At 42.6% G+C, this 144,179-nt stretch overlaps 1 protein-coding gene, 1 long non-coding RNA gene and 1 pseudogene across 3 annotated transcripts; all 3 read right to left on the bottom strand.

Annotated features, from left to right (window-relative positions):
* Positions 1-77,726: 77,726 nt before the first annotated feature.
* On the bottom strand, positions 77,727-83,739 carry TMEM17 (transmembrane protein 17). 2 transcript variants are annotated; one of them, XM_005575772.4, is made up of 4 exons: positions 83,533-83,739; positions 80,186-80,289; positions 79,931-80,044; positions 77,727-78,988 (listed from the first exon to the last, which is right to left on the bottom strand). In XM_005575772.4, the coding sequence occupies exons 1-4, from the start codon at positions 83,630-83,632 to the stop codon at positions 78,710-78,712; spliced, it is 597 nt and encodes a 198-aa protein (XP_005575829.1). In that variant the 5' UTR covers positions 83,633-83,739; the 3' UTR covers positions 77,727-78,709. The 2 variants fall into 2 exon arrangements, with proteins under 2 accessions (XP_005575829.1, XP_073867786.1); XM_074011685.1 differs by having other exon boundaries at positions 77,727-78,843.
* A 25,899-nt stretch (positions 83,740-109,638) lies between these two features.
* Positions 109,639-134,574, bottom strand: LOC135966961 (uncharacterized). Its single transcript, XR_010580671.2, has 2 exons — positions 134,442-134,574; positions 109,639-109,930 (listed from the first exon to the last, which is right to left on the bottom strand). It is a non-coding gene; the product is annotated as an uncharacterized lncRNA (long non-coding RNA).
* A 2,736-nt stretch (positions 134,575-137,310) lies between these two features.
* LOC102135698 (probable ribosome biogenesis protein RLP24 pseudogene) lies at positions 137,311-138,360 on the bottom strand (annotated as a pseudogene).
* Positions 138,361-144,179: the final 5,819 nt, after the last annotated feature.

The raw sequence follows: 144,179 nt of genomic DNA, 5'->3' as shown, positions 1-144,179 counted from the left end.
CTAAAGTTATCTTTAATCTTTTCCATGCAGAAAAACCACCTACAAGGACTCCTCAAACTCTCAATAAACATAGACTGTTCTCATAGGTAAGTGAGGGTTCTAGGGCTCTAACCAAGGCAATGGAAGGATGGATGGAGAGGAGAGGGGCTTATGTGGCAGGTGTCACCCGAGTAGAATGGTCCCACTGATGGAGCTATGGAAGAAGGAGCAGATGGCATCTGGGGAAGGGGATGCCACATGTTCAGGTAGAAACTGAGCATTCAGTAGCCAGCCTGATCCCAAGGCAGGGCACTCAGAGACACCGGGTAGAGGTAAGGATTTGAGGGTATCAGGGATGGGTGGTGGTGGAAGTCTTATGTGCTGCAAAAAAGACCCGAGAGACGTGTGGAGGGACCTTGACCAAGGACATAACTCTGAGGAATGCCAACACTTTCGGAGTGGTGGGGCCTGAGATGGCAAGATTCACTTAAATGGCATAATTTCAGGACCCAGAATTCCTCTGCATCCCTCCTCCACGCCATATCTCTTCCAGGGCTTTGCCATGCCTGGAGTTCTTCAACCCAGGAAAAGTGACTACAAGACTTTGACGTTCCACTCAGAGGCCCAGGGATTTTGGTGGGAGAGATGACATAAGGACTGAAATCACACAAAGGTGCAAATGACTAATGCCAGTAGGTTTCTGGAAGCAGATTCCCTAGGACTGGAGGGTGCACTCCAAGGAAAGCTGAGTGATGAGGAGGCACCAGGAAGGGAGGAAGTGCTCAGAAAAGGGGAGGCCGGTGGCAGGAGTGACTCCTGGTCTAGCAGGTCTTCATGTCCATCTTGTTTTCACTCCAGGGGAATTTCAGCCTTAGCTTTGCCCAGGTTTTGGTGGCAATGATAGGGACGGGAGGCAGGAAAATTCTGGGCAGAAGTGGGCGGGTCCCCAGCAAGGGCCCCACCCTCAAGCCTGAAACTATGGTCCAAAGTGAGATCATACATTCCTGTTTTCCTGCTTGAATGTTGCCTTTTCCAAAACCACCCATGGCCCGCCCCACCCGCTCTCCTGTGCCATGGAAGCCCCAGGCTCCACCGGCAGAGAGAGAAGAGAAGAAGCAGCTGGATGTCAGAGACTACAGTTGAATGTCAGAGAGAAGGGGCTTGACTTCAGAGGGACAGCTTGATGGCATAGCTTTGGAGAGGAGTCTGGCCAGGGATGGCTGAACTCTGGGGGAAGATTACCTACCCACTCCCTCCCCTTTTCAGCTCCACTTCTCACTGAGAGCCACTTTCATCAGCAATAAAATCCCCTGCATTTGTCATCTCCAATTTGTTTGTGTGACCTCATTCCTCCTAGACCTCGGATAAGAACTCGAGTGTGGGTGCAAAGGGCTGTCACACTGACCCTCCACTGAGCTGTTAACACTTAAGCCATCTGCAGGTGGCAAAGCTAAAAGAGCACTGACTGAAACACTCCTTCTGGGGCTTCAGGGGTTGTGGGCACCCCCCTAGACACTGCTGCAGGGCCAGGACAGAGTGTGTTCCTGCTGGCACCCAAAGCGCTCTCCCTGGCTCCTGCACCCGCTCACCTGCATGCTCCCTCCCTGGAGGGGTTGAGTGCAGCGGATTCCATTGAGTGGGGTTTGCCCTGCAGGCACTGAAGTAGCTAGTTCAAGCACCCACACTGCAGTTCCCACCCACAAGGGGTCAGGGAAATTTCCTGCTCCAGCAAGATCCCCTGAGAAATAAGTGAGGAGGAATCTCTTTCAGCCTCTGGTGAGGGCTGGTGGGGTAGAGGTGGAGGGTGAGTGGGAAGAAGCCACTCCATCAGCTTTGTCTTGGCCTTTGGTGTTTTTTGATCTTTAATTCCCCCAGTATTGTTTACATTCCAGCTGTGGTTGGGTATCCCTGCTTCATTGGTTAATGAAGAGCAGGTGCATCATTAGTTAATTACCTCCTCAGGCCTCAGAGCTGCCCAAAAGGAGGAGGCAGTGGAAGCTTTGTCCCGCCTCAGACCACTGCTGCTGGAAGAGGGAAGGGAGCACTGGTCAGAATGGGGCCCCTGCTCTCCATAGGTTTTTCTTCCTCCTGGTCTTCTTCTCTTGCCTGAGGGCTGGAATGGAAGCTCCCTGAGGGCCAGGCCCAGGCCCACCTCCATAACCGGGTTTCAGGCCTAGCCCCAAGCCTGGCCTGACTCTCAGGCCCTGAGCCAAAGAGGTGAGTATTCAGGGGCTGCCCGGGCTCCGTGCAGAGTGCCTGGCCTGCCACCCCATTGCTCTCAGGGAGCCCTGGGTTGAGGAGACCTTCCAGGAGTGGGTGGTGCATGGCTGTGCCCATGAGGGAAGTGGGCTGTCCTGAGGCTCCCAAATTGCATATCAGCATATTATTCAGAGCCCCTTCGGATGCCCTTGGGCAAGGGGGAGAAGTAGATGGGTAGCTCCTGGGGCCATTTGCTAGATAAATTGGAGGGGCAGGGGTTGAGAAAAGGCCTCTGTGAAAAACAGGCACCTCCTGTTCCTAGAAGGAAGCGCGTCTTTTGCCAGACATCAGGTGGATATTGGGATATCGGGCCCTGGGATGTGGTGAGTGAGGTTCTTGACAACTCCCCCAAGGTGAGCTCTAACTGCCTGCTGCCCACTGTGCCCTTAATCACATTTAATTCTCAAGAGAGCCCGGCCAGGGGGAAGAACAGCTTCTTCTTCAAATGTGGCCTCCCATATTTTCTACCAACCAATCAATGCTTTTGGAACCCCTGCATGGGGGCAACCACAGGAGATAGCCTGTAAACCTTAGCTCCTGACCTCAGGAAATCCGTCATCTTGGGGGATGCCAGGCAAACACCTCAGGCCCAGAAACCCAGTGACCCAGGCAGAGGAGCTTTTGAAGAGGTGGATGACATTGTAGGGACACAGACAAGTCAGGTACTCATGTTTGCAAAACAGGCAAAAAATCTACACTGTTATCAACATTTTGGGACTTTAGCCCTTGAGGAAATGAGCGAGGAGGGGGCCATCAAATTGTGATGCCTCTAAGACCAGGACTACTAATTCTTCTATTCTGGTGTCTTTTTTTTTTTTTTTTTCTGGAGACGGAGCCTTGCTCTGTCACCCAGGCTGGAGTGCAGTGGTGCAATCTCAGCTCACTGCAACCTCTGCCTCCTGGGTTCATTCAAGCAATTCTGCCTCAGCCCTCCCGACTAGCTGGGACTACAGGTGCCTGCCACCAAGCCCGGCTAATGTTTTGTATTTTAGTAGAGATGGGGGTTTCACTGTGTTGCCCAGGGTGGTCTCAAACTCCTGAACTCAGGCAATCCACCCGCCTTGGCCTCCCAAAGTGCCGAGATTATAGGCGTGAGCCACTGCCCCCGGCCATCTGGTGTCATCTTCTATCTTTACTCCAAAACTCCAGAAAATCAAGAGGAAATAGAAGTCAGAGTGCTGCAGGCACTGAAGCTGATTGCTCTGTCCTGGAGGTGCTCCTGCCAGCCTCCCACAGTGTTGCCTCCAGCCAAACAATGAGACCAGGGTTACGGCTGGGAGGCACCGCCTTTGACCTTTTTAGGAACTCAAAACTGACAACACTATTAAATGGAGAGATGTAACCTTGAGGTTAGGTCTATTGAGAAGTCCTTTGCTCTGGCATTTGATTCTGTTGAAGTGTTTCTTGTCCCTGCATGAGGTTATGTCTCAGAGCTGAGTGATATGGAACAGCTAAGAACCAGGATCATCCTAAGGGCCAGAATGAATGATCCACTAGGATGGACAACCCTGCCAAGTCTACACTGGTATTTCTGAGGGCCTGAGGTTAGGAAAAAAACAAAGCAGCTTTTCTCAATTTTGGCTGAACATGAGTTACCTGAAGATCTTTTAAAATTGTGAGGCCTGAGTCCCACCCCTAGAGAGTCTGACTTAATTGGTTTTGAGGGGAACCCGGCCGTCTGGATGTTTACAAGCTTCCCAGGCAGTTCCAATGTGCAGCCAGTGCTGAGAACCACCACGGTAACACCTGTGTGGCCACCTGGCGTCTCCACGTGGGGCTGAAGCCTGTCCGCTCAGGATTCTGGAGCAGTCTGTGCTTTTGACATCTGCTGTATTATTGGTCACTGGAGAAAGGATGAAGGAGAAGGCTGCTCCTGGTGTGTTTCTGGGTGGTGTATTTCTGTCAGGCCTGGATTTAGATGCTTTGGAGGTGAAGAATGAATTGAATTTTCTATTATTATTTTCCTCCTGTATCTAGTGTGTGTATGAGACAGAGAGAGAGAGAGAGAGAGAAAGTCTTGCTCTGTGCCCCGGCTGGAGCGTGGTGGTGCGATCACAGCTCACTGCAGCCTTGGCCTCCCAGGTTCAAGTGATCCTCCCATCTCAGCCTCCTGAGTAGCTCGGACCACAGGTGCACGCCACCACACCCAACTAATTTTTAAATTTTTTTGTGGAGATGGAGTCTATGTTGCCCTAGCTGGTCTTAAACTCCTGGGCTCAAGTGATCCTTCTTCCTTGGCCTCCCAAAGTGTTGGGATTACAGGCATCATGGACTAGTGCAGGTAGGGAATGCACCATAAGGGAGGAAATACTTGATCTTGGGAAGAATTTAGGTAAGAGGGTTTTTCCCTGAAAATTAGTGAAATGGGGATAACAGCAGTAAAGAACAGCTATTAGAATCCATGTGATACTTGACGGCCAACATGCCCATACCCCTTATAAGTCTACTCCCTGGGTTTCTGTCAGTGGAAAGGTGATTATGTAGTCCAAACTTCTACAACAGATGGCTCTCCAAATGAGGTCCTCAGATCAGCATCGCCCCATCTCTGGGAACTTGTTAGACATGCATAGGCCGCACCTAGACCTAAGGAATCAGAAATTCTGAGCCCAGCAGTTGCTATTTTTGACAAGTCCTCCATGTGGTTCTGATGCTCACTCAAGTACAAGAACCACTGTCTTGCTTTGCATCCACGTCTGCTAAGTAGACTCTAGTTATTAGGAACAAGAGACATGTTTGTTCTCAGCTATATTTAACTTAAATTGGGTTGAAACCTCTCCCTCTAACTACCCCTATCATACCCCATGAAACCTCTCCCTCTAACTACCCCCATCATAAGGCCTTATTACTGGCCTTATGATTACTTATGTCCGTCCAAGTGACACAGTGTCAAATAGTTGACAGGCTCTTATGTGTTCAGTCAACATTTACTGAGCAGCTCTCATTTGCTAGGCACTATACTAAGCCCTGGGAATGTAGCAGTGAACAAAATCAAAGTATGTTCTTCCATGCAGCATGTGTTCTAGTGGGGGAGATAGTCCATTGATAGAACTACTAGATTTTTATGCTTAGGTGATAGGAAGGAAAACATAAGAGAAGGTTGGGAGGCTATTTTTGATAGTGGTTAGAGAAGGCTTCTTTGAGGTGATGTTTGAGTAGAAAGCTGGTTGAAATGAGAAAGCCAAATGAAGGGAGCCCATCCTGGGAAGTGGGAACAGTAGTGTCATGTCCTAAGGTAGGAATGAGCTTCATATGTTCTTAAGAACAGAAAGGAAGTTGGTATAGCCAGAGAGGAAATAGCAAGGAGGAGAGATGCAGGGAGTAAGGTCCAGGAGGCAGTGGCCAGATCAAGAGAAGCCTTAGAGGTCCTGCATAGGTGTGTAGGGGAAGAAAAAAATTTTTTCTACCCTTCTAGATTCTCCAGCTGGGGCCCTGTAAATGAGACTGGCCAGAGAGACATTAACAGAAGAAAATTAAAGTTTCCTAACGTGTGCATCACACTTGCACATATAAGAGCACTCAGTGATAAGTAACCCAAAGGGGTAGTTAGAACTTGGGTTTAAATACCTGTCAACTCAAGAACAATGAGGTCCATACATTTGGAAAAGAGAGCTTTATTTCTTATAAAGGGTTGCAGCCTGCAGGCTGGCCATCCTCAGGCTGGGGCGCACTTCGAAGGAGGAAAGGTGAAATGAGAATTTATGCTGAAGGGTTAGCTAAGTATACATATTCAACAGGTTATTGGAGGAGCTATGAATATTCAGAAGGGGGATGTATACACACATAGTAAGCAAACATGCGTGCTACATACATCCCATGTTCACTCTGGGGTGGAGACTTAACACTTAAATGCATTAGAATCAGGCTGTCTGTCAAAGGGTGAAATGGAGGTCACAGAGGCATCCTGTGCACAGCCTCTGTAAACCAGCCACAACCACTTCATGGCTGGTGGCCCCCTATCAGGAGGGAATACTGGCTAGTATTTGTGTCAAACTGCAGAAGGGGAGAGGAGTCCTGCTAAAATCAGTGGTGGAGCAAGTCTTTTGAAAGGGCTGGCTTTAGTCAAGGTTGGTAGCTCATACCTGTAATGCCAGCACTTTGGGAGGCTAAGGCAGGAGGATTACTTGAGGCCAGGAGTTCAAGAGCAGTCTGGGCAACATAGTGAGACCTTATCTCTACTTAAGAATAAATAAAAGAGCTAGTTTCTGTTTAGCCCTTAGGAAAGAAAGCCTAATAGCAATTAGGGAGGGAAGAGTATAATGGGGTCTGTCTGACCTCCCATCTGGTCATGATGGGGAACTCAGTTTTTAAGTTTCCTCTGGGGTATGCTTGGCAAAGACGGGGTCCATCCAGTCAGTTGGGAGGCTTAGGATTTTAGTTTTATTTCTCATACCAACAACAACAACAACAAAAGGGTTTTAGGCTCTTAGACAGGGAAGGCAGGTTATGGGAAGATGACCCTGAAAAGTATGGTAAACAAGGATTGTTTATCAAGGTTTGTTATACAAATTTAAATTGATGCCTTCTCCATTGAGAAAAGTTAAGAATCCTTCCTTTCCTGGAGAGAGAAACACCTCTACAGAGGGAAATTTCCTTTATAGATGTAAATTTTCTCTATGATATAAAAACTTGTTTTTAGAGCTTTCTCTGAATCTGCTGGTTCTCAATGACTTTTAGCTGAAAATAATTTATATGCCAATGGGGCATATTTTGGGGTGGCATATTCTGGTACCCCTCAGGTGTCAGTATGGTCTTATGTCACATTATGACAGGAATATGTTCTGAGAAATGCATCATTAAGTGATTTCTTTCTTGTGTGAATATCATAGACCTACATAAACCTAGATGGTACAGACTACTAGACACCTCAGCTGTAAGGTACAGCCTCTTGTTCCTAGGCTACAAACTTTTATAGCATGTTACTGTACTGAATACTGTAGGCAACTGTAACACATTGGTCAGTACTTATGTATCTAAGCACACCTAAACATAGAAGAGATACAGTAAAAATATAGTATAAAAGATTAAAATGGTACACTTGTATAGTGCACTTACCATGAACGGATCTTGCAGGACTAGAAGTTGTTCTGGATGAGTCAGTGAATGGTGAGTGAATCTGAATCCCTAGGACATTACTGTACACTACTGTAGGCTTTATAAACAACGTACACTTAGGCTACACTACATTTAAAATTTTGCTTTCTTCAGTAATTAACTTTAGCTTACTAGAACTTTTTTACTTGATAAATTTTTTAGTTTTCTTTTTGATTTTTTGTAATAACACTTAGTTTAAGACAAGTACATAGAGCTGTACCAAAATCGTTTGTGTTTTAGAGACAGGTCTCGCTTTGTCACCCAGGCTAGAGTGTAGTGATGCAATCTAGTCTCACTGCAGCCTTGACATCCTGGGCTCAGGTGATCCTCATGCCTCAGCCTCCTGAGTAGCTAGGACAACAGGTGTGTGCCACTATGCCTATCTTTTTTTTTTTTTTTTTTGTAGAGATGGGGCCCAAGCAATCCTCTTGCCTTGGCCTCACAAAGTGTTGGGATTACAGGCGTAAGCCCCCACACCAGCCAATGTTTTCCTTACATTCTTCTATAAGTTTTTTTCTATTTTTTTTTTAACTTTGTAAACACTTTTTGTTGGAAATGTGGACACAAACATATTTGTCTAGGCCTACACGAGGCTAGTTCATCAAGACTTCACTAGGTGAAGGGAATCTTTTAGCTCCATTATAATTTTATGGGACCATCATTGTGTATGTGGTTCATTGTTGACCAAGATGTCATTATATCATGCATGAGTATATTTCATTTTGAATGATGGGCCAGCTACTTAAAGGTATTGATATGAGCAAGGTGGTATCTATCTTTGAACAAAAATCCCTCTATATAATGGACCATTCCATAAGAGTATAAGCAGGGAGATGAGTTAGGGAGATGCCAAGTGTGAGACATGGCAGTATGGAGGTAAGGGTGAAAACCAGTTGGATTCTAGATATTTTGAAGAAGGAGTCAATAGGACATGCTGATGGATTAGTCTGGACTGGAAAAGAATTAAGACTGGAGTCTTTTTTTTTTTTTTTTTTTTTTTTTATAGTCTAAAGTCTTCCCCAAAGCCCCACATCAATAGAGGGGATAGGAACAATGTGGAGGGATTCACAGGCTCTCTCCCATCCTCTGAGTGCCTACATTGGCCATCATAGGCTGGCTTGTGTACTTCTTCACAAACATGATTTTGTCCATAACTGGACCATGTCCTCAAGGGCCATATTTTAAGCTTTTCTGAATCCTTCAGCCCTACCCACTCCCAATAGAATAAAAACAGTTGTGAGAACATAGGAAAGCATGCTATGGACTAAACCTGGGCTAAACCATTTTCAGGTAGTGATGACAGCCTTAGAGATGAGGAAACAGACTCAGGGAGTAAAACTATTTCCCTGATAGTAGTGACCACTTGAAATAGCTTCCTGCCTGCCTGCCTTCCTTCTGGGCAGGCAGGAATTTGGGTGGCAAATGGTTGATCTGGGTGTTATACCAGCAACTTCTCAATTTATGATGCTGCTGAGCAAATGTTGCCTCATTGTGATCTGTCTGCTGAAGGAGTTCAGAAAATGCCACCCCCAGAGTATGCTTTGGTGTGCTGATTGCTTTGAAATGAGGGCATTTGAGAGACAGTGGATGAAGGCAGAGGCTAGCTTTGAGCTCACCTTATCTGTCTAAAGACAATCCTCCAAAACGAACTCAACTGTCATGACTTCCCCAGGAATCTCTTCAACCAAGAAGACCAGCTCATAACACAGGAGAGGAGACTGAGGTTTGACCTCATGCCCAGAAAACAGACTTTGTCACAGGCTGTCACCTTTTCTTCTGAGGGCCCACTCATCTTTCCCAGCATGAACTGAAGAATCACGAGGTTCGAACATTTGGAAAGGAGGGTACCATGACCTGCAGGCAGGACGTGGAGCTACCAGCTGAAACCAAAAAGCAAGTGCTCTGAGGGAGAGAAGGATGAGATGGGAATTTATGCTGAAGGACTAAATACACATAGTCAACAGGTTGTAGGAGGAGCTATGAATATTCATGAAGGGGAGTGAGTACATGTGTAGTAGGCTAACATGTATGTAACATGCATTCCATGTTCACTTTGGGGTAAAGACTTAATATTCAGTTAGACTCTACAACAAAAAGTGAAGCAAAGGACAGGAAGGCTGTCAGTGCAAAGTCTCTGTAGACTGACCAGAATCACTTCATGATTGGTGGTCTCTATTGGGAAGGAATGCTGGTCAGTTGCTGTGTCAAAACAGCAAAAGGGAGGGACGGCGTCAGGTTATTGGTTGAAATTGGTGAAGGGAGTCTGTCGGAGGCTGGTTTCTGTTTAACCCTTAGGGAAGAAGAGCTAATGGGGGTTGGGTGAAGGAAGGGGTAGATGACAAGGCCTATCTAACCTCCCAGCCCATCATGGCTTGGAACTCAGGTTTGTTTTTTGGTTCCCTTGGCGAGAGGCGGCCTATTCAGTCAGGTGGGGGGGTTTAGGATTTTACTTCCCACCAAAACTCATTTACAGTTCCCTAAGTTGCTTACATTCCCCTCCAGCCTCCCCTATGAAGAGAGTGAATATGCTTCTAGATCTCACCAGGTTTTGGGAGATATTCACTTTTCTTTCATGTGATGTCCCCATGCATACAATAAATTTGTATTCTTATTTTTACTGTTAATCTGTCTACTGCCAGTTTGTTTCATAGACTCAGTCATCAAAGCCTCAGAGGACAGAGGGAAAGTTCTCCCTCCACATACTATTCTCGGCAGGTGCCAGAGCTACCTTTTCAATGGTTTCCATGAAGACGACTTCCCTCTGTGAGTGACTTCAGGTGGTTGGAGACCAAAATATGCCACCACAAAAATATTGCTGAAAAGTTACAATTTTAAGAGAAAGTTACATGAATAAGGGAAGTCTCCACCTGTAAGAGTGTCTCCCTCTCTGTCCCAGGAGGAGAAGGATGGCTAAATCACCAGACACTTAATGGAGGAGGCATGACTTAAACCTGCAGAACAACCTTACCTTTGTCTAAGGTGCTTTTCCTGGTCTTCGGGTCTTAACAGGGTCTTTTTCCATACTCTTATTTCTTTATTTCAGAGAACCGATGGTATTTAAACCTGAAGTTTAAACTTTTTCTTTGAAATCTCATTTCTCTGGGTTATCTCCCATATATACAGGAGATATACACATTATCAAACTTCTGTTTGTGTTTTTGCTTGTTAACGTGTCTGTTACAGGGAGTCCTGGTTAAGAATTATGAAGAGTAGAAAGGATTATTTTTCTTCCCCTACAAGGTCCTACCCCATTCCCCCCACTCTTTTGAGGGAGCCGGTCCTAAATGTCAGCTGAAGGGAATACCATATCCTATGAATCATTTGTTATGTCTTTTTGCTTTATATTTTAAGCCTCTTTCTTCATACCTTCCCCTCAACAACTTGAACATGCTTGTTTTCTGGCCCAGGCATAGGAAATGTATGCAAAGGGCAAACTAGAAGCTTTGCTATTGAGAGCACTCATATAAACCGATTTTCTTCCCAGTGCCTCCACCCAGTTCTTTTCTTCCTACAGGACTCAGACTCTCTTGGACAGAAATCTTTGTTCCCGTGAAATACTGCCATGTCGTCCTGAGAGACAAGATGGGTGAGTTCTCTATCGTGATGATGTGAAGTTGGTTTCCTCAGAACATCTGGTACAACTGGGCCATCTGAGCTGGCCCCCAAAGCCGCGTTGTTATTTATGCCCGTGGCTTTAGGGCCCCAGGAATCAATGACTGTGAGGCAAACCCTGACAAGATCATGTTTCAGCGCGTCTCCCCTGTGGTAGAAAGAACATGACCCCATGTTCTTTCCATGCCTGTTGAAACAAGAGAGTACACGTTTCTGCCACCCAGGCTCTGGCTGTGCATGTGGTCTTGCTAGCTAAGAACTATGCTTGACGTGGAGATAAAGCACTGCAGGGGGAAGCATTGTGTCTTCTGGGATCCTAGAGTGGATTCCAGGGAAAAGATCATGAAGTCCTGTATTACAAAATCTCCCGTTCCATTTCAAAGAGTCACCTCCAAACCTACTGTTAAAAGTATCACTGGTCCAAAAACCCAAATGGAGAAGAGACTTGGGATCTCAGGAACTTCGGTGCCCCATGTGGTTTAGCCAGTCTCTCATGTTATTTAGCAAGCCCACAGCAGGCAGCATCCTGGCCACCAAGTTGCCAGAAACAAGTGAGATAGATTTTTGAAAATAGCCTCTTCCTCAACCTCTGTAGAAACATCAGTCTTTGATACAAGGTGGTCAGAAAACCCAGAAAAAAGTACTTTTGCCTGGGCCTCAGGCAGCAGAGAGGTCCCTTCCAGCATTGCAAGTTCCATAACAAGCTCCATGGTGACCCAAACTGGCAGCTTGGTCCTCACTTGTAGAATGGGGAAGGCCGGGGAACACTTCAGAAGATGGGCCAGCCTCTGTGGACTCACCAGGCATGATGACAGGTACCTGTAATTCTAATTCTAATTCTAATTCTAATTCTAATTCTAATTCAATTAACCACTCAGATTTGGGCTTATGGGAAAGAATGACATCTTGGGAAAGGGAGCTGCTTTCTCTCAGCCCCTCTCAGGGAGTGGAAAACTTCCCGGAGCGTACAAGCAGCTTCCTATACAGATAAGCATCTTGCCTGATGACACGCCATGTTTCCCATGGGGAAAGCCTGGGGCAGGCTTGGCCACTGAGGCCTGATTGTCTCTGGAAGGCAGGCCAGATTCTATTTCTGTTACCACACATCTTTCTCCTATCTCCGGTTCTGCTCTTGCTATGTTCCAAGCTGAGTGCTCTCTGACTGACTTGGCTTTGGTGAATTCCTACAGACATCCCAAATTCTACCATCAAGGGGCTTGCTTACTCAAGAGCCAAGCTCATCTCCAGTGAGGCAAGAGTTACCTTGGCAGATGCATCTCTGGGTGGCAAAGCGTTAATACCTCTTGCTCTCTCCCAAGGCCTTTGAGTGGCTACCTCTGAGGTGAAGTCATATCTTCTCCCTTGGATGGCCTTATCCTCAGCCCTCCCTGAGCCAGGACAGACAGCTGGCCTGCCCCGTGGTGTGATCTCAGAGGGTGTCTCCTCAAAGCAACATGAGAATTTTACAGGAAGAGACTCAACACACACTTCTTGGAGTCCAAATGGGCTGGCCACAGAATCGCTGGAGAACCTGGCCAGTGTGATGCTGACAATGGCCCCTCAACAAGCTCCTGTAGCTACAACTGCCCTCCAATATGTTTCCTAACCTACACTGGTGTTTCCACCCTCTGCCTACCACAGAGAACCCGGAACACTAGAGGGGACCATGGGAATGTCTACAATAGCTTCATGGTTGCTGTCAGGACATCTGAAGGCAACTGTGAACCTATTTGAGACTAGAGGGGAGGTAGAACCTTCCCTCAGCTCTTTAAGTCCAGCCATTCCCCAGGGCTTGTTCAGTCAAGGAGAGAGAGAGGCTGCTGGCAGCCTCTCTGCTGAACTCCTTGGGAGCTGCGATCCAAGCTTTCTGCAGACTGACATGGAGTGCCTTCTGCAGAGCTCAGTGGCTTCTCTGGCTCCCTCCTGAAGCCAGGGTGAAATGGAGCTGGCATCTAGAAGTCTAGTGAGTACTTCCTGGCCTGGGCCCAAGGAAGCTGTTCCTAGTGGGACAATAGCTGGTCCTCACGACTTGAGGTCGAGTGGGAAACTGTTCCCAGCTACTTCATACAGCAGAGGCAGCACAGAAGGAGCAGCCTCCTTGAAGGAGGAAGACTGGGTGATGCACTGCATCCCTTTGCTCTTGGGTTAATTCCTGGGTTCTGGCTTTCTCACATTCTGGGACCCTCCCCTGGATGTGAAGCTCCTTCAGGGCCAAAGACATGTGCTACCGCATGTGGCTGCTGCATTGGTCGTGGAACTGTAAACTGGCTGGGCAGTGACCTCCTCTGGGGAGTCCCTTGAAGAGCATACTGACATGGCCACTCACCCTCCAAAGGGGCTGCTCTAAAGGAAGCTAAGATCTGGAAATCCACCCATTCCCTGGAACAGGTATGGAAAGACTTCACCTGGGATCTGCCAGGTTCTCTTCCTAGCTTTCCAGAGAACCCCCCTGGGAAAAGGACCCATGCTGTGGGGGCTCCTGCTGTTCTACCCATCTGTCCCCTGGGAAGAGGGTGAATCCTCTCTGGAGACTTTGACACTCCAGAACTACACTGGTGGGTACTGCTTTTTTTCTTATCTGTAAGAAAAGCTTAGTATTTTATTTGTCCGCATCCTTCTCTGTATTTCAAACCATCCTTCTCTAAATGAACTTTGGAAGTTTCATTACAGTTTCTTGAAGGTAGACTCTGATTTTATTTATCTAGTGTCTTTCACCCTCTTTCTTTATAGTTTTTGTTTGTTTTGAGACAGTCTTGCTCTGTCACCCAGGCTGGAGTGCAGTGGCACAATTTTGGCTCACTGCAACTTCCACCTCCTGGGTTCAAGCAATTCTCCTGCCTCAACTTCCCGAGTAACTAGAATTACAGGTACCTGCCATCACGCCAGCTACTTTTTGTATTTTCAGCAGAGACGGTGTATCACCATGTTGGCCAGGCTGATCTTGAACTCCTGACTTCAGCTGATCCAACTGCCTTGGCCTCGTAAAGTGCTGGGATTACAGGTGTGAACCACCATGCCCAGCCTCATTATAGTTATATTGGGTACATGATTCTAAGTTGAAAACTTTTTCTCTCAACATCTGCCAGAAATTATTCCACTGTCTCTTGTTTCTGTTGTGGCTACGCAACCTAAGTGACATTTCTTCAAGGTGATCAATCCTGTCTCTGACTTTATTTTAAGATCTTTTTAAAGTTTTGAAATTTCCTTATGTCTGTGTCAATTCCTTTTTTATTTTAAATTTTGCTTGAGCATACTAATTTCTGGGTATTTATTGTTGGATAGCAAACTGCCCCAAAACTTAGTGGCTTAAAGAAATAACCATTTTATTACCTTTTTTGTGAATCAGAAATTTAAGCAAGTATCAGCTGGGCAATTCTTCCACCCCACATGAGATTGGCTGCAGTATCTTGGTGGTATTTAGCTGAAATCTGGGCGGGTCTGGAAGGTTCAAGATAGCTTTGCTCACATGCATTTACAACATGAACATCAGTGGGGACAGCTGGGAGGCTGGACTCAGATGTGTCCCTCTTCCTTTTACACAGTCTTGAGATTTATCTAGTCAGATTCCTTTTTTTTTGAGACGGAGTCGCTCTCTGTCGCCCAGGCTGGAGTGCAGTGGCCGGATCTCAGCTCACTGCAAGCTCCGCCTCCCGGGTTCACGCCATTCTCCTGCCTCAGCCTCCCGAGTAGCTGGGACTACAGGCGCCCGCCACTTCGCCCGGCTAGTTTATTTTTTGTATTTTTAGTAGAGATGGGGTTTCACCGTGTTAGCCAGGTGGTCTCGATTTCCTGACCTCGTGATCCGCCCACCTCGCCTCCCAAAGTGCTGGGATTACAGGCTTGAGCCACCGCGCCCGGCCGACAATCTAGTCAGATTTCTTACAAGGCCTCTGGCTTTCCCCAGAACCAGAGACAAAGATGGAAACTACGGCTGCTTCTGACTTAGCCTCGGGAGTCTTACAGCATGACTTTTAGGTCCTATTTATTAAGCAAGTTGCTGAGGCCATTCCAGATACAAGGGGAGAAGGATTAGACACTACCCGGCAAGGGGTGGTATAGGGAAGTTTTTATGGCCATCTTTAATACTACATTGTACATCCTAGATCTGTGGATTCATGTTGTTTGTCAGTTCTAGAAAACTCGTAGCCATCAGATGTTGCTCTTTCTTCCATTTTTCTGCTTTTTCTTTCTGGGTCTCCAGTAAGATATCTAAGACTTTCTTCTTTGAGCCTTCAAATCTCTTCTTTCATGTTTTTATCTCCTTGTCTTTGTACTAAATTATGGGTGAGTTTGTTGGTTCATGAGTTTTTCTTTTCTCTGACATTTTACCACAAAATTTCAAACGTATGGCCAAGTTGAAAGACCTTTACAACGAACAACCAATATCTACTACCTACATTCTACCATTCATATTTTACTTACTTCATATCTATATATTCATCTTATTTTTGATGTATTTCAGGTAAATTGCTGCATCGGTATCCATTGAGCTTTATTTCAATTTTGCATTTCTAGAAGTTCATTTATTTTCTAATCTGCCTATTCCTAGTAGTGTTTTTTATTTTGATTATATTCTTTATTTCTTTAAACATTTCTCATGTAACTATCTTCTTTATCTTAAAATTCTAGTAAGTCCTTGGATATAAATTGTTTTTTGTTGTTTTTTGCTAAAAATGCTTTACTCTTGATCTTAATCTATACAGCACTGTCTGTTTGGAAGATATAAAGGAAGACAGCGAGAGAGAGGAGGCAACTTGGTGGTTTCTGAGAACACAGTCATCAAGGTTGTAAAATGGCATCATTATTGTTAGTCCTCACACTGTCTACTAGCTATTTAAATGAGAACAGAAGTTAGAAATTCAGTTTCTCAGTTGCACTAGCCACATTTCATGTTCTCAATAGCCACGTGTCTAGTGGCTACTGTGTTGAGCAGGGCAGATTAGAGTAACTTCCATCATTTATATACATGGCATGACCATATTGAAATAAAACTGTAGTTAAGAAAAACAGGCAGCAGCTGGATTTGTTTCATGAGCTGTAGTTTGCAGATCCCAGCTCTAGGCCTAAACTGTCATGCTTTCCTTTGAAGAGGACTTGTTTTTGCTTGTAGTTTGGTGAGTACCAAACTAGAAGCACACCAGCCCTCCAGGGCTCTCCTCAGGGCAAGAGTCCCAGATTTGTGTCCTCATTTTCCTGCCATCCCAGGGCTTAGTGTCTGGAAGTACCCTCAGGGCAATGTGGCTCTTAGCAAGTTCTTGCTGTTCTAATCCCATCATGGTTTTCTCTGGAGGGTAAGGTGGGGAGAGGGTCCATAGAGACCTCTTGTTTGCAAATAAAACGTTTTGTGTACCAGAGGTAGATGTTCTCTCTCACATTATTTTCCTTCTCACCTCTGGTTAAACTTGGCAGTTATGTCTTCTGCAGGGGAATTGAATAAAACTTTCAGTCTCTTTAGGAAGTTAAAGCTGTGCACAGCTTTCTTCATGGTGTTCTGATTCAGCACTGTATCTGATGTCTGGGGATTCCTTCGTGGAGTGTTGAGATCTGTACTCACTGGAGGGCAGAGATGAGATCATACAGAGCCTAGATGTGGGCCTTGCCTGTTCTCTCCAAGCTGCCAATGCCAGGATTAGTAGCACTGAAAGCCAAGGTGAGAGGCTTCAGATAACTCAGATGGGGGAGGGTTAAGAAGGATGGCAAATGATAGATGGATGAGGAGGTCTCTATTGACCTACACACCACCCTCTGAAAGCTCTGCATCAGGATGGCAGAAGGCCCCTTAAGAGCCTGTTGGGGACCTTGCCATGTGTTCCAAGTGTCACTTATTTTCCTGCTTGCTGATAAGCCATGGGTTGGATTAGCTTGCTCCGCTTATCACCTTCCCAGGTCTGGGTCAGTGAAGGAAATGAGATCTTGGCCCCTGAGATCTCTGCCCCTGTGTTCTGGAGCAGAGGCTGGAGAGGCTGTAAGATCACTCTCCATCCAGCAGGCACTTGAAGGTGCTTGTTGGCAAGTGGGAGACAAGAGCCAGTCCCTGCCATCAAGAAGTGGAGGGTTAGAGACAAACTAATGACAGCCAAATACAGCATGACTAATGCCATGCATGACAACTGTCAGGATACAAGTATTTGCAGGGTACTGAGGGCAACCAGAGAAGGGAGGAATTATGGGGAAGTAGAAGAGAAGCCTGTAGGGCTGGTGACATGAGCTGACCACCTTCTGAGAAGCCAGCAGCTCTGTTCCATAAGTGTAACTTAAGGCGAGTCTTATGCTAACTTGGGGTTAAATAGGTGGCATTTATTGTGCCCTTCTATGACTCAACTGAGTCTTGTACTAACCTGGTTCCTTCATCTTTCTCCTGTCTCTTCCATCCTTTACCCACTAGATGAGACAAAACCTCAGGGTAGTGTATGTTCCAATCAGAAGGTGCCATGTGGTTTTGAAGGATCCATTAGGGGAGCTGCCACGGAATCGATTCAGCCGCCTGCCAAACATCTGGTACAACTGGGTCATCTGGGATGGGCGAGAAACATTGTCATTTACATCCAACGGTTTGATGGCCATGAGGACTGTGCCGAGGGCCAGGACAAGCTCTTCCATGGGGTTTCCCCGACTGTGGAGAGGAAGGTCTCACATGCATGTGGACACTGGGGAAGTCAGATGTTTCCTTCAGGGCCACTGGCTGTCAACGTGGTGCTGCTTTCCATGAGATTGACCTCAAGACCCACCAGCGCTGCATTCCGAGGCCAGTACTGTGCCTTTGCTGAGGCCAAGAGAGAATCCCCCATGAGCTTTGGTATGAGCAGCTTCTCTCTGTTCTGGCTCCAGAGTTTCCATTAGGAACCATCTCAGATCCAAGTGTCACCCATGTGGGAAACAGAAGGGCAGAGGCTGGGGGGCCCTCTCAAATGGGGAATGAGGAAGCCTCAGAGGATAGAGGGGAGACCCACAGCATCTGATCCCTCTCTTCCTTCTACCCACTGGAAAAGAAGATCCTTTGTTAATGGATGAAACCCTAATAGCCCCAAGGCTGCAGTTAAGCAAGACATGGGATGGAGTATAAGGTCTAACAAAAACCCTGCTCACTACTGCTTTCCCCAGACCGAAGGCTAAACCCATGCAGGATGGCTTGGTGAATCATCTGCTGCCAGCCCCTTCAGAATGGCCCTCCATTCTGCTCTCTGCTCTTTACACATAATCAGGAGAGAGTGCTGGGGTCCAGAGTTGCCCTTGAAGAGAGGGATGGAAAAGTGGCTCAGACGTGGGAGGGGGTGACCAAAAGAGAAAGCCTGGACTCCTCACCTGCCCTCTGGGAGATCAGATCTCTCCAAGAGGAGCCCCTGGATTTGGAAAGTGCTCAGGAAGGCAGTATTGAGCACCAAACCGCCTAGAACCCTCCACCTGCTGGCAGCAGCTAGGCCAAACTCTTAGGTTTGAAGAGTGAAAGTGCTGAGCACCAGGCTGCTCTCTGGCTTTCGAACCTCCCCACTGGGCCACAGATAATCCCTCAGCAGGCACTGTTGGAGGCCATACCCTTGTCCCAGCACCAGAGATTCAGGAAGACCAGGACATGGGGCATAAATTCACGGTGCTTCATCTCCCTGCTGGGGAGGGGACTGAAGATCACGACCATTAATGGCCTTCTCATCTCAACCTCAGGTACGGGCAATGGCCAGTGGGAAGGCCTGGACACAAGGAACTGGCATGCTGTTAAGCATGAATGTGGAAAGGTTACCTAAGTGCATAAGGCTGTTCTTGTGTTGCTATAAAGCAACACAACAAATACCTGTCTGGGCACAGTGGCTCACACCTGTAATCCCAGCACTTTGGGAGGCCAAGGCAGGAGGATCACTTGAGCCCAGGAATTTGAAACCAGCCCGGGCAACATGGTAAAACCCTGTTTTCATGAATATTATAAAAATTAGCCAGGTGTGGTGGCACATGCCTGTAGTCCCAGCTACTAGGGAGGCTGAGGTGGGAGAATTGCTTGAGGCCAGGAGGTTGAGGCTGCAATGAGCCAACACTGCATCACTGCACTCTAGCCTAGGTGACAGAGTGAGGCCCTGTCTCAAAAAATAAAAAACAAACACAAAAAATCACTGAGACTCAGTAATTGATAAGAGGTTTAATTGGCTGGCTTGCAGTTCTGCAGGCTTTATAGGAAGTATGGTGTTGGCATCTATCTGCTCAGCTTCTAGAGAGGCCTTGGGAAGCTTTTACTCGTGGCAGAAGGTGAAGCGGGGGCAGGCACATCAGATAATAACGGCAGGAGCCAGAGAGAATTGGGGGTTGAGGAGAGGTGCCATACACTTAAACGACCAGATCTCAAGCGAATTCACTCACTATCTCAAGGATGGCACTAAGGGGATGGTGCTAAACCATTCATGAGAAACCTGCCCCCATGATCTGATCGCCTCCCACCAGGCCCCACCTGCAACACTGGGGATTTACATGTCAACATGACATCTGGGCAGGGACACAGATCCAAACCATATCACCAAGTGCTGATACTTCAAATTGTTTTCAGTGCTGTCTTGCATTGTGGCAGGCCTAGGAGAATTCAGACTGAGGTTTGTCCTTGTCTTCCCTTCATCAAAACTTACTTGTGACCCTCACTACATCTAGCTTCCCAGATCACCTAACTTGTTAGTAGCTCTTCTCTTGTCCAGTCTTTTTCATCCTTCAGGTCTCTGCTCAGATGCCACCAACAGTCACTACCACATCATCCTCTTTCATTCTTTCAGAGCACTTACTGCTGTCAGCGACTCTTTTTAAGAAGGGGTCTCCCTCTGTCACCCAGGTTGGAGTGCAGTGGTGTGATCATGGTTCACTGCAGCCTTGATATCCTGGGCTCAAGTGATCTTCCCACTTCAGCCTCCCAAGTAGCTGGGACAACAGGTGCACGCCACCACACCTGACTAATTTTTGTATTTTTAGTAGAGATGGGGTTTCACCACGTTACCCAGGCTGGTCTTGAACCCCTGTACTGAAACAATCCACCCATTTTGGCCTCCTGAAGTGCTAGGATTATGGGTGTAGGCCACCGTAACCAGCCGTTGGTGACTTTTCTTGTCTCTCTCAGTGGAATGCAAGTGTCATGAGGACAGGTTCCTTGCCATCTGACTTTTCCCTGGTGTATCCTCAGGAACCAGCAAGGGACTTGGCACATAGCATAAAGCTGTTGAATGAATGTTACCTCTTCTTCTAGTATCTTCCTATGAGGCACTTCAGGAAATACAACTCAACTGAATACTTGCTTGTGACTTCAGTCTTCATGGAATCCTGGTGAGGGAGGGCTTTGAGAAGGGTCTTAAAGAATGCTCTAGAGGTATTTTCTCAGTTCTAGAGGCTTTGTTTCTCTATTTGCATCAGTGGAGCTCCACTGGGGTAATGACTGGCAGATATTCCCTCCCAAATGCCATACAGGAAATTGGGTAGGTTTCTCCCTGTCTTTTGACTGCTGTACCCCCACTCTGCCAAAATACTGGGTTTTAGAATCCTGTAAGGATTACGTTAAACTTTTCCCCTCAGTACTCATGTTCTGAAGTTGGTAGGTTAAGAAGGCTAGTGGAGCCCATGAAGTTGATTCTGCTCCAGATAAGTAAATGCATATCCTGGGCCCCCCTTGAGTTTTGGGGAGAGGTGGGGGTTCCTGCACCTACGCGACCATTGAAAAGCCTGGCAAGCCCTGCCATTGTGACCTGGATGTTCTGTATCTGCTGGGCGCTTGGTAGGGAGTCAGTTTCCTATGCCGTGGAGAGCAAAAACCACAAAAGTAGCAACTTAGTAACTTTCTAAATAAGTCACCACTATTTGTTTCTGGCCATGCCTCCTATGGGAGCAATGACTGCACTTCTATGCTTCAGCTTTTGCGGGGAATTTCTCATTCCCGGGCCTCAGGCTGGAACGAACCAGTTTCACTCAGCGGAAAGCTGTTCCCAGGGAAAACCATGAACTTGATGGCAGGGCTGCTCAAAAGCTTAGTTTATCTGGAGTGTATCTTTCTCCCTCCCTTTGATCACTCTCCCCAGCTGAGTTCCCAAACTTACACGTTAGGCAGCAGTGGCTTGTGAAGACGAGAATAGCCCCTGTCCTTACTATAGCTTCTAGAAACATGGTTGTCTAGGAACTTGTGAGTCGGATGAGGTCTTCTTGCTGGTTCATCAGATAATTGTTGAGCCTTTGTAATCCTAAATATTTTCATTTCAAATAAAGTTGTTAAGCCCAATCAGAAAAAAGGGAATAAAAAGTGTTGGGTAAGTGTAAGCTCTTAAGAGATACTGGGAGCTCTGGAGGGATCTAGGGGAGACTCCCACTTCTTTCTGGAGTTCATATATTTATTTTAGAGACAGGGTCTCATTCTGTCACTCAGGCTGGAGTACAGTGGCATAATCACAGCTCACTGCAGTCTCAAACTCCTGGGCTCAAGTGATCCTTCCACCTCAGCCTCCCAAGTAGCTGAGACTACAGGCCCACACCACCATGGCTGGCTAATAATTAAAAAAATTGCAGAGATGAGGTCTCCCTATGTTACCCAGGGTGGTCTCAAACTCCTGGCCTCAAATGATCTTCCTGCTTCAGCCTCCTAAAGTGCTGAGTTTACAGGCATGAGCCACTGCAACTGGCCACTTTTCTGGAGTTTAATAATGGAGTTGTGTCAGCATATGCTAAGTTATAATGTGGTTTCAAGAGCAACCCAGCCTTCTCACTCGGGCCACAGTCCATGTGTGCAGCGGGTGGGCTCTGCTCATTGCAGTCCCCTGGGCACCAGCCTGACGGTTATGTTACCTGGCCTGAGGGGAAGCACGCTGGGGGGTCTTTGCACTGGCAGTTAGATGCTCTGGACAGAAATGATAGTCACTGGCTGAAAGTGATTTCACAACCATGCCCAAACACGAGAGTTGTGAAGGACAATTTTCTTATATCTATAGGGGAAAGAGCTGGAAGTATTTGAACAGTTTCAGAATCAGCAACAGGAGTTGACTGTGTTGGCCATTAGGGCTTCAGTTCAAACTGATGTCAGACTTTTAATCATTTCGTGGGCTTGAAGGCCACAAAAGCAGGCTTTCCTAGCCTTGTTCTCCTGTTACAGCTGAGAGAAATTGTCTTGGTTTATTTCAGAAAAAGCCCTTTTTAGCCACTGTAGTATCAAGAGGCAGCTTTGGAGGATGGATGGTAATTTGAGATTAGGAGCTGGGATCTGGTATTGTAGGCATGGGTGTTTCAGAATTACTTGGGGAATACAACCTGGGGTTGCCTTAATAGGAGTAGAAGCAGCAGGTCAAGGGAGGGGTAAGTACCCCTTTATTTTGGCATAGTCACATCCTACCTGATACAACTGTTCCAAGTACCATACTTGGAAGGCAGCTTTGTCAAGCTGGAACCTAAGGAGGGTTACCGGGGGAGTTGGGAGTCTTGGGAGTTGGAAGGGATTACTTGGTAGCTGCTCTAAGTATTTGAAGAGGTGTCAGAAGTTTTCTTCTTACTGGTAAGGAATTGACCTCTGTAGTGAGATGAATTGGACTGCATTGTAGGTGGTATACTCACTCCTCTAAGTGACCAAAGAAGCTGAAGAAGGGATTGGACCCTTCCAAGTGTAGAGAGAAAGAGTGGTTGCCATGGGTGATTCCTCAGGTCCCATCCGCCTCTGTCATCATATTTCTATGATTCTGTTTTTTCTCAGAAATAAACCTTTCCTCACGGGAGAGAGTGAATGCCAGTTGAGACCTCACGATATAAAGACACGGCTGCTCACAAATGTTCCACTGTGAATCCCTCAGGAGTCCTGAAATTGGTGATAGGATCTCCATTTTACAGCAGAGGTGACTGAGGTTGAGAATGAAGGAAGCCAGGCACTCACGCAGTCTTACAAGGTATTGTAGTATTGTAGTTAAAAGTGGAGTCTGGAGCCACATACAGGCTCTGCAGCTTTCTAGCTATGTGACCTTGGGTAACATCTCAGTCTAGGCTCTGCAAAATGGAAATGATAGCACCTCATAGGGTTGTGAAGATTAACCAGTTTATAGGCAGCATATTGAACATCAGCATCTTAGCACAGAATGTGAGCTAAATATGCTTCATGTATTTACTACTACAATCATGATCAATGTCTGAACTAAGTTTAAGACACTATAGGCAAGCAAAACTAACTTCTCTTTCCCTTTCTCCTGTCTCCCAATGTAGATGCAACAACATTTTCCTCACTTCCTGGAAATGGCTCCGTTCTAGCATTCCAACATGATCCAGGAGGTAAGATTTCTTTACTGGAGAATACCAGATACATTCCCAATCTGTTGATCACATTTAGAGACCTAATGAATTCCCTAAACCCATCTTAAACTCATGGGAGAAAGCAGGTGTGTATTGAGGATGCAAAGTATGCTCTTTGACTGGTCATGTCAGGAAATGGACGAAATCAACCTTTTTGATCCAGATTTCAAGCTATATACTCTCCCAACTTTACAAACGCACAAATTCAATATGTTTTTAGTCATTTTTAGTGTATTATGTCTAAGGTTTTGTATTTCTCAGGCTTAATCTGAATCACAGCATTACCCAGGGGCCATTGTCTCCATAATCCATTCCCAAGTCCAGTATAAACTTAAACATAAAGCACGTTCTCATCTTGCATTGAGGTCAGTTTGAGGGTAAAAATCCCAACGGGGGGCATGTGATACTGAAGCACTATTGGGATGCTTTGTTGGTGGGGCTTTTTTTTTTCTCCCTGTCTTCCACAAATGTCTTAGTGACAGTGATGGTTAAGTCAGAGCATCTCAAAGAGTCTGAGCGTTGAATCTTCCAAAGTGTTCGAATCTGTGGTAAGGGAAATGAAGCACAAGGTAAGTTGAGGGTTGGACTGTGTGCTGTTGGACTCTTGTTCTTGTGACAAGGTCAGCAGTCCTTTGTGGGCATGTCAGTTCCTGCCCCCGCACAGGCATGTGTACACACACGTGCACACACACACTCCTGGCTTTTGTTTTTTTCCCAGGTGGGAAACTGTTCTTTACACCTTGACTTGCTGATCTGTCTTCTACCAGGGATCCAGGAACATTACTAAGGGGCAACGGGACTTGGGGTGGGGGTAACAGGCTGGGATTGAGGTGATTAGATTCTAGTCTCAGATGAGTCCCTAATAGGGTTTTGGACAAAATCTCCGTTTTAAATTTGTTTTCTTAGCTCTATAGAGTCCACATGTAAGGTTTTTTGTCTGTTTGTTTGTTTTTGTTTGTTTGTTTGTTTTGAGATGGAGTTTCACTCTTGTTGCCCAGGCTGGAGTGCAATGGCACAATCTTGGCTCACCGCAACCTCCGCCTCCTGGGTTCAAGCGACTCTCCTGCCTCAGTCTCCTGGGTAGCTGGGATTACAGGTATGCACCACCACGGCTGGCTAATTTTGTATTTTTAGTAGAGATGGGGTTTCTCCATGTTGGTCAGGCTGGTCTTGAACTCCTGATGTCAGGTGATCACCCGCCTCGACCTCCCAAAGTGCTGGGATTACAGGCATGAGCCACCATATTCGGCCCACATGTAAGTTTAACAAGGTTTTAGTTCTAAAGTTTCTAACTCACCGAGACCTAACTGATGAGGAACACTATTACTGTCATTATCACCAGCACCAGCATCGTTACCCTTTCTCTGAACTGGTGGTTGACCTGTTTTTGGGAAATGGTTGTGAAGATTAAATGAGTTAACATGACAAGTTTCAAACAGTGCATGGGTATGGCCTATAATACAATCTATAAAGTGTTAGTGGTGATGAGAAAACATTGCTTACAGGGTTGTGAACTGTGATATGCCTCTTGGAAAACAATGCAGTAGACATATTAAGAGCCAAAACCAAATGGTTCTCAGACCAGAGATCCCACTTGTAGAAATCCCAGAAATATATAACTTTGGAAAACTCATACCAACATATTCATCACAGGATTATTATGTAAATTTTAAAACGAGTGGCTAACAAGATCAAATAAATTAGATCATCTACTTGACTCCTTTGTAGCCACTAAAAGACTAATAGCAATGCAAAAAAAAAAAAAAAAAGATACAAGCCTGTAGGCCTTTGACATAACTATAATGACGTAGTTATGTAGTAGTATACAATGATGAACACTGTAACATTGCTATAGATCCTGGAGTATGTGGGCTTTGGCATTATGAGTCTTCCTATTTCTTTCATAACTAACAAGGAGGTCGGCAACAGATGACACAGGTAGTCGAACACAACCAAAAGTGGGAACAGAAGACAATAAGGTCCTTTACTTTTTGTCAAGACCTGACTTGACTTTAATGATCAGTAACTAAATGTCCGCTCAGTAGTTCTTTCCTGGAATTAGTTGCCTTTAACTTTTGTTCTTAAAGTCTCTTCAGAAGAATCCACTCCTAACAGAGATAAGCAACAGTGGTCTACATGATGCCACGGTTCATTGGGTCTTTTTTGGCAACACTCCAAAGTATTCTCAATCCGAAGGCAGCCTCCACAATCAGCTGGTAGGAATGTGTTGTCTCTTGGCTAGTTCTAATAACAAACAAAGATAGTCTTATAACATCATAATCCCTATTCTTGCTTGCAGATCTTCGGAAAAAACGAACAAACAAACAAAAAACAACTGCTATTCACTCTAAAATGATGAAGGCAAGCTAACTGGAATGGAAAAGTAAGTGTTCTCGAGGTTTACTAGTTTTATTCAAGATGCGTTGGGCCAGGTGTGGTGGCTCATGCCTGTAATCTCAGCACTTTGGGAGGCTGAGGTGAGAGGACCACTTGAGCCCAGGAATTCGAGACCAGCCTAGCAATATGAAGAAACCCCATATCTACTAAGAATACACGTACATAAACATTAGCTGGGCATGGTGGCGTGTACCTGTAAGTCCCAGCTCCTTGGGAGGCCGAGGTGGGAGAATTGCTTGAACCCGGGAGGCAGAGGCTGCAGTGAGCCAAGATCATTCCACTGCACTTTAGCCCAGATGATGGGAGTGAGACCCTGTCTCAAAACTGTTAATTTGAGTTATTTGTGGTTATTCCATTTGGGGGAGAAAATATATAGTTCTACTATAGTTCAAGTACCTGAAATAAAGGGAAAATACCCATAAAGTGTTAAAACTAGAGTGTCAAACAAGATCATGATCAGTTTTCCCTTCCTTTGTAGTAAATGAGAGAAGAGCCTGGTAAAACACAATGAACTGTGGCCAGGGTCACTAATGTCTTGAAGAGTATGATTAAAAATCTTCTCCCTGGCTGGGCACTGTGGCTCACTCCTGTAATCCCTGCACTTTGGGAGGCTGAGACAGGAGGATCTCCTGAGAATAGGAGTTCAAGACCAGCCTGGGCAACATAGCGAGACTGTCTCTACAAAAAATACAAAAAAGTTAGCCAAGCATGGTGGCACATACCTGTTAGTCTCAGTTACTCAGGAGGCTGAGGCAGGAGAGGATCACTTGAGCCCAGGAGTTCAAGGCTGCAGTGAACTGTGATTGTACTACTACACTCCAGCCTGGATGACACAGAGAGAGAGAGAGACGCTGTCTCTTAAAAATAAACAAAAACACTCCCTGTGCTAAACCTGCATGTGAAAATCAGCTTTTTTTCTACAGAGATGAATTAAGAAATTACTTGGTGGAAAAGAATCCTGAATTGAAATAAGCTAAATTAATGAATGCAATAGTCTACAATATAGTTTCATAACTTTACTGTCTAATCTCAGAGTCTTTAAAAACAATGTAACATTTCTTTACCAAGTGGTATTTAGATTGTTTTCTTCTCCTCCCTTTCAAACCATTCCTAGAAAAGATGCTGTGAATGTCACGTATGCTTCCTGGCTACACTCAAGGTCTCAAGGAATAGATGTGCCTGATCCCCTGTCTTACCAGATAAGGGCCCTCACTGAGGATGATCTAGGAACCCACAAGGTGGCAAAGAGGTGCCCCTTCCTTGAAGGTATGGATAGGTCTCTTGGCTGCTGGTGGTCAGTAGCATGTGCCACACTTGGATTAGGCATGATTCAATCAGGATCAAGTTGAACTAGGCAAAGTCCCCCGATGCTAGGCCACGTCATTTCCCATGGAGAGCAGACCCTTACTCAGTCTACATCATGGGAATGTTATGCTTGTCCCCCAACCCGAGGAAGAATTGGCTATTAATTCATCATGTATGTAATATATTGTATTGCATTTTACTATGGGTTAGGCATTGTTTGGGACACTAGGGATTCAATAGCAAACCTAAAGGCAAATCCCTTCCCTCGTGTACTTCACAGTCTAATCAGGAGATAGACTGGATAAATTACAGAGTATCTGAGTTGATATGCTCTATGAAGAACAATCAGATAAAGGGGATACATAGGGTTTTGTGTATGCACATGTATGTGATAATAGTCTTTAAAAGGTGGTGAAGGAAGGCTTCCTTGAGAAGATGTTGAGGGAGAGCCATGTGGTCCTCAGGGGAAGAGGCTTCTGGATGGTGTTGATGCCCTGCGGCAGGGTTGTGTGTGGTGTGTTCAAGGAACAGGTGGAGGCCAGCAACAGAGAGGAAGAGCAGCAGAGGAGCCTTTGGGACACTCTGGGAGACAGCGTGGTAGAAGGGACTGGACAGTGAGACTGACCAGAACAGCCTATTTCTTCTGTCTTTAGATGTGAATGGGTGTGAGACAGGCCTAAAGCTCTGGTGATCCTCGCTGCCAAGAGGACTGAAGTCCGTGCCCCCATGCAGCTTGGCATGCTGTGTGTGCATGCTCCCCGCCCACGTATCGGTTGCCCAGGCACCCTGCCACTGGCTGTATTTACCAGCTGCTGGAATCTCCTGGAAGTCCTGTACCCTGAGAAGGTCAGGGTGGAGCTCTTATTCTGAAGACTTTGGCCACAAATACCAAAGAAAGCATTTTCCAAAGGAAAATGTTCTAGACAAAGTCCAGGAACTGTTCTAGAACTTGGAACATGTTGTAAGATCATTTACTATGAGAATGTTCATTGTGCTGATTTTTCTTCTGCAACTTTGCCTTTGGAATACTTCCATAGGATGCTATTCCTGACTCTGATCAAAGTAGACGTGAGTAGGAATTAACTTGAGCATCCAGTTGTTTCCCCAAGGCTCCTTTGTGACCCTTGCTTTTGTCTTGCTTTTTTTCTTCTTATCAAAGATTATATTGGGCAGGGACTTGCACTGGAAAATCGATGTGAGCTCCTTGTGAGCGGGTCCAGCATAGAGCAGTTGGTAATGAATTAACGGATGCCCTTAGCCTTTTTAAGGACTTACTGCTGGTGATGGTAATTCATTTGGTACAGTTACCTCTGAAATAATGTAACCTGCCTGAGCTGCCACAGGCAGATCAATAGACATGATTTTTATTTCCCATCTTGCTAACTTGCTGTGTGACCTTGGTGCTCAGGTCTTGCATATCCCTGTGAAACAAAGGATTAGACTAGATGTCGAAGGCTTTGTTTAGATCTTTGAATGTTAGATGCTGAAATCCCAGCAAAGATGCCATTTAGCACAATCTTTTTCCACTGGACTCTAAGGGCAGGTGGGTAATCTTGCAATGCTATTTGCAAGTTTTTTTTCTTGAGGTGGGGGTTTCTTAGTTTGTATATGTCAAGAGAAGATTGAGTTTGGCATAAAATAGAAGCTCAGTATATAGTAATTGAATTTCTTATGGCTACAAATCTACATGTAACTATTTAAAATATTTCATGTTTTTTTGTTTTTTCTTCCCCTGCCCTCCCAGGTATCCAGATAAGTCAGTGACAAGAGTTAAGTTGGAACAGGGTCTGTGAGTCAGTCATCTGGAGGTTGCAGTCATCTAGCTTCTGTGGATTTTGCTCTAAAGATAGTTTCTATTTCTTTGCATCCATATAAGCTATCTGATGGTAGAATACATTCTGAAATACAACTGGCCTTGTGCTTCTCTGGGTACATGGTCTCAAAGGTAACAATCTTTTTAAAAATAAACAATTTTTGATATGCATAAAATGAAAAATATTTCATCATCAGCTCTCAGGCAATTTAGATTCAGCATCACAAAGGAATGTTAGGCGTTTTCCAAAGTTAACTCTGTGTGCATGCACAGGGTTCTTGAGGGAGCTATATAGCAAAAATAGGTTTTTTTTTTTTTAATAAAAAAAAAAAAGCCCTTATATTACCAGGTTCATTTGTTCCAAGTCTGGCTTTGGCTTTTAATCACATGTTAACATTTGTTTATTCTCTCAAAAAATATTTATCTATGATGTGCCTGACAACATGCTAGGGATGGGTATAAGAGCATAAATCTCTGAAGGTGCTTTCGAGAGCCCATTAGGAAAGGGAATGGGCTCTCACCCTGTTACTTAGTTCTCGGCCTGTCACTTAGTTCCCTTTAAAAAAAATTCCTCTGTGTTTCAGGAGTTGGATTATCCCTTAATTACCTGGGCCCGCTGGTTGGAGTTGCTGTGCTTACTGCAATCTTGCATATGTTAGTTATTGGTCTTGTGTGACTCGTGACTAGAACATACATGAAGAAGGCAAATTCTCTGGGTCAGAACACAACATTACAGGAGTGCCCACCTATAGCACCTACTTTTGGCCTAGAACTCCTGACATCAGGTGATCCGCCTGCCAGGGCCTCCCAAAGTGCTGGGATTCCAGGCATGAGTCAGTGTGCCTGGCCAACCTGAGGGACTTCTGTAAGCTCCCTCCCTTCACCCCCTGCCAACCTAAGCTGCATGCCAGGGTTCCAGATGGTATTCAGGGCAAGAAGGTTCATCAGAGCTGGGAACCACAGGTGTGGAGGGAGCAATCAGAGGCCTGCTGCCTCCCTGATGCCTGTCTATAATGCAGGGTGGGAGAGAGGACCACCTTGTCTCCTGTTGGAGGTGCCATCAAGTCACACAGATTCTCTGTGAACTTGGGAAGAAGCAGCTTGAGTTCCATCCTGTGCATCATCCTTGTTCTCCATGATGTAAATTATGCTGGGCTTCTGACTGTCTCCCTGGGAGAAGTCCTGTATGCTGTATGTTCTGCATCAAGACCCAGCCTGCAGTCCCAACAATGGGCTGAGGTAGACCTCTGGTGACTCAGATACTCTAGTGATGAGTGTGGTCTGCAGGAGGTGCCCAGGGGAGCAGGAAGCACACGGCACCAACTTGGAAAGTTAACAAATGAGTTTAGTGATGGACACACAAGAAACTGTTAACATGTTTTAGAAAACTTACTTGGCCTCAGCACTTTTCTCTCCTTTTAGGCTGGGTGCGGGGTGAGACCTCCTCCTTCTTTTTCCTTCACCCTTGGTTGTATTTTATTGGATTACAAGTTTGTATTTATTTTATATTACAAGATCCTGTCTTCTGTTCTTTTTTTGGCCACTGTCTATGCCAGGCTGCTATTAGAGCCTGACAGCTTCACCCTAAATAAAAGAAACCCTTTTATGTGTAATTTAAAAAAATAAACAGAAAACCTCTAGATCTTTTTAAAATCTACCGGCAATGTTTGACTCCTTTACTTTTAAAAGTGGAGCTATTCCCATTCCTCTGTTTTAGGCCTACACTTGTCATTTTGTAGAGGAGACCATTGGAGAGGATGCTAGAGGTCTTAAATATGGTTCTCACCCATGGTTTGCTTGCTTTTATTAGACTGAGCTAAAGGGTGGGGGAATTCACATGCCATGAGAGAATAGATACTTGTATGTGCTTGCGTCTCATGGAGGTAAGATGGGAGAGATTTGTAAAGTAGATCAAGAAGAAAAACTTCGAATTAGGCAGGGTGGGTCCTGAGTTTCTGGAAGCAGGGCCACATTCTCTGCAGTGCCAGGCATGGGCACTCTTTTACTTGAAGGAACTCTTTTACTTGAAGGAAAGCTTCAGGATGAGGGGTGCTTCTAAGCTGGCCTTAGGTTCTTGAGAGATGCAGAGCTAAATGGGATGGCGGTTCTGATCTTGCTGCAGCAGCCTCCTGGTCCAGCTTCCACATCTTAACCTCTCTAGAGAGCAGCCTAGTCAGCAGAATGGAGCTGGGGAGAGCCGGGTGGGGTGAGGTACAGAGCCCTACTGAGAGGAGGGGAATGCAGTGTCTCCACAGACCCAGCTCTGGGGGTGGGAGGAGCAGATTCCACGCCTGACTCGTGGAAAGCAGAGGCATCAGGCACGGGGTGCTTTTGTGTGAATCGTGGCTGTATGGAGCATGCACTGGTTCCCACGTTGAGCCCCAGCGAAGGTATGAGGCGAACAGTGTGCAGCTCTGTTCCCACTGCTCCCCAGAATGTGAAAGGTGGCACAGCATAGCTGCGGTACAGGGTGGTAGGGCTGCCCACCGGGATGATCCAGAGAGGTGCTGGGCCATAGTCCCCAGGTCTGTTCTGTCACCAGGCCTTCCATCATACTATAGGTTTTGAAATCTTTAAGGTCCCTCTCTTAAAATGCAAATACTCCAGTGAGGTTTGAGGCTTTATTATCCTATATCCTAGACTTGCCTTTAATAAAACAAAAAACCCAGCTTTATTAAAGTCTAATTTGTATATCATAAAATTCATTTTGAGTTGTTCCACCATAATGATCCAACCTTAAAATGCTATCACTCCAAAGATACTTCTACTTGTAGCCATTCCCATTCCCATTCCCACCCCGTCCCTGTCCCAGGCAACCACTAATCTTTCTGTCTGTATGGATTTGCCTCTTGACATTTCATATAAATAATACAATATGTGGTCTTCTGTGTCTTGCTTCTTTCTCTTAGTGTAATGTTCTTAAGACTCCCCCATGTTGCAGCATAACAGTAATCTGTTCCTTTATATTGCTGAGTAATATTCCATTGCAAACACCGTGTTTTCATTCACTGATGGTGAACATTTATTTCTGGGTTTGGGCTACTATGAATAATGCAGCTGTGAACATTCATAGCTTCTGTTCTTATATGCACATGTATTTGGAGTATGTGCTTATTTTGGGTAGATCACTTTAAAAAACTGGTCAGGCACAGTGGCTCACGCCTGTAATCCCAGCACTTTGGGAGACTGACGTGGGTGGATCACCAGAGGTCAGGGGTTCGAGACCAGCCTGGCCAACATTGTGAAACCCCGTCTTTACTAAAAATACAAAAATTAGCTGGGTGTGGTGGTGGGTGCCTGTAATCCCAGCTACTCGGGAGGCTGAGGCAGGAGAATTGCTTGAACCTGAAAGGCAGAGGTTGCAGTGAGCCGAAATTGCACCACTGCACTCCAGCCTGGCCCACAGAGCAAGACTCTATCTCAAAAAACCAAACAAACTACCAAACTATTTTCCAAATTAGTTGTACCATGTTACAATCCCATCAGCAATATATGAAAATTATAGTTTTTCCACACTTTTGACATTTGTTATTGACTTTTATTATAGCCATCCTAGTGAGTATGAAATGGTATCTCATTGTGGTTTTAATTTTCATTGCCCTAATGCTAATGATTTTGTGCATTTTCTTTTCATGTGCTTATTGACCACTCATATATCTTTGAAAAAATGTCCACTTGGCTGTTCCTTTTTAAAATCCAGAGACAGACAGATGGTCAACTTCCCTGGGAGGTATAGAGGTTTGTCTGATTCACTGTTTGATCCCAAGTGCTGAGTACAAGAGTCAGAGAGTAGAGGGTCATGTATTAGCGTCCTGTGGCTGCTGTAACAAATTGCCACAAACTTGGTGGCTGAAAGCAACACACATTTATTCTCTTTCAGTTCTGCAGATCAGAAGTCTGAAATCAGTTTCACTGGGCCAAAATCAAGGGGTCAGCAGAGCCTGCAGGGGCTCTACATTTCCTTGCCCTTTCTAGCTTCCAGAGCCGCAGTCTTTGCATTCTTTGGCTCTTGGCCTCTTACCCATCTTCAAAGCCAGCAGCATAGCATCTCCAAACCTCCCTCTCTCTGCTTCCTTTGTAATATGGCTTTGTCTGTCTTCTGTAGTAAAATCTTCCTCTGCCTCTCTTTTAGAAGGACCCTTGTGATTACATTTAAGACCCATCTGAATAATCCAGGATAATCTCCCCATCTCAAGGGCCTTTAGTCACACCAGCAAAGTCCATTTTGCCATGTAGGATAATATTTACAGGTTTCAGGGGTTAGGACCTGGCTGTCCCTGGGGGCCATCATTCAGCCCACCCAGTCAGTAACCTGTCAAATGCACGCGGCCCCACCAGTTCATGGTTCCGGGTTGGCTGGTCTTGAGGAGGACATCAGGCTGAAGGAAGTCTTCTGGAGGCACAGGTAGGCCCTGGAGGGAGACCAGAGCCAGTCGTGCTAGAGACCTCTCACCTCTTCTGACTCATCTCCTTTCTAGAAACTATGATATGAGGCGTTTGATAGCACGTGTGAGCAGGGAGATGCTGAGGTAGCTAGCACTGTTACCAGGGTGGTGGCGGGGACAGGACCAAAACTCGGGGCCTCGTGCCCAGGTCCTCCCGTCTTTGCCTTCTCCCAGCTCCCCTCCAGGCTAACCGCCTCCACGCAGGGGCCGGGCCGTGGGCTGCTGCTGCCCTGGGAGCTCAGCCCCTTCCCGGGGCTGGCACCGCTTCCTGGCCTCCCTGCTCTCTCGAGGCGACAGCCACCCTGCGATCTCTCGCGCGGCCAGCAGGGGCCAGCATCCCCCGTGGAAAAGGTCACCGGACTGGGCGGGCCAAGAGTTAGGGCTCTGCAGCCCCCCACCGCTGCCAAGCCCCCCCGCAGTGCGGGGCTGCTGCTTCGTGGTCCCAGCCCCGCAGCCGTTTGTGTCTTTCCACTTCTCCCCCGGCCCGCTGCGCTCTCGCTTGAGAGAAGGCCCAGACTGCCTTGGGCGTGGCAGCCAGGAGTGGACTGGTGCGGGCTGGGAGGCTGACCGGGCTTCCTCCCCATCGTGGGCCTGGAGAAGGGCTGGGCGCGGCAGGAAGGCCCCGGAGGGAGAGCTGGGCCTGGGTTGGTAGCATGGTTAGGAATAGCGGCCTCAGGGGCAGGCAGACACGTCCATTTCTTTTTTTTTTTTTTTTTTTTTTTTGAGACGGAGTCTCGCTCTGCCGCCCAGGGTGGAGTGCAGTGGCCGGATCTCAGCTCACTGCAAGCTCCGCCTCCCGGGTTCACGCCATTCTCCTGCCTCAGCCTCCCGAGTAGCTGGGACTACAGGCGCCCGCCACCTCGCCCGGCTAGTTTTTTGTATTTTTTTAGTAGAGACGGGGTTTCACCGTGTTAGCCAGGATGGTCTCGATCTCCTGACCTCGTGATCCGCCCGTCTCGGCCTCCCAAAGTGCTGGGATTACAGGCTTGAGCCACCGCGCCCGGCCAGACACGTCCATTTCTTTGTGCAGTGAAAGCTCTGAGAAGGACATCCTGATAGCAGTGAACTTCTAGATTTGGAATGAGCTTCTTACCAAGCATCTCAGATTCCAAAGTGCATCTGATTCGGAAGTCCTCGTGGTTCCACCTTCGGAAGGTGGGGGTGAGGTGGGCTGCCTGGGTGCAGAGCGCTGAGCCAGGCTGGTGGGAACTCTTCAGCGTCCAGCACCTGTGGGGCTGCAGCAAGCTTTTGCTGCTAGGCTCTCTGAACGAAGCCTCTGATTAAGGTCTTGGTTTAACTGGGTGCGCTCTCACTTTTATTTGTGGCCTGGCCTGAGCGGTCGCCTCCAGCAGCCTCAGCTACCCTCACTGCTTTGCCCCTGAACCCAGGAACGGCTATTCCACTGCAAGGGAGCTAAGACCTTCATTTGTTGCACCAACGTTTTCCTCATGGCTTATTTCTGTAGCCTCAGAGAAATCAGAGATTAGAGCCCAGATCTGGGGTCAGAAAAAGACCTGGGTGTTACGTCTGACTTTGCTACTAGCTGGGTGGCAGAAGATGGGGGAGCACTTCACTCCTTTCTACCTGTTTCCTCCCCTTGTTAAATGGGGAGGCTAACAGCACTTACTGCAGAGGGTGTTGTGAGGAATCACTCAGCAAATTCCTGTAAAGGGCCAAGGTTAGAACTCAAGGCTTTAAAAATCCCATCTCTTAGTCTGGGCGGATCCCAGGAAGGTGTCAAGTCCAGCTGATGGGCATAGGTGTGGCCGTGAGGTGAGCCTGCTCCTGATGGAGCACGACAGGAAATGCAGCCTGGCCCAGCTGACAGAGCTATTTACAGCGCAGGTCCTCACAGGAGCGGACCCTCATGCTGGCCTTGGCTCCAGCTCCGAGATTCTCAGCAGTTCATTCCACATGTAAGCACACATCCTCAGTTACTGTGGGAGCCAGACCACGTGGGTTAGATGTCAGCCCAAGATCCACCAGCCATGAGGCTTTGGGAAAGTCACTTCACCTCTGCAGGGATTGATTCCCCCATCTGCAAAATGGGCAGAGCATGACCCATCTCAAGGCATTGTAATGCATGGGATGCTGCTGAATGGGACTCATTGCACTCTGCAACCTGGCTCTGGCAATTCAGACCGTGAACGCTTGGATTTTGATAGTAAGGCCAGAAAATGTTTAAAGGAGATAACCCAGGATAAATTGAGCCTTCTGGTGAGGTTCTTGCTACTCCTGGACAGCGTGCCCATCTCTGTAGCAACTCAGGGCAAGGCAGTGCTCTGGGGTTCCCAGACATCTGTGAGCATGATAGCTGGTCCAAAGCTGTCTTGGATGTGTTTGTCCTCTCTAATCAAAAGAGTCCCTGGTGATGCCAAGATGGAACTCTGCAGACAGTTTGAGGAGAAACTAAATTCTGGTTTTGAAGTAAACTTGGCCTCAGTCTATAAGGCAGATTCACAATCTATTATGAATAAAGCTGCTAGGAACATTTGTGTACGACTTCATATGGACATATGTTTTCACTTCTCTTGGATAAATATCCAGGAGTATAATTTTTGGGTCATGTGGTTTCCTTGCTTGTAGAATTTCTGACTGAAAATTGTAAGATAGTTGGATAATTGTTCCCTGGAGGGAGACATTTCAGATGTGACAGGGAGAATGCCACAGGTATTGGGAGTCAGGGGTGGTTTTCGTGAATATCAGGCAGCATTTCTGTGGTGGGGTGTCTGCCTTCCACCTTGACTCAGCTCTTGAGGGCAGTAGCTGCAGCTGCAAAGAGGCAGGCCTTGTTGTGACCCTCAGGGGCCCCTTACTGTACGTCACTGAAATCCACATCACTTGTTTCTTCGGAATGTCCTGATTGTCAGCGTGGTTCAAGGAATAGTTGAGGCCTTGGTCCTCAGGTTGGCTTGGGTCATGGAGGCTTGCTGCTCAGGCAGGGGCCATGTTTCTGACCTCCTGACCAAGTTTCTTGACCAACTGATTTGATAGAGCATCAGAATTCTCATTAACTCAGTTTCCAGGCTGTCACAACAAGGGATTTTATAAGACACTTAACCAGGGCTAATGCTTTTAATCACTACAAACTAACTTATTTTACACACTGACTGCCTTATACACTTATTTTACAAAACAAAGTGTAATACTTAATTTTCATGTAGTCTGCATAAGCTCCTAACCTGAGAGAAAGAGAATGCATACAATCAACCCAAATGCCATTGTATATTGTTTAGAAATATTGTTTTGCTATAATCATTTTTAAATGAATTTATATTTATTCTGTAAAAATAGAGATGGGGACTTGCTATGCTGCCCAGGCTGGAGTATGGCTGCTATTCACAGGTGTGATGATAGCACACTGTGGCCTCGAACTCCTGGACTCAGCTGATCCTCCCACCTTGGCCTCCAAGTAGCTGGGACTACAGGTGGGCACCATCATGCCCCACTTATAATCATTTTTGAATACTAGATTTTTCTCAGGTCCTGATGAAATGGTGTTCCTTATGCAAGCAAAGTAAGGGGAACATTTCATAAAACCAGAAAATAATGAAGATAGGGGAGAATGGGGCTCATGCCTGCTGCTGTGAGTAACTGAATAGTTACTCTGTCTTCTACATCAGCCTGTAGATAGTTACATATAATTAATCAGGCCAAGGTACTGTTTACTCTGGTCTCAGGAAAAGCATCTACCAGCCCTGCTGTGATCTTATTTAATCCTCACAACAAACCAATGGGTAGGAATGACTGCTGCACACATTTTATAGATGATGGAGTTGAGGCTCCATGAGTAGATCAGTTTTCCCTCCTGCCTTGGCTGCAGTTGAGTAGCTGAGATGAGCCATCGTAGGGAGCCATGGAGCACCCATGCCCACCCGAGCGTGGCTGCTGGGTCTTTGTTTCAGTCACTGAGTTTCTAGTTTTCTTTCTGCCACGGTGCTCCCAAGTTTTTATCATAAATGTCTCAGGGCCATTAGTTACTCTCACCCAACAAACCTTTTATCCTCTCTTTAAAATTCCACATTTCCCCATTATGTTCCCTCTCCTGGAAGCCAGTTATCAGGGCTGGGCATCCCACCTGAATAGTTAACCATATTTGTATTTTAAAAAAAATTTTTATCCACTGTATGCATAAGAGATTGCTCAGAGGCTATCAGATAAACTCAAGAACAGGTATTTTAGTCCTGAAGGTCGCATTTTTTCCCAGTCATTATTTTTATAAATAGTGAAATAAACTCTGAGATAAAGTTCTTTTAATATGGGCTGCACATGTCCCCTCCTCAGCACTTTTGTCTCCAGACAAAACCTTTTGAACTGGAACCCTTGCCTCATTCAATGCTATTTTCAATTTGATGAACACCTGCTGTGTGCCAGGTGCTGCAGAGAACAAAGGTGGAACAGCCCCTACTTCCGTCTAGTGCAGGAGATGGACATTAAAATGGCTGGCTGACAAAGTTGTAGAGGAAAAAGCGGGTGACTGTGGCTGGGGAGATGAGGACGGATTTTGGAGGAAGGAGCCCTTGAAAGATGGGGCTTTGGAAGGCCCATACCCAGTGAGACAGAGCTATAACTTGGAGACCGTGTGCCTTCCCACAGAGGAACGGAGTCCTGGGCTCTCTGGCCAGCCTCTTGGGCTCCTGAGAAGTTTCAACTTGTCCATCTTCTGGAATTTGAGCAAACACAAAGTGCTTTTAGGGTTCAGGTCCTGAACTCTGCTCCCTGGTTACCAATATGTTCAAATGAGCTTTGGCTTGGATGGGATTTAAGGTAAACAGGCCAGGCCAAGGAATGGGAGATGGAAATGAGTGGGACCTCAGAGACCTAAACAGATCATGCAGCTTGCCCTCAGCCACAGGCTCTGCACCTCCAGTTCAATCCCCAAATCTTGACTGCCAGGGCTGGTTTTCTGGTTCTCTGCTAGTGTCCTGCTTGGCCATTCCTGCCTGGTCAATGGAGGATGCCCAGTCTCTTCTCCCACTGGCCCATCCCACACTGACTGGCAGGGGGTACCAGGAAAATAGCTGTCTTCCTCTCCTTGGCCCAAGGAACCTGGTTTTTTTTGCAGGGAAACTTAAGAGACCCCGGAGATGGCCAAGTTCCTGTTGGTTAAAATGTGGCCCAGGACTGAGGATGGCCCAGAACCCTCTAGGGGCATCTGTTAACAAGGCACGTCCCTGAGTCTCATTCCAGACGCCCTGAACCTGATTTCAGGAGGGCCTGGAATTCACTGTCTCATTAGCTGTCCTGGTGGTTCAGACTGAAAACCTTGGAAGCAGCCCCACACCTTCATTTTGCATCCAGTAAGTAAATCAGAGCCTGACAGGTGAAGGCACTGCCTGTAATGGCCGAGCTGGGCTGAGAGCCCAGGACCACTGCCAATCCAGAGTTAGTCACTCCACTCAACACTGCTGCCCTGCTCTCTTTCCTCTGACTGTGCAGACCAAAGTCTAGGTCCTGGGCATTCAGCTCTGGCAGTCAGGCCAGAGGGCTGGCATTACTGTAGAAGAGGTGAATTCAGGAATTGGAAACTGAAGTCAGTAGCTGGCCCCTGGAGGCTATTTCTCAGTGTTTTCAGCCTGTGGCTTTCTTGTGAACAATTCTCTCCTCCATCCAGCACTCCTCCCGTAGGCCTAGCTGTCACTCTCAGCCCTGGTCCCAGCCTGGGCCCCAGCTTTGTACTCAAGTGCATCTCCATAAACACCCACACCACGCTCTCTGACCTCCCTTTGCTGCCATAGGGATCTCAGGCCACCCCACCCTTCACCCCCTGCATCAAAAAGTAAGTAAAGATGAATGAGGAACATGTTTGAGCACAGGAAGAGCCCTGAAACCAGCACTGCAGGACCCAAGTTCCAGCCTTGTGTGACTTTGAGCAAGTCACCTTCTCTGGACTGTGCAGGACATCCTTCCGTGCACTTGTCCCTTTGGCTTCTCATTCTGGCTTAGTCTACCCCACCCATAGGCCGCAGGGAAGATAAGTCAGAAAAAAAAACCCCTCCTCACTGGGCTAAGGTGACCTCTGCTTTTGCTTACATTTTCATTCCCAATACAGTGCTACCTCATGGAAGGTACTCCGTATTTGGATTATGGATAAATGTGAACTTAGAGGCACAGAAACACTGGCAATCAGGGGAAGCACTTGAGCTGAAAAGGTTCCTCAAGGCTACATTTCCTACCGATGAGTTGCAGTGAACTCCTTCCCTGAATACTTTCAATAAACCCTACTTTGCACTTGAGGGTCTGATTATAATCAATAAAGCCCTAGAATGTGGTCTTGGCCTCCTCACCTGGAAAATGATGAACTAGATAAGATGGTCCCTCCTTTCTCTACCTTTTCTCTGGAACTTTCTCCCACCCATTCCCACCTGTTATCCAGCTGGTATCTGCCCTCCTGAGCCCTCTGCCCCTCCGCAGAGGCCCTGCCCACATTTTTCCTCTGTCCAGATTTGGGTATGTCCCCACCTCTTTCCTTGTGACCTTGTGGGCTGGGAAAAAGGAAAGAAGCTGGATATTCTTTAGTTTCTACCTCCTCCTCTCAACACAGGTGGCCTTTTCAATCCTTCTGGCTACCAGTCAGTCCATAAGCACTTACGTGACACCAGACCTTGCCTGGAGCAGCCTGGGGGAATCAAATAGGAGCCGGTCCCTGCCCTCCAGAAACTGTGTGTCTTGGGGAGAAGATCACACACAGGAAAATCAAGTGGTGATAAGAGGTGCCATGAGGGCCGGGCGCGGTGGCTCACGCCTGTAATCCCAGCACTTTGGGAGGCCGAGGCAGGCGGATCACAAGGTCAGGAGATCGAGACCACGGTGAAACCCCGTCTCTACTAAAAATACAAAAAAAAATTAGCTGGGCGCAGTGGCGGGCGCCTGTAGTCCCAGCTACTCAGGAGGCTGAGGCAGGAGAATGGCGTAAACCCAGGAGGCGGAGCTTGCAGTGAGCCGAGATCGCGCCACTGCACTCCAGCCTGGGCGACAGAGCGAGACTCCGTCTCAAAAAAAAAAAAAAAAAAAAAAAAAAGAGGTGCCATGAGACAGTATATGGTTCACTTCCCCACTGCAAGAGTAAAGGGCTTAGGGTCAGAGGCACTGCTTTGGTGCCTGAGTTTTGACTCTGCCAATTATTAGCATTGGGACCTTGGGCAAGTTACAGATCTGAGCTGCAGTATCTTGTCTACAAAGTGGGGAAAACACGGACCCTTGTAAAATACAAAATCACCATTAGACCAACATTATGGTAATAACTACTGCAGGCAAGATCTGCAGGTGGATCTAAATTAAGTGGACAGGAGTTGGAGGAGAAATAGGCTATTCATAGTCTCATAGTGTCTCCCTCAGGGTATTAACAGTTATGAAAAGAAAAAGAATAATTTTACTATGGAGAAACCTACCAGATACCACCTTAATCATGTGATCAAGGTTAACACAACCTGTAATAAGACAAATCAGTATCACGTACCTGCTAGTGATAGGGACAGGAGGTAGAGAAATTCTAGGCAGAAAAGGGCGGGTCCCAGCGAAAACCCCACCCTCAAGCTGAAAGGCCCAAAGTGAGAACTTCTATTCCTGTTTTTCCACTCAAATGTTGCCTTTTCCTAAATCACCCATGGCTCTGCCCCATCCCATCCTGTGCCTATAAAAACCCCAGACTCAGCTGGCAGAGAGGAGAAGCAGCTGACATCGAGACTATGGCTGGACGTCAGAGAGAAGCAGCTTAACTTCAGAGGGATAGCTTGACGGCGTAACTTAGGAGAAGAATCTGGCTGGAGACGGCCGGACTTCAGAAGAAGATGACCTACTCCTCATCCCCTTTTCTGCTCCCCTTCCTGCTGAGAACCACTTTCATTGGCAATAAAATCCTCCACATTTACCACCCTTCAATTCATTCATGTGACCTCATTATTCCTGGACACTGGACAAGAGCTCAGGGGCCACAGGTGTGGATACAAAAGGCTGCCTCACTGGCCCTTTGCCCTCGCTGGTGGATGGCAGCTGCCCCATGCGACGAGGCAAAGGGTCCACTGAGTTGTTAACACTTAAGCTGTCCATGGACAGCAGAGCTAAAAGAGCACTGTAACACGCCCTCTGGGGCTTCAGGGCTCACAGCCCCCATCTGGATGCTGCTGCGGGGCCCTCCTGCCAGCACCAAAGCAGCACTCATGCACTCCAGTTCTCACCTCATTCACTTGTGCGCTACCTCCTGTGAGGAGTTGAGAGCAGCGGGCTGAGTAAACGAGGCACCCCTGTCATGAGTCCCACAAACGGGTCAGGGTAATATCCTGCTTCATCAGTATGACACACCGAGAAGGACAAAACATCACTTCTGTGGTATTCTTGCAAAAGTGCATAACCTCCATCTAATTGTAACTGCCCAATGGGTTCACCTTGCCTGCTGCCTAGACAGAGCCGATTTATCAAGACAGGGAAATTGCAACGGAGAAAGTGTAATTCATGTAGAGCTGGCTATGTGGGAGACTGGAGTTTTATTATTACTCAAATCAGTCTCCCAGAGCATTCAAGGATCGGAGTTTTTAAGGATAATTTGGTGGATAGGGGTCAGTGAGTCAGGAGTGCTAATTGGTTAGGTCAGAGATGAAATCATAGGGCGTCAAAGCTGTCTTCTTGTGCTGAGTCAGTTCCTGAGTGGCATAGATCAAGTGAGCCAGTTTATTGATCTGGGTCATGCCAGCTGATCCATCAAGTGCAGGGTCTGCAAAATATCTCAAGCACTGAGTTTAGGTTTTACAATAGAGATGTTATCCCTATGAACAATTTGGGGAGGGTCAGAATCTTGTAGCCTCCAGCTGCATGACTCTTAAGCCATCATTTCTAATCTTTTGGCTAACTTGTTAGTCCTACAAAGGCAGTCTAGTCCCCAGGCAGGGAGGGGGTTTGTTTTGGGAAAGGGCTGTTATGGGTCTTTGTTTCAGAGTTAAACTATAAACTAAGTTCCTCCCAAAGTTAGTGAGACCTACACTCAGGAATGAACAAGGAGAGTTTGGAAGTGAGGAGCAAGATGGAGTTGGTTAGGTCAGATCTCTTTCACTGCCTCAGTTAGAATTTTGCAGTGGCACTTTCATAATCATGAGAAAAACATCAGAAACTTGTTGAGGTATGTAGTTAATAGTATTGTACCAATATTAATTTCCTGGTGTTGGCAATTGTGCTGTATTTGTATAAGACGTTAACATGAGGGGAATGGTACACAGAACTCTCTGTACTATTTTTCCAACTTTTCTGTAAGTCTAAAATTTCAAAACAAAAAGTTTCTTAAGAAGTGACTCAGCGACCGGGTACAGTAGCTCAGGCCTGTAATCCTAGCACTTTGGGAGGCTGAGACAGGAGGATAGCTTGAGCTCAGGAGTTTGAAGCCAGCGTGGGCAGCATAGTGAGACCTTGTCTATATTTAAAAAAAAATAGACTCAGCATTTTGTGAGGAGTAAAAGAGAAGACACATAGAAATAAGGCGCTTAGCACTTAGCACTGACGCAGTAAGTGCTCAAGAAGTTTGTTTTAAAGTCCCTCAAATGCTCAAGAAGTTTGAACCTCTATTATTTTTGTTATTTGACTTGAAAAATACTAAGGTGGCAGGTAAAGTAAAGGGCAATCCATTCAAAACAGAAGGACTAGCAAGAGCAGATACTTGGACGTAGAAAGGTACCCAGTACGTTTAGGTGGGTAGGGGGCAGAAGCTGACCAGACAGGCGAAAGCAGAAGTCTTTGAATTTTTTAAAAATAGGGAAATAGTGGGACATGAGGCAGGAAAGGCCTCAAATGCCAAACTGGAGAGCCAGTTTTAGTTGGAGAAAGGCAGTAGGAAGTACCTCTGTTCAAAAGGGACAACAGAATTCAAGAAGTTCCTGCCTTTCAGACAGGCCCAAATCCGGAGGGGTCCCCACTGCCCTGCAGATCTCCCTTGTCATTGATAAAGGACAAAGGATCTGAGAAGGAGGAAACCTTCTGAAAAGTTTTCTAGAAGTTTGGAATGTACACTTCTTCACCAGTGAGTGAAGGATAAACTCCAGCCAGTAGGATTCGATTCTGCAGGGTGGTAGTGGTGGGGGAGGGGGTCTGTGGCTGGTGCTCTGGGGTGGGAGACAGTGAAAGCGGAACCTTTCTGCAGGGGCCCCTGGAAGCTGAGCATCCTTGGTGGAAATCCAAGCTGAGCCTGCTTCCTGCCTGCTGGTCCCAGATGCTGAAGTGCAAAAGGGAGAAAATGGATGTTGGGAAACAGTCCAGGAACATTCAGCGTCGGCTGGGAAGTTAAACCAAATGCGATGTGAGTGTGACTTGCTGTGTTCAGAGAGGTGGGAGGCCTACTTGGCCACATGAGGAGACAGAAAATGAGGCTAAGTTCAGGCTCACCGTATGGTGGAGAGGGACTGGTCCTGTCTGGAACTTCCTGGAGGTGCAGATGCCACCCTCCCTGAGCTGGCACACTTGGCCCTGGAAGCCTTAGGAATCAGCCTGTTTGAGGACTCCACCTTTCGGGGCAGAATAGACCAACTGGAGGACCTGGGACTGCAGCTTGGCAGGGCTTTGCGCTGACCCTGCCCATCGTCTCTCCTCTGAGAGGAGGAACTACAGCAGTAGAAGGTAAAAGCAAGTGGGACCTGAATTTGACTTGCTATAGCTTGGTGGAAGGTTTGAGTGGCTCAACTGCTCAGCTGCATGCGGGGCCCATGGAGAGTGTTTCGTCCAACATTCTCAATCCTGGCTGCATATTGGCATCATCTGGGGACTCCTTTTTCAAAACACCAATTCCATGGCCCCGAGCCCTTAGACCTTCCATTTCATTTTGTTTTTTTTGAGACGGAGTCCTGCTTTCTCGCCCCGGCTGGAGTGCAGTGGCGCGATCTCGGCTCACTGCAAGCTCCGCCTCCCGGGTTCATGCCATTCTCCTGCCTCAGCCTCCTGAGTAGCTGGAACTACAGGCGCCCGCCACCAAGCCAGCTAATTTTTTGTATTTTCAGTAGAGACGGGGTTTCACTGTGTTAGCCAGGATGATCTCTATCTCCTGACCTCGTGATCCACCGGCCTCGGCCTCCTAAAGTGCTGGGATTACAGGTGTGAGCCACCGCGCCCTGCCAGACATTTCATTTTAATAGGTTCCAGGTGAGACCCAGGCATCAGTGGTTTGGTTTTTCTTTTCCTTTTTTTTTTTTTTTTAACTTTTTATTCTGAAAAACAGGGAATGGAATGATCCCACCCTCTTACCCCCATTTACCTATTATCCCATTTAAACAATTTCAACACTTAGCCAGTCCTGTTGCAGCATTTCCCCCGCCCACTCCTCCCCACCCAAGCACCTGCCCCTTGTTTACTTTGAAGCTATCACAGACATCCCATGCCCATGATTGCAGGATCCCCAGGTGGTTCTCTTGTGCAGACAGGATTGAGACCCACAGATCTAGTCCAATCCCTTCATTTTGTAGATAAGCAAACTGCAGCCCAAAAAGGAGAAAGGACTTGCGAAAGTCCCACAAAAAGTCCCTTCCTACTTTAACATTCTATGAACATGTGAACTTGGAAGCACTATAGAGACTTCTCTAGTGTCTCTGTCAAAACACTTCTGGGAAGGTTCACCCGGGAGCCAAGGCCTTCCAGAGATAGAGTGGGCTCTGCCTCAGGTGCCAACTGAGCGCTTGTCTCTTCTGGTTCAGTCCTGCTTTGTTCTGCTTAGTCTCACTGAAAGACTGAGCAGTAATGATCCTGTTTGAATCCTCTCAAACTGCGTGTCCCTTTGGTTGAAAGTAAGCGGCTCTGTTTTCTGGCTGCAGGGCCAGGTGGGGCTGCGTGATGATTCAGGGCTGGGAGAGTCAGGGTTTTTAGCCCAAGGAGCTCCTCTAAGCTCCAGAGGCATGGAGGCCAAGTATTCTCAGAGGTTCACACACTCTGCAAGGCCAGGTGGCAGGGCTTGGGGCGGTGGGTGAGCTTCCCCGCAGGAGACTGTGGGCATGACATATCTCTCCTTTTTTTTTTTTCCTAATCAGAGAACAGATGTGAATTGTGAAACCAAGTATTTGTTGAATTAGGACGTGTTTCAGAGGAAGCAAATCCTCGGGGTACTCAGCATGACCTCTGCTGGGTCTGGTTAGGAAGGCTTGGGGTTGAGGAGTTGTTAGTGGTACTCTGGTACCCCCAACTCTGGTAGCCCCAGAGACTGGTGTGGCTTTGCAATTGTGCAGGGGGCTGGAGTGATTCCCTTTCCCTCCTTTAGGAAAGCCCCTTTCCACTTCACCCCTGCTGGGTGGGCCCCATCCTGGTGCTCTCCCACGTGACTCTGCAGAGGCAGCCAGCAGCCCTACTGACCGGCTCTTAAAGAGGCTGCGGTTTGGCCCAGGGCTGAGCAAAGAGAGAAGGCTGTGTATTCTCTAGCCTCAGGAGGGCTGAGGGCGGGGTATGCCAGCACATCCCTGGACCAGCCTACACCCTGTCAGGTTGTCAAAGGGTGGAAAAGACCGTAAAAATTAGAAGATCGGGACTCCACATCTTCATTTGATATTTTGCCTGAAGTCCAAGGGACAGTCATGTCTGGCCCCTTAAAATATCAGTGGCTTCCAGCTGGAATTACAGCTGGGGCCCTGACTTGAGCTATTGATGTTTTCGTCACATCTACGTTTAATGTCTAGATTGCTAGATAGAGCTGTGTGCATGTGGGTGCCTGTGGGTGTTGGGGGGGAGGGTTGTCACAGTGGACTGAGTGTTCACCACAGAGAGAACTTGGAGACACAGGGGAGAATCAGAGAGTAAAGTCTCAGACTGCAAGACCCTTACGGTTCAGCTGATAAGCAGACAGTACCATATATGTGCAAGAAACCAAGGAAGCTTGTATTTCTGTGTGCCAGCAAGGCCGACTCAGGGGACTGGAGCACATCAAGTGTGGCTGTCAGATAATTGGGGGATGGCTCAGAGGCGGGAGGGGACTAGCTAGAGGCATGGTAGCTAGAGCTAGCAGAGTTTGACAGAGCCAAATGTTGTCCTTGGAACAAGAACCAAAGGTAACCTAGAAGCCCCATATCCAATTTCTGAATGCAGACCATGGGGTCAATTAGGGTCTATGCCATGTCAGGCGCAGCCATGGCAGCCACCCACCTCTTTTACCCTCTGTCATTGCATCCCCAGATGGCCAACCCAAACAATACCTTTACTGTTCCAGGAAATGTACAAATGCATTTTACGATATTTCAGGTACACACTAAATTTTTTATTTAGTGTAAATGTATATGCTATACAGGCAACCCTTAGTACAGAAGAAGGTACATACCTAAATTGGCTAGTGGCATATTCCAACCTCAGGTTCAGGCCCAGTAGAACTGGTTGGGCTTGTGGAGATTGCTAACCTCTTCCCTCAAAGAGGACCCAGGATGGAATCAGGGTGGGATGACACGTTAGGCAAGGCTGGGAGGTCACCTGACCCTGTCACATGTGTGATCTTGGGGAAGTACAAACTCTGCTGAGACTTTTCACCTTCATTTTCAAACTGCATGGGCTCATTTAGCTTCTTGGCGAGATCTTTCCAGCTAATTCTTTTCTTTTTTCTTTAATTAAAAATCCAGAGATTGAATTGCCCTAGAAAATGCAAACATTCAATGGTGTTACCAAATTAGGATTTCTTCTCTTCACTTTCAGAGATCTTTCCAAGGAATTTTATTTAAAGAAAACAAACATTTAAAGTTTTTGGTTCATCAGTCTGCCTGTTGCCTGTTGCCAGGTGTTGGGAGGCAAACAGCAGTTTGAAGACTATGTGGCTGTTCTTCTGAGTGTAGTTGCTGAGGTCAGGAAGGCAGGACAGAGGGAGGCACATTCTTGGCTCCTGAGCATAGAAAGTGTGCAAGGAGGCCCAGGTGGCTTTTTCTGTTGGCTGATGCTTTGCAGTCTTTGGGAAGAGGCAGCGTCTGGTGCTCTAGAAACAGGCTGTCTCCTGGCCATCAGCTGTCTGGGCAGCCTGGGTCTTGCTGGCTGGCTACAAGTGTGTTTCAGGTTGTCTGATCTTTTCCTTTCCGCAGCCCCTGAGCAAGTCCATCCCCACTCCAGTCCCAGGGCCTCTGCCTTTGTATCCCCACGTTCCCTGGGCCTTGAATCCACATGTCCAGCATGTCCTCTCATTTTCCTGGCCCCTAAAGAAAAGTTCACCCCTGAAGCCAGCAAGTTGCTCCTTCCTTCAGGTCTGGGAGCTCTAGGAAGACACCCATTAGTTGGTTTGTTTCCCTTCGGCATAATTACATCTTGATTAGTCTGCTTCCCCCACTACACTGATTAATCCTTGGCTGGGGGCACCTTTCCTCTGTATTTTGAGCACTTCTCTCTCAATCTCTCCACCCCTAGGGTATAATTCCAAGGTCCTAAAGTTCCTCTTCCAACTCACAGGATCCTGGGGCTGGCTCTGGAGGAAGTTAAATGTTCCATTTAACTCAAAGACAAATCTACTGTAAGGTTCTGATCTGAATCCCGAAATCTACATGTTCCCATGCAGAGTTCTCAATTCCTGCTTCCTCAGTTCCCCCACCTGGTATGGCTGCCCTCAGAGGGATAAACACGCATGAGCAGATTGGGCTCATGCCATGGCCTGTAGTATTTCAGGTGAGTGCAGTGTCGAGAGATGAACGTTTTCACAAGCACAGCTGCCTTCAGCTGGATGACAACCAGGCCTCACCTCCTTGGCCAGAGGCCCAGGCACACAGGGTCCTCAGTCACTCACTGTGGCTGGCCCACCACTGGGGGTGGGGTCCACCTTGAAGCAGCATGCACAATCCCACCAGCTTCTCTTCACCTTCTTGCATTCTCCCAGCAACACCACAGCCCCTCACAAAGAGCTGCCAGAGGACGGTCCAGGGGAAAATTCAGTTGTCTTTATTATCTTCTGTTCTCCAAATGGCTCATGGGAAAGAGATCAGGTTAACTTCATTTTCTCTGAGGAGGAAGGCTGCAACCAACACCCTTATTTAACTTAACCACTCCAGTTCCAAGGGCTGCTCACTTGAGCCTGTCTTGAGAACAGAGCCTTTAGAGAAAGCAAAGCCTGTTTGCAAACAGTGAGATGTAGGCCCTCTCCTGGGGGCAAGAGGCTGCTGCTTCTCAAAAAGAGGCCACACCAAGGGAATGTGAGCAATGGAGAGGAAGCTCAGCCTCTCTCCAGATGCAGGGTCTGGACTGCAGGTTCCAGGTAGTGCCCTTGGGCCCTGTGACCTGAGGAGCTGAGAGAGGCCCACGGGCAATCAGCAAGTCACCAGTCTTTATTAGGCACTTAATGTGTGTGGAGGGTTGGCAGAAAGGCTATAGGCAGGAAAGTTAAAATGTCCTGGCCCCTCCTGGGAAGCTTAGAGACCAACTGGGGAAGTAAGACCAACACAGAGAGCAGTTAGAGCACATAAGGGCCACCAGCTCACTCTGTGACTCTGGGCAATGCTCTTAACCTCTCAGAGGCTCCGTTAACTTGTCTGTAAGTTGGGGATAATATTACAACAGCCAAGGCTGGACCAATTAGATGAATTTTTTGAGGTTCCTTCTGTTTCTAAGACTGATGATTCTGTGAGATCTACACTGTACTTCAAACTTCTTGTTCGAAGGAGTTGGAAGAAGGATAGCACTTGTGGGCTAAAATGGTCAGAGATTGCTTCCCAGATTGGGAACTCCTTGCAGGTAGGGCTGGGGAGTTTAATCTTTGTATCTGAATCCCTAGTCCACTCCTGGAATTCAGCAGGTGCTCAGTAAATGCAACTATCCTGAAGAAGTGCTGGGGAGGGGGAGGAGCTTGGTCTGAATCTTGAAAGAGTAGAATTTGTCCGGTGCCTAGGAGAAGGGAGGGCCTTTTGGGCAGGGGGCAAGGCTGAGGCTGGAAGCCAGGGTAGAAACATGGCATGGATAGTGGCTGCGGGCTGGTGTGCCTTGCTGTTTGTTGACAACTTCTGCACAGCAAAGCATTTAATGTCTGAACTCTTCTCCATGGGCTGCTGACTATAGTCAGTCTATGGTGTTTCAGCCCATCTGGCAGAGGGACTCTTGGCCCCATTAACATGCCTGTATCCATATTGGAACAGAGCAAGAACTCAGATGCGGAGTCAAGGACCCTGGCTGGAATGGGGAGCAGCCCAAAGCCCCAGGAGCAGTAGTGCTGAAGCCAACCTTGGCGGGGTTTCAGCCTCGGCAGCAGGTCGCTGAGAGTGTGGGTGGGAATACAGATATTTTGTTCAGGGAAGTGGGAGGAATGTCGAATTCTTTTTGGAAAATAGGATAGGTTAGCTCATTTATTACTCATCCAGTCTTTTAAAGGATAACGCAGACTTAATGCTAATCTAAAAGCATTTTCCAACAAAAGCTCTGAAATGTGAGAGGGACACAAGAAATGTCACAAACAGCTCCCTTTCCAGCCAAAGAAGCGTGGGCATGAAGAACCGTGGCAGAGTCTTGGGGCTTTCCCTGCAGCCTGAAATGAGAGCCCCTTCCTGGTCCATGTCTATTTGATTACTGCAGACTCCAGGCTTTCCATGCACCACTGAGGAAGTAAAATCAAGGGAGAGAAGGGTATCTATTTATTGACTCTGGCTGGCGCCTCCCCTGTCTCCCAAATGAAGCTATTTGGGCTCACTCCAAACCTTAGGGAGTGGACAGAGGCTAGTCTGCTGGGGATGGAAGTTTTGCTGGCTGTCACTCCACTCTCCCAAATTCCCAAAATCCAAAGCAGCTGTATTTTCCAACCTGCCTGATCCAGACTCAGATGCTCAAGGTCAAGGGGGTCTCCTCAGTATTATTTCTGGTCTCATGGACACTGGGCAGTGGGGTGGTAAATTGTTTTTGGGTTCTCCCAGGTTTTAATGTGTCACTCAACCAATGCCTAGAACTATGTTAGACAGTTGGGAGATCAAGAAAATGCACAAGACAGAATTGCTTGCCTCAAGAAGCACATGGAGGTTTAAGATATCAAGATTAACACATTCAAAACAATTAGAAGTGGACTGTGTCAAGGTGGCAATTAAAGGCAACTTCCTTAGAGCTCGGCCATGGCTGGCCTATTTTGGAGACACAACACACACAGAAAGAAACTCAGGAGTGTCTGGGCTGAGAGATTCTTCAGGAGGCCAGAACTGCCTCTAGCGATAAGAACCAAACTCAGAGATGGGAAAACTTCAGGACGCAGGACTCACAAAATTCAGGTGGCCTCTCACCTAGAGATGATTTGCCATCTCCTCCCTCTCCTCCATTAAGAGAATGTTAAATAATAGCCAACATTTATTATGTGTCAGGCACTGTTCTAATTGCTTTAACAGAAGTAGGTCAATTGATCCTCTGAATACCAGTGAAGTAGGTGCTATTATTAACCCCCATTTCTGGATAAGAAAACTAAGGTACTGGGAGCACCCAACCACACTGCCAGAACCCAGAATTCAGAGTAAGGTTCCTGATTCCAGGGTCAGCTGCTCCCTGTGGGCCAAGCTTAGGATCTGGCCAGGACTTCGGAGGTGAGAACACAGTAGGGACTGCAGCAGAGATGGTAGGCTGAAGCAGAGATGGCCCCTTGGGAGTTCTGGAGGGATGCAGAGATGTCCTTTCCTGGGAAAGTAGCCACATCAAAGAACTCCCACCCAAGGGCTCTTGGCTGCAGAACCAACTGTACCCCTCCTCCCCACTCCCTGTTTCAGTGCTGGGAGTGAGGGAAGCAGCAGGGGACTGCAGCTTCCCCAGGCTTCTTGCTGACTAAATATCTCATCTGCATACTTTCCTACTGTTTACACATCATGGTGAGCATGTGGGAAGACCGCAGCCATGCAGATTTTCAGACAGTCCCAGGAATACCAGGACTGGGGCTGGTAGGCAGAGACTGTATCAGCAAAGGACATGTTGGTGGAACTAATGACCTGGTAACTTCCACAAGGGATCACAGAGGAACGCTGGACAGTGTGGCAGAGACTCTGCTTGCTTTGGAAACTTTCAGAAGAGAGAGGAGGAAGTAGGTCTTCCTGGAGGATCCCAAGCTTGAGCTGATCATTGCAGAAAGAGTGGAAGTAAGGGGCTGGGTGAGAGCCTTCTGGACAGAGATGACAAGGAGTCTGCACAGCCACAGGACCATCCATGCAGGGACCCAGGGAGGCCACACGGAGGATGGGGAGGGGCCAGAGTGGGGGGGTAGAGAGGCCTTCACTGTGAGTTTCAGGAAGGCCTGCTTGTCAGGCTTTGAGAGTCCTCAAAGAGCCTGAGAAGGGAGCTGCTATGTTCTCCACAAACCCTTATTTTACTTGTTTTGAATAAAACTGAAGCAAAAAAGGAGAGAGAATCCTGATTTTCCTTTTATAAGAGACAAAACTTCCAAAATAGTTCATTTTTGCAGTCCAGTTGCTTTGATAGGAAAATTGTGTGCAGAGGGATATTTAAATGAGATCTATATCTGTGGTGAGAATAGCTCCATTTCCCTGAAATGTTTGCAGCCACAGCATTCCACGTCCACAGGCTTGCGAATCTCTCCCAAAGCTCAGCCCACAACCTGCTCTTCAACCCACGCTGAAGCTGCATCTCTCTCCAGAACAAATAATACTATGTCTTTCTCCAGGCCATGAAAGCACGGTAACATTCCTACACAAAATAGCAGCAGCTAAGGAGCCTTTGTTGAATTAAACAGGAGGCAGCAAATTCAGGACTAGATAATGAACACCTACTGTACGGCAGCTACTGGGGAATACAAACATGAATGAGACTTTAGCCCTTGAAGAGGCTCAGAGAGCTGGTGAACCTATGGGAGACACAGCCCAGGGTGCCCTGGGGGCTGGTAGCGTGACAGACTTTTCTAGTTTTGGCTCTGAAAATTCCACATCCCAGGAAAACTGCCCTAAACCTATATCCCCAATCCCAGTTAAACTGGAGCTATTGTTCACCTTCTGGGGGGCTCTGACTGTTGGAATCTGTTTCCTCATCTCATTCCTTGCCTCTATCCCACCCCTGCAAACAGGCTTTTGAAATAAGCTAGCATTTAACTTCAGATAATAATAATGATTGATAATGAAACTAACAACAGCAACAGCAATCTATCCTTGATGATGGTTCACCACCCCGGCTGCCCATTAGAATCACTTGGGAAGCTTTTAAAAAAGATCAGCACCCAGGTCCCATCCTAGAACAATTAAACCTGATGTTCTCCAGGTGCTTTCCATGTGCAAGCAGCAGGAGAAGCACTGCCGAGGGTTTAGGATGCTGCAGGAGAGGCAGCAGGAAGGGGGCTGCCCAACCCTGGTGTATTTCCTGGGGTATTTTCAGCTTCTGAGCCAGACCAGGACCACTCAAGGATGGTGAGGACAGACCCGGCAGGTCCTAACACAGATGCTAATTTGGGAAGCAGCCTCTGAGCCGCACCACAGGCACCCCATTGTGTCTGTCCTGTCTTGGGGCACGGCGGCAGAGCCATGCCCACACAGCCAGGCTCAGTGCCTCTTCGAGAGGGACCGCTGAGTGTGGTTGTCCTCTCCAGTGGGCCCGGGAACCTACGAGAGTCCCTGCCCACCCATTTCCAGCCCCTGGCCTTGCTTCAACAAGTCACGCCTGGGCTGTTTTCTAGGCTGCTGCTCCCTGGCGGTTCTGGGTTTCCCATTTGTCACCTCCGTGAGAGAAATTAACAGTTTTGCCAGACCCCATATAAACAGGAAGGCAAGCTGTTAACAAGAGCCTCCTGCCCCGCTGCCAAGCCCAGAGCTCACGTTTCCTTCCTCAGAGCCTGTCAATTGTAAAGAGGAGAAAAGAAAAGAATGGGCTCTCTCTGGGCACTGTATAGGTTCTCCTGCGGCCACTTGAATGCCAGTGTCGGGCTCGCTGACAGCTGGGTCTGCAGCTGGCTGGTTTTGTCTGTTTTTTGAGGGACAGCCAGGGATAGCCACTGGTTAAACCAGGAACAAAGCACGACTGCACTTGTGGCTGTGCACACCAATGCTGCTGAACAGCAGAGAACAATTAATTGCCATGTTGTGGAATGTGTGGATGGGGGCAGGGAGGCAGTTGGCAAATGTAAGAATGTGCAGGAAAATGTCAAGCAAGTGCTCGTGTTCATTAGAAGCTGAGGGAGAGGGAGCCAGCTCTCCATGTGTTCCCAGGACCTACCATGGTGTCAGAGCTCTGGTCACTGCCTGTGTGCCTAGCAAGCAGCCTTCCCCACTGGGGGCGGTCAGCCCACTGATGTGCTGCAAGGGGGTCACGCTTTGTCAAATAAGATAGGGAGCCCCTCAGCTCTTAGGGTGGCAGTTGTATCCATTTGCTTGAGTATAGGGCACAAAAATGCTCATTTTCTGTGTATGTTGTTGCAGAAAAAGGCTGGCTCCCTGCAGGTTTGCTGTGGGCTTCACTCTAGGCACTATGCAGGGTAGGCTCTACTCTGATGCTCTGGAAGCTTGCAGCCTGACTCTTATCCACAAACCAGACAGGGAGGGCATTGGTGGGAGGCAGCAGTCCCTCAGGCTTCCACTACCACCAGGAAAGAAGATGGCTGCTCTTCAGTGATGCAGATCCACAACAGCTTCTGCAGAAAGACAGGAGCGGGAGGCTGTGTGGATATGGGCACTCTTCAGCTTATGATGGGGCTACACCCTGATAAACCCATTGTAAGTAAAAAATACTGAAGTAAAAAATGCATCTGATACCCTGATAAACCCATTGTAAAGTTGAAAAATCCTAAGTAGCACCATCATAAATCAGGGACTGTCTGTATGCATTTAAGCTAGGGAAGTGAAATGCATTCATATATTAAAAGAGATGGAAAAGAAGAAGAGCTAGAATGGTATCCAAAGGGGTCTGGAGTAGCTGTGAGATGGTTTGGGGTCTGGACAAGGGGAATTTAGAAATTGTTGGATGCGTTTTGACCTATCTATGATTGGTGAAGACTGAAATTCCTTTTTATAAAAGCTTTATTGCTTGCTGAGCTGTGTATTGGACTTCCTGCTGAGACTGAGCACCCACAGGGCCCTGGCATTTATTGGGGTTACACAAAAATGTTATCTTTCCTATCCTGTGTCCTCCCTGGAGAGCTGAGCCCCAGATAAGGGATGGTGTGCAGGTGGTTTATTTGGAAGTTATTTGGGAGGTGATCCCAGGGGGCAGAAGTGAGGGACTGGGGAGAGAGAGGGAAGGAGGGATAGTCAACATAAGGTGTGTTATTGAGGCCATTGCCGTGCAACTGCAGCTTAATCCCTCCCAGGACCTTCTCTCATGGCCGGGAGCAGTGGCTCATGCCTGTAATCCCAGCACTTTGGGAGGCTGAGGCAGGCAGATCACCTGAGGTCGGGAGTTTGAGACCAGCCTGGCCAACATAGTGAAACCCCATCTCTACTAAAAATACAAAAATTAGCCTGGCCTGGTGGCAGGCACCTGTAATCCCAGCTACTTGAGAGTCTGAGGCAGGAGAATCGCTTGAACCCAGGAGGCAGAGGTTGCAGTGAGCCAGGATCCCACCACTGTACTCCACCCTAGGTGACAGAGTGAGACTCTATCTCAAAAAAAAAAAAAAAAAAAAAATCTCGGAGGGTTGTCTATCTGATGGTCAACCGGAAGAGGCATTCATCTGCAGCTCCCACTGGCCCCTGTTTGAGGGCTACACTGGAGCCATTAACTCCCTCACAGTCAGAGCCGTGCATATGTGAGTGCTAAGTGGGCTCCCATTAGTGTCCACAGCATTGTAGAAATCCCAAAATAGAGAAAGCAAAAGACATGGGCTGGTTCTTAAGGCAAGAGGCTGTCAGGATGAGGCCAGCATAGATTGCAGTTAGAATCAGGGGTGAGGCTGAGAATGGGAGGCAGAACAGCAGAGGTATTTGATCTACTATCGCAGAGAATGTGGGCCATGCCCCTCCCGGACTTGACCCTTGGAATGACTGAGATACAAACACAGGAAGGGTACGTGGCCTTAGGCCAAGCTGTGGCAAAGAAAAGTTCAGAGCATGTCTACATTCCTTTATTTGCTCTCTCCTACCTTGAGGGGCCCCCTGACCTGTAGACTTTAAGGCACTCAAGCAGTGGCAGCTCCTGGAACTCCCACTGCTTCACCGCCTTTCTGTAGGGCTCCCCTGCTCTACTGCCTGGATCCTACAGCTCCCCAGTCGTCCCACCAATTGCATTAAACCTCCCACTCTTTACTGGGAGGATCTCTACTTACTGTTTCAAAGCAAAAAGATGATTAAACTATCTCACATGGTTGTAATTTGGGCCTAAAATAAATGGCTCTAGTGGTAGCATTTCAGGTGGGCAGGTCCAAGGAAGAGAGATTTGTAGACAGAGTTGGGAAGAGGGTCAAAGAGCCAATGAGTCTCCATATCCTGAGAGATGCCTTGACAGAGCCACAACATGAACTCATGTTTTCCTGAATCCATCTCAGTTCATGTGACAGGGTGGAAATGATTCCTTTCTTAGCCAGTGTTGCTTGTAATGAGTTCCCTGCAGCTCAGGGAAGGGAGCAACATGTACTGCTTTGTTGCTTCCTGTAGAGAGAAGGCAGGAATGAGGAAGTTCAGAGAACACTGTCCTGAACAGCGGCCACAGGAGACCCAGCCCAGGCTCTGCGTGCAGAAAGGCACACGGCAAGAAATTCCCATCCTGTACACGTGGGTGTGATGGACACCCTCACTCCTTAAGTTTTGAGGCAACTAGACTGAAAAGGGCTCTTGCTTGATTTAAACAATGGAATTCTTCCTCGTGGCCCAAGCATCTTGTTGCTTCTTGCACTGGCTTTGGCACTGACCTTGGGTAAGTCTGAGCCAATGCTGGATGAATAACAGAAGATGCTGGTCCCATTTATTTCATGTACTATGCTTCTGGTAGGTCGTGGTTAGTACTGTGGTATTTTTATTTTTCTAGTTTTCTTTATTTAAAAAAAATTAAAAGATAAGTTTTAAAAAACTATTATTTTGAAAGTTACCATAACTATTAGCTCTAGTTCTATCCTAATTTATGCTTCCCTTGAAACAATTTCCAAAGGGTCTTCTTTCCCAAAAGGGAGATTGGGGGGAGTTTAGAAAACTTAGATTCTGGGCTTTTAAAAAATTGACATATAATGATTATACATATTTATGGGGTACATAGTGATGTTTCGATACATATGAAGTATAGTGATCAGGGTAATTAGCATATCCATCATCTCAAACATGTATATTTCTTCGTGTTGGGAACATTCTCTATTCTCCTTCTAGCTGTTTAATTTTGTATCCTTAAACAAATCTCTTCTTATCACTGTCTTTTCCCTACCCTTCTCAGTCTCTGGTATCCTTCTACTTTTTAATTCTATGAGATCAACTTTTTTGTAGCTTCCAATATGAGGGAGGACATGCAGTGAGAATGTTTAACTTTCTGTGCCTGGCTTATTCACTTAACACAATGTCCTCCAGTTCCATCCATGTTGCTGTGAATGACAGAATTTCATTCTTTTTTTTATAGCTGCTAGCATTCCTGGTGTATTTATACCACATTTTCTTTATCCATTTATCTATTGTTAGACACCTAGGTTGATTCCATATCTTCATATCTTGGCTATTGTGAATAGTACTGCAATAAACATGGGGGTGCGGATGTCTCTGATATACTGATTTCCTTTCCTTTGTATAAATTCCTGGTAGTGGGGCTGGGCACGGTGGCTCATGCCTATAATCCCAGCACTTTGGGAGGCCGAGGCAGGCAGACTGCTTGAGCCTAGGAGTTCAAGACCAGCCTGGGCAACATGGCAAAACCTATCTCTACAAAAAATAAAAAAAAAATTAGCCATGTGTAGTGGCACGTGCCTATAATCCCAGCTACTTGGGAAGCTGAGGTAGGAGTATCGCTTGAGCACAGGTTGTTGAGGCTGCAGTGAGCTGAGGTCATGCCACTGTACCCCACCCTGAGTGAGTGATGGAGTGAGACCCTGTCTCAAAAAAAAAAAAAAAATAAAAATAAATTTCCAGTAATGGGATGGGATTGCTGGATCATATGATAGTTCTATTTGTAGTTTTTTGAGGAACCTCCATACTATTCTGCATAGTGGTTGTATTAGTTTACCTACTGACAATATATACAGGTTCCTTTTTCTCTGCATCTTTGCCAGCATTTGTTATTTTTTGTCTTTTTGATAATAGCCACCCTAACTGGAGTGAGGTGATATCTCATTGTGGTTTTGATTTTCATTTCCCTGATGATTAGTGATGTTGAACAGTTTTTTGATGTCTTTGTTGGCTATTTGTATGTCTTCTTTTGAGAAATGTCTATTCAGATCATTTGCCCATTTTATAATCAAATTGCTTTTTTTTTTTTTTGCTGTTGAGATATTTGAGTTTCTTGTGTATGCTGGATATTAATCCTCCTCAATTGTGAATAGTTTGGAAATATTTTCTCCCGTTCTGTAGGTTGTCCTTTCATTCTGTCATTTTCTTTGCTGTACGGAAGCCTTTTCAACTTGATGTGATCCCATTTGTTAATTTTTGCTTTGGTTATCTGTGCTTTTTGAGGTTTTACTTAAGAAATCTTTGACCAGATCAATGTTCTAAGTTGTTTCCCCTATGTTTTCTTCTAGTTGTTTTATAGTTTCAGGTTTTACATTTAGGTCTCAGATTCACTTTGAGTTGATTAAGGGTGAGATGTAGGGGTCTAGTTTCATTCTTCTGCAAAGGGATATCTGGTTTTACCAGCACCTTTTGTTGAAAAGACCGTCCTTTCCCCGATAAATGTCCTCGGCCCCTTTGTAAAAAAATCTACTGGCTGTAGATACATGGACTCGTTTCTAGTTTCTCTGTTCTGTCCCATGGGTCTCTGTGTCTGTTTTTATGCCAATACCATTCTATTTTGGTTACTACAGCTTTGAATATTTGTAGGACTGGTAGTATTATGCTTCCAGCTTTCTTTTTGTTGAGGATTACTTTTCCCTGAGGAGGCTATTCAGGGTTTTTTGTGGCTCCATACAAATTGTAAGATTTTTTTTTCCCATTTCTGTGGAGTATGTCATTGGTATTTTGATAGAGATTGCATTGGATCTGTAGGTCGCTTGGTGTAGTATGGTCATTTTAACAACATTAATTCCAATATTCTTCTAAACCATGATCATGAGATATCTTTTTATTTTTTTATTTTTTGCACTCTCTCCAATTTCTTTAATGAGTTTTGTAGTTTTCCCTGTAGAAGTCTTTTGCCTCCTTGGTTACCTTTATTCTCAGGTTCTGTTTTTTGTTGTTGTTTTTTGTTTTATAACTATTGTAAATGGATTGCCTTCCTGATTTCTTTTTCAGCTTGTTCATTGCATATAGAAACACTACTGATTTTTGTACATTGATTTTGTACCCTGCAACTTTACTGAATTATTTCATCAGTTCTGAGAGGTTTTTGGTAGAGTCTATCGGTTTTTCTATATGTAAGATCACGTTTTCTGCAAACAGGGACAATTTGACTTCCTGCTTTCTAATTTGGATGCCCTTTATTTATTTATGTTTTCTCTTGACTAATTGCTTGGCTAGGACTTCCAGTACCATGTTGAATAAGGGTGGTGAGAGTAGGCATCCTTGTCTTGTTCTAGTTCTTAGAGAAAAGGCTTGCAGCTACTCCCGGTTCAATATAATGTTAACTGTGGCTTTGTCACACATGACCTTTATTGTGTTGAGGCACTTTCCTTCTACACATCATTTACTGAGAGTTTTTGTCATGAAGGAATGGGTCTGGTTTTATTAGTCAGAGACTAATGAGAAAAGTAGAACCCCTTAAAGGGGTGTGTGTGTGTGTGTGTGTGTGTGTGTGTGTGTGTGTGAGTGAGGGGGGAGCGATTTAACCTTCTACAATTATGGGAGCTGGGTAAGGAGTCTGCGAGGCTATCATCTTTGTGTCTAATGATGGAGTTTGAAGTCCTTGGAAAAGATAGTGGGCAAGTGCAGGTGAGACAAAGGACAAGCTGGAACCTACAAGCATAAAGTGAAACCTATGAGGAAGGATATAAATCAGTGTCAGTTCCACTGCCTCTGACTGGATGGTTTGTGTGTCCTTCAAGAGAAGCTGGCACCCTCTGTCATGGAACTAAACACACATTTGGCCTGGAAGTTGGAGAAGCTGAAGAAGGATCCACGGGAAGGTAGAACTGCTGTAGACTTGACCACTACTGCTTACCAACAAAGTGAACCAGCGGATAAAGGATAACCTTTGTGAGTGACAAAATGGCAGCTGCTTAACTTCCAAATCTCACACAAGAGTTTCTCTGTTGGCATAGCCTAACCAGAAACATATAGGAAAGGGAATTCTATGAAATGTAGTTCAGCCTAGCCAAGCTGACATATTACAAAGCCACCACATGTCCTAAACAAAATAATAGTAAATTATTGTTTGGCAAAATATTAGCTGCCATCATTTGAGCAGTGTTCCAGATGCCTTTATATAAGTTATTTAATCTCATCCTCATCCTGTGAGAAAAGTATTCTATCCCTGTTTGACAGGTGAGGAAATGGAGACTGAGAAGTTGTAGTGAGCATGTTGTTATGGACCATCTGGAACCCAAAACCCCTCTCCTGGTGGGGAACTAATCCTGTGCAGTTTGAATTATTCAGTCTACCCTTAGTCGGAGGGATGAACATATATCCAGCCTTGGTCAGTCAGAACATCTTATCTTGTTGGTCACAATGAATGGTCCATCAATAGGCCTTGATCCAGGCTGGGTCAAACAGAAACTTCCCTAGAGCTTTTCTACCAGGGAAGATTTGATCCTTGTTTCCTGGAAGTTGTGAGGTAAGTCTGGGGCTTCTGGTGGTCACCATTCTCAACATGTAGAGCATGCTCATCTGAAGGGTAGAAAGAAAAAGATCATTTGGGCCCCTTGATGCAGCCGTGCCTGAAGTTTTCTGTGCTCTTGGATCACCCAGGTTGCATAAGCCTATAAACTTTATATTTGTGTTGGAGTTTTGTCAGTTGCTAAAAAGAGACTAATAAACAAATTGGTATCAGAAGAGGAGTATTGTAAGGGATCATAAAATGTAGATTCCTTATGCATGGGGAGCAGACCTCTTGGGTTTTCCAAGTACATAAACCAATCAGCTTTCAATTCTGCTGAAGAAAACGTAACTTGAAATCAAGAGAGCTATGTCTAATATGAAGGTTAAGTGACTTGCCCAAGGTTACCCAGCTAGTTAAGACAAAGTACTAGAACTCAAATCCAGGGCTGTCTGATTCCAAAGTGTAGGCTCATAACCGCTGCATCATGCCATAACCATGCTAATTTAGTCAGCACATCTGGCCTTACAGCAGGCTCTGTCTCTGGAGCTTCTCCATAAAGATGGAAAAAGCTGCTTGAAAGAAAGTCTGAGGGGAGCTTTTCTAATTCCCTTTGGAAACAAAGGAGATTGTGGGGTGAAGCAAAAGTGGCTAGATTTTGAGGTCAAGAGTGAAGGCTTTGTTTTGGCATTATAGGCTCCTTTGGAGAAGACAACCTAAACAAAAACCTCTGGGATTCATGCAGTGGTCCTTCCTTATTTGTGCCTATCATTTGCATCCTCCATATACAGGACTTAAACAGACAAAGCAAATAGATGATTAAGGCAAAGTTCATTCTAGTCAGTCCCCCAAATCTGAAATCCTAGATGTTAAGTTGCTACCTTCTTTTTATGTATTTCCCAGGATACAGATTTTTTTTTTTGAGACAAGTTCGCTCTTGTCACCTAGGCTGGAGTGCAATGGTAGGATCTTGGCTCACTGCAACCTCCGCCTCCCGGGTTCAAGTAATTTTCCTGCCTCAGTCTCCTGAGTAGCTGGGATTACAGGCATGTGTCATCGCGCCTGGCTAATTTTTGCATTTTTAGTAGAGACGGGGGTTTCACCAGTTTGGCCAGGCTGGTCTTGAACTCCTGACCTCAGATGATCCACCTGCCTCAGCCTCCCAAAGCACTGGGATTACAGGCATGAGCCACCACGGCTGGCCTAGGATACTGATTTGAAAGTGTTTCTTCCCATTCCAGCATCCAGTCACCTCACAAGGAAAGGAGAGTTTCTCTATGACTAAGTTAAAATTTCCTGCCTTAGCTCTTGAAACAAGTGGAAAACATCTGGTCTTCACTCAACAGTTATCACCATTTTAAAGCCTAAAGCCACTCTTCACCATTCTCCCTTCAAAGCTTAAGAAACTTAATTTCACTTTTATTGCATTTTTCAAAGTTTCATTTTCTAATGATTTGGTTGGTGCCTTTCCAGACCATCTGCAGGGCCGTCTTTCTCTAGAGCAGCACCATCCATTAGAACTTTCTGCAATGTTGGGAACCTATATCTGTGCTTTCCTGTTCTGGGGGTTAGGGGATGTTCCCATTGAACAGTTGGGATGCATATGAGCCTCCTGTCATTTTTAGCATGGGCCCCTTCTCAGGGTATCCTGGGAGCAGCTCCGATTCTGGCTATGCCACACTCTGGTTGACTGCCGTGTTCCTGCTGGACCTACTGTCTTGCTGTCTTTCTCTTATCAGCCACTAGCAGCCGTAGGTGACTGCTGAACATTTGAAATGTAGTGCGTGTGACCAAGGAACTGAATTTAAACTTTTATTTACATTTAATTAAATTAAAAATAGTCACATGGAGCTAGCAGCTAACTCCCCCAATTACATGCAGTGCACACATGTTCCGTTCTTGTTTCTTGCCTTCCAAGGACTATCCTTGCTCTTCTAAGACCTGCTTACTTTTGTTCAATTTGTGGCCCACTAATACCCTTTACAATATGTAACCTCTTCATGGTTTCCAGCTTCTGTTTGAGGGTTTTGATATGCTCTCATGGCTTCAAGTCTGTATTTGTCATTACTGAAATCCTGTTTTTACTCCTGTTTTCCATATTGTTTGGAATAGTTCGGCTTTGACCAAAATGGACTATAGAGTCATAGTATAGAGTGAGCTGGTGGAGAATTACATAAAAATTCCTCAGACAAGCAGAATGAAACATAAATGAAGAGCAGGCATGGCTTTCCCAACTAATTCATAATTTTTTGTTTTTGAGACAGGGTTTCACCTGTCACCCAGGCTGGAGTGCAATTGCATGATCTCAGCTTACTACAACCTCTGCCTCCCAGGCTCAAGCAATCCTCCCACCCTAGCCTCCTGAGTAGCTGGGACTACAGCTACTACAGCTACGTGTGTGCCACCATGCCCAGCTAAATTTTTTGGTATTTTTTGTAGAGATGGGGTTTCACCATGTTGCCTAGGCTGGTCTTGAACTCCTGGCTCAAGTGATCCTCCTGCCTTGGCCTCCCAAAGTGCTAGGATTATAGGTGTAAGCCACCATGCCCAGCTTGATTCATAATTTCCATTGCATCAGGGGATGCCACTGCTGTAAAAGTGGGGAAATGATAACATTGATTAGACTTCTACATTCCCTTATTTCTTCCCCCACTTCTTTCTCCCGAAAACCTACTTCCCTGATTGTCCTGCTGTTATATGTGTTATCTTACTGTAGTCTTTGGAAATATTATCTCAAACTGGCTTTTCTAATTCTCAGAGGAGATGATAAAACTTCAACAAAAATATTCATGAAGGCCGGGCGCGGTGGCTCAAGCCTGTAATCCCAGCACTTTGGGAGGCCGAGGCGGGCAGATCACGAGGTCAGGAGATCGAGACCATCCTGGCGAACACGGTGAAACCCCGTCTCTACTAAAGAAATACAAAAAACTAGCCGGGCGAGGTGGCGGGCGCCTGTAGTCCCAGCTACTCTGGAGGCTGAGGCCGGAGAATGGCGTGAACCCGGGAGGCGGAGCTTGCAGTGAGCTGAGATCCGGCCACTGCACTCCACCCTGGGCTACAGAGCGAGACTCCGTCTCAAAAAAAAAAAAAAAAAAAAAAATTCATGAAATGGAAGTAACTCAAAAGTCTAATAATGAGTATATTTGCCACCATGACTTTGCCCTTTTATAGTCTCATTGGCCTGTGCTTTTGACCTTGCTTTATACAACGGAAGAGTGGGACACAGCTTTTAATATAAAATATGGGTTCTAAAACCCAAGAGATCAGGAAATACACTTTTTAATTTGATTAACACAGTGTATCCTTTTAGCAGTTTTACTGCTCAAAGTTAATAAAATGTGAAAACCTACTGAAAGTTGATTTTGGAGACATCAACAAAAGACAATTGGTTATTTGTTGTCATTCTCTGGCACCACTGAATTATGTTGGTCCCATGTTCAGTGTCTGCCCCAATCAGTGAACGGTGCTCCTGAGCAGCCCCGAGAATCCTAGTCCTTCCACCCCCTGTACAGAGCCAGTGCCTGTGTCATTTCAAGAAGATTTGCACGGAATTGACCTTACAAAGTGAATGTTTAATTTTAAAAGCTGTACTTTTTTTTCCCATTTCCATTTTAGTAAGCAGACCAGATGCTTTGCCAAATTTACCCTCAGCTAATTGCGTAGTTCAATGTCCTGAAATGTGCCCTTGTTTGCTTAAAACCTGCTGATTTGCAAAAGAAATCGTTCCAGGAATGTGGGTCAGAGTGGACGCTCCTGTGGAAGCTGAATTGACCAGGAAAGAGAGGTTCAGGCCTGACTGGGGTGCTGGGTGCCTGTAAATCTGCAGGAATAGGGGATGCTCCAGGGCAGGATTTTCACTCTAATGATAAGGCTGCTGGAGGTGAGGGAGAACTGGGGCCTGAAGATGTGGACAAAAATCAGTTTGGCTCTGATCCACCTTTGGAATTCCCCTCAAGCTTTATATTTTGAGCAGGCTTTGGGTCAAGACTGAAATAGAATGTTAATGCACAGCCAGAGGAAAATAATTTTAAAATCTGGCATTTGCTCTGCCTCTGTCCCTGGAGGCCCTCTGAAGAGATGTATGTGAAGGAGGAATGATCTTCCAGCAAGAATAGAGTAAGAATGAAGTTGCTCAGTTACTCCTCCCCATTTGTGAATCTGGAACCTGACTCACAGAGGTGTTCCTGGGCATTTGGCCCTCGGGGATTTGGTAGACTCTTGGCTAGCTCCAACTCCTGCTAACAGGGAAATTAGTTTGGGGAAGCCTGGAGGAGACTGAAAAGAGTAGAGGGAACGAAAAGAAACAAAGTGGATGCTGTTCTAGTGGAAGGGACAGGATGCAAGGATCATCTGCCTACTTTGGTAACAGTGGTGGTGTTCCCATTGAACATATGGGACAGATATGAGCTTCCTGCCATTTTTAGCATGGGCCCTTACTCAGGTATCCCAGGGACAGCTCCAGTTCCAGCTACATCACTCTTGGGTTGGCTGCTGTGCTCCTGCCGGACCTGCTGTCTTTCTCTTGTTGGATGCGCTTTGCTGACCTACAAGGCAGACACTGGGGGGTGAAGGGGGTGATGTGGGGTAGGGGAGCTGCTCACTGTATTTCACTCAGCTCTCAGAATCCATCTAGAACTTGTTTCAGTCCTTGGAAGTTCAATCATCTTAATAATTGTGTTAGTTTCCAATGGCTATGTAACAAATTACCACAAACGTAGTGGCTTAAAACCATGCAAATTTATTATCTTATAGTCCTGGAGGTCAGAAGAACAAAATGGATCTCACTCATCTAAAATCAAGGTATCAGCAGGGCTGTGCACCTTTCTGGAGGCTCAAGGAGAATCCATTTTCTTACCTTTTGCCACCACATTCTTGCTTCATGGCCTATTCCTTCTTCAAAGTCAGTCATGGCTGGTCAGGCCTTTCTCACATCACATCACTCTGACACTCATTCTTCTGCCTCCCTCTTCCTCATTTCAGTTCTCTTGTGATTGCATCAGATAATCCAAGATACTCTCCTTATTTTAAAGTCAGTTGAGTGGCAAGCTCAGTTCCATCTGCAAACTGGATTCCCTTTTGCATGTAACCTAACATATTCATAGTTTATAGGGATTAGGATGTAGACATCTCTGGGGGATCATTATTCTGTCCACCATGATAATAAGCCCTCATTTTTTATAAAGCCCTTTTAAAGACCTTATTTGACCCTAAAAATGCCTGTGAAACAGGAGAATGGGTGGGATTATCCCCTTTAATGCACAAAGAAGCTAAAGTATGAGTCAAAAATTAAAATAAAAAAACTTGCACGGGCCCCACTCCAAGTTTATTTTCTTTGTTTGTTCGAGACGAAGTCTTGCTCTGTCACCCAGGCTAGAGTGCAGTGGTATGATCTCAGCTCACTGTAACCTCCAACTCCTGGGTTCAAGCAATCCTCCTGCCTTAGCCTCTGAGTAGCTGAGATTACAGGCGCATGCCACCATGCCCGGCTAATTTTTGTATTTTTAGTAGAGACAGAGGTTTTACCATGTTGGCCAGGCTGGTCTCGAACTCCTGACCTGAGGTGATCCGCCCGCCTTGGCTTCCCAAAGTGCTGGGATTATAGGCGTGAGCCACCATTCCTAGCCCAAGTTTACTTTGAAATAGAGGTTGGAACGGAGTTAAGCTATGGGCCACAACGTTCAGTTTATTTTGAGGCTATTGCTCTAGATGACAATGCCTATCAAAGAGGAGGGGTGTGGGGAAAGTATAACCTTGTATGGCTAGCTGTCAGACCTGGATTCAGATTTTATGTTCACACAAACTTGATCCACCTTTGGAATTCCCCTCAAGCTTTGTCATTTCCTCTTGTTGAGTCTGTGAGTCCTTCTTTTTGCCTTCCTGGGTGGCTTTGAAAGTGATCAATATGATAATTTTAACACAGATAGCTACTGTAAATAGGTATGACCCAAATGCAAAGTTACTTATATTTATTAAAATGAATGTCATAGAAAGATGCTGAATGGAGAATAAAAACCATGGCCCTGATATTGACATTGTTGAATTTTCCATGAAGGAGGAGTAGATGATTTGTAACAAGCAAGCAATACATGGATAAACTTTTTTTTTTTAAATAAAAGATGAGTTTTGGGGAAAAAAAAAAAACAACTTAGAGAACCTATGATACTTAGGACAATCCTAAAAGCAACTAGTAAAGAGGAATTCTGACCGCCATTATGACTGCCGTCCAAACATATAGGACCCAACTATGTGGTTCTCCCAATAAGCTTAATTCCCTCTGCAACTCGACTAGGAAGCTTAGGAATTGGATCTTGAATCTATGGAAATAAAAGAATAAAGAAAGAAAAATCTCCAACCTACAAAGAGGCTGGATTTAAAAGGTTTACACTGAGCTGCTGTTTACTAGCACTTCCTCTCTGTTTTATTCTATTTTTTGGAGTTGAATTAAAAACTTGTCCAACCTTAGCACAACTTCTCTGCTTAGGGGTCAGATTAAAAAACAAAATAAAACAAGACACATACGGGAACACACTATTGGGGTACTTGATTGACTTTTAGTCAATAATACAGGGACGTAGGCTTTTAAGCCAGGAATTAAACTTGAAAACAATGGTGCCTTCCACGGACACCCTTACCAGGTGACTCAAGGATGGCAGCACACATCACATATATCCCCTGAGGTTTGAAAATGGTAAATGTATCCTGGAGTGGCCAGCATCTCAGAAAGCAATTACAATAAAACATTCCTAGGGCGGGTTTTCCCCGAGGATGAGTGATGACTTTGACTCTTCATCTTCTAACTCCAAAGCATTGCTGTCTCAAATAGTCAAAATGACAAGGGAAGGAATGTTTTGTTGGAGAGTCCCAATGCTGTTTCCAGCACATTTTTCCATTTGCCTGACTGCTCTTGGCCCTGAATGGAGTCAAAGGTGGAGTTCTTTCTACTGAAATCATAAAAGTCTCTTTATTGGCATGTGTGCATTCAGATCTGCTCTTGGTATTGCTCATGTTATTAGCTGCAGCTGGGTTTGCTGTGAGTGAATTGTTTTTGTCTTTAGTGAGGATCACATGTTGAATCATGACTGCCTGTATCCTGTGATTGGAGTAGGCATTTTAGTGAGGGGCTTAATTATTCTTGTATTTTTGTTGTGTCTTTTTCACTCTTCAAACCATATGCTTATTTGGGCTTGCTTGCAAAAGGAAGAAATATTTGATTCATTCCATTTTATGCAATAAAGGCAAGAGCTTACTGGGGGCTTGGGAGCTGTTTTCATGACCTAGCAGACTGAAGTTTTCAAAAGAAATTTGGCAAGCCTTAGGTGTTACTAAAATGTTGTGAGATAAGGAGTGCACTTGTGCCCCACTTTAAACTCTATTAAAAAATTAAAAAAAAATCAAAAATAAAACAAAAACCTTGCATCAAAGTATTAATAGGTAAGCCTGTACATTTGAGCTCCACAGTCTTTACACATATTAAATCAAGAATCAGTTAGCTTGGCATGGTGGTTCAGTCCTGTAATCCCAGCACTTTGGGAGGCCGAGGTGGGTGGATCACTTGAGGTTAGAAGTTCAAGACCAGCCTAGCCAACACAGCGAAACCCTGTCTCTAGTAAAAATACAAAAAATTAGCTGGGCGTGGTAGTACTTGCCTGTAATCTCAGCTACTCAGGAGGCTGAGGCACAAGAATCACTTGAACCTGGGAGGCAGAGGTTGCAGTGAGCTGAAATTGTGCCACTGCACTCCAGCCTGGGTGACAGAGCGAGATTCGTCTCAAAAGAAAGAAAAATAATCAGTGAGTTCCTTATTATTTCTGTAAGACTAAAAATTGATTTCAGAAAATTAAAGTCTGATATATGTGTGTATTATTATTATTATTTTTGCAGGGTCTTGTTTTGTCACCCAGGCTGAAGTGCAGTGGCACAATCCTGGCTGACCGCAGCCTCAACCACCCAGGTTCAAGAGATCCTCCCACCTAAACCTCCCGAATAGCTGGAACTACCGGCATGAGCCACCATGACTGGTTAATATTTTCATTTTTTGTAGACACAGGGTCTCACTATGTTGCCTGGCTGGTCTCTAACTCCTGAAGTCAGGAGATCCTTTCACTTTGGCCTCCCAAAGTGCTGGGATTACAGGCATGAACAGGAAGTCTGATATCTTTTAAAGCCTTATTATAAATACTGAACTATAAATATGGTAACTTCTCATATTTCGAAGCTTAAAATTTTAAAACACTTTGGATCATAGATTCAGAGGGCTGTGAAGGAGTCAAGAAGTTATGAGTTTGTGGCAATGGTTTTCTTATTTTTTAATTTTAATAAACAGGCCCATTACTAGAGAAACAGAAAAGTATGTGGGTACCTTAACTGGTATAGAGCGAGCAGAGATTCAAATGGTGTGGTGGCTCACGCCTGTAATCCTGGCACTTTGGGAGGCCAAGACAGGCGGATGACCTAAGGCCAGGAGTTTGAGACCCGCCTGACCCACATGGTGAGACCCTGTCTCTACTAAAAATGCAAAAAAAATCAGCCGGTCGTGGTGGCGGGCACCTGTAATCCTAGCTACTCAGGAGGCTGAGGCAGGAGAATTGCTTGTACACAAGAGGCAGAGGTTGCAGTGAGCTGAGATGGTGCCACTGCACTCCAGCCTGGGCAACAGAGTGAGACTCCGTCTCAAAAAAAAAAAGCCTCTTCCGTGCAGGGACAGTATTCTCATCATAGAATCCCCTGTGCCTGCCACGCAATAGAACCTCAATTAGCTGGGCGTGCTGGAGTGTGCCTGTAGTCCCAGCCACTCGGGAGGCTGAGGCGGGAGGATCACTTGAGCCCAGGAGTTCTGGGGCTGTAGTGCACTATGCCAATCGGGTGTCTACACTTAGTTGAGCATCCCATGTTGACCTTTTGGGAGCAGGAGACCACCAGGTTGCCATAAGGAGAGGTGAACCAGCCCAGGTTGGAAATGAAGCAGGTCAAAAACTTGCATGCTGCTCAGCAGTGGGATCACACTGCACTCCAGCCCAGGCAACACAGCGAGACCCTGTCTATTTAAACAACAACAACAACAACCCTCAATTAATTTGTAGAACTGAGCTGTGTAGGAAAGCTTTGGAATTAGACATGCCTCAATTTGAATCCCAGTTCTGCCAATTACCAGCTAGGTGATCTTAGTTAACTTTTTAGAATACTCTGTTTTTCTCATGTTCAAAATGGGAAATGGTATTACAATTATAAAGTTAATATAATATACAAGTGTTATAATACCTTAGAGGAGTAAATAAGATAAAGCACTTAGCATTTCACAAGGACCTACTTCAGCAAATGGCAGTCTTTTAAATTAGTCAACCAAAGGGTTTTCCCATTTAAAAAAATTAATCAAGGCCGGGCGCAGTGGCTCATGCCTGTAATCCCAGCACTTTGGGAGGCCGAGACGGGCGGATCACGAGGTCAGGAGATTGAGACCATCCTGGCTAACACAGTGAAACCCCGTCTCTACTAAAAATATAAAAAAATTAGCCGGGCGTGGTGGCGGGCACCTGTAGTCTCAGCTACTCAAGAGGCTGAGGTAGGAGAATGGCGTGAACCCGGGAGGTGGAGCTTGCAGTGAACTGAGATCGCACCACTGCGCTCCAGCCTGGGCGACAGAGCGAGACTCCGTCTCAAAAAAAAAAAAAAAAAAAAAAAAAAAAAAATTAATCGAATATACATCTCTGCAACTGTCAGCTTTGATCAACATGAAATGACTGAGGATAATGCTCAGAGTTAGTGAAAGTCCAATCAAAGGCAAAAAAAAAAAAAAAAAAACCCACACACACACACAAAACAGACTTTTTAGTTTGCTTGCTGGGCCTTTCTATAGGTAAACATATTAATAGATTTAGATTTTTAAAAAACAATGGAGTAGTTTCTGGACCCTTTTTTTGCCACTTTCCTTGGCCCCGAGAAGTCTGAGGGTCCAAGGCTGAGCAATGTTCCTGCTTTGGCTTCTAGATGGGACAGGTCTAAATCAACCTAAATATATCTTTGGAGCATGTGTTTAGAGAGAGGGAGCACTGCAGAGTGAAAAAGCATGATCTTTGGGGCCAGACAAGGTTAGGTCTAAATCCTGTCTTCTGTTTACTTGCTGTGTAACCCTGAGCAAGTTCCTTAACTTCTCCTGAGTTCTAGTTTTAGCTTTTGTAAAATGGGAATAAGATCTGCCTTACAGAGTTGTCATGAGAATTATATGAGATAGCAATAAAGTCCCAGCACACCACCTGGCACATTGCAGGTATTCAATTAAATGGTGGCTGTTATTTGCATGAATTTTGGGGATTCAGCAAAATTTGAATGTTTATCTTAATATAAAAGTGGTTATTGTTTTTAAGATTAGGATTCTTTTTCATGCCACAAAGATTCAAGTATGAGTAAATGTGGCATTTCTATTTTGTAGAAAGTTTATGAAAAAAGATACTGTGTATTAAGAACAGGAGGCAGGAGCTCTGAGTTCTAACAGCTTGCTTATTCCTTCATCTGTGCATTCAGTCAACATTACTAAGTGCATAAACACGGTCATATGCACTAGAGATATCATGAATAAGAGTGGTGGTCCCTGTCCCCAAGATGCTCAGTGACTGTAGGACTGTAGGAGGAACAAATATTCAGAATTCCATAGAAGATATGATAGTTGAGTCAGGCATTAAAAAATAAGTAGAGTTTCACTGCATAGATAAGATTACTACTTCAGGCAGACAGAGCAGTTTGGAGGGAAAGTCTGCAGGTAAAACCCAGAATGGTGCACTGGAAGAACTGTAGCTTGAAGGAGTGAGGAAGAGCAAGGTGAGGTCAGGCAGGTGGAAAGAGGCCTTGTATGCCAGGCTAGGGAGTTTGGGCATTATCCTGCAGGAAATGAGAGTCCTTTGTTTGTTTTGTTTTTGATATAGGGTCTTACTCTTGCCCAGGCTGGAGTGCAATGGTGTGATCACAGCTCACTGTAGTCTCAACTTCCTGGGCTCAAGCAATCCTTCCATCTCAGCCTCCTGAGTGGCTGGGACTACGGGCACACACCATGCCTAGCTATTTTTTAATTTTTTTGTAGAGACCGGGCGTCACTATGTTGCCCAGGCTGGTCTCAAATTCCTGGGCTCAAGCAATCCTCCTGCCTTGGCCTCGCAAAGTGCTAAGATTACAGGCATGAGCCACGATGCCCAGCCTGAAAATGAGAGTCTTAACAAATTTTAAGGAGAGTAGTGTCATGATTAGATTTGGTTTTAGATTTCTTGATAAATGCAATCATAGGGCTGGTACGGAAAAGTTGATGAGACATTACTACTACAACATTAAAGAGTACAGTGAGATTGCTACCCTCCATGATCTGGTCATTATATTTCTATTAATATATGCTTATCATCTCCTGAGACCACCCAGATGTTTTTCCTTGAAAAATAGCACAGAATTATGTACTGGTGAGCTTTTTGAAAAGTACATGTTGGAGGAGGGTGTGTGTGTGTGTATGTGTGTCTGTAAAATGTATTTGGATCTAGCATTTCAGCTTGTTAGGAGATTCTTTTGAAATGTGATTGTATCATCTATCAAATTAGCTCTCCTTCTCAGCTTTCTATCATTTTCAAATGTGGCAACAATGACTTATAATGCTGCTTAAATATAGATAGACCATTCATCGCCTACAGCATGAAGTTCAAACTCTTTATAATAATCTATTATTTAAAAGACTGATAACTTCCGACGCCAGTCTTTTCAGCTCATCTCAACCACTTCTCTTCTACACACCTTATATTTTAATGACACAAAACTACTTTTGGTTCTGTTCAGGACTTATATTTTCAAATGTCTATATCTTTACCCATGCTGTTCCATCTGTTGAAAGCCTATCCTACCCCCTAGGCAGGATTCATCACCTATTTTCATCTTTTACATAGCTGTATTACAATAATTATAAGGGATTGTGGTTACCTTAAATTTGTCTCCTCTGCTAGATGGCTGGAAGGGCAAGGACTTAATCTTATTTATCTTTTTTGTCTTGAAGTGTCAAAGCATAGTAGATGACATATTGTTGTAGCTAACTAAATAGTTTACTTTGCAGAACAAAATCATAGTGTACTAAAAACACAGAGCATATCTTCTGCTGCTCTGCTTTGTAAAGTACTGAACAATCAACAGCTAAATCTCCAGCCTTCTTTAGCAAGGGCTTATTGACCATTGGGAGCAATAGTTTTTAGGATAGCAAAAATTTTGACTCTTAATAAGCTCTCAGTCTTTTTAGGAAAACTATTGAAGCAAAGTTCTAAAACTTCTACTTTCTCTAGTGGTCATTTTAGTATTTCTGGGTATTAATGAATCAAGCATTTAAAAATTTTTAAATGTGCATATAATTTTAATATCAAATATTCTTTTCTTTTAGGCTATAATATTGAGCAATGTAGCTAATGTGTTTTGAATTAGAATATAAATAACTCAAGATTAGGAACTAAAAACCTTTAAAAATGAATCAATAATATCACTTTCCTACCAGCCAAATATAGTGCTATTAGAGTTCTGAAAAATTAAAGACAAAGCCATTCTTGGTTGATTATTGTTTTTAAAAGTCTACATTTTTAATGTAGCTGAGTGCTAAACACTTAGGTCTGTGGAACAGTAAATACATTGTGATTGTACACTTTACTAGATTAAAAAGCTATTTTCAGACAAGAATGTTCAGCTGTGGAATATGTTTAGATAAAGCATGTTGATAAAATAAATTTCAAAATGTCTTTGGCTTTTCATAGAATATATGTTCCATGCTGTCCTGCGATTTGTATCTTGTTTTCAGGAGTTCCAGCCTGTCTTGACTTGGGTTAAGATGATGACACACTGATGCCTAGCCTCACTTTCAGAAAGATGTAAATCTGTCAGAATACATTTAAATGTTGAGGTTAAACTTACATTTAAACACATTTTTCTAGGGCTTGAATATTTTTAAGTGCTTAAACACTGGTGAAAAAAGATTTTTAGAATGATTCTTAGAATGGCCTCATAACTATTTAGTTTTGCTTTTTGATTTAAAACCCCCAAATTAACAGTCTCTTAAAACTAGAATAAAGATGTATACCCATAACAAGTTAGTGTTAATTACACTTACAAAATACAGCAGTTCAGTCTTCTGATAAATCATTTCTATGACCAAAATCTAACATATTACATGCTAACCAATTTGCAGGGTAAACTCTTCTGTTTGCCGCTTTGTTTTCTGCCTCCATGCCTATTTTGCTATGCAAAAGCTTTATGTCAATTTACTTTTTGAGCCGTTTAAGACCAAACCAAATTATTCCTTCAGCACATTTTAAACAATCCCTTAAAGACCTCTTTTTCTTGGCTATGTTTCCAATCTTGGCTTATCACTATAATATTTCATGCTCCATGCTTCTGAAAAAATTCAATATTCAAGAACAAAGTAATCCAGAGCTTTACTTCATTTCAGTCTTTTTATGTCCTAGGGCTGTCCCAACTCAATGACCCAGTTTTTATTGTGTCACATCTCACTGTCTGTTGCTGACTGCGACCAGCTTGCCTAATCCTTTTCCCGTCCCTTATCAGTTTTCCCTTAATTCAAAAATCTTTTTTTTTTTTTATTCTTTCCAGTTCTCCTTTCACAGCTTTTAGATTTTTTTTTTCTTTCTCTTTAGACTCAGTGTTCCTGTGGTAACTACTCAGAAATACAAAGACAAATGGGTAACTAAAGTCCACAAATCTGTCCTTGTCAAAATTTTCATTGTACTATTTTTAGAATTGCGCCGTGGTGAATAGTAGAAAGTGGATGTTATAATTTGGCAATATGCCCTTAAAAATGTCCATACTCTAGGACCCAGCAATTTCACTTCCAGGAATCTGGCTTATTAATTAAAAGGAATCATCTAAGAGATGGAAAAAGCTATATGCATGAGCTGTTCATTACAATGTTATGTATAAAAGAAAAAGGAAATAACACAAATATCTAATGATAGGAGAGAAGTTAAGTAAATTATGGCCCATCTACTTGATGAAATAACATACAATCATTTAAGATGATGATTGTGTCACTATGTAGAAACATGGGTAAATACTTTCAGTGTTTTCAGAAAAGCAGGGTGCACAACTGTAAGTGCTTATGATCACAATTGTGTTTTTAAAAAACTATTTGCAAAGTAAAAACATCAAAGAAACATGACATTTGTGAATAGTTGTTATTTTAAGGTGGTGGAATTATAGATGATTTTTCTTTACTCTCAAAATCTTGTGATCCTAGTCCTTTCGATCTTTTTTTTTTTTGAGATGGAGTCTCACTCTGCCACCCAGGCTGGAGTACAGTGGCGGGATCTCAGCTCGCTGCAAGCTCCGCCTCCTGAGTTCAGGCCATTCTCCTGCCTCAGCCTCCGGAGCAGCTGGGACTACAGACACCTGCCACCATACCCGGCTAATTTTTTGTATTTTTAGTAGAGACGGGGTTTCACCGTGTTAGCCAGGATGGCCTCAATCTCCTGACCTTGTGATTTGCCCGCCTCGGCCTCCCAAAGTGCTGGGATTACAGGCGTGAGCCACTGCGCCCGACCAAGTTTTTAAAAACTATAATCTTAATTCAAGTAAATGAATCATTAGGTAGGTTATGTCAAATAAAACTTAGATTAGATAGAGCTCTATTTAAGTCTAATAATAATCTAATGGCTGGGTGTGGTGGCTCACACCTGTAATCCCAGCACCTTGGGAGGCTGAGGCGGAATGATTGCTTGAGGCTAGGAGTTCACGACCAGCCTAGGCAACATAGGGAGACCTCAGCTCTACAATTTTTTTTTTTTAAATTAGCGGGGCATGGTGGCCTGTGCCTGTAGTCCTAGCTACTTGGATGGCTGAGGTGAGATCACTTGTGCCTAGGAGTTGGAGGCTGCAGTGAGCTATGATTGTGCCACTGCACTCCAGCCTGGGTGATAGAGCAAGACCCTGTCTCTAAAAGACAACAACAAAATAATAATCTAATAACTGGGTGTGGGGGAGATAAGAAAGGCAATATTTCATTTTGTTTACCCTTATAGGTCATCTCTGAAAAGACAAATTAGAAAAAAAACCCTCCTAATATCTGTTTTAAAATACAAAATTATCTTTAAAACACTATAGTAGGTTCTATTCAAGTTTATTTTATTGCCACTGACTTTATCCAGGCCAGCTTGTTCTCATCTAACTTACTTAATCACATTCCTCCTGGTATCTCTGCCTCTGGTCCAACCCTTTCAATCCATTTTTCACATTGTCTTCAAAGAGATCTTTCTGAAACCTAATTCTGTTTGTGATACTCCACTGTTTAAACCGTTCAGGGATTCAGAATAGAGTTCTGAAAAATTAAAGACAGAATATATTCAAAGCTTTACCCAGGCTGCCTAGCACCTTCCAAGCTTTTCTGCCTTATTCTGTACCATTTCTTCTCATGCACACTTTCCACTAGCCTCAACAAACTAGTTGTAGTAGTTGAAACAGAACTCACAGTCACTATTTTTTGTTTCTTAACACTGAACTTAATATGCTCTCATTCTTTAAATCTCAAGTGTCACTTTCTTTGGGAAGCCTTTCCAGATTCGTCATTCATTTAGATGTCTCTTCTCTGTAATCCTATAGGGCCCCACCACCCTGTGCTATCACTGATTTGCTTATCTGCCTTTACTACCAGACAGTGGACTTCTTGTTTGCATAGACAAGTGGGATTGAGTGTGTATTCATTTAACCTGAATACCGCCTATCCCCCCTCAGACAATGTGGAGCATGGTGAATACTAAATGGTGTTGGTGTAGGGCTAATGTGCTAATCCTGGGATACTAAGTGCTAGGAACACAGAGGGAAGATGCACTGGAAGCCAAGGGCCTGTTACCGGTCAGGTACTTAGCAGGTGAAACTCATTCAATGCATTTCCCTGATAAAGTTATGCTTTTTTTACTTTGTCTTAAGGTTGTACAAATGTTTTACCTCCCACATCATATCCCTGAGAACTAGGAGCTTGTCTTGTCTATGAACCTTTGACTATTCCTTATATATTCTAGTCATTCAAGTGTATGTTAAAGTAATACATTTTGATGTTTTAAAATAATTTTGATTTAGGTTAGGCTTGGTAGCTCACGCCTGTAATCCCAGCACTTTGGGAGGCCGAGGCAGATGGATCACTTGAGGTCAGGAATTCAAAACCAGCCTGGCCAACATGGTAAAACCCTGTCTCCACTAAAAATACAAAAAAAATTAGCCAGGCATGGTGGCAGGTGCCTGTAATCCCAGCTACTCAGGATGCTGAGGCAGGAGGATCACTTGAACCCAGGAGGCAGAGGTTGCAGTGAGCCAAGATCGTGCCACTGCACTCCAGCCTGGGTGACAGAGCAAAACTCCATCTCAAAAAAAAAAAAAAGAAGAAGAAATAAATAAAAATAAAATAATTTTGATTTATAGAAAAAATATGTAAAGGACAAAATATTTGTAAAGTTCAACATTTTAAACAAAAATTTTCAGAAGTGTTGTAAAGAGAGAAGGATAAAATATAAATTAAGGATGGATAAACATATTCAGATAAAATTAAAGACCACCTAACCCCCAAATGTGCTGACATGTAAATATCTTCTCTACCTTGATTTTCACATACTTATATAGGGAACCAGGTATACTCCAATAGAAAATATTGGTTCAGCCTGACCCAAAAAGTCATGGTTTTACTGTTCAGATGGAAAACAAACAAATGACTTGGTCATGGTTTCAATTTACTATCTTTTTTTCCCCCACTGTTACTATATCTGCATTTTAAACAATATGTTTATTACAGCAAAATTACTTGGAAATTTTGATAAATCAATTTTCTCAAATTTTTTACAGTTAAAAAATTTTTTTATGATTATGACTGACATTTTGTTATTAATCTCTTAAAGTTTAAATGTACCAGAAGTTCTGCTATTTAAAATAAAACTCTGGAAACAATCTTGAAATAGAAATGTCTCCATCATCCCCTAATTTATCTGCTTTGTAGATTTAATTTTATTTTATATTTTCTTATAGAATCACCTACCTATACCTACCCAGATACCTACCTAGTCCTATCTGGGAAACAAATGCAAATGAATATGTTTTAGAAAACTATTCAAACAGAATTCTATTTTAAATTCCAAATTATTAAGAGTGTAACTAGTGACTACTTTGGCATGAGAAAGATTAACTAGCCACTGCATGGAGGGAGAAATATTTGGCTGAACTTTATATATAATCATAAAGAGCAGAAATAATAAAATTAGCATAGTTTGGTCAGGAAGAATCAAGAATGAGTGGGAAGTAAAGACATTTTTTGAAGTTCAGCAAAACAAGAATGAATAAGGCAAAACCTGGGAATCCAAAGTATGAATTGTAGAAAAATAAACTTGAAAAGAGCAATGTTTAATGCAGCTACAACTGTCTCTCAGTGAAATACATTATGAAGGCCCATTTCCCTATAGAAAAAAAGAAAACCTGTAATGAACGTATCATATCCTTTAAGACAGTCCAACAGTCACTAATATAATGTTCGGATAATCCAAGCAACTTTGTTCTTAACCAAATCTCCTAAAATAGATTTCTCCTATTAGCAAGGGAGCATGCTTATTCAGGATCATGAGTATAGTCCCTTTGGCCATCTTAGCTCTCATATGTATTAAGAGGCGCTCTGGTTTCCAAATCAAGCCTCATGTGAATTTAATGGGTATGAAGCAGTTCTTTGGTGACCGATAACCTAGTAGATGAGATCACAAGTGCTAATTTAAAACGCCTACTACAGTGCCCACTACATAGATAGCTCTCTAGGATTTGTTTTCCTTCCTTCCCTTGCAACTCTGTAATAAAAAACACAAATCTATAGCCCAAAAAAATTGCACAAGACAAGGATGATCTGTTGTTGATACCTTAAATATTTAATAATTTATTGTAAAAGCATTTTATATACCACCATTACAAATACTGAATATGGTTTTATGAAAGTTATAATTTTATAACAAAAATATTTCCTAAATACCAAGGCAATCCACCTGTTTTCTTCTTAATCTCAGTATAACAGCTAATATTAGGGTTAGAATTTAACCCTAGCAGACATGAAAATTTGGTCTCTTGGTTTATTTTTTATTTATTTATTTTTTTGAGACAGAGTCTCGCTCTGCTGCCCAGGCTAGAGTGCAGTGGCTTGATCTTGGCTCACTGCAAGCTCTGCCTCCCGGGTTCACGCCATTCTCCTGCCTTAGCCTCCCAAGTAGCTGGGACTACAGGTGCCCGCCACCACACCTGGCTAATTTTTTTTTTGTATTTTTAGTAGAGACGGGGTTTCACCGTGTTAGCCAGGATGGTCTCGATCTCCTGACCTCGTGATCCACCCCCTTTGACCTCCCAAAGTGCTGGGATTACAGGTGTGAGTCACCGCGCCTGGCGGGTCTCTTGGTTTATAAATATAGTCAGATACATAGGAACATTGACTGGCATTTCCATGTCAAGAAACATGGTCATATGTACAGCCAAGACACGGACAACCAACAAGTTTTAAAGAAATGGACACATCTCTAGTTACAGATTCTAACCAGAATTACTACAGGAGAGCTGGCAAATGACAACCACCAATACATACATTTCTACACTCCTGAAAAAGACAACATCAAAAAACATTAAGAAATTTGGCATCAGGTAGACAACATCTAGGTTTTGGGGCTAATATACTGATTCATACATTGTACAAAGTTTCATCATTGCCCCCAACCTTGGAATTTCAGAGTGAGAGTGTATACAAAACAATTGCTTTGTCCCTTTTCTCATATTAGAGCTCTGATATTTTCCTAACTCTTACAGTCTTCTAGAATGATCTGTCAGATTTTCACTCAACACTGGGTCAGATCTCTTCTATACATGACCTCATCCTTCTCATGTCTCCTCTGTTTGCAGAGAGCCGGTCAAAGTCTTGGAGGTGGAAACGAACTGCCAACTGATTAACCATTTTCCTTAAGGTAAGAAATGCTGCAACAACTTGGAAAGCAAGGAAGAGAGTGAAGATGATATGTATCGCTTTTTCCAAGGGCAGATTTGTTAGGCCTTCATTAAAGAGCAAGAAAAGAATTAAAGGTAACTGCAATAGAAGGCTCAAAAGCCAAAAGCCAGCCAACTCAGGAACCTGCAATGACACATATCAAAAGTAATAAAAATCAGTAAAATATAGTTTTTGTTTATACAGATAAGTACTTATCACTACTGTGAACCTACATTATGGGCTCTGTGAGTGATTCCGAAGGAGGATGACATGGTCCTTGTCCTCAGAGAACTTACAGTCTAGATGAGAAAACTAATTTATGTAAAGCAATCCTAGAATACTACACTTTAGTGAACAACTAAGGGCAATATTTAGAAGTACAGACTAAATGCTACAAGAAATAAGAGAGTGATTAGGGTAGGTGAAAGAAAGACCTCAGGGATGTAGGCTTTTAAAGTTGTGGAGGAGGAAGAGGCAAAAAGGTAAGTAAGCAAACACGTGAAACTAGCATGATTGGGAATCAGCACATCAGCCTGGAATGAATGGCTGAGTGAGAAAACAGCAAAACCTACAGTAAGACAGGCTGGGTGGGGCCTTATTATGAAGGGCCTAGAAAACCACAGGAATCTTTAGGCATTATCCCTACACTCTGGTAACCATAAATGCTTAGGTAGCATGATGATGCAGAAAACATGGGCCTGGCGTAGGAAACGAATTCATAATTTTCCCCCATTTTCTTATTCAGGATCCAAATACACATGTCTAAGTAACCATGTATTTTCAAGACTGATGAGAAGAGGGAAAATATCAATTTTAAGTGTTTACCACATTCATATGCTTTACATAAATCATTTCACTTAATCACAACAAACCTGTGAAGTAAATATTATTTTCCTCATTTTATATATGAGGAAACCAGGGCTCAAGAGATTAAGCAAACAGACCACAGTGACAGAAGTGGTAAAGCTGGAGTCAGGCTTTAAATTCAGGCCTGTGCTCTTTCTGCCACACCTCACTGCCTTTTACTTGTTATGAAAACTGATTTCATTTATATCTATCACTGAGAGAAAGGAAAAAAGAGCTTACCTTTTCCTGTAGGTTACCCATGTAGCCCAGATACAACCGGATGGCTTCAATTAAGGTTATTAGGATGATAACAGTGATCACAATGAATTTGTAGTAATCAGGCAAGATTGAATACTAAAAGAAAGGCCAAAACATGTTTGTAAAATTGCACGTATAGTAACACTGATTTGAGATAGAAAAAAATTATTAAGAACTTTAATTTTATTGACACTCTAACAACGTCAGGGCAGCAAAAGTATTAAAGCTTAGATTTACCTTCATGTGAAGCATCATAATGCTGCTCACCCACCACAGTGGGAAATAGTAGGTATTAAAATAAAGTGACATCTGCAATGCCAAACTGGAGACCATTTCATTTTCTACAGAAGGAATAGAAAAGGAACAAATTATGAAACTTGGTCTATGCCCTATAAATATATATATCCTATCCCGTAGAATTAATAACTATAATATTGGCTCAGTAAAACACCAAATTTTAAGCCTATTTATAATCATTGACAGTAAAAGGAATATTCATCCTAATACCAGTTAGGTCAAATATTGGCTATTTGGGGGTATGTTTCATATTTTTCAATTATTTTACCATTTTGCCATTACAGTCTTCTGACTTTTTTGCATATACTAGTACAGATTTAATGTAGAATATCAATATAAATCCTATTCAACAGATAATTATCATTGCCTGCTTTGTAGAATTCTATGTAAATAGCATATAAAATTAATGCATAAAATAAATAAAAATGAATCTCTCACATATAAACTAATCTCATACAAAAACGGATTACCAAGATTATATAATTAGACACATCTCTCTTTTCAGCATACCCTAATCTTAGCCATTCTTTAAAGTCCAATTCAGCGTCGTCTTTTCCATCAATACTTCCTTCATCAGTTCCCCCACCCCAGCAGAAATACCTTTCCCTTCAGGTACTTATCACTCTAAACTGTCAATAAGAAGTGCTAGCAAAGAACCACATTCCCCTCCCCGAAAAACAGTCTGGTGTACTGAACAGATCACGGGCTTCAGAGTTCAAGCAAACCCAAGCTCCCCAAACCTCTGTGACCCTGGATGTCAGACTTTATATAAATTATTTAAGTTCTTTGAGCTTCTATTTCTTCATCTGTAAAATAGTGAAATTAAAACTTCCTTACAGGCTGCTTGTGAGAATTAGAGCCAATATGAATTATTTCTTCCTAGCACTGTGCTGGGCACACTTAGTAGGCACTCAACAAATATTAGTCCCCTTTCCTTCTTCTCTTCTATTTATCTACTTATCTGCAAGCACACACCATGTCCCACCCTAATTTGAGACCCTCATAGAATCTAGCATCTTGCTTTATATGCAGTGAATATCAAATACACATAAGAATGAATTAATGTAAGCATACTGTCATAAGGACATTACTAGTATAGCCATTTGTGATACATGAGTTCCATTTACCTAAGGTTGATTCCATAACACTTTTTGCTTTTATGTAAGACAGAAGGGTCCTAAATTAAGAATTTGATTTTTAAAATTGAACCCTACAAAATACATCCTAAATTTGACTAAATTCTTAAGAGCGGACACATATATTGAAATCAGTTGTTCTACACGTAAGATTTTAAAGGTCCTAAAATAAATGTCTTAAGAACATTATTTCTCCTTTTCTCCATAGTTGAGTGTTTTTATCTGTCATTTAATAATTTTAAAATATAAGAAACAGTCATGGTCTCTCGCAGCAAAATAGTTTCTTTTAGCTCCAAAAATATGCCTGATTATTATGATCTACTTTTGCTTGCAACTGCTTATTAAATTACCACTGATAAATGAATGAATTCTTAAAATCTGTTAAATCTGAAGACAACTCACCAGCCTAGGATCTTTCTGATAGCAACAGCACAATGCTGTGGACATGGTAATTACATAAATTTGTTATTACAGTACAAATAATCAAACCTACTTCTGATCCACAAAGAACAAAATACGGGAAAGAATAATAAATTGGGCAAGCAGAACATTTCAGTACCTTTGAGAAGAAACTGTAGTCAAATTTTGCAAAGAACGGTTTTTATGTTAGAAGTATTGTGTGTTAACATCTTAAAGGTTATGCTATGTCCATATTTCAGCAGATCAAACTTATAATCATGGAAATGAAAATCAAATTAATATGTAAATGAACCTTAAAAGCATAAGATATACATTTACTGAATTTTGCAAAAGTTCAAGTTGAGTTCTATAAATGGAATTTAAATTAAAACATACAATATAAATCAGGGATAGGTAAACAACTGGTCAGCTGCCTAAACGTTTTTGTACAGTCAATGAGCTAAAAATGTTTTTTCACCTTTAAATGGTTAAAAAAGTAATATTTTTTTCATACGTGAAATCCATACGAAATACAAATTTCAATATCCTTAAAGTTTTATTGGAACACAGCCATGCCTATTCAATAACTATTGTCAGTGGCTGCCGTGGAGACCATATGGCCTACAAAGCCTAAAGTACTTACTATCTGGCCCTTTTCAGAAAACGTCTTTTTACCTTGTATTATCAGACGTTAGTGCTCATTAAGCCTCATCCTTGGAACCAGAAACGTGAAACCTAATTTTTTCACATTTTTCTCTGTACATCCTAAATCATAAAGGCCTACATTTGGGGAATAGGCAAGTGATCAAGACGACAAAATGCAGCTTTGGGGACTGCCTTTACTTTTCTGTCCCTTTTAAAAATTCTGTAAAACCAAGCAGTGGAAAAGATTTATATTTCCCAGCAGACTTGAATGATGGAAACCACACGGGTTTGGTTGACAGTGTGTTGTCTACCATCATGATGTAGGAGGAGGAACCTGTTCTGGAGGAAACTGTGTTATCACTTGTCATCAAGTTGAAGGATGCAGAGGCATTATGGTATTTTCTTACCTTATGGTAAGAGTTACATATAGGGGAGGAGGAGGAGAAGGCAGGGAAGGGGTGAGTTTTGTTGAACGTCCGGCTAGTATGGCACATGCCAGTTGGGAGTGGATGGTGGTTTGAAAGGACTCTTAAAAAAAAAATTTTTTCCCCCTAATCTTTTCTGCCAGAAAATGGCCTTGCTTAGGAACATACTTGTTCTGCTAGGAAAAGGGAAAAGGCAAATTTGCTCCCTGGGCGGCGGGTGGGGACAGGGGAGGTGGGGATTGCTTGGGCTGTTCCTCGCCATCCTGGACAGAAAAGCCGGGGCGGGCGCCGCAGAGGAAAAGCAAGTTGGGCCTTCGCTCTCGCGGTGCGCGGGGGACTAGCCTGTGCAGCAAGGGCGGCTTTTATCTTTTTATTTTTGGGGTTTCCCAGGAGCCATGATGGGCCTTGCGTGGCACAGAGGTCGGCCCCACCTCAGCTGCCGGGCTTGCACGGAGCAGGCCAGGCGTTAGCGCGTGCAGACCAGGCCCAGCCCGCGGCCGGAGGCCGCCAGCGCCTCAGCTCCCCGCCCCGGCCGGCCCCTCCTCCAAGGCTCTGGCCCGCACTGCGGGAAACTGACTGAAGGCGACATCGCCATTTTAGGTACGGGCAAATTCTGGACGCTCCAAAACCCACGCCAAGCCCTCAGCAGGCCACACCCCCTGCGCCGGCCTCGGTCACTCACCGGGACCCTCACTGTACTCCGGACCGGTCCGATTGGAATCAGTGAACACAGCCCGGCTGAAGTTTCCCAGCCGCTGGCGCACCGGATCCGGCAGCTCCATGCCTGGGCCTCGGTATCCCTCGCCCCCTCAGATACAGGCTAGTCTGCGGGCGTTCCGAGGCTCCGTGGTTCTCATGGCAACCGGCCGGCGCGAGGCCGGCGAGATCCGGGAGCGCGCGGGGGTGCCCGGCTGGGCCGGGTCTCGTCGGGAGCCCGCGCAACCTTGAAGGGACCGGCGTACTCAGAGCGCGTTCCAGGCCCCGGGAGCTGCGTGCCTCGGCCGTGTCCAAAACGGCAGATCTCTTAGTTCTGCTTTGAGCCCGACCATCCTAAAAACAAACCTATACTAAGAAATGAGCTGGGGTTGGACTGCGATACAAGGAGCCCTCATATCTTGCCAGTGAAACTGTAAATCGGTACAACCTTTCTGGAGGGAAATAGAGAATGAATGCAGAGCTTAAAGAATGTCTAGAGGTGTAGGGGTATGTGTGAGAGAGAGATACTATGACTGATTATTTTTTAATAAGAAAATAGAGCAATGGGCAACTGATTAAATGTACTGGAGCATATGCATTCAATGGAGTATGTTTCAGCTGCTTATAAAATGCTTGCAAAGAATATTGAATGATATAGTTTATGTAAAAATAAAGCAGAAATAAAACTAAATGAGAATAAACCTAATTTAGCAAAATTTATGTGTATGAGTGGAGGGGAGGAGAGAGCATGTGCACACCGACTTCAAAAAAAACTGGAAAAAAATATTAACAGTTATCACTGGATAGTGGGATTGTAGGTGATTCAAAAATTTTTAAACACTTCTGTATTTTCTAGCTTTCTCTCTAAGATATATTACTTAATATATCAGCACCCTGTTCAAGAAACGTTACAATATTCCCAGAAACTCCCCCTTCCTATTTCCTTTCAGTCACTAAACCCCCTCCTCACTCATAACTGACCTTTCCTGAATTCTAACAGCAAAGGAGAGTTTTGCCTTTTTTTTTTTTTTTAAATCGGAACATTTATTGTGTGACTAATCCAAATATATATATATTTTTTATTCGAGACAGAGTCTTGCTCTGTCGCCCAGGCTGGAGTGCAATGGCACAATCTCGGCTCACTGCAACCTCCGCCTCCCGGGTTCAAGCGATTCTTCTGCCTCAGCCTACCGAGTAGCTGGGATTACAGGCGCCCGCCACCACACTCGGTTAATTATTGTGTTTTTAGTAGAGACAGGGTTTCGCCACGTTTGCCAGGCTGGTCTTGAACTCCTGCTGCAACAGCTGTCCTCTTGGGTTTAGGTGGTGTTCCTTCAGAAAAGCCATGCCTTAACCTGCTGTACACAATTTTTAGGTGCCTCATTCGACCAGTCTCGTTGGTATTTTGTTTTTTAGCCTCGGCACTCCAATTATACTTTGTCTTGGCTTGGGAGCCGAGCCACATTTGCCACAGGCAAACTTTTCAAGGAGGTAGATCTTAGAGTCACAAGGCAGCACTAGCTGTGCATCTTATTGCACCACTTTCTAGATGTGACACTCCCTTTGTCATCTTGCTTCTCAGTTTTGCATATTTATATAAAAGCCATGGTACTGTAAATACTTTTTAAAAATAAAAAACTGGCTTTGTCTTCAACATTACTTTCATGAAATTCCTTCATGTCATTGAGTGTAGATTATTTTGCCTTGCTCTGTGTGATCATACCACAATAAGCTTACTCATTCTACTGTTGATGAGTGTCTGTATTTTCTAGTTTGCAGCTGTTATGAATAGTGCTGCTTTGGTGAAAAGATGCCTCTTGGTGAACATATGCATGCATTTTTGTTGAGTGTGTATCGAGAGTGGAATTGCCATGTCATAGGATATGAAAGACCCAGCTTTAGTAGAGGCTGCCAACAGTTTTCCAAAGTGATCGAACCAATTCCTGCTGCCTCCAGCAATGTATGAATATTTCCATTACTCCATATACTTCACCAACACTTGTTATTTGTTATCGTTTCCTTTTAGCCCTTCTGATGGGTGTGTGGTAAAAGTATTATTTTTACAATCAAAAGGAAAATCACACATTTATATAAATGCAAGAAGAAGATATAGGTGGAAATAAATTCATGACTAGAATTTTAAAATAATTACACAAACGTTTATTGCATTCCTACTGTGTTTTTGGGTATTGTGCTAGGCTAATTAGGGATATGGTCCCTCTTCATGAAGAAGCACAGCTCAGTGAAAGAGTGAGAGATATGGAAAGAAGTAAGTGCAAACACTGTTATTATGAGTGCTCTATTAAAGGACCACTGATGAAGAACCAATTAATTCGGGTTGAAGATGTCAGGGAAAAGCTGGTTAACTTCTGCTTCATTTCAAGATGGAGCTCAGACCTGAGAATCTCCAAAAAGGCTTCTAGGACCTTCCTGAAGTAGCTTAGGTGCTCTCTTCTGTGTTTCCCAAAGTATCTTCCTGTTGTTTCTTTGGTCACAGTGCTGGTCACTCTATACTAAAATTGTCTGTTTATGTGTCTGTGTCTCTTGCTAGTCCTTAAGCTCTTAGAGGTCAAGAATGGACTTTCATCTTTATATCCCCAACACTAGCGCAGTGTGGTACCTGGCCAAGAGTAGGAGCTGGATGACCGTTGAGTGAGTAAAATGAAGAAAAAGCCTAATAACCACTCTCTTGTCTTCCCTTTCTAGTTCAAGGACTTAGCCAGCCCTGTATAAGGTTCACTTTGTAGAATGGTGAATTGGTGTATTAAAACATAGTGAATTTATAACAATTTAAAAAACCTTAGCAACAGATAATCACTTCTCATCTATCAAATGAACCGAGGTTTTTTAAATAAAGGGAACAGTGACGCAGGAGGCCTCAGGCTCAGCTGATTGAATTATAATTTGGCCAACTGCATTGAGACAAGCAATTGGCAATATATAGAAATAGCCTTTAGGCTGGGCGTGATGGCTCACGCCTATAATCCCAGCACTTTGGGAGGCTGAGGTGGGCAGATCACCAGGTCAGGAAATCGAGACCATCCTGGCTAACATGGTGAAACCTCGTCTCTACTAAAAATACAAAAAACTAGCCGGGCGAGGTGGCGGGCGCCCGTAGTCCCAGCTACTTGGGAGGCTGAGGCAGGAGAATGGCGTAAACCCGGGAGGCGGAGCTTGCAGTGAGCTGAGATCCGGCCACTGCACTCCAGCCCGGGCGACAGAGCGAGACTCCCTCTCAAAAAAACAAAAACAAAAACAAAAACAAAAAATTAGCTGGGTGTGGTGGTGGGCGCCTGTAGTCCCAGCTACTTGGGAGGCTGAGGCAGGAGAATGGCAGGAGGAGGAGCTTGCAGTGAGCCGAGATCGTACCACTGCACTCCAGCCTGGGCCACAGAGTGAGAATCAGTCTCAAAAAAAAAAAAAAAAAAAAAAAAAAAAAAAGCCTTTAAAACATTCCTGCCTCCTTTAATAAAATAATTTAAATCTTAATACTCTGGGGAAAATAATCATAGAAACAAAGTTTTATACACCAAATGCTTCTCCAACATTATTGATAATTGTTTAGAAAAGAGAGAGGTGAGTGGGCATTTGAAGTGCCCAACCACAGCGCCTGGTTAAGCAGATTATGATATTTATGGTGAGGTGTTGGGCTGCAGTAGAGAGAATGTCCTTGGAAGCTGAGAGGACAGGGTTCAAATACCCTAAAATTCCCAATGTACCATTTAAGAGCTATGTGACTGATTTCAGATACTTGTTTTGTAAAGTAAGAATAATAATATCTTACTGTTGTGGTTGATGTGAATATTATATCATTAAGGCTCTCTATACATGATAGTTACCATTTACACATCAATTAAAGTGAAGGTTATGAAGAAGCAACACCTAGAGTGGAGTCAAATAATGCTGGTATTTAATTTTGTGAATTCTACTGGACCTGCTAGGTAATACCTCTATTGCTTTCCTAATAAAGACAGTAGAGGCAATTAAGCATTAAAGCAGTCCATTATGTTAACCAAAAACCTATGTGAATTCTTATCAAAACCCTAAGTGAATTATTTTAAATATATTTTCCCCCAGCATTGAGAAAAGATGTAAGATACCTTCTTCAGATTGTAATTATTTTTATCAAAATCCTGGAGGAAAAAAAATTGATAGAATTATGGGTATTTTTCCTTCTAATTTTATTATTCAAATTTCCTATATGAGCATACATTTTCTAGTTTGAAAAAAATCTTGTTAAAAATAAATTGAGAGGAAGAGGCAATGATGATGCAAAAACATTAGAGAAGATAATTTGAGAGGAAAAAAGTGTGGTTTGGAATGAGTCCTACCATTATTGATGTATCATAAATGGTCCAAGGGGCTCAAAAAAACTTTCCAAATGTTACCTTTATTAGTTGATGCTCCCAATATTTATAGGCAATTACATTAGAAATACTAAGGGAGATCCTTCAGTGTTTCACTAATGTGATTGGCTATACAGGAAGGGATCGACATTCATGAACAATGAAGACTAGTATGATTTGGGTTTCCCATCTTCTAGATGTACTACTTATTAGGATCTAAAGAAAGAAGTATGGGCTGGGCACAGTGGCTCACACCTGCAATCCCAACACTTTGGGAGGCCAAGGTGGGCTGATCACAAGGTCAGGAGTTCAAGACCAATCTGGCCAATATGGTGAAACCCCGTGTATACTAAAAATACAAAAATTAACCGGGTGTGGTGATGGGCCCCTGTAGTCCCAGCTACTCGAGAGGCTGAGGCAGGAGAATCGCTTGAACCCGGGAGGCAGAGGTTGCAGTGAGCTGAGATTGTGCCACTGTACTTCAGCCTGGGCGACAGAGTGAGGCTTCATCTCAAGAAAAAAAAAAAAAAAAAAAAAAGTATGGAATCTCTGTACTTAAAGTCACAGGAATCATTTTAGGTTAATGCATAGTCCCATAAAGTTTAAACTGCTTAGTTCTTATACCAGTGTTGATGTTCAGAGTAATAGCTGTTTCTACAATAGTTGTTTAATGTATTTCTTGGGGTTTAATTACATTTATCATTTGCTTATTTGTTTTCACAAACATTTTGAGACTGATGCAATGATTAGCTTCCCTTTGATAAGGGACCATGTTGTCTGGTAATAATGTATTATCTTACATGACAAGAAACTGCTTTGGGGGAGTTATTTATTTATTTATTGAGGTAGGGTCTCACTCTGTTACCCAGGCTGGAGTGCAGTGGTGCAAGTATAGCTCACTGTAGCCTCAAACTCCTGAGCTCAAGTGATCCACCCACTTCAGTCTCTCTAATAGCTGGGACTACCGGGGTATGCCACCACGTCCAGCTAATTTTTTTTTTTAATTTTGTAGTGACAAGGTCTCCCTATGTTGCCTAGGCTGATCCTCCCACCTCAGCCACTCAAAGTGCCAGGATTATAGGCATGAGCCACCACACCTGACCTGACTTATTTAAATTTCTCCTAGGCATAACAAAAATTCTTTCCACTTGATACTAATAAAGAGTTTAGAAATATTTTTAAGTAAATATGTCATTCAGTTTATTGCTTTAAAATGAACTGAGAGACATTTCTCAGAATCTAGATAAATTTAAAAGATAAATTACATATTTGGGTATGATATGTAATTATGATTATGATATGATTCCACATTGGCATCCACATTAAAAAAATCTTACTCTAAATTACCTGAAATGTAATCTTATAATCCTCGAATTGTTAATGGATAATCAAAGATTTTTTGATACAAGTCCCTGGTACAATATATTCTATTCACAGTACTTCTCAAAGGTTTATAAGAAAGAATCAGGCTATGAATTATACAGAAAGCAAAATCTCATGAAAGGAATTTTTATACTATATTAAGTGATATTTCAAGGCTGACTTTAATATTTTGTCTTCAAAGACATCGCCATTGAGAATTTTTATTAGAAAATTGTTTCCCCTTTAAAATACTGTTTATAAGATAGTTTTTTGGTTCTGTGGCATTTCTTTGTGTTGGTCTACCACATTGCTCACCTGCTATATCAAGCAGCTGCTCCATGCGTCAGCCATGTGGGAGATTGGAATGTCAAGCCGAGGGAAGAAAATCAGTAAAGCAAAAACCCGCTTAAGGAAACCTCAGATCTGTCAAGTGAATTATGATACTGATTAGAAGCAGGTGGTCATTTTACTGAATAAGTAACATGTTCCATTTTTAGTAGTGATGTCTTACTGAACTAAAAATATTTTGTATATTACGCTGTGTAAAGCATAAATTATGTTCCCCTTTCTGGAAGAAAAATTAATCTTGACCTGTTATTGATTGTAATAAAATATTGCTTTCCCCACAGTAAATATTGATACATTGTTCACTGTTCTCTCTGGCTTGTTTTAAATTGTGGTTCTGTGCTTTTAACAAATAGTATGCTTTGTTTTCAACAGTATACTTTGCATTGCTTAGCTATGTTCAATTTTGATCCTCAATCACATCAAGATTGTAAGAGTAGAAATTTTATAAATAGACAAGTTAGTACTAAAATGAAAGATGTACCCACAGGCAAAGAGTTCAAATACATTTGAATTATTATACTTAGGTAGCTGAATAATACAATTATCCAAATTTTCTTGAAGGTATTTGCTTTGCAAAATAGAAAATCATTGCCATTATTCCTGTATCCCATTTCCTTTCGTGCTGTATTTTTAGTTACTACAGAATTGTTCTTTTTTTTTTTTTCCCAACACATGGTGTGAAGATTAATAGAAGTTCAGGGTGATTGGAGACAAGTGTAATAAGATGTCAACAGGAATGTGCTCTGATCCCTGACTAAGGTTCAAAGCTGTGCACAGAATGGGGTAAGTTCACATATTCTAACTTGAGAGACCACCTATAGTTAGGCCAGCCTACTAAGGAATGTTGATACAGGGAAACAGTCCTACCACAAACGTTTCCCAAACTACCCCATTCCTACTCATGGAAGTATAAGGAAAGGGTGGGTAGAGAGGAGGTTAGCCTTTTGTGAAGTATAATATTCATAAGGATATTCTCTTCCCTTCCTTCACCCCATTCTCACTGTAAGGGAGAAGATGGAAGCACTTTTTCCTCTCAAAGTCTAACAAGGAACCCTCAGGAGAATTACCTATAAAGTTTAGAAATGCCCAGCCATCCCCCCTCTACAAGGTAGGAGATTGGTGATCATCTCATCTGTAACCTTTCCTGGACCAGCTGACTGCTCCGTGCTTGCAGAGCAAGGAGAGGGGATAAGAGAGATGGCCTAGCTAAGGGAGGAGGCACCACAGCAGCCCACATCCTTATCTCCAAGAGGCTGCTAGCTGGATCCCTCACAGGAGAGGTCAAGTAGGTGCAAGATATACATCTGAAGGAACTGGGCAGTGGAGAGGCCCCCAATGACCCTTGCCAGTGAGGGAGCCAGTACTTGGATTCTCTCCAGTATAGAGGACATCAAAAGTCTGACAGGACTAAATAAAGAAGCAGCAATATCCTACAGAGAAGAAATTGCAACCTTTCTAGGAAGCCATATGAAATATCTACTTCCCTATTCTTCTTGCCCTAATATCAGAAGGGAAGCAACCGAAAGAAAGAGAGGGAAGGATATAAAGAGCAGAGCACCTGCCGCTCCACCTTCACACATGCATGCACTCCAAGCCACTAGCAATAGACGTCTACTTTTGGACAAGTCTGGAAGTAAAGGAGGAAAAAGAAGGGAGGAAAAAATAGTTTTACATCCCATTTGAAGCTTAAGTTGAAATGAACAAAATGGAGCCTTACATGCTGGAATGAGATGATCTTAATAACTTGAAGAGGTTAATAAATGGAATCAAGCCAGGGTGTGATTAAAAGAGTTGACACCCAGAAAAAAAAAAAAAAAAAGAGAGTGGATAGTGGGTGGATATTTATTTATTTATTTATTTATTTATTTATTTATTTATTTTGAGACGGAGTCTTGCTCTTTTGCCCAGGCTGGAGCACAGTGGCAAGCTCCGCCTCCCGGGGTTCATGCTCTCCTGCCTCAGCCTCCGGAGTAGCTGGGACTACAGGTGCCCGCCACCATGCCCAGCCAATTTTTTTGTATTTTCAGTAGAGACGGGGTTTCACTATCTTAGCCAGGATGGTCTTGATCTCCTGACCTCGTGATCTGCCCGCCTCGGCCTCCCAAAGTGCTGGGATTACAGGTGTGAGCCACAGCGCCCGGCCCATGGTGGGTAAATTTTAAGAAAATAAAGTTATTTCATTTTTATGCCCCCAATGAATTGAGAATCCTCAAGAAAGTAATTACATAATCCATCAGAGTTCTGATTTTTAGGGGGGGATGGCATGATCAATTCTAAATAATAGACAGATGAGATTGATATCAATTCAAGCAAGAAAATAGAATGCTTTTATTTTTTAAGAAAACATTTTTTCCTGTTAATTGAAGTAAGACATGCACACAAAAAAGTGCACAGATCAGAACTGTAGAGGTCCATGAATTTTGCTCAAGCGAACCCACCTGTGTAACCAGCACCCGGATCAGGAAATAGAACGCTACCAACGCCTCCAAACCGCCTGCTTATGTTGTCTCTTAGTCACCAGCCCTCTCCCACTCCCAAAGTCATACTATCTTGATTTCTATACATGTAGATTAGTTGTGCCTGATTTTATTTTTCTATAAATGAAGTCCTACATTATTTGCCTGTCGTGTTTGCTTCTTTCCCTCAATATTACATTTGTGAGATTCATCCATGCTGTTATGTGTTGCAGTAGCCTGTTTGTTCCATTGCAGCACAATATTCTGTTTGAATATATCATGAATTTTATTTATACAAATGCTAATGGAAAAAAAATTGTATCCAGTTTGGGCTACTGCAGAGAGTGCTACTGGACCTGCTTGCTCATATTTTGCTTATGACTGTCACGGTTACATTCATGAGAGAGATTGACCTGTAATTTTTCGTCCTTGTGATATTCTTGCCAGCTTTGGGCATCAGGGTTGTACTGATTTCATAAAATTGTTGGAAATGATCCCTCTTTTTCTGTTCTCTGGAAGAGTTTGTGGTAAGGTTGATGTTTTTCTTTGTAATGTGTCTGGAAGAATTCACCAGAGAAGCCATCTATGCCTGGAGCTTTCTTTGTGGGAAGGTTATGAATTTAATTTTTGTTTATAGGTGTAGAGTTCTTCAGATTTCTTTTACCTTTTTTTCCCCCAATCTGATAAGTTGTATGTTTCTAAGAATTCATCCATTTCGGCTGGGTGTGATGGCTCACGCCTGTAATCCCAGCACCTTGGGAGGCCGAGGTGGGGTGGATCACTTGAGGTCAGGAGTATGAGACCAGCCTGGCCAACATGGTGAAACCCCATTTCTACTAAAATACAAAAATTAGCTGGCTGTGGTGGCAGGTGCCTGTAGTCCCAGCTACTCAGGAGGTTGAGGCAGGAGAATTGCTTGAATCCAGGAGGTGGAGGTTGCAGTGAGCCGAGATCGTGCCATTGCATTCCAGCCTGGGTGACAGAGTGAGACCCTATCTCAAAAGATAATAATAATAATAATAAATAATTCATTTCATTGGTATGCAGTTACTTATAATTTCTTCTTATTATATTCTTAATGCTGATAAGGTCTATATTGAGGGCTCCCCTTTCCTTCCTGAAATTGGTTATTTGTACCTTCTCTTTTTTTTTTTTTCTTTCTTTGCCAGTGTGGACAGAAGTTTCTCAATTGTATTATTTTTTTCAAAAAACCAACATTTGGCTTCTTGGTTTTCTCTATTGTATATTTGTTTTCCATTTCATTAATTTCTTTTGTTTATTATTATACTTTAAGTTCTAGGGTACATGTGCACAACATGCAGGTTTGTTAAATATGTATACATGTGCCATGTTGGTGTGCTGTACCCATTAACTCGTCATTCACATTAGGTATATCTCCTAATGCTATCCCTCCCCTATCCCCCCACCCCACGACAGGCCCCAGTGTGTGATGTTCCCCACCCTGTGTCCAAGTATTCTCGTTGTTCAATTCCCACCTATGAGTGAGAATATGCGGTGTTTGGTTTTCTGACTTGTGATAGTTTGCTGACAATGATGGTTTCCAGCTTCATCCACATCCCAGCAAGGACATGAGTTCATCCTTTTTTATGACTGCATAGTATTCCATGGTGTATATGTGCCACATTTTCTTAATCCAGTCTATCATTGATGGACATTTGGGTTGGTTCCAAGATTTTGCTATTGTGAATAGTGCCACAATAAACATATGTGTGCATGTGTCTCTATAGTAGCATGATTTATAATCCTTTGGGTATATACCCAGTAATGGGATTGCTGGGTCAAATGGTATTTCTAGTTCTAGATCCTTGAGGAATCGCCACACTGTCTTCCACAATGGTTGAACTAATTTACAATCTCACCAGCAGTGTAAAAGTGTTCCTATTTCTTCACATCCTCTCCAGCACCTGTTGTTTCCTGACTTTTTAATGATCGCCATTCTAACTGATGTGAGATGGTATCTCATTGTGGTTTTGATTTGCATTTCTCTGATAGTGAATGATGATGAGCATTTTTTCATTTGTCTGTTGGCTGCATAAATGTCTTCTTTTGAGAAGTGTCTGTTCATATCCTTCACCCACTTTTTGATGGAGTTGTTTGATTTTTTCTTGCAAATTTGTTTAAGTTCTTTTATCCGTGTGAAGTCCTTGCCCGTGCCTATGTCCTGAATGGTATCGCTTAGGTTTTCTTCTAGGGTTTTTATGGTTTTAGGCCTAATATTTAAGTCTTTAATCCATCTTGAATTAATTTTTGTATAAGATCTAAGCAAGGGATCCAGTTTCAGCTTTCTATATATGGCTAGCCAGTTTTCCCAGCACCATTTATTAAATAGGAAATCCTTTCCCAATTTCTTGTTTTTATCAAGTTTGTCAAAGATCAAATGGTTGTAGATGTATGGTATTACTTCTGAGGGCTCTGTTCTGTTCCATTGGTCTATATCTCTGTTTTGGTACCAGTACCATGCTGTTTTGGTTACTGTAGCCTTGTAGTATAGTTTGAAGTCAGGTAGCGTGATGCCTCCAGCTTTGTTCTTTTGGCTTAGGATTGTCTTGGCAATGCGGGCTCTTTTTTGGTTCCACATGAACTTTAAAGTAGTTTTTTCCAATTCTGTGAAGAAAGTCATTGGTAGCTTGATGGGGATGGCATTGAATCTATAAATTACCATGGGCAGTATGGCCATTTTCACAATATTGATTCTTCCTATCCATGAGCATGGAAAGTTCTTCCGTTTGTTTGTGTCCTCTTTTATTTCATTGAGCATGGTTTGTAGTTCTCCTTGAAGAGGTCCTTCACATCCCTTGTAAGTTGGGTCCTAGGTATTTATTCTCTTTGAAGCAATTGTGAATGGGAGTTCACTCATGATTTGGCTCTCTGTTTGTTATTGGTGTATAAGAATGCTTGTGATTTTTGGCACATTGATTTTGTATCCTGAGACTTTGCTGAAGTTGCTTATCAGCTTAAGGAGATTTGGGGCTGAGATGATGGAGTTTTCTAAATATACAGTCATGTCATCTGCAAACAGAGACAATTTGACTTCCTCTTTTCCTAACTGAATACCCTTTATTTCTTTCTCCTGCCTGATTGCCCTAGCCAGAACTTCCAACATTATGTTGAATAGGAGTGGTGAGAGAGGGCATCCCTGTCTTGTGCCAGTTTTCAAAGGGAATGCTTCCAGTGTTTGCCCATTTGGTATGATATTGGCTGTGGGTTTGTCATAAATAGCTGTTGTTATTTTGAGATACGTCCCATCAATACCTAGTTTATTGAGAGTTTTTAACATGAAGAGCTGTTGAATTTTGTTGAAGACCTTTTCTGCATCTATTGAGATAATCATGATGGATTACATTTATTGATTTGTGTATGTTGAACCAGACTTGCATCCAAGGGATGAAGCCCACTTGATCGTGGTGATAAGCTTTTTGATGTGCTGCTGGATTTGGTTTGCCAGTATTTTATTCAGGATTTTTGCATTGATGTTCATCAGGGATATTGGTCTAAAATTCTTTTTTGTTGTATCTTTGCCAGGCATTGGTATCAGGATGATGCTGGCCTCATAAAATAAGTTAGGGAGGATTCCCTCTTTTTCTATTGATTGGCATAGTTTCAGAAGGAACGGTACCAGCTCCTCTTTGTACCTCTGGTAGAATTCAGCTGTGAATTTATCTGGTCCTGGACTGTTTTTGGTTGGTGGGCTATTAATTATTGCCTCAATTTCAGAGCCTGTTATTGGTCTATTCAGGGATTCAGCTTCTTCCTGGTTTAGTCTTGGGAGGGTGTATGTGTCCAGGAATTTATACATTTCTTCTAGATTTTCTAGTTTATTTGCATAGAGGTGTTTATAGTATTCTCTGATGGTAGTTTGTATTTCTGTGGGGTTGGTGGTGATATCCCCTTTATCATTTTTTATTGCGTCTATTTGATTCTTCTCTCTTTTCTTCTTTATTAGTCTTGCTAGCAGTCTATCAATTTTGTTGATCTTTTCAAAACACCAGCTCCTGGATTCATTGATGTTTTGAAGGGTTTTTTGTATCTGTATCTCCTTCAGTTTTGCTCTGATCTTAGTTATTTCTTGCCTTCTGCTAGCTTTTGAATGTGTTTGCTCTTGCTTCTCTATTTCTTTCAATTGTGATGTTAGGGTGTCAATTTTAGATCTTTCCTGCTTTCTTGTGTGGGCGTTCAGCACTATAAATTTTCCTCTACACACTGCTTTAAATGTGTCCCAGAGATTCTGGTATGTTGTGTCTTTGTTCTCATTGGTTTCAAAGAACATCTTTATTTCTGCCTTCATTTCGCTATGTACCCAGTAGTCATTCAGGAGCAGGTTGTTCAGTTTCCATGTAGTTGAATGGTTTCTAGTTCTGAGTTCTAGTTTGATTGCACTGTGGTCCAAGAGACAGTTTGTTATAATTTCTATTCTTTTACATTTGCTGAGTAGTGCTTTACTTCCAACTATGTGGTCAATTTTGGAATAAGTGCAATGTGGTGCTGAGAAGAATGTATATTCTGTTGATTTGGGGTGGAGAGTTCTGTGGAGGTCTATTAGGTCTGCTTGGTGCAGAGCTGAGTTCAATTCCTGGATATCCTTGTTAGCTTTCTGTCTCGTTGATCTGTCTAATGTTGACAGTGGGGCATTAAAGTCTCCCATTATTATTGTGTGGGAGTCTAAGTCTCTTTGTAGGTCTCTAAGGACTTGCTTTATGAATCTGGGTGCTCCTGTATTGGGTGCATATATATTTAGGATAGTTAGCTCTTCCTGCTGAATTGATCCCTTTACCATTATGTAATGGCCTTCTTTGTCTCTTTTGATCTTTGTTGGTTTTAAGTCTGTTTTATCAGAGACTAGGATTGTAACACCTGCTTCTTTTTGCTTTCCATTTTCTTGGTAGATCTTCCTCCATCCCTTTATTTTGAGCCTATGTGTGTCTCTGCATGTGAGATGGGTCTCCTGAATACAGCACACTGATGGGTCTTGACTATTTATCCAATTTGCCAGTCTGTGTCTTTTAATTGGAGCATTTAGCCCATTTGCATTTAAGGTTAATATTGTTATGTGTGAATTTGATCCTGTCATTATGATATAGCTGGTTACTTTTCTCCGTTAGTTGGTGCAGTTTCTTCCTAGCATCAATGGTCTTTACAATTTGGCTTGTTTTTGCAGTGGCTGGTACTGGTTATTCATTTCCATGTTTAGTGCTTCCTTCAGGAGCTCTTGTAAGGCAAGCCTGGTGGTGACAAAATCTCTCAGCATTTGCTTGTCTGTAAAGGATTTTATTTCTCCTTCACTTATAAAATTTAGTTTGGCTGGATGTGAAATTCTGGATTGAAAATTCTTTTCTTTAAGAATGTTGAATATTGGCCCCCACTCTCTTCTGGCTTGTAGAGTTTCTGCCGAGAGATCCGCTGTTAGTCTGATGGGCTTCCCTTTGTGGGTAACCTGACCTTTCTCTCTGGCTGCCCTTAAAATTTTTTCTTTTGTTTCAACTTTGGTGAATCTGACAATTATGTGTCTAGGAGTTGCTATTCTCGAGGAGTATCCTTGTGGCGTTCTCTGTATTTCCTGAATTTCAATGTTGGCCTGCCTCACTAGGTTGGGGAAATTCTCCTGGATAATAGCGTGAAGAGCGTTTTCCAACTTGGTTCCATTTTTCCTGTCACTTTCAGGTACACCAATCAGACGTAGATTTGGTCTTTTCACATAGACCCATATTTCTTGGAGGCTTTGTTCATTTCTTTTTACTCTTTTTTTCTGTAAACTTCTCTTCTTGCTTCATTTCATTCATTTGATCTCCAATCACTGATACCCTTTCTTCCACTTGATCGAATCAGCTACTGAAGCTTGCGCATGCGTCACGTAGGTCTCGTGCCATGGTTTTCAGTTCCATCAGGTCATTTAAGGTCTTCCTTACACTGTTTATTCTAGTTAGCCATTCGTCTAATCTTTTTTTCAAGGTTTTTAACTTCTTTGTGATGGATTCAAACATCCTCCTTTAGCTCAGAGAAGTTTGTTATTACTGATTGTCTGAAGCCGCCTTCTCTCAACTCATCAAAGTCACTCTCCACCCAGCTTTGTTTTGTTGCTGGCAAGGAGCTGTGTTCCTTTGGAGGAGAAGAGGCGCTCTGATTTTTAGAATTTTCAGCTTTTGTGCTCTGGTTTCTCCCCATCTTCGTGGCTTTATCTGCCTTTGGTCTTTGATGATGGTGACATACAGATGGGGTTTTGGTGTGGATGTCCTTTCTGTTTGTTAGTTTTCCTTCTAACAGTCAGGACCTTCAGCTGCAGATCTGTTGGAGTTTGCTGGAGGTCCACTCCAGACCCTGTTTGCCTGGGTATCACCAGCGGAGGCTGCAGAACAGCAAATATTGCAGAATAGCAAATGTTGCTGCCTGATCCTTCCTCTGGAAGCTTTGTCTCAGAGGGGCACCCGGCTGTATGAGGTGTCAGTCAGCCCCTACTGGGAGGTGCCTCCCAGTTAGGCTACTCGGGGGTCAGGGACCCACTTGAGGAGGCAGTCTGTCCGTTCTCAGATCTCAAAACTCCTTGATGAGAGAACCACTACTCTCTTCAAAGCTCTTCAGGGACGTTTAAGTCTGTAGAAGTTTCTGCTGCCTTTTGTTCAGTTATGTCCTGCCCCCAGAGGTGGAGTCTACAGAGGCAGGCAGGCCTCCTTGAGCTGCAGTGGGCTCCACCCAGTTCCAGCTTCCCGGCCGCTTTGTTTACCTACTCAAGCCTCAGCAATGATGGACGCCTCTCCCCCAGCCTCGCTGCCGCCTTGCAGTTCGATCTTAGACTGCTGTGCTAGCAGTGAGCAAGGCTCAGTGGACATGGGACCCTCCAAGCCAGGCACGGGATGTAATCTCCTGGTGTGCCGTTTGCTAAGACCGTTGGAAAAGCACAATATTAGGGTGAGAGTGTCCTGATTTTCCAGGTACCATCTGTCATGGCTTCCCTTGGCTAGGAAAGGGAATTCCCTGACGCCTTGCGCTTCCGAGGTTAGGCGATGCCCTGCCCTACTTTGGCTCACACTCCATGGGCTGCACCCACTGTCCAACAAGCCCCAGTGAGATTAACCCAGTACCTCAGCTGGAAATGCAGAAATCATCCGTCTTCTGTGTCGCTCATGCTGGGAGCTGTAGACTGGAGCTGTTCCTATTCGACCATCTTGGAACCTCTCTCTAATTTCTTTTCTAATCTTTATTATTTCCTTATTCTTGCCTTCTGTGGGTTTAATTTTCTGTCTTTTCACCCTCTTTGGATATGACTTTTTATATTTTATTTTATTTTATTTTATTTTATTTTTGAGACAGGGTCTCTCTTTGTCACCTGGGCTGGAGTGCAGTTGCTCAATCTCAGCTAACCACAACCTTGATCTCCCAGGTTCAAGTGATCCTCCTGCCTCAGCCCCCCAAGTAGGTGGGGCTACAGGCATATGCTTCCATGCTTGCTTAATTTTTCTATTTCTTGTGGAGATAGTGTTTCACCATGTTGGCCAGACTAATCTCAAACTCCTGAGCTCAAGCGATCTGCCTGCCTTGGCCTCCCAAAGTGTTGGGATTACAGAGTGAGCCACTGTTCCTGGCTGGATATGACTTTTTTGGTAGATATTATGAATCTTTAGTTTTTAGATTGTCTTCTTTTTTAAATATGTTCATTAAAGATTATAAATTTTCCTTTAAGTTTGGCTTGTTCTTACACTCTATACATTTTAATATGTTGTATTTTCGTTATCATTTTGTTTAAAATATGTTTTAATTTCTATTGAGATATCGTCTTTGACCCACAGATTATTTGGAAATGTATTGTTTTTATTTCCAAACACTAGGAAATTTCTGGTTATTTTTTTTGTAATTGATTTCTAACTTAATTCCGTTATGGTTAGATAACATACTCTGCATTATTTCAATCCTTTGATATTTGTTGAAACTTTTTGTTGGCCCAGCATTTGATCAATTTTTTTTTTTTTTTTTTTTTTTTTTTTTTTTTGGAGACGGAGTCTCGCTCTGTTGCCCAGGCTGGAGTGCAGTGGCCGGATCTCAGCTCACTGCAAGCTCCGCCTCCCGGGTCTACGCCATTCTCCTGCCTCAGCCTCCCGAGTAGCTGGGACTACAGGCGCCCACCACCTCGCCTGGCTAGTTTTTTGTATTTTTTAGTAGAGACGGGGTTTCACTGTGTTAGCCAGGATGGTCTCGATCTCCTGACCTCGTGATCCGCCCGTCTCGGCCTCCCAAAGTGCTGGGATTACAGGCGTGAGCCACCGCGCCCGGCCTGATCAATTTTAATAAATGTCTGGGTACACTTGAAAAGAATGTGTTTTCTTCATTTGTTAGGTGTAATTTCTATATAAGTTCAATGGGCCATGCGTGTTAATTATGTTGTTCAAATTTTCTATGGCCTGATTTTTTTTTGTCTACTTGTTGTCAAAGATGTCAGAGATGTGTTAAAATCTTCCATTCTGATTGTTAATTTGTCCATTTCTTTCTTTATTTTTAGTTCTTTATGGTATTTTGAAATTATGTTATTAGGAGCTCAGAAATTTAGAACTGTCATATCTTCCTAGTGAACTGACACTTTTATAATTATGAAATACACTGTTTTATCTCTAGAAATACTTTAAAGTGTGCTCTGGTTTTTAGCTTTCTTTTAATAAATATTGATAGTATGTAGATATATTTCCATCTTTTTACTTTCAAATTCTGTGTGTTCTTGTAAGTGAACAAGAACATGTATATCTTGTGTCATATATATGAGATGTATATCTTGTAAGTGTCAAATAGCTTTTTTTTTTCAATTATTCTGAAAAATCTTTGTCTTTTAATTGGATATTTTAGTCCATTTACATTTTTAATAATTATTGAAATTGTGGGGTTTAAGTCTATTATTTTACTACTAGTTTTCTATTTGTCCTACTTTTTGTATGTTCCCTTTGCTCTCCTTTCTTGGCTCCCCTTTCTTGCTTTCTTAGGATTTATTTTTAATTATCTTATACCCCATTCTATTGGCTTGTGAATTATACATTATTGTGTTATTCTTTTTGTAGTTATTCTGGAGATAAAATGCCTCCTTGAATCTAATACAGACTAATCTTATACTATTTCCAAGACAATGTAAGGGCTCTGCTTGCCCCTGTTCTGCCTTTTTGTGTTAATGTTGTCACATATTTTAACTCTGCATGCAGTTGAAATCCCACATATGTTGTTATTATTATTGTTTTACGTAGTTAATATTCGTTAGATTTATCCAGATCTTTAAACTTTCTGTTGTTCTTTATTCCTTCCTGCACTTCTGTGCTTCTCTCTGGGATTATTATCTCTTTGTTTCAGTATCAGTTTGCTAACAATAGACCCTCTTGGGTTTGTTTGGGGTTTTGTTGTTGTTATTGGTCTGAAATATCTTTCTTTTGCTTTCATTTTTGAAAGCTGTTTATTTTTGAAAGCTGTTTCACTGGGTATCGAATCCTAGGAGGACAATTATTTCCTTTCACCTCTTTAAAGATGACATACATGAAAAGTCAATTGTCAATCTTATTCTTGTTATTTTGAAGGTAATGTGTCTTTCCCTCTGGCTACTTTGAAGATTTTACTTTGTCTTTGGTTTAAAGTGTTTGACTGTGATATGCCTAAGATGTGAATTTTATTTTTTTTAATGCAAATTTATTGAGGTACATAGCACGTCTTGTGGCTTCATATATTTTGGAATTTTGGAAAATCTTGGCCATTGTCTATTCAAATATTGATGCTTCTCCCATTTTCTCTTTTTCTCTCTCTTCATTTCTGAAACTCCAGTTGCATCTAAAATTAGACTTCTTTACATTTGTATTATATATGTCTCTTATGGTTTTAAAATGTATTTTTTCTTTTTCTTTTTTAGACAAAGTCTGGCTGTGTTGCCTAGGCTGGAGTGTAGTGGTGCGATCTTGGCTCACTGCAACCTGCACTTCCTGGGCTCAAGCCATCCTCCCACCTTAGCCCCCCAAATAGCTGGGACTACAGGCACACAGTACCACACCTGGCTAATTTTTTTTTTTTTTTTTTTTGTAGAGATGGAGTTTCACCATGTTGCCCAGACTGGCCTCAAACTCCTGGCTGGCCTCAAAAGAGATCTGCCCGCCTTGACGTCCCAAAGTGTTGGGATTACAGGTGTGAGCCACTGCACCCAGCCTTTAAAATCTATTTCTTTTTCTCTCCCCATGCTTTGATCTATGAGTATGTTTAGAAGCAAAATTGGTGATTATTAGGCAGACTGTGTTTACTACAGCAAATTGTATCATTCTAACCTCACTTTCTTCTTTGCTAGAATTACCAGATTAGTAATACCTGTCACATCAGTCATAGTGCCTATCGTACCCAGTGTTTCTTTCCAGATGAAAATGCCTCATCCACAGCCCTCTGTTCACGGAAGTAGAGTTGGGCTGTTCCCTGCACAGTGGTGGCCAGTCAGATTAGCTCTCTCTATGATTTGGAATAGGACAATGTAGGAGGGACTGGTGAGTCAGTAACAAAAACAACAAAATAACAAAATAAGATCCTAAAACAGAAGCAGATACTTGAGGGAGGTAACATGTAGGCAATAAAACAGAGATGCAAAGTAGATTTTGTCCAGAACCACCTTGGCTCCTGGGAGCTATTTAATTCTAGGTATAGTATGTGTAATCTTACGAAAAAAGCCCATTTCTTGAGGTGACCTGAATGAACCTCTCTTCCTTGCAATCAGAAGGGACTAATCTATCCAGGAAATGTGAAAAAAAAAGTATATCTGGGCTTCAGCAAAGTATTTCACTAAGACGTGCAACATCTTATGGAAAAAATTGAAAACTTTTCACTAAATGTGAATATATTTAATAAATCAGTTAATTAGAAACTCGTTAAGTGAACATACCCAAAGGATACTAGTTAATGAATTGCTTCAGCCTGTAGGGAGTGTTTTGTTGTTGTTTTAAATATAAGGTTCTTGCCTTGACCCTGTTCTAATAAACACTGTTATCACCTTTGTTGAAAACAGGCGCTTATCAAATTCACTAACGGAAAGCATATTATTTAACAGGCGCTTCCAAGCTGGAACAATGGCTACTTCTTTTTTTGTTTTTGTTTTTGTTTTTTTTTTTTTTGAGACAGAGTCTCGCTCTGTGGCCCAGGCTGGTGGGCAGTGGCAAGATCTTGGCTCACTGCAAGCTCTGCCTTCCGGGTTCACACCATTCTCCCGCCTCAGCCTCCCCAGTAGCTGGAACTACAGGCACCTGCCACCACACCTGGCTAATTTTTTGTATTTTCAGTAGAGACGGGATATCACCATGTTAGCCAGAATGGTCTCAATCTCCTGACCTCGTGATCTACCCGCCTCGGTTTCCCAAAGTGCTGGGATTACAGGCGTGAGCCCCCGTGCCCGACTGGAACAATGGCTACTTCTAACAAGAACACATTTAAATAACAATTTTGATTACAAAAATAATATATTATTGCCAAATATTGATAAAATTATTGAGAAAATTCTTTTTTTATGTCATACTCAGGCATCCTCAAATTCTATATCTTCTATAATATAATATTTAATACAAATAGATTAAAGACCAGCTCTTAGGTTCAGGATATCAGTTAGATAACCTCTGGATGGAAGAGCTTTTGAGGTTGCCAGCATCAGTGTGCTTTGGCTGCCGAAAAACTGGGATTTTGGGCAACATTAATAAAGGTTAAGTTCCAGAACCAGAGAGGCTACAGTCCTACACTACTGTCAGAGGGATCAGGTTTCATAGTATGTTTGATTTAGATATGCCTGAGATTATTTATTTTATTGGTTAATATTTGAGCAATTGTTGGGCAGAGAGTTTGTGTAATAAAAATACTCCCTCATCCTCAAGATATGGCAGAGACAAATTTTCATAGTGATCAAGGGAGATAAAAAGTATAACTTCAACTGTTCATTTTTATTTAGACTTCTAAATTTGCTTGAGGTTGTCTGATACAAATATCACAGGCGTTAAAGTTAAACATTTCTCAGGAAACCTTTGTGCTTCTTAAAACCACACCTCCATTTCCAATGGACATAGTCCAAGTTTAGCTAGAATTTGCTTGACATAAAGTAGAGCTTGCTGGCACAAAATTCAATGTTAGAAACATTCTTTTTAAAATCAAGAAGACAAGGCTGTCTACTCCTCCTCCTCTCTTTTACTCAGCACTGAACCAGGCAAGAAAAGAAAATAAAAGGTGTAAAGATTGGAAATGAAGATATAAAAACTCATTATCCAGAGTTGAATTTCATGTGCTTTTAACTTCTTAGTCCTTTCCTAGGCTGTTTCATAGCTGTGTGTATCACACTTATTCCACATGTTGTGAGGAAATAACTAAAAGAGATTTGTAGGAAAGTAACTGTGGTGGCGATGAGGGGACTTTAAAAACCATGGCATATGAGTAAAAGATTTGGGAATACTTCACTTGGGGAAAAAAGACACACAGGAGGGAAAAAGAGTCAAATTAGTTTGTCTTCAACTATTTAAAAGAAGAATTGTTATTCAAAACAGGGATTATCTACACCCTCCCCCACCTCCCTCACCCCAACCCACCAACCCCAAGGCCCCGGGAACCAGGGTCAACAGACAGGTAAGAGGAGGAGAGATATAAGCTCTGGCAGAACTTTAAGAGTCAGAGTAATTCAAAGCTGTGATGGGGTGCCTTAAGAGGTGGACAGTTCTTTGTCACTAGAGGTTTTCAGCTAAAGGCCGAGTAACCATGTAGTGGGAATGCTGTAGAATCCTCTAAGGCTTTAGGAGCTAAATAGCTCGTTGTTCTTTGTTTGTTCTGAGACAGGGCCTTGCTCTGTCACCCAGGCTAGAGTGCAGTGGTGTGATCATGGCTTACTGCAGCCTTGATCTTCTGGGCTCAAGTGATCCTCCTGCCTCACCCTTGTGTAACTAGGATTACAGGCATATGCCTCCATGCCTGGCTATTTTTTTTTTTTTTTTTTTAGTTTTTTTTTTTTAAGTTTTTTTTTTTTTTTTTGTAGAGACGGGTCTTGCTATGTTGCCCAGGCTGGTCTCAAACTCCTGGCCTCAAATAATCATCCCACCTCATCCTCCCAAAGCATTAGGATTATAGATGTGAGCCACCATGCCCAGCCAAGAGCTCATATTTCTGAACCATGCACTGTCTCATTTAATCATGGCAACCCAATGAGGGACATTATTTCATCCCATTTATCAAATGAAACAGAATGTTTGGCAAAAAGAGTTGTCTGGTATAACATAGTGGGTAAGTATGAAAACCTGAGTTCAGGCCCATGCAGTCTGTTTCCAGAGCTTTGACTCTTAACAGAATTTAGTGCACTAAATTGTCTGGAAAGAGTGGCTGGTTTCAATAATCTTCAAGCTTTCTTTAAACCCTGAGACTATATGATTGTGTGGGGGGAAAAGTCATGCCTAAAGGGGTTTGCATTAAAGATAAATTTTGTTGGCAGTGATGTCAGTTCTTGTTTTAGTATCTAAGCTTTAAGTTATGAATAAAATAAAAGTTACTGAAAATCCAATTAATCTAAATTAAAAAAACTATTGGATATTCACACATCTACCAAGGCACAAATAAGTTGGTAGACAATGGCTGGGATCCCAGTAGATGCTCTTGGGGCTCTGGCAATAAGACTAAGCCTATGAATACCACAAGTAGTATGTCTTACAAAAACCAAATATCAGCAGTTTTGAAGCATCATGGTATTGGGTTTTTCTTCTAAAGCCAGCAGTTGATGTTAGGCTACTTTTATATCATCTCTAAACAAAGTTGTTTTATTTGACATTTTTGAATGTTTTATCACTGAGTTCATACCATCATAGTCACAGAATGTCGTTTAAAATTTGTAGTTAGGTACATTCTTCTATATACATATGCAACTCCTTCAAATATAAAAACTAGATCAAATATACATAGAAGTAATGTGTGTGCAAGAGATAAGTACAGAGATTGGCCATTTGCCATTGTTATTAGGAAGAAAGGCATGCACACTGAGAGTTTTAACAAATTACAAATGCCAGGAAGAAAATAATATGGCTGTGTTTGAAAAGATCATGCTATTTACTTGACAGGCTCTGCCAGGGCAAAGTTACAGCTGTGGCCCTGCTTTGCAGATCATTTAAACAGGCTTTTCTTTATGTCACTGGCACTTTGGTCACATCCACAGAGCTTTGCCATCAGTAAATAATAATTATTATGTGTGAGAAGATAGTCGACAAGCAGCTCCAGTGTCAACATCACCATAAATGAATCAACAGAAACACACATTCGTTTCAATGGGTTTTGTTTAGTTTTTAATTTATGAACACTATCAGCCTCGTTAGAAGAGAAATAGAAGAAAAATCTATAGATTATAAGTTTGAAAAATTATAGTGATGTATAATATACACATATACATTTGTGTGTGTGTATTCTAAAAAATCAAGGCTGTCTTTTAATGTATTCTATCTAATCCTCTTTTTAGTCTTTCTGATTTCCTTATATTTGAACGTTTCTCATATTAACATTCCTTATGTCATATTGTCTTTATATTCATCTACCTAGGCAAACATAGGATGTGAAAAAGAGTTGGACAGCCTGATTTTAAACATCACTACTTTCAAACTGAGTTACTTGAATTCAGACTCAATTTCTCAATCTAAAATAATACCTACTGAGCAGATGAAAGGAAATTATGAACACAAAGATGTTCTATAAGCTATGAAGAAAGTATCACACCAAAGTCAGGTCCAAAGGTCCATTTCTTCTAGTTTTGTCTTTGGTGGAAACTCAAAAGATCTATAAACCATCTTTTAAGTAACTAATGGTGGAAATAAGCATGGATATGAATCATGGTACGGCACAGTGGAAACATTTCACTGAACTCTTTTCTATTTATCCTTATTTTAGCTGTCATGGTGAACTATGAAGGCTACTGATTACTGTTATTGTAGTAAAATTTCCTGTAGTTGTTATTGTAGTCGTTTTTCTACTGTTATAAGAAATACTATCATAGAAGTAAATTGTAGTCAGCTAAGAGAAGAAGGGGACAACCTGTGTAGGTGTGGTTGGCATTTAATAAACATTATTTAGTTAACACATGCGAATGTACCCAACATTTCCATTTTATGTTAATCATTGGAAATTTAAGGGAATGAAAATGGCTTGGCAATTGTTTTGAGGCTTCATTTCTCAGAGCTTATTTGGCATTTTGGCCCTATAGGAGTAGGTAGGGCAGCAAATCCCAGATTGAATTTTTGAAGCATTCTTCTGCCTGAGCGTTCTGGAAAGTCACACAAGGCATTAGTAGGAGGCTCCTGTGGAAAAAAGATCTCTTGACTTTTTTCAGGATGTGACTAGAATTTCAAATTTCTTTGTTTATAGCAAGTTAGTTGGGTGTTCCTTACTTTGTTTTGTACTTAAAGGAAACATTGATCCTTTAAAAGCTTTGGGGAAGGACAGAGTTTTTTATTTAACAGTCTGCCACTAGGGTGGGAGACTGGTTCAGATTTGAATGGTACAGTGCTGTCAGGATTTTTCAAGTCTGAAAACTCCAAGGCGAGAGATGTCATCCCGAGTGGCAGACAGTGATCCCTGCAAGATGCCGGGGAGGCCGGCAGTACATAATGTATAAGGATGGAGGGGGCAAAAGAGGAGACTGGAGGAAGAGTGGCTTCTTTCCTAGTCATGGGGTGGATTGTTCACTTTGTGTTACTCTTCTGTGATGACCAAAATGCTTCTTTAACTCAGCAAGAAGCCTGTGATTTTTAGGGAAAAGAAGTGCTTCCAATTTTAACCACACAGACTTGTATGAGGAAAGCATTAGTTCTGTTTGGTTTGTATGTATTATATGGGTTTAGATTGCAATAATTCTTCCCTTTTGTATAATGTTTTGTAGTTTTAAAAGTACTTCATGCTCTAAATCCTTACCATAAACATGGATAGGAGGGTACAGATGGCTCTTCACTCACAATGGCTTCAATTTAGACCCCTGCTTTTATGACCTTTTTTATTGCAAATATGATCCCCCCAGTTTCGGCTAAATCTCACCATGGTGCTTGCCTATGACTCTCACTATAGGTGATAGAAAAATAAAGCTGCTCTTATGTTGATTGGCTCTAGGAGTAAAGTGGAAAAACTTTTGATTTTAATGGATGCAGCTGTAGATGAAGCAAACTTATATGCACTTGAATTAGGCAACACTCTTGCAAAGCCATTGTCTATCTGTATCTATCTTTCAAAGAGCTGCCCCAAGACATCAAAGGAGGAAATTTTTATTGCAAGCTAAAGCTTTTTAGAGCACTTCTGGAAGATGGCAAAACATTAGCTGTTCGGGGAAGAAGCCACAAGAACCAACAGAATGGTATCAAATAATTTGCCCACAAAGTCTGCTAAAGATGAAGGCTATTGTGTGTTGTGAGTATTTGGTAGTAATAAAATTGGGTGCAGAGATGGGAAGAGGATGAGGAGTAGTGGGAGAAGGAGAAAAGGAAGAGAACACAACAATATGGAAAACTTGAACATTCAAAGAACTGTCTACCCACTGAATTTATAGATAGGAGTTTTAGACAGATGGCCCTAATTTTGATCACAGTTTGAAAGTCCTTAGAGCACTGAAGCATTTACTTGCTCTGGGGAGATCTATCAGAAAAATAAAGTATCTTTAGTTGGAATTTCTTTGGATTTGTGTTTTTAAAAGCATCAACCAGTTAGTTGATAAGGAAGTATCTTCCAAAAGATCATTTACAACATTGACTTTTTCTTTTTAAACTTAGGAAATCACTGTAAAAGCATATCTTTGTTTTTGCATGATTGATTTTAGTATTTTATAGTGTCAAATGGGTCTCCAGGAATACTGTCTTCACTTACAACCTTAGAGATAATAAAGGTTTAACTTATGGAAACTTATCTTGTTACCAATATTTAGGAATAAATTAGAGCGTAGGTACCCATCATATTAGCCCAGTTTATAAATGAGAAATAGATCACAAAGTAGTAAAACAATTTGCTGACTTCCCCTAAAAAGGCAGATGAGGTCATGTAATGCCAGACTACCAGGCTGAAATGTCATAATGTTTCTCTTTATCTCCCTACCTGAGAAACATGTTTTTCAGACAATGAAGCAAATACCCATATAACATTTGAAGGACTCCAATTTTCATATCATGGCAAGATCAAGTACGTTAGTTGACGGACATATCATACTTGTTATCAACTATTACCAATGTTTAAATACCATTAAAGTCTGACAGATAAAGACAATTTAGAGCAAGGTAAGTATAAGTATACAGTTGAGGCAGGAAAAGTTCCCTTTTCCCCCTCGCTTCTTCAGGGCACTTCTTCAGTGCCCTGTTGCACAAGCCTCTAGGTGAGTATTCAGACAGGCAGGGAGCCCCATGGCAGTGTCTAGGGGTGAATGTTTACGGTTCCTGAAGCCCCAGTGGGCATGTGTTACATGGTGCTCTTTTAGTTTAGCCATCCATAGGCCGCTTGTGTTAGCTCAATTAAACCCCTGCTTTATCACAAGGGCAGAGGGCTTTCTGTGTCGTGGGGTTCTTGCGTTGGTGTACGGGAAGAATCAGATCACACATAGGCTTGGAGAATGACTGCAAGGTTTTATTGAGTGGAAGTAGCTCTCAGCAGATGGGGGAGTCAGAAGGGAGATGGTTTTCCCTTGGAGCTCAGTAGCCTGGGCTCTCCTCAGACTGTCCCAGCCAAACTCCGTGTCATTCTGCCGGGGTGGTCTGTGGCCTGCTGCGGTGGTTGGTGGCCTGCCGGTGTGCTGGTGTCCATCGGTGCATTCCTCTCGTCGTCCAGCTGCCCATGTCTTCTTCTGATGATGCACTGCTCTCGATGTCCAGCTGCCTGGGTGTCTGCCTGCGAGGCTCTGGGGTTTTTATAGGCACAGGTTGGGGACATGACAGGTCAGGGTGATCTTGGGAAATGCAACATTTGGGCAGGAAAACAAAAATGCCTGTCCTCACCTAGGTCCATGGGCACAGGCCCAGGGGTAAAGCCCTAGCCAGGTATCACGCCCTCCTCCCTTCCGTATCATTTAAAGGGACCACACTTCCTTTCCCAGCATTTCCTTTCACATATCACAGTAATGCTTTGGAATTAACCACCTACTCGTCTTGAAAATAAGTAAGTAACCACTTTATTGTTTCAATGGAAGGCAAGTCCCTTCTTCGGACTCAATCTAATCTACCTGGAATCCATCCTTTCCTGCCTTTTCCAGGAAGTCATCAGGAAATCATTATTGTTCCTCACTCTCCCCTACCTTCAACCTCTTTCTCTGTCTACTGGTGTTTATGAGCCTAAATGGTCAGAACAGGCTCAAGCCTCTCCCACTTTTACACACACACAGACACCTCATTCAACCAGCTATCTCTTCATCTTTCTTTTACCTCTTAAAACCAAGCTTCCTAAAAGTGTTTCCCATAGTCACTCACTCTCTTTATATTCTCTTTTCCCACTAAATACTCAACTCACTGTAACCTAGGTTTTGCTACTTCATTCTTTTAGAGTCCTTTTCTCCAAGTCATAAACTACCTTTATTTGCTACATCTGATGGCTACTTCTTTATACTTTCTTTTACTGTTCAGTAACATTTGACACTATCAATCATTCCCTTCCTTCCTTCCTTTCTTTCTCTCTCTTTTTTTTGAGACAGGGGTCTCACTCTGTCACCCAGGCTGGAGTGCGGTGGTACGATGTCAACCTCTGCTTCCCGGGCTCAAGTGATCCTCCCACCTCAGCTCAGCCCCCAAGTAGCTGGGACTACAGGTGCGCACCATCGTGCCTAGCTAATTTTTGTATTTTTAGTAGAGACAGGGTCTCACAATGTTGCCCGGGCTGGTCTAGAACTCCTGGACTCAAGCAATCCGCCTTGACCTCCCAAAACGCTGGGATTACAGGCTTGAGCAACCATTCCCAGCTTCTTTCTCTTTTTTTCTCACTCCTTCTCACCCATCCTCTCTCTTGTCCTTCTTTTTCCCCTTTCTTTCCCTCTTTTTAAGTATCTTTTACTGGCTGAATAACAATTTATTTCTTCTTCTTTTTCTCTCCCTCCCTTACTTTCATCTATCCCCACTTTCTCTCTCCCTTTCTTCTTTTTTCCCCCTTCTTTCTCTCTTTAATTTCAAGTATCATTTACTGGCTGAGTAACAATTTCTTTCTTTTTCAGAAGAAAACCCTAAACATTTATTTACAGGGGATATTGTAAAGGGTCAATAACAGTAAAGTCGCATTGCTTCCCACACATAAAAGAAATGTTGATCATTCTTGGATGCTCCTCCAGAGTTTTCCTGTGAAGTTCCTCACTCCCATCTGAGTTTCTACCCCTGCTAACAAATTTCCTGCCGAACTGGCTGCTACTTCCACTTCTCTTCCCCAGTCTTAGGAAAAGGACATGAATTGCCCAGATTTCAGGGAGAACTTGCATTCAACTCTGAGGAGAAGGAATGCATTGCCACTAGCTTTTAAGTATGCTTGTTAAAAGAACTGTGAAATCAATCTAGACTTATCCTTTGCATTGAAGTTTATGACTGGGCTGAGACTGAAGGGGCCATGAGTGACACTGGAAGATGTTCAGACGTTGGAGGCTTGCAGAGCAAGCTGTGGGGCAGGGAAGGCCACTTGGCAGAAGGGAGGGGATTTGAATGGGGGCTCCTTGGTCAAATTTGGGGCCAGAAGCTGGATGGTTGCGGGTGAAAGGGAGGCTGCCAGTGCAGGGCATGGGCATCTTATTGGGGTGATGCCTCTCCATGCCTCAGGAAATGGGATATCCCAGGTCTGGTTATCTGGAGTTGGTTCCTTCAAGAATGGAGCTGCGGACCTTTGTAGTGAGTGTTACAGCTCTTAAAGATGGCACGGACCCAAAGAGTGAGCAGCAGCAAGATTTATTGTGAAGAGCGAAAGAACAAAGCTCCCACAGCGTGGAAGGGGACCCAAGTGGGTTGCCGCTGCTGGCTGTGGTGGCCAGGTTTTATTCCTTTTTCTGTCCCCGCTCACATCCTGCTGATTGGTCCATTTTACAGAGTGCTGATTGGTCCATTTTATAAACCTCTAGCTAGCCAAAGAGCGCTGATTGGTGCATTTTACAAACCTCTAACTAGCCACAGAGCACTGACTGGTGCGTTTTACAATCCTAGCTACAGAGTGCTGATTGGTGCATTTTACAATCCTCTTGTAAGACAGAAAAGTTCTCCAAGTCCCCACCCCACCCAGAAGTCCAGGTGGCTTCACTTCTCAAGGCGGTCACAGAGACTATCTCCAGTTTCCCAGATCCAGGGTGGGGCTGTAAAGGATAATGGATTCTCGTGGCCCCAAAGGCTGATGGAGCTGGGAGGAAGCCCAGCTGCCTCAGCTGCCCTGGGGTCTCTGCCCAAGACTCCCACTCCCTGGTCTTAGATGTTGCTGCCGTTTCTGCCACCATCAGCCAGTCACATCCCCGGAGTCCACCACAGGATCCAGCCTCCCCACACTGGTGGGGGCTGTGGACGTTTGAGGGACTCCTCAGCTGCAAGATCCGGGAACTGGCTCTGGCTCCAGTGCTGCTCAAGGATAGAGGCCCACCCTGGCTGCTGCTGGGATAGATTTGCCCGCTCTTTCTTGAAACTTCCTCTTCCCTGGCCTTCCACGTTGCCAACTCTCTTTGTTCTTCTACCTCTCTGGTCGTTTCTGTCTCCACTCTTCTTCTGCCTGTGCCAGAAATGTTGTTCCTCGCGGTCCCTCATAGACCCCTTTCTCCTATCACTGGAAAATTTCATCTACTTCTATGTTGTCAGCTCCCATTAGGAAGAAAACATAAGTTTTTGCTTCTACCCCAGATCTCTTCTCCTTAAAGTCTAAGTTGGATCTTTACTTTGAAATCCTACAGACTCTTACTTTAGTTTGGATTCCCCTACCCTCAAGTAGAGCCTAGGACTAGGGCTTACCAGAATGAAGTTTTTCTGGGAAGGTAATTCCAGGAAGCAGGAGTGAGGGAGCAGAAATAGTGAGACACAGAAGGAGGAAAAGCCAGTAAAGGGTACATTGCTGAGCTGATAATCACTGTGGGCATAGACTGGTTATCATCATCCATGTCACTCAGAATTGTTTCTCTGGAGGCCTGAGGGGCTGGGGCATTGTTCACCAATTCCCAGCAGCCACTGGTTGAGGACTGCCCCCAGGAAATGGTAGCTGAGGCACATTTGAGCTATACCTTTGCCAGGCTGAGGGATTTCCCAATTCTGGAGAAAGCTGTGAGGAGAAAAGCAAAAGTGATAGTGTCAGCGCAGGGACATGTTCCCCACAGCTGCACTGACATCAGAGGTGAGCCAACAGGGTAGAAAGCAGGGCACAAAGCGCTTTGCTCTACAACATTCCAAAACGGAACCAGCTCCCTAGCATCTGGTTCTCTTTTTGTCACCCTATCTCAAGGGCTGGCACGTCCCCTCAAACCTTTCAGTGGCCCTCCTTTGCACTTAGAATGGCCAGCTTCTGACTACGGTCTTGTGATAGCTACAGGAGGCAGATAAGGGTAGGGGTTGGTCGGTTGGTGGGGGGAGATGGTCCCCGGAGAATCTCTGACCCGCCCCACAAGCGTTTACATCAGATGCTTTTGTGCAGATAAGGGAACCTGTCCACAGTCTTGTCTGTGCATGCCCTCAACAGACTGGGGACCCACCTGCACACTGAGAGACTGGGGTGGAGCTACATGAAGTTCGTGCCTTGTGCAGTGGGGAGCAGCTTGGCCACCTCAGCTTGTGTGTGGTGGCCTGGTATTCAATCTGTGAGGTGGGAGTCAGCATGCCCCCCTCTTTTTTCACTGAGAGCTTTCTTTTAATGAATTTCCCTCTCCTCACCTTTCAATGTATCTGCATGCCTAATCTTTCCTGGTCGTGTTGGCTAAAACCTGGTTTTAGCTGAAGTAGCAAAAAATACGGCATCACTTCTGCCCCCTGCTCACCTCACCATCCTCATCTCTCAACATTCCCACCCCACTGTCTCCATTCCAGCCTTGCCGATCTTTCAGTTGTGTAGGTATACTATGCTTTCTCTCATATCTAGGCTTTTACACACATTGTCCCTCATCCTGGAACATTCTTTCTCCAGCCCTCTTTTCCCTTAATTCTTATTTGCCACCTGGTTTCATATTAGTTGCTACTTTTTGATGATCGTCCATATCTAGATTAGGTGCCCCTCTGTCTCTTCCTATACCGTCTTATGCTTTCCTGTCAGAACACTTGTGTGATATTATAACAGCCTGTTCACTTGTCTGGAGCCCTCTCTGGACTATGAGCCATGCGAGGAAAAGATCTGTCTGCATCCTGTTCACCATTTCATGCCCAATGTTTACCATAGAGTCCTAGACATAGTTGACCCTCAGTAAATAATTGAATCAATATCTCAAGTGTTAATAGAACATTAATTCTAACTGTGTGGCAGGGTCTCCCAACACATCTCAGAAAACTTAAGCATTCAGCTGCTTCTTGAAGAGCTGTAAAGGCCCTGAGGCTGGCTTGTTCAGGAAATGATAAAGTTTGGTTGCCTAGAACACACAGTACTCAGTAGAACATGGCAAAGATGAGACTGGTCTCTTACTTTATGGCCGGACTGCAAGGGGCCGTGAATGATTTTGGATTTTATGGAGTAGACAAAACCATTGAGGAAGTTTTAAGAAGACAGTACCTAGTCATTTGGGTTGTAGAAAGATAACTCAGCTGGGTGTGGTGGCTCATACCTGTAATCCGAGCACTTTGGGAGGCCAAGGCAGGCAGATCACTTGAGCTCAGGAGTTCAAGACCAGCCTGGGCAATAGGGCAAAACCTTGTCTCTACAAAAAATTAAAAAAAAAAATTAGCTGGGCGTGGTGGCGCATGCCTGTAGTCCCAGCTGCTTGGTGGGCTAAGGTGGGAGGATTGCTTGAGCCCAAGAGGTCGAGGCTGCAGTGACCTGAGATTGTGCCACTGCACTCCAGCCTGGGTGACAAAGTGAGACCCTGTCTCAAAAAAAAAAAAAAAAAAAAAAAAAAAAGAAAAAGAAAAAAAAGACAAGGCAACAGGTTAATGGCCATAGAAAAACAGAGGTAAGAAATTCAATTAGGTTACAATTATAGTAAACAACAAGATCTGGAAAGCAGTCGCAGTGGGATGTCACTAACAGCTGGTGAATATAGTTCAGTTTTAAATAAAAGTGAGTTTAAAGCGCCTGGGTAATGAGAAAAGTTGAGAAAGAAACTGAAAATTTGAGTCTGCAGCTAAGGATTGGAGGTGGTGGTAGGCTGAATAATGGCCCCCAAACATACCCAGATTCTAATCCCTGGGACCTGTGGATGTTACCATACATGGCAAAAGAAACTTTACACATGTGATTAAATTAGGGATTTTCTTTTCTTCTTCTTTTTTTTTGGAATGGGAGTGCAGTGGTGCAACACAGCTCACTGCAGCCTCAACTTCCTGAGCTCAAGCAATCCTCCCACCTAGGCCTCCCAAAGTGCTGGCATTACAGGGATGAGCACCATACCCAGCCAAGTAAGGCATCTTGAGATAAGGAGATGATCCTGGAGATCCAGGTAGACCCTAAATATAATCTTGAGCATTCTCATAAAAGGGAGACAGAGGAAGATTTGACTACAGAAGAGGGAGTAGTAGATGTAACAATGGAAGCAAGAGGTTGACATGATGTGAGGAAGGAATCACAATCCAAGGAATGCAATAATCTCACAGAAGATAGAAGAGGCAGAGAAGGGATTGTCTTCTAGAGCCTCCAGGAGAAACCAGCCCTGCTGATATATTGACTTTAGCCTGTTGGAACTGACTTTAGACTTGTGGCCTTTAGAACTATAAGATAGTACATGGTATTTTTTAACCACCAGATTTGTGATAAAGTTGTTTCAGTAGCCATAAGAAACATACAGAGGTATAGGTGAGGGACTAATTGATAAGGAGCACCAATGTAGTGGGAATGGGTAAAGGGAGAGGGCCTGTAGAATGAGAAGAGGGGAGGACTAAGGAAGAAACCCTTGAAATAGACTTTTAACCCTCAGGCAGTGGCAGAGGGACTTCAATTTCTGGCAGTATGACAGACTACATACCTTGAATGATAGCTCACTGAAAACAACTACAAATAATTGACAAAGGGTTTTTTAATCTTTTGAAGTGCATGTTTATGCTGGCAGAAGTAAGAAGTACTCAGAGGTCAAGTATTAGATGCAAGTGGAAACCCAGGAGAGGTTTCCACTTGGAGAGATTTCTTGGGTTTCCACTTGCATCTAATACTTGACCTCTGAGTATTCCTTACTTCTGAGTATAAGCAGAAACCTGGAGAGGTTTTTGCCTTGAGAGTATCTGCTGAATTCACTTGAGTGAATAAGTGAATACAGCGGTCAAGGTGTACAGAGTGAGTCTAATTGTAGACCCTTCCACCTCTGCTTAGAGATGGGTCCACAAAAAACTACACCGTTTGTGTAAGGATGAGCTATAAATTAACTTACTGCCTTTCCCGCAGCCCCAGAGTATTGCAGGGAAAATTTCCTGCCTTGAGACGTGATTCTTAATGGAGGCAGAAAAAAACATCTCCCCTGAGAACTCATAACATAACCAGCACTCACACAGTCTTGCAGCTCAAATTCACGCTGTTCTTTAGAGTCCAAAAAATTCAAGTCAAGAATGAAGTTCAAAGTAAACCTTAATTTGTAGTTTCCAGGCAACCGACAGAAACAAATGCAAATCTATTCTGGAAGTACCCTTCTTCAACACAGGCCTCAATGACTTCTCATCAATACATTCTAAAGAAATACAAGCTCATGGTCAAAATCACAAAATACAAAAGGAAGTAATTGCTCTCGTCAGTTTTGTGTTGCTATAACAGAATACCTGAAACTGGGTGATTTAGAAAGAAAAGAGGTTTATTTGGCTTAAATTCTGGTGACTGGAAAGTCCAGGTTTGAACAGCTATATCTGGCAAGGGCCTCAGGCTTCTTCCACTATGGCAGACAGCAGAAGGGGAGGGGATACCTGCAAAGAGATCCCACGGCAAGAGAAGAAGCCAGACTTTAACAACCTGCTGTCTCTGAAAGAATTCATTCTCACAAAAGCAAAAACTCACCCCAGCAGGAGGGCATTAATCTATGAATGAGGAGTCCACCCCCATAATCTATTAATGAGGACCTAACCACCTCCCACTAGGCTCCCCGCTCCCAACACAGGGAATCAAATTTCAACATGAGTTTTGGTAGGGATAAACAAAACCATAGCAATAATGTAGCATGAGCAAAGGCCAGCATAAACAACAAATAACAGAATCAGACTGCAAAGCTTTAGCTATTGAAATGACTAATCGTAGAACATAAAATAAGCCTATTAAATGTATTAAAAGAAATAAGAGAAAAAAATGAAAATATGCATAAAACATGACCAGAAGATTTGAAGAAGACCCAAAAGAACTACTAGAAGTTTAACAGATAATATTTCAAATTAAAAATACAATAGACAGGTTTAACAGCAGAATAACCACAACTGGAGAATAGATTCAGATGGATAGATCCAAGAAAATTTCCAGAATGTAGCCCTAACAGACAGAAAATATGAACGAGAGGTTTTAACATTAAGACGGTCTTGTGAAAAATATAGAAATTATCTAACTGGAGTTCCAGACAGACAGGAGAGAAGGAGAGGGGCAAAGGTGATAACTGAAGAGGTAGTGGCTGAGGATTTTTTTTTGGAAATGAATAACCACAGATTTTAAAAGCCCAACAATCCCAATAAGGATAAATAAAAGGACATTCACTCTTAGACATAATATAGTTGAACTGCAGAATACCATAAACAAAGAAAAAAAGATTGAAAAGCAGCCAGAGAAAGATAAGACAGATTAGTGTACTTTCAACAGGATAATTAGACTTAACAATTATAGAAGCCAGAAAAAGTTTAAAATTTTCAATGTGTTGAAAGAAAATTACTATCAACCAGAATTTGAATATTATCTTTCAAAAACAATGACAAAATCAGACACCTTCAAACAAGCAAAAATAAGAGTTTGCCATCAATAGACCCTCACTAAAGGAAATTCTAAAGGCTGCTATTTAGGCAGGAAGAAAGGGAACAAGGAAGGTCAGAGATGAATAAAAGAATGAGGAGCAAGGAGAATGCTGAATATGTGCTTAATTGTAAATAAATATTGGCTACAAAGATCAATAATCTCTTTTTAGAAAATAGTATCGTAAGGGGCTAAAAAAACAAGATAGAAATGAAATACGCAGCTGTCAATAGCATGTAACTGGGAGGGCCGGATCAGAATTACAGTGTTTATTGTGTGGTAGGATGGTAAAGATATTGTTTCCATGTTAAAATTTCTAGCGTAACTACCAAGAATGTATAACTTTTTAACTATAAAGGGAAAAAGTGGAAAGAGAAAAATAATACAAAAGTAGATGAGAATAGGGGAAAAAACAAAATATTGAAGGTTCAAGATACATAAAAAGCACAATATAAGATGGCAAAAATAAATCCAAATATATCAATAATTAAGTAAAATAGACTACTCAATTTATAAGCAAAGACTGACAAGTGGTATATATTGTGTTTTAAAGAATGCAGGTATATTCTCTTAAGTCACATTTAAAACATAAGGATTCAAACAAGTTAAGAATAAGAGCGTAAAAAAAAGTTGTATCATGCAGACACTAACCAAGAGGATGTTGGTGTTGCTATATTAGTATCAGACAAAATAACCCTTAAGGCAAAAACCTTCACGAAAGATAAAGAGAACATTTCATAAAGAGTTTCATAAATAAAAAAGGTTCAGGCTGGGCGCGGTGGCTCAAGCCTGTAATCTCCGCACTTTGGGAGGCCGAGGCGGGTGTATCACCTCAGGTCAGGAGCTGAGACCAGCCTGGCCAACGTGGTGAAACCCTGTCTCTACTAAAATTGCAAAAGGTAGCCAGGCATGGTGTTGTGCCACTGTAATCCCAGCTACTCTAGAGGCTGAGGTGGGAGAATTGCTTGAACCCGGGAGGTGGGGGCTTCAGTGAGCAGAGATTCCGCCCCTGCACTCCAGCCTGGGTGACAGAGTGAGACCCCGTCTCAAAAAAAAAATAAAAATAATAAGAAAAAAATAAAAAAATAAGAAAGTTTCGGTCTTCCAAGAGGATGTAAGAATTCTAAGCTGTTAAGTACCTAGATCAAGTTGACCAAATCAGTAAGGAGAAAGATTAGAACAACACAATTAACAAGCTGGCGCTAATTAAGTACAGTACACAGAACACTGCACCTAACAGCTACACAATATAGATTCTTTTCAACCAACATGGAGTATTTTTGAAAACAGACCACATTGCTAGGTTAGAATACAAATCTCAACTATTTAAAACTGGAATCATACAGACCATGGTTTCTGAACATAATGCAATTAAGTTAGAAATCAGTAACAAAAGGATAACTAGGAAAGTCCATATTTGAGAAATTAAGATATCCTCTTCTAAATAACATGTGGGCGAAAGAAGAAATTATAATGGAAATTAGAAAATACAATGTGTGAACATAAAGACACTATAATAAAGATGTATTTAATGTAGATAAAGTAAGATCTAGTGAGAAATTATAGCCTTAAATGCTTTTATTAGAAAAGATGAAAGGCTAACAATAAGAAGTTAGAAAAATAATAATGAAATAAAAATAAATAAAAGAGTAGAAATTAAATAAAGATAGTAGAAATTAATAATATAGAAAATAAAAATACAACAGAAAGGATTCACAAGGCCAAAAATTCTTTCTTCGGAAAGTCTTTTAGAACAAAAGAGAGGTTATAATTACAGTTGATGGACACATTACATGGTTAATTAGGAGGATAATGTACATCAGTGCTGTAAGTTGGAGAACTTAGGAAAATGGATAAGTTCATAAAAAAATAGAATTTACTAAAACTTCCTCAAGAGGAAATAAAAAATAATATTCCAAAACATATTCAAGAAAATGAATTCATTTAAAATTGTCCCACAAAGTAAATACCAAAACCAGATAGTATTGTGTTTTCCTTAAAAATTTTTTTAATTATAGAAATTTTAATATTGCACAAAAGTAGAGAAAATTGTAAAATGAACCTGTCCCCACCATTCAGCTTCAATGATTGTCAGCACTTGCCTTTCCTTTTTATTCAATCTCCACCCTCATTTTAAAAAAATTCCTTGCTTTGAAATAATTTTGATCTTACTGAAAAGTTCAATAAATAGTGCCAGGCATTCACATATATCATTCATCCAGTTTCCCCTATTGTTAACACAATTACATACCCCAGTACAATTAATCATACAGATTTTGATTCTCTCCTGATTGATCCATGGATTTAATGAAGAAGCAAGAATATATTCAATTTTACTTACATGAAGTTAACAAAAAAAGTCTTATTTTATTTTATTTTTTTAATGAGACAAGGTCTCACTATGTTGCCCAGGCTGGTCTCAAACTTGTGGGTTCGGGTGATTCTCTCGCCTCAACCTCCCAATACCTGGAATTATAGGCGTGGCCCACGATGTCCAGCAATGTTTTTTGTTTTTTGTTTTTTTTTAAAAACACAAATATGTGTGGTAAAAACAGAAAATTAAGGAACATTTTTATTTCCTTTTATTCATCTCAGAGATAAATCCGTTTATCTCTGAGTGTGAAGGGCTAGGGGTGGGATCAGGAAGGGGCTTATAGGGAACTTAGAAATGTTTAGTTTCTTAAACTAGGTAGTTGTTGCTATACCCGTCTTGTGCTGACCATTCAGGGCCTCTGCCCTGGGCCCCAGGCTTTGGAGTGCCTCCCTTCGAATGTTCTAAGTCTCTCTCCAGTGCATGAGATCAGCTGGGGAGTGCAGAGCAGTCCTGCACCTGAGCCCAAACCTGATCTCACATGGGTCCCGGTCCTCAGAAGCACTTTTCTGAAAAGTTGGTGAGTAGTCCAGTGACTAGGACCATTGTGGACTGGGCGTGCTATCTGGGCAATGTACCCAATACTCAGACCAGGACTCACGGTCCTGGACCTCCATTTCTCCCCAGGGCACATTTCTCCTCTGAGGCATTCTCCGACTCTCTACCAATCCACCTGTTCACCACCATGAGGGCAACCAGATGCCCAGAGGAGCTTTGAGACTCTCCGCTATGAGACGGTTCCTGGGTTCTGGAGGGTGGTCTGGTGAGCAGATCACTCCCACTGGCCAGTGAGATTTTTCTTTTGCAGGATCGCTGAGCCTCCAGAAAGGTGAAGACACCCTGATTTGGAGTGATTCTCATTAGTGCTGGACTAAAGACAAAGTCAGGTCTTTGGGGTATCCATGTCCACGGGTGTTCCCACTGCAGTGTCACTTCCAGTGCACAGCACGCGAGGGCAGCAGGGATGGCAGTGGGCATCCTGTACCCTATGCACACACACCCCCTCCTCCGTCACTGGCACCCAGGACAATCCGCAGGCTCTGGGCCATCTGTCAGACCATCCCTGGGGGTGGCCTTGCCTGTCTCATTGAGGAATGTAGAGGCCGTTGCTCCTCAATGCCAACGGGCCTTTCCTATCAATAACATCATGGTCTCTTAGGTCTATCTCTTTTTGTTTTGAGACGGAGTTTTTTTGGTTTTGTTTTGTTTTTGAGAGGCCTGTTGCCCGGGCGGGTGTGCAGTGGCACGATCTCGGCTCACTGCAAGTTCTGCCTCCCGGGTTCACGCCATTCTCCTGCCTCAGCCTCCCGAGTAGCTGGGACTACAGGTGCCCGCCAACACTCCCAGCTAATTTTTTCGTATTTTTAGTAGAGACGGGGTTTCACCATGTTCACCAGGATGGTCTTGATCTCCTGACTTCGTGATCCGCCCCCCTCGGCCTCCCAAAGTACTGAGATTACAGGTGTGAGCCACCGCACCCAGCCCGGTCTATCTTAATTAAGTCTTTCGGGACAAGGATCTGACCTTTCTGTGCAAATGGGTCCGATTTTCGGTCTCTGCCCCGGGCCCCTTGACTTATCCTCCCTACTGGTGGTGGGGTTTGGAAGGCAGAGGTGTGGTCAAGATACAAAGAGATCACATTGTAGGAATGCAGGAATCACAGAAAATGAGAGATTAAATTGGAAGATATTTTCTAAGTTTTCGCCATACAATTCCTATCAGTAAATTTAACATGATTGGAAAACAAATTACAGTTCACATTTTCCTGTATAGGCTGGGTAAGAATCTCATTTCTGGTCATCATCAATGAAGCCCAGAACAACCTTTGAGTGTTTGGCAGCCCTGTAGCATGATGTGTGATAGAGAGTCATGAGTAATGATATCATCAGTATTAAATAAGCTATAATCAGGAAACTTCAGAGGTAAGAAGATCTACATTGTTTAAATACAAGCAAGTTTAAAGAGTCATGACACTGTGATGATTAAGAGCAGTGCAACTGTTTTTCTGATGTGAAAGATATGAAATTAACCAGGAACAGTTCTTTCAATAAGGAAGTTGAAGAGATAGTTCCGGAATCTGAGTAAGAATAGTTTCTGAATCTGAGTAAGAAGAGATGGTGCCTGGACTCTAGGAAGAATCTTCATCTGTCCTGATTGAACAATAAACAAAGAATGCCTTTTCTATTAGTTACTTTAAATCTTCATGCATAACTCACCATTCCTCACACTGGCCCATAAATTTTGTAGGGCAGTTTTAAAATCAAATTGTTCATGTAGACAGGGACCTCCCCAAAAAAATATTTACTTGTGGCCCCATACACCCTAGGGGCAGAAGTGGATACTTGGATATTTTTGCATTCTTCGTTCATTACTTATATCTTAGAAATGTTGTTTTGTATCTACTCAATATTTAATAAAAACTTATTTCTAAAATAAGAGACACAAGTAGAGGAAGTGGAGCTAGCAGAGAAGGCACAGAATGAGTAGTTAGAGCGATCAGAAGGGAATTGTGGTACCTAGAGGAATATAATAAATGTTTCTAAATTAATAATGGATTCATGAACCAGGAGAAAGTTGAGAGAAGTTTTGGGCAAGAGATGTGGCCATATTTGTAACTCAGTTTGTCAAAGCATGTCATATTGGTTATGCACGATATGAAATCCAAACTCATTTAGAAAATCCTGCCCCGTTGGGCCCAAAGCATCTAACACCATCTATAATGCCAATCCAAGGTGTTATATTCCAAACTATAATGTTCTATCATCCCTTTTAAAAGTGAATTTCTGTGTAAAATAAAGAGCTTGTTAAAGGTAGGGTAATGAAGAAGTCTGGGGGAGTGTGTTCCATAACATCTCCATCATTTAGGAACTATATACATTTGCATTTACCTGAATGGCTTTTCTTTTGAAATTTTTGTCCTAATTTAAGTGACATCATAAAAACAAACAAAAAAATGATGTCTATATAATATTGCTTCCTTTACTTAGCTATTTCACCTTTGTGGTTGACTGTTAAATTGTCTGCTTATGATATACTTAATGAATAATTCTGATTATTTTCTCTCTTCAGTAGATTATTAACCCTACTCATCTTTTTTTTAAATGCAAAGAATGCTTAAATGAGTTATTTCCTTCATTTACTCCTTGTCATTCGTTCAGGATTTGTTTTTAAGCTTTGCCAAGGGTCGTTTCCACTACAAAGTCCTGGTCTCTCCTATGTGAGGGGACATTCAACACCACGATAATCTTTTTGCTCAATAATCTCCTCCTTCATTACCTTCAATGGCTGTTTCAAACTTGAAGTTCTCTTCCCCATTAAGTCATTCCTTTGTCCCCTTTACTCACAGTAAATCAGTTTTCCTCGTCCTCTTCCCACTACTAATATTACTATTACGCAAACACACACACACACACCCCTTCCTGATAAATCCCCAGTCTTTACCACCATCAAATTATCTTCTCCCTTGCTTTCTGCCCATTTCACTGTAATTAGTGTTCTTCATTCTATTCATGATTAAATACTCCAGTGTGTGTTGATCAAACCCTTCCTATTCAGAAACCTCATGCTCTCAACCATTCTCTCCCTCTTCCTCTCTCTCTCATGTACGCATATGCACACACATACCTCTATAACTTCCTCTTCGCTAACTTTTTCCAACCAGTATATAATGAACTTAAATCTCTCTTAATACTAAACAAATGAACAAACAAATAGCTTTTCCTTAACTCAGTGTCCCTCTTAAAATTAGGCTACCCCTCCTGTTGTGAACTGCATGTCCCAGCAGGCAGCATTTGCAGAATCAACACAGTGAATAAAATCCCCTAGGATTGACGATTACACGCCTGAGCATCTACATGTAGTGGGCCTCCTCAGATTACCCATTTGTCTCCTTCCCGTTATAGTTACTGGGGAAAAAACTTATGCTTGTTTCTTTTCTTTTTTTTTTTTTTTCCCACTCATTCCTTAGCTGACTACAACTGGTGTCTACACCACTAGCTTGATGTAATGTCTGGGGCTAAGGTCAACAGTTTCTTATTGCCAAGTCTGAATATTTGTCTGCCTTTATCTTACCCAACTGTTATTTGAAGTTACAGACAAAACAGTTCTCAAAACTCCTCCTTTAACTTCTGTCTTCTTTTGAGATTCCTTCCTCCTACCTCACTGGATAATTCTCTACAGATTCCTTCAAGGACTTTGGTCCTCCAGGCCCTCCTTAGATGTGGTGTTCTCTGAAGTTGCCTTATAGAGTCTCTATCCTCTTCACTTTTTCCAGGTTGTTTAGATGATGTTGCTGAAATACTTGGCATTAGCTATACTGGGATCAAATTTTGAGACAGGGAGTTTTGGGAGTGGGGATGGACAGGAAGTTTGTAAAGTCAAGGGGGCAAGGTATAATATAATCTACCACTGGAAATCCTTTGAATAACCCATGGACACAGAATAGCACTTTCTCCCAATAAGTCTACACAGTGTTTAGAAGAAAGTATTGAACTTCAGCTGAGCACCAGGTTACATGTACTTGACTTAGGTTTAGAACCATGGAATTTTAAGGGGAAAAACAAGCACAGTATCAGCATCATTATTATGATGATGATGATTTTTGGAGACAGAGTCTCATTATGTTGCCCAGGCTGGAGTGCAGTGGCTATTCATGGAGCAATAACAACAGCCTGCAGCCTTGAACTCCTGGGCTCAAGCTGTCCTCCTACCTCAACCTCTTGAGTAGCTGGGACTACAGAACTACTGAGCTTGGCGTGGCACAGCATCTTTAAGCACAAGACCAACACCCAGGATAGGGAGATGTTCAGCCCAGAGAATCTGAAACCTGCCTCTCTTCTCATGTTTGTTTGGGGACAGACACTGAGAGAAATAGTGGAAAAAAATCATCACATCATTTTAACTATTGATTTTCTTTTGCCCTATTTTTTTTCTTTGTTTTGACAAAACAAAACAAAACAAAGATGTGTACTTGGATTTGCATAAGCTGAATGTCCACATGCCCTATATTACCTGTATGTAAATAACTCTCCTGTGTCTCCAGTCTGGTCTCCCTTCTGAGACCAGGCCCACATGTTGGAAATCCATTTTCTAGGCTAATCATCCCTTCATATTAACATTCTATAGACTAATCTCATCATTCCCCCCTACCTTTATCCCTTCTCCAGTCCTGCCTGAAAGAATGATACCTTTGTTCAATCACTCAAGCCAAATACCTGAGAATCATCTCTGATCTCCTTTCTGTGAACATCCACATTCCATCATTCTACTCTCTTCAAATTGCTCAAATTCATCTTCTGTACCTCTCCATCCCACTTCTATTGCCTTCACATTCTTGTCATCTGCCATCTCTCCCTAGGATTTTTACAGTGACTTTTAACTGGTCTTCCTGCTTCTGTCTTATTCTTTTTTTTTTTTTTTTTTGTGACAGTCTCAATCTGTCACCCAGGCTGCAGTGCAGCAATGGCACCATCTCAGCTCATGGCAATCTATGCCTCCTGGGTTCAAGTGATTCTCCTGCCTCAGCCTCCCAAGTAGCTGGGATTACAGGTGCACACCACAACACCCGGCTAGTTTTTGTATTTTTAGTGGAGATAGGATTTCACCATGTTGACCAGGCTGGTCTTGAACTCCTGACCTCAAGTGATCCACCCAATTCGACCTTCCAAAGTGCTGGGATTACAGGTGTGAGCCACTGCACCTGGCCTGTCTTATTATTGCTGTATTCCACAGTTAAGAATATGTGTGCAACACTTAGAAATGAGGCCAAGACAGTACAGTAGGTAGGTCCTTTCAATGTGGTGCTGAAGCATTGTTAAATAGATCTACTCAACAACTATTTAATTGTGAATGTATCTCCATTGAAGTTATTACTGTTATTATTACTGAAATTTATAAATTAAGGACTCACACTAGGCAGTTAGTTTTATTACTGTTGTTATTACTGAAATTTATAAATTAAGGACTCACACTAGGCAGTTAGTTACATGTTAACTTGTAGATTTTTGCATGGTAGAGATGCAAAGTTTTTTTCTGATAGAAGAGGTAATCCCAATGTTTTATTTATTTTGTTTATTTTATTTTTATTTCAATAGTTCTGCGAGAACAGGTCGTGTTTGGTTGCATGGAAAAGTTCTTTAATGGTGATTTCTGAGATTTTGGTGCACCCATCACCGAGCAGTGTACATTGTACTCACTGTGTAGTCTTCCCAATGTTTTATTTCTCTAACGTTAGCCACCAGATCTGTCACTAACTTAAAAAAAATTAAAAGCTGACGTTGGGTCCTCTCTTGATGGTGTATATAAACACCCATTCCTTAAGTCTCTTAGAACCAGCTTAACCAAATTACTAGTTTCTGCACTATTTAATTAATTCAATAAAATCTTTGACAATTGTACATTTTTAAAAGTTTTATTCTTAATTGATGAATAATAATTGCATATTTTTATGGGATACAATGTGATGTTTTGATACATGTTTGTACTATGGAATGACCAAATCAGGCTAATGAACATATCCATCACTTCAAATGCTTTTCATTTCTTTGTGATGAGAAATGATAAAATCCACTCTTTTGGCTATTTTGAAAGCTATGATGCATTATTATTAACTATAGTCATCATGCTGTGCAGTAGGTCACCAAAATCCATTCCTCTTGTTTAACAGACTTTATACCCTTTGGCCAAAGGCTCCACTTTTCTCCTCTGCCCTTACCTCCACCATTCTACTCTCTACTTCTTTGGAATTCACCTATTTAAGCTTTTGCATGTAAGAGAGATCATGCAGTACTTTTTTTTTTTTTTTTTTTTCTGTGCTCGGCTTATTTCCCTTAGCATAATGTCCTCTAGGTTCATCCATGTTGTCACAAATGACAGAATTTCCTGCTTTTAAAAGGCTGAGTAGTATTCCATTGTGTATGTATACATTTTTTTTTATCCATTCATCTGTTGTATTATTTTTTTAAAGATGTTCTGGGACTTTCATCTTCTTCACATGTTCTACATAAAATATTAACAATAGATAAACGGTAAAAGCAAAGACTTTTAAGCAAAAATCTTCCAGAACTCATAGTAGTACTCTGGCCACCATAAAGAAAACAGTCAAGTAAACAAAGGATACTGGAGTTTAACAGTGATTTTTAGATTAATGGCACAATTAAAAAACAAAGAACAAATCAACCAGCCAATCTTCTCTTGCTATTGAAAGGAGAATAAAAGTGAATCATGGAACTAGATCTTTTGTGTGAAGCAGCTTAAAAAGAGGGGGTAGGGGGTGCAGAAGAGGAGAACAACTATTGCTAATGCAGTGCTATAATGTGCAAGGTCAAGGATTCTAACACATTTCTAAAAATCTCTAGATATATTACTGAGAACTGTAGTATTAGAAAATAAATGCATAGGCAGGGCGCAATGGCTCACGCCTGTAATCCCAGCACTTTGGGAGGCCAAGGCAGGCGGATCACGAGGTCAGGAGATTGAGACCATCCTGGCTAACACGGTGAAACCCCATCTCTACTAAAAACATAAAACATTAGTCAGGCGGGGTGGCATGTGCCTGTAGTCCCAGCTACTTGGGAGGCTGAGGCAGGAGAATCACTTGTACCTGGGAGGTGGAGGTTGCAGTGAGCTGAGATTGCACCACTGCACTCCAGCCTGGGCAACGGAGTGAGACTCCGTCTAAAAAAAAAAAAAAGAAGAAAGAAAAGAAATGCATAGAAATATAAACTATATGGCATTAAAACATACCCTGCTATATAAACATATAGTATGTCACTTTTATCTCTTTATGCGTATAACTGTATAAAGAAATATCAACAGTTTGACCTTTTGCCTGAAACTCTTAAATACTCATGAAATGCTCAATTTGAACTTAATTATTAGCTGAAGAACCCAGGAGACTCCACTGCTGTCTAGAATCTAGGATCTAGATTCACACCTAGAGGGCCCACCCATTAACCATGCTGTGTGTTCCTGTGTCTCCAGACACAATTAACTGCAACTCGCATAATTAAGTCAATAGGCAAGTTTGAATACTGAGATCTAGCTAGAAAAAGTAGCAGCAAAGACAAACTAAGCTGGAATTCATTAGATAAGCAACAGGAAGACTTTAAAAATACTTCCAGTTCAAGTTGGAATTAAGGTGGCTGTTAAGTTCCACTGACATTCCCAAACTAGTGATGTTTTGCTGTTCTCTGAAAAAAGAATCTATCATAAGCATATTCATTCGAGAAAAATAGCATGTTTAAGTTTTCATAACTATTCCCAAGTTACTTTTTATTTTGTACATTGTTCAAGGGCAGCGTATATATTGGTTAGTATGTATTAATGGCTGGTGCATCTCCAAAATACTTTTTATGAGGGCTGCCAGCTTCTGAACATCTTCACTCTTGATGGTATTATACAGGGAGGAGATCTGTGCTCTCCCAAGGGGAGCATATTGAGTTCAAGAGCTTTTTCAAGAAATCGTTTTTTTTTATAAAGCACCATCTCCTTTGACATTGCCAATATAGAATGGAATATTCATCTTCCTCATAATGGAATATTATAAGGCTTTACTGGACATTCATAGAATCCTTGAGAATTATCAAAAATATCACAAATTATTATTTTAGATTTGATGGAGCTTCTCCATCACTGCTGCAGTGCCATCATTCTTAATCTACACCAGGAACAAGCCATGACGTAGTTGCTGAAATACTGTTGCATGTTGTACAAGAAGTTGTTTCCAACATGTACTTTGTATTCCAGGATGAAGGGCCACTCTCTGAGGGTGACAGTCATTGCAAATGATCACTACTGTCATCCCAAAACAACCAATGTGCTTCTGGGCACCAGCAAAAATCACACCAAACCCGGAAGCATCCACTGCCTGCGACAGAAAGTTTGAGGATATGTGGAAAACCAGTAGTGCTTCCTGAGATCAGATATAAAGTCAAATGCCACTCTGTGCCAGTCATTTGTGCAGTATTACACATAGAAGCTGTAAGGATGAAGTTCCAGGTGTTGAATCTGGAAATTTCATATAACTCCCAAGTTTAGGGTAGCTGATATTCACAATCTCAAACTTCTTGGATGCTTCTGCAGCTTTAGCTGACCAAGCTCCTGCCACCACATAGTCGGCACACCTTCCTGCTTTCAGGCACTTTGGGTTTAAGGGGACAGTACTGAACTGACCAGACCCACCTTCTTGCACAAAAATGACCTTGTACAGTAGTTGTCTGGAATGGCTAACAGTTCCCACACCAGATTCTCTGTGGTATTAATAATTTTAGTGAAATCGAATGACCTGTTGTTCATTTCAAGAACACTAATGCCAATTCCTTTGTGGTCTAATAATTATTGTTCCATCTCTAACAACTCTGAGCTCAGCACCTTGGTGGGCCCAGGGCTGAAGCTGACCACCTGCCTCCGTGGTGTGATGGAGGGTAGGGAATCAGCTGAGGGGGACCTATTGTGTGGGCAGCATGCATCCCCTGACCTGCTGTGGCAGGAGCCTGTTGACCAGTGTCCATTCTCTATTAATATGTGAATCATGTTTTTAAACTCTTTGGAAATTACACTTTGATATCATACTGCTACTAATGAATTGTTTCTAACATACTTATCTGATTATATTATTTCTCTGCTTAAATCCCTTGATGGCTGCCTGTAGCCTTAATAACTGATGCTCATACTCCTTAGTTTGACACTTATGTGTCCTTCATGTCTACTTTTCTAGCCAAATCTCTTCCTATCCCCCCACAAACACTATATTCCAACCACACAGCACGATTAAATAAGCAATGTGTTTGTCTTTTTGTATCTGCTTCCTTCTTTGTCTAGACCTCCTCCTCCATTTCCCACTGCCCTTTCCCTGCTTTCCCTCCTTTCTATCTTATTTATCCTTCAAGATTCAGCCCAGGTGTCATCTCCTCTGGAAGCCTCCCCAGATCACCCTTGCTGGATTAAGGTGTTTCTTTCCTCTGCTCTCCTTGTGCTTACACACATCATACTTTCTCCAATTCTTCATTTACCTGCCTGTTTCTGAGACTAAAAGCTAGAGTATAAGCTCTTGAGCTAGGAACTGAATTGACCATCTCTGAAGTACTTATATCCTGAATTAACTAACTATTACAAAAATGAACTATTTGCCTCACCTGTCTCTGTAAATAATCAATTTATACAGTAAAATTATGTTAAGTGTATTCACTGCCAGCCATGTGCTAAACATAAGCAGAGGTAGATGTAGCCTCTTCCCAATGGCCCTAGCTCCTAAATTTAACCATTATTAGATAGGCTTTTTTCCTTGATGCATTCTTAATGTTATAGTCAATGAAAAAAAATAAAATTTCAATCATGCTGTTGCCTAATAGGGGTTGTTCCATACTTCCCCATCAGATAGTCATTAATATTCTCAGAATTTTAACCGTACTTTAAACTTGGCCTACAGTCGAACAGTATTTATGAACATAAAAGTGTTCCCATTTTCCCCAAGAAATATAAAGAAAATTATCACTTGCTGGATTTAAGTTAAGTCATCCCCTGGTGGATGCCCCTCTGATAATAGCATGTGCCACAGCCTCACTCAATGTATTGTGTGGGCCCTTGACTGTACTTTCTTCTCAACTACTTCCAACTGTGGGTCATCCACTCAACAGACATTTCATTGTGTGATTTCCTATTGACAAATGTCTTTCTTGTGCTTTTTGTAATGCTGTTCTGTTTGGAGCAAGTTTGTTCCCTTTGGCAGAAAACACTATTCATGAGAAAAATTTCCTAATGAAAAAAGTCCTAGACTTTGGTGCTGAGTATCAGCAGCATAAGGAAAAGCACAACTGCGTGAGGATTAGAACTTTATATGTGTAATTGACTTCAGGCTCCAACCAAAGACAGCATCAGGATAAATCCTCTTATGCTTTAACTTGCTCTGAACCACCTCTCAGATGTCCAGGTTCATCGTAAAATGTGTTCCATCTATGCCTGAAGTATCTTGAGGCTCTAAATCTTTGCAAGAGTATTTTATTCTCTCATCCATGTTAGAAAAACATTGTCAGGAAAGCAAACATAGTTACCTGACGGTCTCGTGTCAGACTTTTTGTTTATTTAGGTAAGCACCTCTTCCTACTAGTGGACTCACCTCAGAAGATTTCAAAAACAAAAGTCTCAAGCGATGTGGATATTTCCGCCTGGTTGTAGTGGGATAGACTGGATTAATGATTTTTCACACTAAGCTCTGAGTGTTCCAATGAGTTCCTTGGAAGTCTCTCAGGATCAAGAGGGGTGAGTGGAAGGGGCTCCCCCCTCCAGTTTCAATATGAGCTACTCTATTTTTATCCATTTTATAGAAATTGATCTCTAATCTGAATTTCATTTGAAAAAAGCATGTAAGTTTAAAAAGACAGCAGAACTAGAATACTTTTTTAAAAATTCAGTAGTTAGCTTATATTGCATACAAATAAAGTAGGCATGGGATATTGATACTGCTGTTAGTTCAAAGCAGTAACACATTTAAAAATTCATTTATTCTACAAACATCTATTGAGTTATGATTGCTGCTAAATATGTTCAGTTTGAGATTCTACCCAGTTTGATGGGATAGTGTTTTTCACAAGGTACATGGCTTTTTGCAGATGTCCACCACTCTATAAACCACATAACTGGAAGAGAACCTGGGAATTATCTAGTCTACCCTCTTCCTTTTTAGTCGAAGAAACTAGAGTAGAAAGAAATTAAGTAAGTTGAACAACTATACTTCAGGCACCAAGTGGGCAGCTGAGGTAAATCCACATGCAGCTTGCCCTTTGTGTATAAAAATAATGCATCTTGGAGATGACAGAGGAAACTAAAATATGTTCTGTCTTATTTTATATTACAAGACTAACTCTGTTCATGTCAAGTTGCTAAACCATTAATACATAAAATGAAGAAAAAAATTTACTTTTGTATGTTTGAGAAACATTGTGATAACCAGTCTCTAAATATGAATTCTTTTCTTCCCTGTTTCACTGCACTATGTGCAAAAATTTGTTTCCAAAGAGATCAAGGAAGCATATACACTGATTTATCCTACAGTTGTGAAATTCTGCCTAACCTCAGTCTTGCTCCAAGGTCTTTTCCACTGCAGCAGTCAAGCTCATCTACTATCCCAGTCCTACTAGTGCCAATACCTTGACCTTCCCATGAGATGTTAGGAATCCTTGTGGCTGCTGGGTTAGAACTGGCAATGGAACAGGGAAAGACTGAGCCAGGCAAGACCGTTAAATCCAGCTGTCCCTGGGCCAGGTTCGTGTAAGAAAAGAAATGGCTTTCTGTGGACAGATGCAAAGCTGAGCTGCCAAGAAGTTTGATGGGATGGTAGAGGAGGTAGCTCTCTAAATATTGGAAATCCCAAGCCCATGGAAGGTGATGGCACATAAGCAAAGACCTCACACTTTGGAGCCAATGGACTTGGCTTTAGAATCCCAGCTGCACCTCTTACTGGCAATGAGACTTTGCAAATTTATTTTAACTTCTCTAAGCCCCCAGTTTCCATCTCTGTGAAATATGGTTGTAAAAATACCATGAAATAATGTATGTAAGGAAATTCATTAGCACAGTGCCTGCCTAATAAATTTTAGTTTCTCTTTTCTTCACCTTAAATTCCTTAGTTTCCTCCCATCTCGGGCCCTCTCTCTCTACGTCTCTATGAAACAGCTCTGCTAAAGAAAGATGCAAGCTTTTGCTGATCTACCCTTGAAGAAAAGCTCCTTGGAATTTGGACCTACAGTTTGAAAATCTGGCATGCTACACTAACACTACTGTGACAAGGGAAAAAATTATTTGTGACAGAGAAAAATTACCTGCAATTTACAATACCCAGCTGCCTCCAAAGGAGGTTCTTTGCTGAACAGAGTGGTGGGTATCAGGATGCAAGGTTAACAGAGTTCACCAAATTGTTCTGCATTAGAAAAATCCTGTTTATTCATTTATTGTAGGAGGTAGGCAGCGGGGAGTCAGGGTGAATGGAAAATGAATGAGATCCAGAAGAACCAGGGAAAACGTGGAGCCTATGTGTGGCAAGATTGAAGAGTGGAAAAGTGGCTAAGGGGAACTTTCTGCGGAGACCCAGATGTTAAACAGGAATTTTTATTAAAATGTGCTCTGTGGTGCTCCATATAATCCTTTCATGCCTTTCTCCACAAAACCTACAATAATATCTATATTTCTTATCAATTTATTGAAGGAGTTGAATTTGTTCTTGCTGAGAAGTACAGGAACAAATTGAAGTGTTAAGTCCCCCTTCAAGGTGTTTGTGAGCCCAGGACAGGGCTGCCTATGAGGCTCAGGAACATCTGGGTCACATTACTTAAAAATCAGCAACCTCTCTTCTGGCTGAAATATGCATTATTTTAAAAAAGCAGGAAGAAAGAATAAACACCTAGAAACCATTGTCATGGGGCCCAGGACAACACGACTCAGCCCCGAAGGATAAAGGTAGAGTTTCACCAGCCAAAGGTACACATGTCCAAAAGATTGGCCTTAACTCAGTGACATAGTTTGGATATTTGTCCCTGCCCAAATCTCATGTTGAATTCTAATTCCCAGTGCTGGAGGTGGGGCCTGGTGGGAGGTATTTGGGTCATGGGGGTGGATTCCTCATGACTTGGTACTGTCTTCATGATAGTGAATGGGTTCTCAAGATATCTGGTCATTTAAAAGTGAGCAGCACCCCTCTACTCTTTCTTTTGCTCTTGCTCTGGCCATGTGATATGCCTGCTCCCCCTTCACCTTCCACCATGATTGTAAGCTTCTTGTGGCCTCTCTAGAAGTTGAGTGGATGCCAGCACCGTGCTTCCTGTACAGCCTGTAGAACTGTGAACAATTAAACTTCTTTTCTTTATAAATTGTCCAGTCTCAGGTATTTCTTTATAGCAACGCAAGAACGGCCTAACACACTCAGAACTTCTCTATGTACCTCACAAAATGGTTATAAGGCCTTCAACTCTTAATTTTTCTATTGTAAACACTGTTGATTATTCAGAATATTTACCTGATGCTGCAAAATTTGTGTGAAAAGTCAAAGAATAAAAGTGTTCAATAAATCCCAAGGCAGAGGCTTTCATTTGACTGAGAACTCTTTCCATGGCCAGAAAATCAACAGCAGCAGCTTTCTGAGCTCACCTGTGAAGTAATGGGATAATGGATTAGATTTTCAGAGCTTCCAGCAGAGCTTGTGGTCACATTTAGCTCCATTGCTCTACTTCCCTCATGATTCTCTTTGCTTTTTCACAGTGGAACAGGGCCTGTTAGCAAGCAAGAAGTAGCTTTTAAGAAAAAGGTCACATTTTTTAAAAAAAGAAAAGAAAAGAAAAAGGTCACAGAAAAACACATACCTTGAAAAACTGATAGGAGTAGAAACTGGATATGGAGAAAGATGACAGAGTCCAAGAGAGCATCCAGGAAGCTTTTAGGATTTGAGAGTGTTACATAGTATACCACTTTGAAATACTAGCTATTCAAATTAATAAAGCTATAGGAGTTTGTTGTGGAAGCCTAATTGCTTCAAGTCGTTGGTGCCACATCCAGAACAGCTACCATTTTAACTGGAAAATTGGTTTCTACAAAATGATCAATAGGTACAAATAAATAGATGATGCTCTATTGCAAGGGTAACATGAAGATAGCCCTGAACATGCTACAGTGAGCTGCTGCATAAGACAGCTCTGAGAATTGAGTGTCATAATGTAGAGGAAAAAGCATAAGGTTTAGAATTAGATGGCCTAGAGGAAAACCCAAGCTCTAATACTTGCTACTTGCCAAACAGGTCGCTCAGTTCTTCTGAACCTCAATAGCATCTTCTATAAAGTGAGGTGTTGTACCTCACACGGTTGTTAAAAGGTTCGGTGAAGAAAAATGCAGATGAAAGCACTTTTAAATTTTTTTCTAATGACGAGAGTAATACATGTTCAATGCAAGCAACTTACAAAGCAGAAAAATACTAAGAAAAATGCCAAAGAAGAAACCATAATCTTACCAATCAAGGAGAACATATAGTATTTCAATACGTCTTCTCAATTATTTTATATGTATGGGTGTGTGCACGCACACACACACACAAACACACTTCTTTTTAAACAAAAATAGCATCTTGAATGTGCATACTATTTTTGTAGCCTGCATTTCTACTTAGCAATAATATACTGCAAAATATCTCCCATGCCAATAGTCTTCTACCACCATGTGCTTAGGAAAACACTTAAAACTGTAAATGGCCATTCAAATATCAGTAGTTATTATGAAAATATGAATGAATGTTCTCATTTCTCCCTCAATACACACCAAACCTGAAGCACCCAAAAAGTCCCCCTGCATCATTTTATTGGCAATTTTCTAAATAAGCTATAAGGTGAACAGAATCCTTTTCTTCTGTCTTTTTTTGTTTCTTTCATGATCTTTTCTTTGTGATAACTAGGAAGAAAAAAGTTACAAAATGAGATTGCATGCCAGCATATTTTATTTTAAATGCCTTTGATTTATTCTCTTATAATTTGCTTTTCCAATGATGCATGGATTCTGTTGAGATGTGCTACATGTGTACCCTCATGCTTTCTGTTAACATAAGTTACAAATAATTACCCAGAAGTCTGGACCCACTGCCCTTTTGTTTTCCATATCCAAGGTCTTCTGCTCTCATGAAGAATATACACACTTTTTCTATGAACACAAGTAGAAAGTAAATTGCAACTCTGATTTGGAAGTAGCACAAAAATGATGAGTGGGCAAGTTAATTTGGTATGAGGATGTTTTGCCCACCTCAACTGACCTGGATTGAGATTTGGAGATGTGGAAACTCATTCTGACTCTCATTATTCATGCATCTTGAGCAAGCCACTCACCTTTCCTCAACCTTGGTTTCTTCATCTGTAAAATAGATAATCTCTGAACTTCTAAGATTTTAAGACCACATTTGGAAAGTCAGGTGTGCATTCTCATGGAACACAGGAGATACAGTGGACAGATATGCCCCAGAAGAGCTCTAACCAGCTGCTTAAATAGTGAAAACTCCTGTGCCACTTTAAAAAAAAAACTTTTAAAATGGTTTTATGTGCAAATAATGAACAGATGTTGTACCCATAAATTCTACTTTCCAAAAACAGGAGCTTTTTAAAAGAAAACCACATAATAACTTTTAAAAGGTTCTGGGATTCCTCTGCTTCTAGATCATTGCTAGGCTACAAAAATAAAGTTTATTCTGCCAGGAATCATAAGTTAGAACTGAGTATTCTCCCAAGTGGAAATTCTAGAGTATAGTGTCACTCCAGGCAAAGATTATTCAGTTCTCATCCCCAACATCCATAACTACCTATCAGAAGGGTTAAACCAGGTCAAAACAGTCTAGCATAATTAGGCTTCATCAAACAACATCATTATGCTCTTCTAAGATACAAATAAACCAAAACAGGCAATACTAAAAATAATATTTGACACTGTCATACAAATTGTTAGTTCCTTGTTGTATCCCCACCTTCCATAACATTAATAAAGGGAATATTTTACTGCAAAGAATATTTTATTTTATACATCACTAGCCATGAATTTTTGCCATTAGTTATTATACAAATGCTGCCTAGTGCCATTATCCAAATGGCATAACCATTTTATATCCACAATTCACTTCTATAGTTATAAGTAAAATTTTTATGATTTACATAAGTACATCTATCAGTGAAGATTTAACACTGAGATGCAATTAAACGTCCGTAATATGTTATGTTTTGTAGATGGCAATGTAGGAAAGATATATTTTAATCACTTTTCATTTAAGTGAACTTATGTAAAAAATAAACTAATAATTTAGCAGTTCCAAGTCTGCAGAGGGCATTTTCAAATGTACATAAAAGAAATGGTTACAGAGATTTTTAAGAAGCATCTTCCCTGCCCACATCCTCTTGTAACTGCCGTGCCATTTTCTCTTCCAACTGCTTCCCTTTGCCTGCAAGAGGGGCTCGGATAAGATGGATGTTTTGCTTGACTTCTTTAAACTTTCTGTAGTGCTTTATTTTTCTTTAATCTGTTCACTATAAATGTAGCTTGGCGTTTCTGTTTGGTGTCTTCAACTCTCTTAATTGCAGCAATAGTTTTATTCCATAGCTCTCACTGGTATTTGATAGGTTCATTTCTATATTTTTCAAACTCAAATGAATTATCCACTGTAAGCTGTTTTCCAGCTGCTTTCCAGAATGTTTTGGTCCACCTAACTTTGTGAGGATTGCGCTTCTTTTTAAAGTTTTTATGACATTTAGAGTTACAAAATCTGAACACCTTGCAATCGTTCTGGATGAACAACATGCTGTGGGCAGGGTAGATGGACGCCGAACAGAAATAACACTTCTCGATATGCATGTTGAACCCATGTGAGTCCCCACCAAACAAACGCCAAGCTTGAGAGCCCTATGCCGCTTATTAAATGTACTCCCACTGGAGCTTCCCAAGTGCTCTCACTCCCTAATCCCTCCCCCTTCAACTTCCCTGGCTTTCCCTCTGTATCCCCCATTCCTCTAAACTCCAGCAACTAAGGGGTTTCCAGCTGTCATCATACTGGTTGGTCAGTGTCCAACTATTTAACAGTTTTAAAATATTTTGAATATCACCCCGGATATAAGAAACTCCTTTGCATCTCCACTGCACAATACATAGAAGCTAAATCCTTGTGACTAAACCCTCTGGGGCTCATAAAGTTGGAGACTGTTTGAAATTGGCCATTTTTATGGAGGTTGCAGTGAACCGAGATTATGCAACTGCACTCCAGCCTGGATGACAAAAGCGAAACTCCATCTCCAAAAAAAAAAAAAAAAAAAAAAAAAGAAATTGGCCATTTTTACATGTAATAGGTGAAAGTAAAATGAAAAGCTTAACTGAACTTTATGAGTTTTATCGACAAGTATAAATCAGATATATTTATTTTTCTATGTGTACAGGTGTTTTATTGTTTAAAAAATAAAGGGAATTTTTGAAAAAACTTTAGTTCTAGACTTTAAAATAACAGAACACATGAATGTATTCTCTTTTTTAAGCATTTTTATGGAGGTATAAGTCACATACCATAAAATTTATCCATTTAAAATATGCAATTCAATGATATGCAAAGAATTTTACAACTATCATTGCAATCTAATTTTAGAATATTTTTATCCACCCCAAAAAGCATATATTCCTTAGCAGCCACTCCCTATTGCCTTCTGCCCTCAGCCTCTGGAAACCTCTAATCTACTTTCTGTCTCTGTGGATTTGCCTACTCTGTGTATTTCATATAAATGGAGTCATACAATATGTCAATTTTGTGATTGGTTTCTTTCAGTTACCATATTGTATCAAGGTTATGAGTGCATTTTTGATATCTGATTCAAGTTGAAACCAGAAGCAATCCTGGGCAAAATTTGAAGGACACAGTGGTAACATTTGGTTTTGGTATCCTCTGACCTCTTCTAGATCCAGCTCTACTCTACCCCCCAGGCCTTTCCTCCCCACATAGTTTCCCAATTTTGGTATTATCTCCTTCCCTACAAACAAATCTCTTGTGAAATACCTGGACCTATGGAGATCTGTTTTATTTTAAAACTCCCTGAAAATAAGGAAACATGAGCAGTAAGGACTCAATGTACTACTCTGCCCAATGGTAATTGCTTTAGAGGATAATTCCTTAATAGCAATAATAGTTTTCATTTTGGAACCCTAACTAATGGCTGGGTTCTGCACTAAACACTTTGTAATACCTCATTCTTGGTAACTAGGAATTAGGTAATAGGTCACTCTTGCTAACCAGGCAGGTGTGTACTCGTATTTTCATTTCACAAGGAAGATGGTATGGATTCAGAGAAGTAACCCACCCAACGCAACCCATTTATTAAATGGCAGAAGCAGGATGTCCATCAGGTGTATTTGATTTCATGGTCCATGCTCTTCATTGCTTCATTCACACAGCCCAAGACACAGGTTTTTCACATTTTAGTATCTCTGAAATTGGGATGTTTCTTATAATTGATGATGTCTTATTATACTAGGCCTTGGTTTTTCTTTCTTAGCGGCATATAAAATAGTGGTGCGTCTTACAGTGGTTTATATCTTTGATTTTGATAAAGGCTGGTACCAAACAATATTGACTTTCTAGAGGAATTAGCCTTTAGTAATGGAGTTTTAGGCATTAGAGACAGAGGTAAAAAGAGAGAAGGAGACAGGTTTTGAGGGGAAGCTCCTTCCTCAATGTAGCAATGTCTCACACATACAGATGCCTATCTACTTCTTCTGTGGATAAAAGTGACCTGGTAAGTGCTAACCTCATGATGCCTTAATCACAAACACTGCTCCTTTGAAATATCTAAGGTTTTACATTTCGGTATAGAGAGGTGATGGTCTTGCAACATCAGTTTACCATTGGAGTTATTCAAACAAATTGATTTTAATTGAATTTAATTTTGAAAGCATCATGACATTCTTAAATGAGAGGGAGAGAAAAGGACTATCATTCACTTGCAATTATTTTTCTCATCCTTATTTTCTCTGTTTCTAATAGCACATACAGATGATAATGTTCCAACCCTAAAAAAGTTGAGGAATCATTGGCCTACAGCAAAGTGACATTAGAATAGATTCATATTTTCAATGCCTCATATATTTCTCCTCATGTATTTTCTTCTCACACTTTCTGCCCACATTTTTGAGAAAATGATTATAAATAAATACAAATTTTTGTGCCCAAATAGTTCCCCTCGCCACATTTTGCTTTCTGCTTTCTAGCTGGGCATTTGAAGTGTCCTTGTAAGAGCAGAAAGTGAAGCAGAAGAAAAGAAGGAGGCAGGAGGGAGAGTGTACGTAAGTATTCACTGTAGTTTGGTCAGGTTGCACTCACTTGTGAAGGAAAGAACAGGTGAGTACAACCTGACCAAGCTATAAATCACAACTATTAGTTTTCCTGTCCTATATGGACATTCACCCAGCTGAGCTGGAGTCAGGGCTTTCATTTTCTGGAGCGATTCCAAATAGAAACTTAAAAGGAGGCCGGGCGCGGTGGCTCATGAGAGGCCCAGGCAGGTGGATCACCTGCGGTCAGGAGTCCCAGACCAGCCTGGCCAATATGGTGAAACCCTGTCTCTACCAAAAATACAAAAATTAGCTAGGCAAGGTGGCATGTGCCTATAGTCCCAGCTACTAAGGCAGGAGAATCGCTTGAACCTGGGAAGCGGAGGTTGCAGTGAGCCAAGATAGCGCCACTGCACTCCAACCTGGGTGACAGAGAGAGACTCTGTCTCAAAACAAAAGGAACTTAAAAAGAGAGACAGAAAAAGAGGGGCAGGGAGGAGGGGAGATGGAGAAGAGGAGAAGGAGGAAAAGGAGAGGGAATGAGAGAGAAAAGGACTATGATTCACTTGCGATTATTTTTCTCATTCTTATATTCTCTGTCTCTAACAACACATGTAATTCATTCAACAGGCTTATTTTCAATGCTAAGGGTCAGGCATTATACTGAAATCAGGTAACTCAAAGGAGACAGGGCAGATTCAGTTCTGCTGAATTGGCACTTTCAGTTTAGTGGAGACAACAGACACCAGAAAAACGATTGCAAAAAATATATCATTACAAAATATGACAAGTTCTACAAAGATAAGAACATAAGCATGAGCATAAACAACAAGGGGACCCAAAATAGCCTGGGAAGGCCTGCCTTCCCTGAGAAAGTGATATGTTGGGCTGAAAGTGAATGATGCAAAGATATGGTCCTCTCTTCATGGGGAGAGAGGAATCGAGGAGGACCTCAGAGTGGGAGAGGTGGGTCTTGTTCAAGGAACCAGAGCCCAGAAGGGTCTCGGGAGGGCAAGGATGTTCTGAGAGGAGCTGGAGAAATGGGTCAGACCTGCAGGGCCTCGCAGGCCACAGGAAGGATTTCTCCTTTTATATTGTGAGCATTGGGAAGCCACTGAAGGGTTCTAAATGGAGATGGGGAGGGGGGTGGGGGTAACAAGATCACACAGTACTTCTAACAGCTCCCTGTAGTTGCTGTCTGAGAGCGGATTGAAGGATTGTTCATGAAGGTAAGGACGAGACGTGGATTCTTGCCCCACTTGCCCAGACATGGGTTGACTGAGGCAATGCATTGACATTATCTAGTTCTTGGTTTCCTAATGAGGTTAATCGTGTCTGTTATACCTAGCTTACACGATTACTGTGAGATTCAAATAAAGTGGTGGATAGAGAGGTGTTTTGAAGAAGCTCAAAGTGAGACACAAATACAAAAATTAATTTGGGATGGCAAAGCCCCACATAGTGAAGCTTCTGTGGTAATAATTACAACAAAACAGCTACCACTTATTAAACACATAGTTTGCAGTTAGTCCTCACAGTAACAATATGAGAACAGTATTATTGGGCCTAATTTAGAGCTGAGCAGACAGACTTAGTAAGTTAAACAATTTTCCCAAGGTCGCAGCTGCCGAGCATTAGAACCAGGATTCAAACCCAGCTGTGGCTGACTCTTAAACCACATCTCAAATCACTCTTCTTACATCTTCAATGTTTTTCTCTTCATTGATCACGTTTATTGTGAGAACTACAGAAAGAATAAGTGCTTAAAATGGTAACTCATTTTACCCTCACATCCTGTTTATGAACGTTCCTTAGCTGGACAACCGGAACGATAGCAGATAAGAGCTGAATGTCAACAAGTAAGCAAGTCAAGCTCTTCACTGGACTTGAGAGAGACTGGATAATACTTTAGGAGTGAAAGAGCTGGTTATGATTATTCTGTTATTTACATGGCACCAAGTAAGTTTGATTAAATAAAAAAATTGTTTCATTTGAATGTGCTGGCAAAAATGCTGTCATCCAGACAAGTAGAACAGGACAGATATGCATACACATACACATGCACATACACATACACACATTCACAATGGAATTAGGATATATATTGTAAATACTAACTTGGAGATTATATATATATATATATACACACACATATATATGATATATATATCCACAGTGGAACTTGGCCTTGTATATATATCCGCAGTGGAATTGGGCCTGGTTTCTGAGCTTTGAACTATTCATGAGCTTAAATTTACAGCAAAGGGTCAAATATCAGAAATTCTAAGTTGTCATATGCTCCTGCTTCCTTACACCAAACTAAGCCAGTTTTGATGAAAAAAAAAAATTGTATGATGTGGAGTGTAGATAAAAGAGCAAACAGACTTCTTTTAATAACATGAGATTTAGGAATTAAACATAGCAGGCAGAAGATCCTGTAGGAATTTCAAGTGATATTTTATGACGGTTCACTAAAGGATGTTTTAAGCCTTGGTTTACATAGCATGCTACTTTATATAGCACTCTTTATTCTTGGGATCCCTGCAAGAGGAGATATTGTATTGATATAGATAATCATCTCCGCTTCCTTCCTATCTGGCCACGTGGGAAGGGAATAAACAAAAATAATATCTAGCTTATAGGAGAAGTAGGAAAGAAGTTTTAGAAGAGTATAAAGGCCAATATAAAAAAGAAATGTGAGGTAGTGAATATTTTGAGTAGGACAATCTTATATAATGGATCTCCTAAAAGATAAATGCAAGTTGAAATGTTTTAACAGAACTGTCTAAGAATTACTAATGTTATGGCCTTTTCAAGGAAATATATACCCCATTTTATAAAATACCCAAGGGTCTTAGATTCATTTATCATTTACTCTTCTTTTAATCATATAATTAGTGGTTGTTCTGTTCATTACATATTTATGAAGCATATGCCAGAGACTTTGGGCATTTAAAAGCTACAAAAAGACAGAATTCTTGCCCTTGGCTGCTTAACATTTGGTTGGAGGGGCCAGATATCTAATATGATTACAGGACAAAAGCAATACAACAGCTCAAAAACAAATCCCAGCCTCCTCTGAAGAAGGAGGTATAATGGTTTAGAGTTTGTTGTAACCAGATCACTTGCTCTCTTTTTAAATGTTTGTTTCTACTCGAGAGGAAGTACTGATAGATATACAGCAGGAGGAGTTAGTAGCACCATCTTGTTCTGCTAAAATATAGTGTAAATCTATTCTGTTATTTAGCACTACTTATATTAATGAAAAAAGGGTTTGTTTTTTTTTTTTCCATTTAGTAAGACAAGTGCTGTGAAGATATTGACCATACAACGTTGAAGCCATAAGCTGGGGAGAGCTGAATTGCAACATTTCATAGAGAAAATAATTTGAAGTTCTTGGTTCAATCCAGAGGAGAGTGGGTGAAGATAAAGAACAGAAGGAGAGAAGAGCCAGTGAGATAAAAAGGAGCTGGTGTTAGGCTAAGGTCCCTAGGATGCTAACATGCCATCTTGAAATAGTTTGCATCCTTGTGACTCAAATTCTTCTTTCTCTCACTCTTTCCCAGGTGCCGTCTGTAGTATTTTACTCTTTTCAAGGATGCTTTGTGCAGAGGAATAGTTTGTTGCTGCTGTTATTATTGTTTGTGTGCGTGACTGTCAAAAAAGGAGCTGAGTTTTACGTAATGGATCTTAAAGAGGGCACCTAAGGAAGCAGGAGGGAAAGGAGGCTGAGAACCTACAGTTCGGAGGAGCTCCCAGAAATGTTAGAGGATCATGACTATGAAATTTTATCCAGGTCTCAGAGGAAAGGAGGAGCAGCTGACATCCAGTCTATACAAATAAAGAAGATATGATCCACATTGATGGTGTGTGTGTGCATGTGTGTGTGTGCACGCATGCATGTTGCAAGGAGGGAGGCTTAGAGAAGAGG

The sequence above is a fragment of the Macaca fascicularis genome, chromosome 13 (genome assembly GCF_037993035.2).
Source record: "Macaca fascicularis isolate 582-1 chromosome 13, T2T-MFA8v1.1".
NCBI classification, from domain to species: Eukaryota; Metazoa; Chordata; class Mammalia; order Primates; family Cercopithecidae; genus Macaca; species Macaca fascicularis.
Note: the sequence above shows the minus strand (reverse complement) of the source record. Positions and strands in the feature narration are given on the sequence as shown.

Coding starts and splice junctions, on each gene's coding strand:
- TMEM17 (XM_005575772.4), bottom strand. CDS start 83,632: ATGGAGCTGCCGGATCCGGTGCGCCAGCGGCTGGGAAACTTCAGCCGG. Junction 80,045..80,185: donor TTATGATGCTTCACATGAAG/GTAAATCTAAGC, acceptor CCTTTCTTTTAG/TATTCAATCTTGCCTGATTA. Junction 78,989..79,930: donor TGGGTAACCTACAGGAAAAG/GTAAGCTCTTTT, acceptor GTGTCATTGCAG/GTTCCTGAGTTGGCTGGCTT.